The following is a 119,114-nucleotide window of genomic DNA, read 5'->3' as shown; positions in this document are numbered from 1 at the left end:
AAAATATAATAATAAAAAATAATAAATAATAATTTTTAAAAATCTGAAAAGCAACTAATAACCAAAACTGTGAGAAAGCTATTTAAAACAAATTTTCAATAAATGGAATATATAGCAACTAATTTAAAAATGCTGAAATTACTTCTAGTTAATTCTGTTTCCAACACTAAAATAATGATATTAGAACTATTTTCCACCACAGTCAGTGTCATGTATGCTGGAGCTAAAATACTTCAGGTGAATAAATCCATAATAAGGCAGTATTTTATGGAAAATAAAAATGACTTCACACCAAACAGTTTCAGGTTATAGAAATATTTATTCGATTTTAGCTGTGGCATATCCACATGCATGCTAAACATGGTGGTAAAGAAGTTCTTTTTAGTGTATAGAATTTGTTATATGTCGTCTGAAAACAGTCTGTATCAAAGATATCTAGCCAAGGTAGTCGGTACAGGTCCTTCATCACGTCCACTCACCATCGGAGAGGAAACACAGCAAACAGCTCAGTTTCTGATCAGCTTTCTGAAAGGAAAGTTGAGCCGCGTAACTTTTTTTATTTTTTTTAAAAAGGTCAGCATTATATCTTTATCTTGTCATACTTCCTTTGTTCGGCAAGCTCACATTATACTCTTTACAACACAGTTAAAAGATCCCCAGTGGTAACAGTCCACTGGTATCTGCTGTATGCATGTTTTGTTTTGGGTTTTTTTTTACATTTCATGTATGCGTATGTGTGCAGGTCAAGTACAGGATAACATGCTTGTCCACTGTGGGAGAGCTGAGAGGCCGAGTCAGTGGGAGCAGGCTGATAAAGAGGAGCCACAGACGCGGCTTTCCTGAGAGACAACAGCGAGAGGCCACAGGTACGTCCACATTTCCTGCACTGTTTCCCTGCCAAACACCCGACACTGGAGCTGTACAGTTAAGACCGGTGTGTAACGGAATTTATACAAATTACAGAAAGGGAGTTGTACACATCCAAACCAATAGTTTTTTTTAGCTCATAACATCCATGAAGCGGGGCACACACTGCGCGAAGAGAGACAGCTGAATTCTAATTCATACAAGAAAATGAAATCCTTTGTGATGATGAGCCAAAGTTCACGGGTTATGTTCTCACGCTGCGTGAATTGATCATCTTAAGGAGTAGATTGAAATCTCTGAACCAAAAAAAGAACTGAGTTGGTAGTGAAAGTTCACTGTCTGTCTTTTCCATCCTGTGCTCTGAAGAAGAAGAAGAACAACAACAACAACAAAAAAACACAAAAGGCTCGAAAGGCAGTGTATGGCCAGCTTCACAGGATAATATGTGTACAGGTACGTAGGTATCATTGTCAAGTGTTTCTACCATCAGACCTGTTCAGCTACAGCAGGCCACAGAACGTTAGATCTGTGCATTCCTTGTGTCAAAACAGTGTCAATGATTGGATAAAACTACTGAATTAAAGTGAAATGTTTTCCATTTGTGTGTGACCTCTGACCGCCGCATCTGAAATTCATTTGTATGGTCAGAGACATAACGTTACTGCATATTCCTGCAAGTCCCAAAATAAATTTAAAACATAATATAAATTTCATTATATGAAAATAAATATTTTAATTGTGCAACTTCTAAATTAACACCAAGTAGAACTACAGTATCTTTTTCAGTGATAAGTGTCAAAAATGTGTTGTAAAATCTCAGGACTTGAACATCCAATTGGATGAAATGCACCAATCAGAACATTTCAATCTGTGGTGTGTTTTTTCTACTATAATGATCATGCCCCACATTTATAGGAGAATTTCTCCATGTATTTAGGATTTGTCATAGTACATCGTGACATAATAATATTTATCTGGATAAGATTTTTGGTCTAATTGACTTGAGGTCAGTATCATACAATCAATATTAGACATAAATAAGGAGTTCTCCTGCTTAACACGGCAGAATTGTAACAAGTGAAAGCTGCTCAAATAAAACAGCTTTCATTTGTTTCTAATAAATATTTCTAAATAAAAATTATTTTAAAAAAAAAAGTAATGTTGACATAATGTGTTGTTTCTGCTTTCTCCTCTACATGCAACACAATGAAAACTTTTACATACAATAACATGTAATGGCTCAAATAAATTTGTTGTTCAGAGTCATCTGTCTTTTCCACTCCTGTAGGATCCTTACAAATACTGTCGTCAACAATAAATAAATAAACAAACAGCTGGGTATCTGTCACAGCACTCAGGAACAGAACGTGTTAAACATACATTGATTGGGAGGTAAAATATTTCCTGCACATGTTAGCAGCTATATACAGATCACAAAACCATGGGGACAAGCCATGTTAGTCAGATTCCATATGTACACGATGGACTCGCTCTGGTTCAGAGTTCTAGGTCAAGTTTCAAATTCCTTTGAAATCATTCTTTTTTTTTTTTGTCTGTACCAAGTTTGCACAAGAAACTTGTATAAGATCTTTAAATGCATATCGACTTCATAACACAGCATCATCAATTCATGCATAGAGGAACTAGAGTGAGAACACGATGGCTACGTAACAGACTAATAAAGGTCACGGTGCTGCATGGAGGTCAGGAAGTAATAAAAATCACATCTCTTTTTAAAAAGGACAGTATTTTCTGCACTATAAGGCGCACTGGACTATAAGGCGCAGCTCCACTGAATGGCCTATTTGAAAAGATTTTTCATGTATAAGGTGCTCTGGATTATAAGACGCGCTGTTCGTTTTTGAGAAAATTAAAGGCTTTTAGGTGCGCCTTATAGTGCGGAAAATACTGTACTTAAACCGAATTACTTGAATCTGCAGTGACATATGGAGTATTTAGTGACTAATACCAGGGATAATTACAAATATATATCAATGACCTGGAACAAATACTAAGAAATCCTTGTACTAGTAGACTGCTGCAACAGTGCAGGCTATTATATTCAATATACACATCTGCTACCTGACAGAAGTCATCTTGGGTGCTTCTTGGTTGGTTGTAATGTTGGAAACAAAAAATGGGGAAGAAAGATTTATGGCAGAAAAAGAACAGTGTGGCTACAGAACGGGAGAACGTGGTCCCAGATTCACTTCCTGTTTAATCGCCTGTGAAGCCCTTCGAATGTCCGTAGAAGGGATCTCTCCTCATGCTTCCATACTCTCCATCCTGTCCGTTAAAAGGGGTCAAACTAACACACACACACACACACACACACACATATATTTAATGAGTGTGTGCATGTAAATTCAACAGCTTGTACGCAGAGGTGTTGCATTCAGAGCGTCAAAAAAGTCTCAGTGTCCAGGTTTACTTGTGGAACCTCTGAAAGTAAAGGGTGGAGTCGTCAAACAGGGGGTTCTTCACCTCCATTTCCCCCGTCTAAGGAATGACAGACAAGAACACAGAAGTCATAAAACATCAAATTACTTGAACTTGAACATTGGATTGGAAATATTTTTTTCTCTCAGCAAGGATGATTTTGACTTTTTTTTTTTTTTTAAAGGCCTGATCAGGGGGTGGTGAGTAGGACAAAATGCAATTTGTTGCAGCTCCAAATAAATATTTTTATGGATGTGAGGGTAATCTTTTTATAGCTAAAAATAGGAGTAGAAAACTGCAGCTACTTCCAATATGTAGCCGAAATGAGGATTCAGCAAAGCATGAAATGCTTCACCCTCGCTTTAGAGGAGATCCTGAGTGAGTTAAAGCCCAGCTGGCAGGCCTGAGCACTCCAGATAATTACCAGGAGATTCAGAGATTTGTGGCTGTTGTTCCTGTTGTGTTTGAACCCCAGCAGATACACAGCAGTGTAACCTTTAGTCTTCATTCACTTAGCTATTTATGTGCGGGTAACATTCTGTGTTGTGCATACCGCTATAGTATAGCATATATAACATAGCATAGCATGGTATAGTGACATGTACAGTATGTGTTCTGACACCACATGTAAAACTCTGCATGCCCAAACCAGACAAACTGACTCACAGGGGCCAACCCAGGACACTCATACACGGTGAAATCGCCATCGTCGTTCTCTTCGTCTGTTGATGCTCCTGAGTCAGGAACTTTGGGTTCATCCCTGTTTCTGCATGAGTGTTAGGATAGAGATTAGGGTTCACATTAGGGCTAAGCTTAGGGTTAGAGTTAGGGTTAGGGTTAGAGAGCGCAGGGGGAGATGAGACTACGGTGAGTGTGTGATGGCCAGACGGTGACTCACTTCTCCAGGGAGAGCATCTGCTGCTTCTGGTGCTGGTAGTGGTACATTTGGGCGTTGTGGGCCAGCTTCTTGTCCCCAGGCTGGAGGAACACAAGGGTCAGATGGAAAACACACAACATTGTTAGTTTGCATCCACAACAGTCGTCATTCACTCGGCAGCATCTGTCAGTGCTGCATGTTAGTAGGACAGTGATGTTTGTGTCTCTGGGCGATAGACAGATACGACTAATGAGAGTTAATGCTTTGTTGTACGGAGCAGTAGATGTCTGGATAAGCATGCCGATGCTAAATAATGCTAAATAATGCTAAATAATGCACATTTTGTGTACCATCTGATCTGATGGAGTCATTTTATGTCAATTTTTGCCCATCTTCATAAAACGCAACACAGGTATGTTTAGTCAATCTACATTTACCCGACCATGAGTCCAAGTGTGTTTGGAACAATCTAAGCCCCACACACTGTCAAACCAACATATGCACGACTCATATTTTATGATGACAAGCCAAGACCAGTTGGAAAAAAAAAAGGAACTTGGTCAATGCATCTCTACAGCGCCAGCATCACACGCTGAAAGCTTCAATCCCACTGCACTAAGGTGGAACTCAAGAAAAATGGCTGAAGGGATGGTAAAGATTCATTTGGAATCACCAAGGAAAACGATGTTCTACTCACCAAACTGTCAAAGGTTTGAGCTCTCATCAGTCCGTATGCGGGGTAGTCCACCTTCTGAGTGAGACGAACGCCTTTCTGCAATCTGTAAAAAACACGAACTGAAATGCAGCGCTGCTGAGGGTGAAACCTCTAAAAACAGGTTTTATATATTTCAATAGCAAAGAGATTCCACGGAGATGAATTTTGGGAAACAGAGGATATGTCCACGGTCTGTAGCTTTGTGCAAAATCTATCTCACAAGTTTCACGTTAAGATGCACATGCAATATTAAATTAGTTAAAATGATGAATAAAAATGCTATATACACCATAGCAAAAGTTTGATAGTTAATATTAAAGAAATGATTGTCGTGACTGAAGTCAAATTTAGTTTATGTTGGGATATAAATTATCTTTTAGAAGAAAATACCATGCCATCTCATTAAAATTTATTTAAATCTATTCATTTTTTTCTGTGATAATAAACATCTTTCACTTTAAGGCAGGTGATCAAATGAAACAAGCAGCCAGTTAATGAAAGCAAGTATTCTCACATTTTGTGCACAAATTACATTTTATAATCAAGTGCATTAGCAGTGCCTTAATCAATACTTACAATATTTATTCCATCAGCCCTGATTGTTAAATTACGAGCAGTTTGGATCAATAATGAGTTGTTTAGACAGAGTAAAAACCTTACCTGACCCAACACACTCCTGCTACAACCAGAGCCATAGACGCCACTACGATGAAGACGCTGCTCATGACTGAAAAGAAATACATGCAGACCTTTAGAGGGAGAAAATTCTGTATACGTCCATGACTATTAATAGAAGACATGATGCCTGACGGACGGCGTTGGAAATGCGGATGAAGCCGAGCTCAGAGCTGTAAGAGACTGACTGTGTCCGCAGTGAAAACAGCGTTGATGACAGTAATGGAGTAAAGCTGAACGAATTGACAGCAACAGATGAGCTGTGTTCTGTACCGACTCAGAAAAAAATCTGTGGTGAGTCCCGAGATGTCAGACCATGAACTTCTAAAATGTCTTGAGACAAAACATCCCTTTTAACAAACTGGCCGGAAAATTGGGCAGCCAGAAGAACGACGGGGCGGCAGTGGCTCATTCCACTAGGTCGGGTCACACACACACTCATATATATATGTATATATGTGTGTGTGTGTGTGTGTGTGTGTGTGTGTGTGTGTGTGTGTGTGTGTGTGTGTGTGTGTGTGCGTGTGTGTGTGTTGCAATACCAACTGCCTGTGCTGAAAGAATGAATGAATGTAAACTGGTAAATGACTACTAAATACTATCATTAATGGGTCATTGTTAGTTAATTCATATAAGAATTTATATTTACAGATGATGAAAATGAGTACCTCTTTTAATACTTTCATTAAATGCAATTAAATATTAACTACAGAAGTGAATTCTCATTAATATAACACAAGAAATTTCTATCAAGGTAAAAATCAATACCGTAGGTAACATGAAAACCATCAAATTTGCAGTATTTCATGAGGTAACTTTTTATTACCATGTACTATTAAGTAGTACCTGTTTACTACTGTTTCATGTAATGTTAAATAATGTACCTTATGGTAAAATGACAGTCATAGGAATTTGCTTGACATTGCTATCATTCAGATGCTTGCTGGGACAACAATAAATTTATTAAAAATGTTAAATAATTATTCTGTATATGTAATATTAGTTATATATTCATATGATTCAGACGTAGAGCAACTTTTTAACCTCATGTGGCAGAAGGAAGCTGAAAGGGACGGAGAGACTTACTGATGAAGACGCGGTCATTCGAGGGATACGGGAGGATGATGGGATCTCTGAACAGAGCTGGCGTGTGATTGGTGGTGGTGGAGGTGAGTTGAGTCACGCTGGTAAAGACTCTCTGGCTCAGCGGCTGCTCAGTGGTGGATGACGCTAGATGGGATAGGATGGACACCGGGAGCTGCTTGGATGCAAGTTTTGAGACATCCTGGAGGGGTGGAGCTAACATAAAAAGTCAAAGTCATTATTGTAAGCAGGGATACGGTTAAAAGACACAAAGTTGTGGCATGTGTGGTACCTGGAAATCTAGTTTCAGTTCTCTGTTCACTGATGATAGCAGAGAGAAAGTCGATCTCCTGATCCAGCTCAGGAGAGGTGATCTCTTTACCTGGAAAGGCACAGCATCAAAATCTGTCACTGGATTTATCAATACAGCGCTCGAGCTCACTCATCTGTACTGAATGTGTTTTTTTATAGAATTAAAATAAAAGGTATTTATATTCAGGCTACAACATTCAATACACATTCCCATGCCTCGCTACTCCAAGGGAATCGGGTTGAATTGGTTACATTTTCCTCAAAGGACATTAATATTGTTATTGTTATTAATTGAAATTAGATTTTGCACGTGTGTAATATTAAGTTATACATTGGATAGTGGGCGGCACGGTGGCGCAGTGGTTAGCGCTGCTGCCTCACAACACGGCGGACCCGGGTTCGAGTCCCGCTCTGTGCGGAGTTCGCATGCTCTCCCCGTGTCTGCGTGGGTTCTCTCCGGGTTCTCCGGCTTCCTCCCACCTCCAAAAAGCATGCGCCTCAGGTTGATTGGCCGGTCCCAAATTGACCATAGGAGTGTGTGTGTGAGTGAATGCTTTGTTTGTTTCTATGTGGCTCCGCGGTGCACTGGCGTCGTGCCCGGAGTGTCCCCCGCCTCACGCCCTGAGACTGCCAGGATAGGCACTGGCTACCCCGCGACCTGCGTTAGCGGATTAAGCGGGTTGGAAAATGACTGACTGACTGATGACATTGGATAGTATTGTGCTTTGGTTAATCTATACTCATTGACCTGTTTTATATAGTCCTAAAATATGTTTGCAATATTAGTTTAGGACCATTTGAAACAGGCTATTGTTATATCTGAAGGAAAAAAATTAAATAATTTTTTAAATTAAAATTTTTAATATAAAATTTTATTAGAAAAAAATTTAATAGATATAATCTGATGATCTTGTGATCATTGGACGACCCAATCTACCACTGAGCCACTGCCGCCCCCTTGTTGTCACTGCTTGTTGCTTCTGCTGTTGTGGTAACAATAGTTTCAACATTCAGTCAGAAACAGGAATAATAATAAAGTATTATAGTTCTTTTCCCTAAAAGAGGAACAATGGCTAGACACAAGTAAAATGTTGTTACATAAAGCTGGAGAAGAATATCAGGAACAAAAAAGGGCTTTGATTTGAGGTATTTACTCAGATTTCAGTTTTTGCAGTTTTGTGTGTGTGTGAGTGTGTGTGTGTGTCTTCACTGCAGTGTTTTCTCAGTGTGTGTATGAAAAGAATGAAGTCATAGAAAGATGTGGTTCTTCATTAGAATCATGAATGAAAAGCCTCAGGGGGGTTATGGAGGACAGAGTAAAACCATAACAACAACCAGAAGGAGAGAAAAACTTCTAATGTGACCAGTAACAGATTGAAAATTAATTTTATTTGAAGTTTTATTTTTCAGTCTGTGCAGATGGAATGGATGAAACCTGTCAAATAAATCTCTTACCTTTAACTGGCTGAGCAGAGTGAGAAGGGTGTCGCCTTCTGACCACACAGTGGCCGTGGGAGTTCTCCACCAGTGGGTGCAGACAGGGCCCGCAGCGTGAGCTTCCCGGCTGGCAGAAGTTTCGTCGTGCTCGGGCGCAGTCTAAACTCCGAGGGCACAGATGAGTTCCTGTGGACAAAGACGAGAGTCGACCTGCTGAAACGCTGTGATTTTTTTTTCTTGACATACATTTTATCTTCAATTTAAACATTCCACAGCTTTACTTTGAAATTTCAGAAAATATTCTGTTCACAATTCTTCTTCTTCTTTTCCTTTCGGCTTTTCCCTTCAGGGGTCGCCGCAGCGAATCAGTTGCCTCCATCTAGCCCTGTCCTTTGAATCCTCTTCTCTCACACCAACTACCTTCATGTCTTCCCTCATTACATCCATAAACCTCCTCTTTGGTCTTCCTCTAGGCCTCCTGCCTGGCAGTTCAAAACTCAGCATCCTTCTACCAATATATTCACCATCTCTCCTCTGGACATGTCCAAACCATCTCAGTCTGGCCTCTATGCAAATACTGCATCTGTAGTACTCTTTTTTGTCATGAAACCATACTGCTGCCCACAAATGTTCACTTCTGCCCTTAGTCTAGCTTCCACTACTCTCTCCCATAACTTCATTGTATGGCTCATCAGCTTTATTCCTCTGTAGTTGCCACAACTCTGCACATCTCCCTTGTTCTTAAAAATGGGCACCAGCACACTTCTCCTCCATTCCTCGGGCATCTTCTCACTATCTAAGATCCTGTTGAACAACCCAGTCAGAAACTCTACTGCCACCTCTCCTAGACACTTCCAAACCTCTACAGGTATATCATCAGGACCGACTGCCTTTCCACTCTTCATCCTCTTCAATGCCCTCCTCACTTCATCCTGACTAATCTTTGCTACTTCCTGGTCCACAACAGTCACCTCTTCTAGTCTTTGTTCTCTCTCATTTTCCACGTTCATCAACTCTTCAAAGTACTCTTTCCATCTTCCCATCACACTACTGGCACCTGTCAATAGGCTTCCATCCCTGTCCTTAATCACCCTAACCTGCTGCACGTCCTTCCCATCTCTATCTCTCTGTCTTGCCAACCTGTATAGATTGGTCTCTCCCTCCTTACTGTCCAACCTAGCATACAAGTCATCATAAGCTTCTTGTTTGGCCTTTGCTACCTCTACCTTCACCTTACGCTGCATCTCCCTGTACTCCTGTCTACTCTCCTCAGTCCTCTCAGTGTCCTACTTCTTCTTAGCTAACCTCTTTCTCTGTATACACTCCTGTACCTCCTCATTCCACCACCAGGTCTCCTTATCTACTTTCCTTCCAGATGACACACCAAGTACTCTCCTACCTGTCTCCCTGATCACATTAGCTGTAGTTGTCCAGTCATCTGGAAGCACCTCCTGACCACCCAGAGCCTGTCTTAACTCCTTCCTAAAAGTCATGCAACACTCTTCCTTTTTCAGCTTCCACCATTTCGTCTTCTGCTCTGCCTTTGTCCTCTTGATCTTCCTCACCACCAGAGTCATCCTACACACCACCATCTTATGCTGTTTGGCTACACTCTCACCTACCACTACTTTGCAGTCACTGATCTCCTTCAGGTTCCACCGTCTACACAAGATGTAGTCTACCTGTGTGCTCCTACCACCACTCTTATAGGTCACCCTATGTTCCTGCCTCTTCTGGAAGAAAGTATTCACTACAGCCATGTCCATCCTTTTTGCAAAGTCAACTACCATCTGTCCTTCTGCGTTCCTCTCCTGGATACCAAACCTGCCCATCACTTCCTCATCACCTCTGTTTCCTGCACCAATGACAACTCTCTCACTTCTAGGCATGCACTGCACTCATGAAAGTCCAATACCCACTAACAACATTGAACATCACACCTTCTATTTCTAGCTTCAGACTCGTCACTCTATCTGACACTCTTTTTACCTCCAGGACATTCCTAACAAACTCCTCCTTCAAGATAACTCCTACTCCATTTCTCTTCCCATCTACACCATGATAGAACAACTTGAACCCTGCTCCTAAACTTCTAGCCTTGCTACCTTTCCACCTGGTCTCCTGCACACACAGTATGTCTACCTTCCTTCTCTGCATCATGTCAACCAACTCTCTACCTTTTCCTGTCATAGTTCCAACATTCAACGTCCCTACTCTTAGTCCTATACTCTTGGCGCTCCTCTTCTCTCTCTTCGTGCAAACGCACTTTCCTCCTCTCCTTCTTCGACCAACAGTAATCCAATTTCCACCGGCACCCTGTAGGTCAACAGCGCCAATGGCGGTCGTTGTTAACCCGGGCCTCGACCGATCCGGTATGGAAGTCACAGGTTTGATTCGCATTTTTGATTTGGCAAAAGTTTTACGCCGGATGCCCTTCCTGATGCAACCCTCTGTATATATCCGGGCTTGAGACCGACACAATAAGACACTGGCTTGTGCCCTTTTGCGGCTACATTTCACAATTCATATGACTTAGGTTGAAAAATTGAAAATGAAGCAGGCCTATTATAAATCTTCAAGCTTTGCTTAGCGCAAACAGCTAGACCACATGTGTCAAACTCAAGGCCCGGGGCCAAATGTGGCCCGCCACATCATTTTATGTGGCCCGCGAGAGCATAAAAGGTCAGATTATCTAAAAGTAAATAGGTCAAAAGTGTGCTTTGACAAAAAAACTACATTTCCCTGCAACAATCTTGTGAGTTGTGTGACTGAAAATAATCATTTCTAACATTATCTCCTGTTATCAGACAGCTAACAACTGAAAGATAGCAGCACCTGATTTTACTCCTGTTTTCTGATGCTGTCTGATGAAGCCCCCCCTCCCTTAAGCCTCCCTCCAAAGCCACGTGAACGCTCGCTGTTTGACTGTCCTCTAAATCCAGCTGGTACACGTGTGAGCGGTGAGAGGGACAACGGGACGGGACGGTGGGATAACACCACAGTTAAGGGCTGGATGGGAAAAAAAAAAAAAAAAAGCGATGCCAGATACTCTCCAGAGGAAACCCTTAACAAGTTTTCATAAATAACAAAGATGTTATTTATGAAAGATGAATAATGTAGAGAAGAAATGCAGGAAATGTTCATCATGTTTTCTGAAACATGGCAGGAAGAAAGGAGGAGAAACCACGGATCATTAATAAGTTTACCCACTTATCATTATGTTAACATTTAACAACATTAACTTGTCCTTATTACCACTTATGAGACTGAGGCTCCCAACTCACCAGTCAAAAATCCCCTGCAGGGTAGTAAGGCAGCAATCATAGCACTGATTTTTATAACTTGTAAAGTGTTGGGTCCCTGTGTTGTCATGATTTGGTGCTTTCTTTAGAAGACCACCAGCCTTCAAGGATCACTGAGCTCTGAAGAAAGAGACTCTACATCGACATAAAGATGAATCTTTTAAGGCTTTTGGTGACATGGACTGAAACTGCAGAAAAGTCTGATCATGAGTACTGAAGTTGTGACGTTTTTAAATTCCTTTTTGGGAAGTCGGGTCATAGTGTGCCTGGTTGTCACTGATTGATTTACATTCTAAAGAAAAAGCTGATCCAACATCTTCATGTTCTACGCCAATGACATGATAACTCGGGTTTTTTGTATAACCACCACATATATATGTATAACCATGTATAACCAAAGAAATAGGATATTTATTGCTTAGAAACAAAAATTCAAAAGGGTTTTAAATAGGGTGAACATGTCACTGAAAATAGTGTATTTAAAAAAATCATCTTCAATTTTAACTTGTTTTTCTGGACATTTTCTTTGTCATTTATATATGCATTTATTTATTTATGCCATCATCACTAAATAATATTATCTTCAGTCAGAAATAAGAGGAAGTAGCTGATAATGTGCATCAAATTAAAACTCTGATATTCAATATAAAATACTTTAGAAGTCATAACACCTCTGTTATCTCTGTATTAACAGGTGAATAAAAGGGGACTGCTGTGTTTTCCACCCATCACACCCCCTACAGAACTCAGTGACACTAAAGCACGGCTGCAAACGCTGCCTTGCAGGGAGTATCTGTCGCACTTGTTGTTCTGGTGCAACAGTGGATTCATTTATTTCTTCGTTACCACATTGACATCTGAGGCCAGCGCCGGCGTGCCCAGACCCATTCAGCTGGACTCCAAAAGATCTAATGCCACAGGGAAAATAATTAGAGGCAGCTATCGATATTAATCTCTTTAGCTTCTTCATCAGAATTGCTCGTCTCCGCTGCAGGGACCTAGGCACTGGTTGCTATGACGACTGCCATGGCAACTGAAAGGGGTGTGACATCATCAAGGGGGTGAGTCACCACACAGTTGTACAAATCAAGGATGGATAGTTTGTGGCAAAGAGAAGAAAAAAACAGATAGAGACAATAAAATGATTGAGGAAAATGTGACAGAAATAAATGTAATGAAAATAGAGTCCAAAGCTGCATGGAGTTATGCAGGACTTGAACTTCAATGCATACTATTTATGCAAAATCTTGTGCAGCCATCTCCAAAATTTACAGTTGTTTCCACACATTTTCAAGGCACCACATATTTTCTGGCAAAATTAATCAAACATTTCCACACTAATCTTTTTGCCCCTTTTGCCACTGTTACGCAGACGCCTGTGCTTTTGTAATCATCCTTCCGTTAATAATGTCACGGCTGAAGCAGCTATCAAAGTGTGTACCTCATTCACAAACACAATGACCTGCCCTTGGAGACTACAAGAAGCCCTGGATAATCTATGCAAAGCTTTACAACTAGACGACGGAGAGCAGAACGCTCTGGGAACAATAAGCTACCCAGTTTCTCTCCGCCGTGGTGTAGTGATGCTTGTACGCCTGAGATGAATCAGCTGCACGGAGTTCATCCAGAATCAGAGGAGCTGAAACACCCAAACTGTCTGAAACGCCTCAGTGAGTAATGATAGAATTTACATTCCTCCACTGCAGGTTTGTAATCTGAGCCCAAAGTCCCCACTGCCAGAGAACACAAAAATGACTCGGGTGAAAATAACATTTTCCAAAAAATCAAATTCTACCTTAGTCAGTCTGTTCCCATGGTGATTCATCTTTAAGCCCTGGCATTGCTATATACATTCAGGGTTGTTGAAGATTTTTTTTTTAACTGTTTTGTGTGACTTATCACATCACCCCTAAGAAAGCTGTACAGTATCTGTCATTGTCTCCACACCTGTTGCGAAGAGCCCCCGTGCAAACACTTTATTAAAACCCCTTACAGCCCTATGATCACGCCGGCATTCTTAACAAATAAAGTCTGTCATGTGGATTGTTCTGCGCATGTTTACGTGACAGTATAGATATGAAATTGTCTTCCGGTTTTTATTTGCAGCTTATTGATCTCGGAAAACCAGATATATAATCGTTTACATTTGATCTAAGAAAAGCGCTTCAAACGGCTCCTTATCGTCAGACGCCGTGTTTCAGTCCATGTAGACGCCGTCGTACAAGCGGTGACGCATGTATTCACGTGACGTAAACATGCTTTGTGCTTCGTACGTGTTCATCACGTGATGCAAACATGTACGGTGAATGGTGCATCTTGTCATGTGATGCAAACGACCATGCGCATGATTTACGCATTTTATGCGCAAATTGTGCGCATAGTCTTATTTTACAAAACTTCTTTGAAGAGTGGCACAAGTGACACAAACTGTATATAATTACATTAGAAGCCTATGGCAAACTTTTTTGACTTCAAAATCAATTCGATGAGCATGTTTTTGGTTTTTATGTGCATTTTATGTGTCTATTTTGCCCCAATATGTCAATATAATAACTTATAGTTAATAAAAACTCTTCTATTCATAGCTGAAGTTGTGCTGAAGATAAACATACCAAGCATGGGTATGGGTACAGCCAAAATAGATCAGGGCTGTAAGGGTTAAGGCCAATCAAAAAGGTTGCAAAGTGCGTTAGAGCATTTACTCCACTGAGCACGCTCGACTTCCATCAGAACTCTCTGAGCACCAATGACCTTCTCAGAGTCAAATACAGTCTCCTCTAAAGTTCCAGTTTCCTAGCAACCATGTGTCTTGTGATGGATGAGAAAAGAGGAAATATGGTCATTCTTCTCTCTTCTCTCACTTCATCTCCACGTTCAACTGAATGTTGTCCTCAGAGAGTTGAAGTTAAGGTTTTGGTAGCTTCACAGGTTTCAAGGCCCGTGTTGTATTTCCTGTCTGAACTCATCAGATTCCAGTCAGTTCGGATGACTGCAGAAAGGATCGGCGGTTAAAAATATCTTAATATTCCAGCAGAATATTGACACATTTGATCGGAAGCGAGACTTAAAAACATCACATGATCTCATTTAGTGGAGGTAAGATGAACAGTTCACATTTCTGTTCATGAGGTAGACCCTGGTGTAGTGACCTCATCATTATGCTTCCTCAGAGATGATGGGTTCAGAGATGCAACAGCTGATTATTGACACTGTAAAATATTTAAATCAAGACAAAACATGACAGATTTATTCTAGAATCCTGAAGATTCCTCAAAGCAGCCACTACCTACGATTCTGCTGTTAAAACCTATAACAAAAAAACACTTGACAGACTCAATTTAACGCAATTGAAGGAATAAACACCTCATCAACCCTGGGGATTCATTCCAGTTTCCAGTTCATTCCAGTTTGGAATAAAACATAAAACATAAAGATCATTTAATATTACATTCCGACATATAATCAGTTATTACCAGTAAAAATACTGTGATACATTTCATGAGCTTTTGGTAAATATTTGGCTCATTCTGTATTTGATAGAAGCAGTAAGTTTCAAACTAACTTCATCAGCTGCACCAAAATATTTGGAAAGGTATGAAATGTTCCCAAAACACCTGATTGGTCCAAGTGTTTACCTGATTGGTAAAGTGTGTGTGTTTTTAAGGTTCAGTCATTCACAAGCCGACACTCGGGGGTGTTCCAACTCTTCATTGTGACAACTGTATGAAGAGTTTTAGCACACGGAGTCACGATTGATTTGTTAAACTGCAAATGAGTCAATTTATTTGTTTTGGAAGAGACAGCATGATGCATCATAAAGTACTCGAGGACACACTGACAAACACTGCCTTAATGAATAATATGACATTCACATATGAATGAATTATGAACAGCTCAACAGACTCATAGCAGCAGCTCAATGATCTGTGGATGTGATGGCGGTGTGGAAAACACAAAAGTATCAAAGTATTTATGTGTTGTGATATTGCGCTGATTAACTTTTATTGCTATTTAGTGTTTACTTCCAATAACATTCATCGTATGCTGTGTTCAAAGACCAAATCCCTGACAGCAGGGAATTAGATACTCACTTCCTAATGTGAAGACATTTTTGTTTGATTCTCTTTCTAAATGTTGTTCTTGGAGCTGCTGACTGCTACCAGCTGCTTTTCAGATCTACAAAACTGAAATCACTCCTTCAATACTGACAGTGATTCAGCATTGGTATAACCTTCAGTCCAGCTTAGAGGATGAACAATCACCCCCCCAGTAAAACAGCCCCATCACCAACAGTCAGAGATAAAGGGTTCCTGTCCAGAGCTGCATGAGGCCAGGTTAATGGGGAGCTCCCGGGTCGAGAGAGGATCACCAACACCATCAGCAATGAAATGTCAGGATGACATCCGGTGGGTTCACTGCCGTCAACTAGTGAGTCATAATCAGATTCAAGATGAATAATGAACAAATGGCTTTACCTCGGATTATATATATTATGCTCAGAGGCTTTTTAAGGGGTTAAAAAAGGGGAAAATACCAAACTACAAACCAAGAGGCAAGTAGATCTTTAGTAAAGAAGACACCTCTACAACATCTGTCACTAACTGGGAAGGGTTTAGACTTCTTACTCTGCTTTTAAAGGCCGACATAAAACACAGTTTGTTCATAAATGAACAAACCATCATCTGATGGCTGCAAGAAGAGAAAAACCTTTTTACATCCTGCTTCACAGCGGTGATGTAAAAAGGTTTGACCTTAAGAAAACTAGGTCAAGGTGATTTTTCAACATTTGTACACTCAGGAAGATAGACGAGAGAGAAGGCTAGTGTAAGACAATGTTTACCTGACCCTGACCTACCCTGAAAGTAGGTCAGGGTAAGTCGCGGGATGTTGCAGTCTCTGACTGCCTTGTTCATTTTGTTTCAACATTTTTAAATTCAATAGTCTAAAAATTAATAGACTTTTTTTTGTTATAAATGTTGCTGAGATTATCTTCAATCCCCTGAGAAAAACCATTCACTTTGGAGCGTTTGTTGACGGTGATAAAACAGCACCTGCTTCTCTCTTCCCGTCAACAGTACTCTGGTTTTCTGTCATTCGGGTCTTGTTGAACAGAGAAGCAGAACAGAGCGTCCAGCGCCTGCGGCAGCAGTGGCCTCCTTCACACGACACAGGCCTTAATCAGATTATGTGTGATTAAGTGGGCGACTGGAAGCGCCGAAGCTTCAGCCCATCAGGGACGGCAGCCAGGACTGAGGCTCCGACGACCCACCTCTCAGACCCGCTTAACCGAATGAGGGGGGTTTCAGGACGCCTTTTTCCTTTGGCCAATGATCAAGTCTCATCAGGAACACCATTCTGATGGCTGATGCGGTTACTCCACACAGGCTTTAATCCTTCACATGCTGATAGATGACTTTAGCCTGATCAGACAGCACAGAGCAGGTTATTTTTGGATCTACTTCTTGAGAACATATTCATCCAGTGTATTGATGTCGTTTGCAACAGAAAAAAACTGTTGCCACAGAGAGGGTTGCCGTGGAGCTCGATTGCGGTATGAAACTATTAAAAACACATTAGTGATAAAAATTGTTGCACAGGGGAATGGCTCACCACAACACTAGTGTTTGTGTCTAGAAATATCTAGCCTCCTTTCACATTCAATTACATTATTCTTTCTCATTTGATTTAATGGGAATTTAATGATCAATTAATAGTTTGAGATGAAGTAATTTAATGAAAATGCATTCTTAGGCCTCACTTATTCCATTTTGGTTACCTCTACTATTGAGGTGATGATTTCGGTGCTTGGTTTTTGGTTGAATATTTCTTTTGGGTGTTTGTCAGAAGGATACCTCAAAAAGACATTTCACATGTTTGTTTGTTTTCTTTGACACTGTAAGGTAAGAGAATTTATATTTGGCAAGTATTTAGCCTACTTTACATTTGTTCTTTGTTGTTTCTTACGATCAACCAAAAATATTCAAATAAATTTAAAGACATGGATAAATTCTGGAATTCTCCCGTTATCAGATATTATAAATCAAAATTCGGTGCTTTTATTTCAAGAAATGTTCAAGTCACAATGGAAAAACTGCTTGGGGAACATTATTATGGATTAAAAACAAATTAGTGGGTTTTTTTTAGTACTTTCATTACTATATATTCATTTAGTATTTTTAGTACCTCCTGTGATTTGATGCAAAATCATGAATAGAACCTGCAAGCTATTCACAGACACCTACAACCATGAAGTTACTGGAACAAATGCATCATTACCAAGAGTGGCTAAGATGACATTTATTAAGAATAGTTTAAAAAGAAACAACAACTATAAAACTGATAACATCTGCAGAATAAACGTACGTATCAGTGACTGGATGTTAACCTGCTCTTCCAGGTCGGTGATGAGAGTCCTCCAGTTCTGACAGCAGGAATGTGTTTCTGAGGACAACCAGTCCACTCTGATAACAAGCTAGGACACCAACATTCCCTCTGACACACCCTGAAAACATGTTCCATCCACTTCTCTGCCACTGAATCATCCATTTCCCACCTCACAGCTTAATGGCTTCCAAACCATCACACCGCACACGTCAGCCGGTGAAGAGCCAGGACGCATCGCTGTGAGCCGATCGTGCATCAACGTGGCACAAAGCATCTGAGCAGCTTCTCAAAAAACTCACCAGGACATCCCTGGATGTCTTTGGGGCATGTACGGATCAACAGCTGGTTTAAGCTCCGTTTAGTATTTCTATCTTCTCCCATTACACTGAATATTCCTCTGAGGACTCAGTGGTTGTGAAAACCACTCCAGGTCCTACTCAGCTAAACTGTAATCTTTTATAATCAGGTTTGCTTATTTAATAGAACTTTTAAAACAATTGAAAAAAAAAACAAGTAAAGAAAGGCCCAAATGTGAATATAATGGAGCTCATCCTCGCATAGTCAAGTATCAGCCAATGACTCAGTTAGGGGTGGAAAACATGAGTTCAGTGATATTTGGACTTTTTAATTAGCTTGGATTTATTTTTATTTCATCTTTTTATTTGCCGATGTAGGCAGATGTTAATTTCTTTGCTCAGACTGCACCAAAGGTTGTAGGAACTGTGATTCATACAAAATGATCCCATCGCTCTGCCTTAAAACATCGCTTTCAGTCTTTTCTGGAAACCTATCCAATTTCAAATTATGGAAATGAAAAAATAGGAATCTCTTAAAATAATCTCCACATCACAAAAACACAGAACTTCTGTCCTTTTTGTTGTTGTTTTTGCAAAAAGATTTGTGAAAAATGTGAAAGGTTTTATAAGTTGTGCTCCAAAAAAATCAATTTGGCAGACAGACCCCCCTCCTCACTTTACTTGTGACGACAAACAATAGTCACAAAAAAAGCTCCTACAACAATTTCATTTTATTTTTTAGTACTTTCATTACTATATATTCATATCATTTCATTTTTTAGTACTTTCATTATTTTATATTCATTTTATTTTTCATACTGACAGTCAGATCAGACCTCCTTCACATCAGGTTTTTGCACCAACACAAATAACCTGGAACAGTTTTAAACACTCCAGTGGGGCCCCTGCTGTGGGACCCTGAGGAGCGTCTGCCGCACAAATCAGGGGCTCGGTGATGAAAGGTCTTCACACCGGCAGCATCTCCTTACCTGTCAAACAGGTGCTCAGAGCCAACAGGGCCGCGAACACCGCAGCCTGACCGAGCAGCGGGGCCCGCATCCTGGCCACGGTTCCGACGACTGACGGGGGACACGGAGGCCGACTGAAGGAGGAGCAGGAGGAGGACTGTCGGTGCTGCTCATTCCCCCATCCCCCGGGAGGACGACGAGAGAAAATCAGCAAAAAAGAACCCGAGCAGAGAGGACCGGCTTTCAGGCAGCGATCATCCGGATCCTTCGGAGGTATTTGTCGCAAGGTGTCCGTCCGCCAGAGGCCCGGAACATGGACGCAACCCGATGACTGGCGGATGGATTCAGATCCTTACAGCTGAGCTCGAGCGGCGGCACGTAGGTGTGTGACGTCATCACGCAGCACCGCCTCCTTGCTGTCTGCGGGCGTTTCGGTGGAGAGGAGATGCCCACGTTTAAAGATAACTCACCGCGACCTAAAAAAAGACAAACAAAAAAAACAAAACAGAATCCTCTCTTCGTTTTTGTATTTGAAAGACGTAAATATCAATTTCATTTTAAGAAGTCAGTTTCATTGGATTTGTGTTCAAATACTGTAATTCATTTTATTTACATATAGGCGTACTCTTATACAAACGGTATTGTTTGCCCCTTTATGTACAGTATTTATACTGCATAATGTATTTGTGCTGCCTACCAGCATTACCATGAATAGTCGACTCCCAACGCTGCTTTTCTTAGTTGATCTCCTTTATGGAAGATGTTTGATCTCAGTGGGCATACCTGTTAAGTAGCGGCCAAATTCATCACAGTGGGTACTGTTCAGAGTGGGAGACATCATCTTTAATGCTTCAGTGATGCTGAATCCTCAGCGGTGGACGTTAAATTTAATCATTCAAATTAGCCACAGATTATGAAACCGCATCAATCCAGTCTAAACATGAAACATAAATGTGGCAGCACATCCTGTTTAGGCAGGGTTGGATTGAATTTTCAAATCTTTCATCATCAGATTTTAAAACCAATAAAATATATGTTACAATTAAAAAGTTGGCCAATTAGAGGTGAATGGAATGAATGAATGAATGAATGGATGGATGAATGAATGGATGGATGGATGGATGAATGAATGGATGGATGGATGGATGAATGGATGGATGAATGAATGAATGAATGAATGAATGAATGAATGAATGAATGAATGAATGAATGAATGAATGAATGAATGAATGAATGAATGAATGAATCCCACCACAGGAAAGTCAACATCTATTATTCTTGACCTGCAAGGGTCAAGGGTGATGCTCGAACCGATCCCAGCTGGCTACCAGTGACAGGTAGGGTAGACCCCGGACGGTCATCCTAATCTCTGGAGGTCTAATACTGTACATTTGATGCTTTGGCGCCCTCTCCTGGTCTATAGGTAAATTGTGTGAAGTGACAAGACAAAAGACGTGAATTGATTAGGAATCCTGACATTTCCTGTCCCATCTCAAGTTTCCTGCTCAGCGCCAGGTCAGTGATCCCTGTAACAGAACTCAAGATACAAAAATACAGGAAGTTGAAGAAAAATTCCTCCTCCACTGGTCTTGTACTGCTGTGGTGTGAGGTGTGGGAACTGACAGTGGGAGGTGTTAACTCACCTACAGAGCACTGCCGAGGCACCCTTGAGCAAGGCGTCGTCCCCCTTTACAAGTTGCTCATTAGGGCGCACCAGGAAGGAGCTGCTCGCCACTCAACCTCCCACTGCATGCCTGCTGGCCCCTTCTGTGTGTGTTCAGGGCCAGTGCACGTGAATATATATGCAAACGATTGATTCCTAGAGTTGCTACTAATTTCCGGTATATAACCGGAATATAAAGAAAACTAAATTTTAAAAAAACTTCATCTGATATTTGGTCAGGAGTGAGCAGATAAGGATTACACATTCATTCATTGTTGAACTGCTCTTTAAATGTACATCATAAGCATATATCCACATAAGAGAGACATTTGCACCCAATTTGTGGACAGTATAGTCAAACACACTTCACACCCCAGCATCTCCTTGTTTGACTTGCTGTCTTCCAGCAAATGTTTCAACATTAAAATCCAGAACAAACAGACTGTTGAAGGGTTGTGGCCTCCACCACACCCCTCCCGTTTGAACAGTGATCAGGACCTGTGAACAAAAATCAAGGACACACACACACAGTATATATATACTGTGTATATATATACTGTGTATATATATATATATATATATATATATATATATATATATATATATACACACACACACACATACACACTGTATATATATACAAGTTTTATATATATACTGTATATATATATACATACATATGTGTGTTATATATATATTATATACTATATATATGGTATACTGTATATATACCGTATATATACACTGTCTATATACTGTCTGTATATACATATACATATAAATATATGCAGAATATACAGTAGAAATGTCAGTACTATTTATTTGTTTTCTCTCCCTTATTGTTTACATTTTTATTTATGCTCCAAGCTAGATATCTTATTAACGAACTTGTTCGTTTAATATGATACGTAAATATGAATAATGGGGTAATGGCCCATTTATAAAAATACAGGTACAAATAGGAATTTGCATAAAACAATATTTTAAAAAGAAAATATGATACACTCTGGTCAATATCCTCTGAGGGAGCCTCTAGGTCACATGTGTCAAAGTCAAGGCCCAGGGACCAAATATGGTCTGTCACATCATTTTATGTGTCCTGCAAAAGCATAAAAGGTCACTGTCTTAAAATGTGCTATGACCTCAAACTACATTTCCCACAAGGCAGTAGTGTTCTAACTTGTGTTTGCAGTAATTTTTCTTTATTCACTTGGATAGTTTAATCATTGATTGATGGAGTTACGTGGGATTCATCACCCAACAAACAATAGAGGATTTGTTATAACAGAGCAACAAGCCAGCATAGTTTTTCTGTGCAACTGTAATGTTTGTAACTTTAAAATACATTATTTAAGTTATTTAACATTAAGGAGTAGTTACACTTATTTTAAATTACACTGAGTTACATTTAGCGTGTTGATGGAAATGTGTGTCGGAAACGAGGAGGGCTTTTATTTTGTAAAGTCATACCGGAAGCGTTCGTTTTACGCTACCTAGCTTAGCATAATGCTGCTTTCGTTGGGTGCTCCAGCCTCACGGAACTGTAGAGTGGAGCCGATCGGACTCCCCAGGAGGAGCTAGCCGGTGATCCACACTGAGGATGACAGCCGGACACAAACAGTCCCGGTACGACTTTTACCGCCGCTTACCGGCAGTAAAGCATTTTGTCTGAGGAATTTGTCTAAACATTAGTCAATGTGCAGCCACACATCTCAACATCGTGCTAGGTGTGGACGACATGGAACAGGAGCGCAGCCCCCCGGGTGTTTAGACCCAGTCTCCGGCTGTCGCCGGGATGCTAATGTAGGCAAATCCAGCGCACACTGAAACCCAAGTAGGAGGCAAAATGGAATTCCTGCACCAGCTCCATCTCTTGCTGTGGAAGAACATATCTCTGAAGAGGAGGGGGCCGGTAAGAAATCGTTTCTTTATCACATCATTTAACTCTGTGGTGATATTTAAAAGATGTTATGTTTAAAAAACAAACACACAGTCACGTCGCTGGTCTCGATCGTGTCGCTGGACGGCAGACGGGCGTCGGTTCAGGCGGCTCCGCTGCTCCACCGGCCGCCCGATCCGGCAGCACCTGTTTGTGTGCTGGTGTGTTTCATCAGACAGACGAAAACACCGCAGTGATCTTAATTAGGGGCAGGACGAAGATGAGGATGAGGATGAGGATGAGGATGAGGATGAGGATGGAGCAAAAGGTTTGCTGTTGGGGAGCCTCGTCTCTGTATGTGACCAAACTGTCAAACAGGTTGTTGTTGGTAGATAAACAACTTTTGTATTCGGTCCCAAGTCATGTTCAGCCTCTTTAAATAGACTGTGTGTGTGTGTGTGTGTGTGTCATATATATCACTGTATATATATATATATATCTTCTTCTCCTTTCAGCTTTTGTCTTACACTGTATATGTATGTATATATAATATATATACATTTGTGTGTATATATACACACTGTATATATATATACTATATATACTGTATGTACTGTATATGTACTTATATTATGTATACTATATACGTACTGTATATTACATATAAAATTTGATTTAGAGGTCAGTAAAAAAACTATTAACATAAGCATAACATTTATCATATATATATATGATATATGTTATGCTTATGTTAATAGTTTCTTCTGACCTCTATTTCAACTTTTCTTCAGACATTTCATGAAAATGTCAAAATATATTTTATTTGAAGAAAGTTATACATTGGCATCTAATGTATTCAAGTGGTTTAACGTTACAGTGGTCCTTGGCCCACATTAATATGCTCTGACTGACAAAGATCACATTACATACAATATATAACTGAACAGGACCTGATGAAAAATATTCTATGCATATTAATACTCTAATTTGTGACATAATTAATATGAAATGATCAGATTATTTTACAGCATTTCATTTTGTTGCCTCTCTGCTTTAACTATAGTACTGTATAAAACCTCTCTATATTATTATTCAGCAAGGGTGATTCTGTCAATTCAGTGTGCGCGCGTGTGTGTGTGTGTGTGTGTGTGTGTGTGTGTGTGTGTGTGTGTGTGTGTGTGTGTGTGTGTGTGTGTGTGTGTGAAAACGTTCCACAAAGCAGGTCAAATTTAATGTAGAGTTATACAATTCTGCATTGTAAACATCAGAAGATATCGATTAGCATTTAGAGCCAATAGGAGTGTTGTTAAATTGTTTAAGGATGCTTGTATTTTGAACCATTTGAACCATTTGACTAAGAATACATTAAATTTCAGACAAAATGATGTCATTTCTTACTGGAATACTCGTTGCAGCTTAGCTTTAACATGTCGTGACTGAGAGCCTCCATAGACTGAACTAAACATGCTGCAGTCTAATAAGGGCGTTTAACACAGGATGAGGACTAAATCAAGACATAGCTGACAAAATGAAGACTAAATCATTCATTAGACCCTGGCTTCCTCTGTTAGACAAACTCCTTCCTACCCATGCACCGCTCTCATCGATGACCTGCTCTGGTGTTTAACGGTTTAATCCTTGGACACCTACATATCAGTGTTGAACACTTCAACCCTTTGACTTTTGTTCTCCAAAGTGTGATTGTCAGGATAAAGTTATAAGGAATCAAAGTGTTGAGGACCACGACCTCTGTATCGTGATAACATGCGAGATCACCTGATTCTGCTGGGTCAGTCTCCTCCATGAGACACTTCTGAGAAATCATAGAACATCACCAACTTTACTGTCATCTCTTTCAAACGGAAGAGGCAGGAAAAACGGCTCCTCCAGATGCGTGGTGTCATCTAATGTGTGACCTCCACAGCTGTGTCATCTGAGCGTGCATATTGTGAAGCCTTTAATCCTGTCAGGATCTATTATTAGCCATCAGAAATCCCCCTCCCTGTCAGGTCGGTCAGTTTAGTGTTGTCTGTGCTGATTCTAAAGGCCGTGGATGGATCTGTCCTGGATTTTTATCCCCCGAGATGCTGGCATCCTGATTGAGGGCTTGATGTGTATGTGTGTGTGTGTCTTATGTTTGTGTCTGCAGCAGGGGTGTTGGCCAGCTATTTTTAGCCCATCAACCTTCAGACTTTAAATTCAATGGAGTTACCTGAAGAGCCATTTGGGATCCACTGAAATAATAATAGTAACTGCTGTGTCATGCGTTTCTGTTTACTCACATTACTCTGGTTTGGGCTCACTAAAGCCACATAGGATTGATGCACAGCGCTGAACCTCTGAGTCAGCACAAACTGAAACAGCATCAGTCACATTCTGTATGTTGGTCCCTGCTAAAAGAGACAAGCTCATGCAGAAGGGACAGGGCCCGGAAGCAAACATTGTTTAAATATCATGTATTTATGTAAAGTGTACTGTTACTTTTGTTACTTTATTCTGTTACTATTCAAATGTGGGCAGTAGGATTGTGCTGACATGAATATTTTAGGCTGTTGTAATTTGTTAGGTGTCCTATTTTGGGTCGTCACTGTTTATTATATATTTATTTAACTTAAAGAACCTTTTTTTTTTCAGCATGCCTCTTGCAAGCCTTACATCCTTTAGGACTGCTCTCCTCTGATTGGATACAGTTCAGCATCCTCTGATTGAATAATGATGGAGGTTTATCCAATCAGAAAGAAAAGCTCTGCGCCAGCAGATAATGTTTGCAGGGCAGTCAATTCCCTCACCGGCAAGCTTGAATCACAGATAGCTCAGTTAGCAGCTACTGCTAGAGGTCCTATGAGCAAATGGACCCAAGCAGACTGTAGCTTTTGGACATGGAAGATTTGCACCACTGGATGGAGGAGTGGGCACGAAGAGTCAGCTATTTAGACAGCTAATTGCACAGCTAACAACCTGAAGTTATGTCACCATTATCAGTCAGTTACTTTTAGCAACATGTGAAGCTGTCTCTGAATGAGGAAACGTTTACAGTATTTTTTTCGCACTATAATGTGCACCTTAAAACCTATAATTTTCTCATAAACGTACAGTGTGCCTTATAATCCGGTAGGCCTTATATATGAAATAAGTTATGAAATAAACAATTCATTAAAGGTGTGCCTTATAATCTAGTGCACATTATTTTATTTTATTTTATACTGTTTATATTTTAATTTTATACTGTTTATATTTTAATTTAATTTTATACTGTTTATATTTTAATTTTACACTGTTTATATTTTAATTTAATACTGTTATATTTTTAATTTTATACTGTTTATATTTTAGTTATAGTTTAGTATATAGGTCCTGTTAGTGCTGCATGTGTCTGTTAGTGTAGTGTATGTCTTATGGTATGTCCTGTGATGTCAGTGTTTCTTTTTCTCCTGGTGTTTAATCCAGTATTATTTGTTATGTAATGCCTGAGCAGTGGATATGTACAATTTCCTCCGGGATTAATAAAGTATCTATCTATCTATCTATCTATCTATCTATCTATCTATCTATCTATCTATCTATCTATCTATCTATCTATCTATCTATCTATCTATCTATCTATCTATCTATCTATCTATCTATCTATCTATCTATCTATCTATCTATTATACTGCAGAAAATACTGTACATCCTCCTTCTTTCGCTTTACGCAAGAATTTCATCCACTTTTAATATGAGCTATTAATTGAAGCAGCTCTTGCCAAGAGGGCTGATGCAACTAATGACGTATACACCTAAACGCAGCATCCTGCATCGCTATGGTAACAGGTTTGTGTTCTGAAGCCTCAATAAAAATGTAGCATACTGTAACCAAAAACATAGTGATTCATGGAACAGCAGTGTGCTTGGCCTACATCTAGTCTGCCTTCTAATGACATTCTGAATGTGGGCTGGGCAGTAACCATTGCTTCTGTATCTATGGAGACTGCAGAGAGCAAGGGTCTCTGTATCTGTATCATCCTTTTTGAAATCAAACCAAAATGTTCCTACAAACTGAATTTTTCTTGTGTTTTTTTGTGACAATGAAGTCTTCAACAAAGTTTTCTGAATGCATATCAGTAACAATAATTCTTCTGAAACAAAGATGCCAATGACTTCGTGTCAGTATTTATACTGGTTTATTGTGAACACAGAACAGATTTTAAGACACGCAAAGGAGTTATTACCAGTATCTGAGGTTAGAAAAACGTTCTGATAATCAAGAAATAATTCTACATCTATGATGCCAAAGTTGACAAAGCAGTTGAGTTTCTAAGTTTTGACTTGAAGTAGGGTTCCTGTCCTTTAAAATGGAAATTAGTTTGAGTTTTTTAATGCCCCATGACATGAAATAGGACTGTCTGCCTGATGCATGTGGGTCCAACATTTGATCTCTTTACCTCTGGTATGGGCTCCACCTCCTCTTGAGAAACATATTTGTCGTTTTTAAGCTGTCATAGATGAATAAATAAACACATTACTTTTCATTATCATTTCTAATAATGTAGGAAAACCTAGTTACAACATTCTTCAGACCTGAATCATTTTTAACCTGACCTGCATCATGTGTGTCTTTATAAACTAATTGTTAAATAACATGGAGACACGAAATTGGGTGTTTTCATTGATATTAACATGTTGCAATATGCGATATTAAGTGAAGCATTATATGTAGTATACTACTGTATGTGAACTCAAGTTACACTTGTATTATTTTGCACTCACAATGTTTTCCCAAAACATGTTTGGAAAGCTCTGCAGGAAAACACAGTTGACTTTTGCCAAATGTTTCATAAAATGCAAAGTTGCAAAGAGAAATCTTGTTTAAATTAAGTCAAAACCAACACTTATGAGCACTAGGAACACTAGAGTGTTCATATTGCTTTAATTACAGATGGATGAAATCATCTTCTAGACTCATCTGTAATAGAACAGTAACAGTATGTATGTGGGATGTCGTGTACATGTGGAGATCAACCTGTGCTGAGCCAGGATGAAGTTATTATTCCAGTCCAGCTCTAATCGATTTGAATAAACAGTCCAAAAATTGTTGTGATGTGGCTTTCTAGACCCAAAGCTTCAACTGGAGACTGTGATATGGAGTGAGTTACAGCCTAGCTTTTAGTTTGTAAAACCAACTAGGCCAGCATGGTCCATGCTACAGAGTTAATATGGTACTACTGTACAACCTCCAAAACAATGGGATAGTCCATTAATGGCAAATCCTTAAAAACTTAGGATTCATATTCAAAAGAAAAGAGACCTGAATCTCAATCGCTCAGTTATAAATACTAATTTAGGAGTTCCTTATTCACTCTGATAATTTTTGCAAATACAAAAATGATGCAATTAGCAGTTAGAATGGATTCAAATGATGCATACAGTACAAGAAAATATCCAACTGTCTTGCTCCATTAACATGAAAGTACAGTATATTGTCATAAATGTGTATCTAGAAATTTGACTGGACCTAAAATAGCAGCTGCAGCTGGATCAGATTTAAAGGAGACAACTTTTTCCTTTCTAAAATGAGTACAATAAATTCTGATCACTGTCACAAACTGGGCTATCCACACCACAACAGGCACGATTCACAATTCACGCTTCCCCATTTTTGAAGAGCACAAGTGTTGCCAGAAAGTCCTTCATTACCCTTGGATTCAGTCTGTGCCAGCCTGCTTCACTATGGCAGCAGCAGCAGTGGTTGGTTCTGGAAAAAGAGGCTCAGATACCCTATGAATTATTGAGAGCATCTTCCTTCCTCCTGGGAAATACACCAGAGGCACAAAAGAAAGTCTAGATTAAAACTAGAGATGAGATGGAGAAACACAGAAACAAGAGATGAGACCAAAGAGAAGAGCCCTCCGTCAGCAACAGCTCCATTAGCATTAGTTCACCTAGACTGCAGAAGAAAACAGCGTAGGACTGTCTTGGCTCATTGATTGCTTTATATTGAAAAGGGCCAATTAACCCTTCAAACTTACATGACAACTCCCTCAATACTAGTTTTTAAAACATGATTTTATTGGGGAACCTGTTAAACCATCCAACAAAACATGGTATCCTTTAGCTCCATCAGGGGAGGACACATTCATGCTCATCTGCCCTAAACTCTTAAGCCAAAAGAATTTATGCAGTCTTTGCTGTAACTTGGGGATTCACGATAAACCAGCACAAATTTTTTTTGGAGGGTTTTATTGTCCTTTTAAAAGATGAGCATGATTAGAGGGAGAGGCTGCACTGTTTGGCAACCAGACAGAAGATGACACTGATTTAGATTGGAGGTGGGGTGTAAATGGCTTTCGGTTGGGGTTTGGGTTGGCAATGCAGCATAGATCGCATCAAGTCGTTGTGGAGCAATGGTGTGTGAAAACAGAGGTGAAGTGTGAGAAGGTCTACAAACCCAATTCCACGGGTGTGGTTGTGTGACTGACATCTAGTGTTTTGTTGTTATGTTGAGTTGAGTGTTGTTCAACCTGCACTGCTATATTGGTTGAACAACACTACAACTGTCACCAGCAACGAGCTGGGCCAGGTTATGCAAACTAACTTCAAGGTGTCAAACCAAGATACCAGCCAAGTCAATTTGGGTGTCCATGCCTGATGTTTGAGTTTTTTTCATTATATGGGTGATATTCTACGTATATCATTTTAACAATTATGAGTGACAATTCTCAAGAACCACTTCCTTCTTCTTTCTTCTCCTTTCGGCTTTTCCCTTCATATATATATATATATATTTATCTGGAGGGTAGAGTGGCGGTCAGCTCCTTTGTGGTGCACCCTAATGAGCAACTTATGAAGGGGACAGTGCCTTGCTCGGGGGCACCTCAGAAGTGCTCGGGAGGTGAGCTGAAACTTTCCACTGTGAGCTCACACTCCGAGGTGACTGGGCTACTGTCCATGAACAGCTGTCACTCTCTTTTTTCGTTTTAATGTTTTTATTGTTTTACACGCCATTTATATATCATGTACCTGTTTTGTATTGCTTTGGACTTTATACAGCTGCTGCCTTGGCCAGGTCGCTGTTGTAAAAGAGATTTATAATCTCAGTGTGACTTCCTGGTTAAATAAAGATAACCAACATGGACCGAAAGTATGGAGTGTGAACTGGGAGTTGGAGATTTGCTACAGCCTCTATATGTTTGTGGAATATGCATAAAAGTGGAAAAATGATTTCCCCACAGGGATCATTACAGTCCAAAAAAATTTTTTCAAACCAATAAATATAAAATGGAGTCATGCCAGTGTATCTAAACCAAAAGTTAACCTAATGTGAGTTTAGAGTTATCAGTGTTTAGCCTGTGTCCGTGGCCCAGTCTCTCATCAAAATTCTAAGCACCTTAGCTAAATGTTAAAATAGAACAAACAAACTACCCAGAGGTACATCTGGTAAACTGTATAATTGACAGCCACTCTGACTAGAGTTTATATAGCCTAAGCCCCAGCTGAATCCCAGTGATTGGTGGAAGAACAATGGACAAAATCAATCAGCAATGCTAAGGTAGTCCACGCCCCCTTCTCCTGGAGCTAGCCACGAACTGGAGATCACATCCTATCATTTACAGAAACAAACAGGGTTATATAATGAGGAGGACAAAGTGGTGGCTGTAACAGCTTTAATGGGACATACGTGATTCCAGTATTACAAGTTTTGATCCCTCAGATCTCCCACACAAACACTGAGTGTACAGTTGTCAGCAGGACGTAGACGATTCATCTGTCACCCTTTTCTGGTTTGAAGAGACAAACAGCAGGAAAAAAGGGGGTAAACTGCCATGTTAATGTCGAGGAAACATCAGACTTTCACCCACAGAGTTTTTTAATCCTATACTAAAAAAGAAAAAAACTAATGCAATAAAAAAATTATGCAGTGCAAAAACTGTCAGTGATGGTGGCACTGCAGTAGACTGGGGAATATATTTTTGCTTTTTATATACTTCTTGTCATATAAATCTGGATAGAAAACAATTATAGATTTTTTGGACAGCTACTAACCATTAGATTTACAGTATATAAGCCACAAAACAATCTCTGAGATTTTCTAACCTGTTAAAATCACATACAAACTGAATCCAGATTATTACGCATTATGGAGTCGTAATGTGTCATAATCCTGAATGTTGTGAAATGATTCTCCAGGACTGATGTTTTTAGTGTTCTTCCAGCTGTTGATCACATTTTCTTTCATTTACATTATGTCTGAAATGGGTTTTTCTGGAATGTTATTTTTCAAACTGCATCTAATATATCATCATGGAACACATATCTGCTGTATAGGTAGTTGATTTTAAAAGTAGTTTTTGAGAAACACTTGACCAACTTCAGAGTGGAAGAAAGTTGATCTACTCAACAACCCCCACTGGGAAGGGTGCATAATGCTCGTCTCCTGTCCTGATTGGATCATGACTCATCCTGAATGCGCACCATGTTTCTGACTTACTCCCATAACCGACTTACATTTATTATCTGCTTCACTCAAAACAAAGACAGCTTGCAAGATAAAGACGCTGTTTTAAAGGAAGTGAGAAACTGGGCTGTGTTCTTAAGAGGTGAAATAAAAAGAACACTTTTTGGGGGGCTGCATTTTTCAAACCTGTAGCTTTCTTATTAAACTGTCTATGGCTGCAACAAAAAAAAAAGGGATGAATAGGTTCTGTAGGAGATGTTACCATGGTTACGCATTAGCAAAAACAGTGGTTTGACAAGTCAACAATGAATGAATCACTCACTCATTTGCTTTGGAAGGATAGCCGTGAGGAGGATGGGAGGTTGCCGCAAACACTATGAAAATAAGAACTCAAACCCTACGCGATGAGACGGAGGTGTTCTAATAAATTCACCAGATTGCTGCTTGTACAGATGCAGCCCGTCAAACTTCACACCGACGCTCGTAGATGGTGGAGGTGGATGTTCTGTGTTTTCTCTGAAATGAATGTGCAGACAGTTTCCTTGATGGTGCTTTTTGTCAGAAGGTTTGCAGGTCCAGCTGCTGATCCCGTCCGCGGTGTCAGGTTCAGTTCGATCTTCTCCTCCTCTTGTGAATAAACTCTGTCTTTTTTCTTTCTTAGATGATTTTAGAGACATCAGGGCTTATCAGGTTGTTGTTTTTTGTACAGTACAATTTGATTCAACTCCCTCAGATCCATTATATTTTAGTTCTCATTGTATGTGTTACCCCCTGTACCGTGATACAAATAATCCCCCGATGGGGGGATTAGACTTAAATGATGTATGCAGCTCAGTGTCTTTTTTTTTTCTTTAAGCAATGCTAAAATTGCTATTTTCGGAATATGAGAGCAAATAAAATATTATCCTGAAATGACCAGATTATTATGCAGAAATTGATATTCCTATTTGTCACACAGATGTCAACTGTTATTGAAGAACTAGTAAAGCATTTGATATATTGTGTTCCACATGAACACACAGGCTCTATTTTATTTTGCAGTCCTGTTGCCAAAAAAATAACCACCAAATGTGAATTAATCTTCAGCTGAAAAGAGCCTCAAGAAATGTTCTGTTTCACGTTCTACAGTGTCATTTATATAATTTTAAAAAAAATATTACAAGAGAAGAAACACGGCTACTACTGAACCTGTTCTTCTGTCTGATTTTCCAATTATGGCTTCATGATCAGCAGCTCCAGCCCACAGACAAATATTTATCTAACATTTGTCAACAGAGGTGATCCTGGAGCTGAGGTTCAAACTCCATGATCCCTGCTAAGGTTTGACATCTACATTATCATGTTCTCCCCTGGTACTATGAATACAAACAGCAGCAGCAGTAGCCTGTGACTGAGTCCATGTCAACCATTCCGCAGGTTGTAGTATTGTGGTCACTAATGGTGAAAAGTTGTGTTTTTTTACCATCATGAAAGAAGAAAAAGGACTTTTTAAATGGCAGAGATGAAACATTTTGTTTGGGAATGACTTGTAATTGGCTGAAACCTGAGTCTTATCATTGTCTGAGAAACCTTTCCACACAATGGTTTGTAGCTGCAGCCTCAGGACAACAGTTCCACCCTTCGTCCAGCTGTACAAAAGAGAGGTTTCATTCTCCCAATACCTTTATTCTACCACATACTTCTTTCTTTTCAGTTATCAACAGATTTAAAGGTTTTTTCCATCCAAATCTAAACTATTAAGTCATGTCAGTTGTGCATCCTCTTTTGCACAAAATATAATAACCTCTGCCGACTCAGCATTTATCAAGAAGTGCATGTTGCCACATCAGTGAAGTAAAAGTAATATTTTTAACCAGCTAAACTATTCTTTCGTTTTAGGCCAATATAAAAAGTATGATACTTTAGTAAGTTGTGCTGCTATTTATTTTTCAGTGTAGGGGAAACTGTTTCTTGTGAATGTGTTCTCACATTCACAAGAATGTCCACTGTATAATTACGTGTTAGTCACATACTGCTGCTTCTTATACTGTTGAAAATGCTTGCATAAGCATTTACTCACTTCTCCTTACCCATCGCTAATGCAGCTGCATCTTCTGTCTTCTAATTCTGGTGGCAACTTCAAGGTATGTCTTGTGCAAAGTGCTTACGTACAAAAAAGAAATGGTGAATGGTGCTGAGAACCACAGTTTTTACTTCTACACTATTCATGATTGTTCTAAAAATGTTTGCTCCAATACAAACCTAATCCCTCTAACTCATCACTTGTGACGCATGGGATGACTCTGCTTGTAATTTGTTGCTGTGTCGTTCCAGTGCAATTCAATATAACTGTTCTCCCATAAAGTCCACTTTTATGAGGTCTGTAATGTTCAGCATTTCCTGGCACTTGCACAGACGTGTTTAAGATCCTCTTCAATGAAAATCAAATTGTTGTAACCTGAATTTTCCAATCATTGAAAAAGATACGAGGAGCAAAATAAGTTGCCAGATAATGCGTCTCATAATTAAAGAATTAGATAATTAAAGGAGACCGATTATGAAAAATTTTTTATTCAGGTCTCTGCATAGATCAAGTGGTCGTCCCTAACTCTACCAACTCCTAGGATTTGGAAAAACACTGACTGAGAAGAGTGATTGACCTATCTCAAGTCCATCTATACGAGAACACACCCCTCTTTCTTTGACTGTGGACAAGTCCTCCTAGCTCCTCTATTTTGTTAGCCAGTGATCTCACATTGCCCTTGACAACTCTGGGGAGACAGCTTTTTCTTTCCTCCTCTCCCTACTCATTGGTTGTCTCCTCCTGGCTTCTCTCCTCCACTCATTTCTAAATTTGCACCTATAGCCACTCTATGTAGGAAACGGATTTCAGTTGCTTGTATCTTGTCCTTTCAGTCATTACCATAGGTTTTGCCTAAATTCAAGTTCAAGTTCAGGCCTAAGTTCAAGCTAAGTTCAAGCCGCGGGAGTTCAAGCCGCGGTACGCCCGGCTTGAACATGTGTTCTTCTCAGATAACACGTTGAGCTCAATTTTATGATTTTTTTTTACATCATAAATTCATACTTGTAGCCTTTTACTGTATGTGTGGGGTGTTGCTTCCTGGATCCGTTCCCTGAATTGTAATATGTGAGGAGCGGTTTACCACATACAGGCAATAACACTTCATAAAACTACTGTCAGTAAACATAGTTTGTTTGCAGATTATTTATTTACCGTACATTATTTATGCTTTATGTACTATCAGAACCTTTATGGACTAGGGGTTGCAGATGTGTCTCCATCCCCATCCATGCGGATAGAATCCTTGTTTCTATACAGATCGAATGCTTTCAGTTTCACATTACTGCATAAAGCAGTACTGTTAGTCATTTGTCACACAGAGCAGACATTGAACCACATAGCAGTCTATTGTTTGACAGCCAAAGACAGCAAGAGTCTCCTCATCTAGCTAACACAAACGCACTTCATGTGCACCTTGGCTTGTTCAATGACCACCCTAACAAATATTTACCTGGGAAATGTGCCAGGCTAATGCTGCTGTGTCCCAAATCCTATTCCCATCTACGTTATACTCTGGTGTATTATAACTGTCTAAAGAGTTCGGATTAAGAGTCAAAGTCGCTAGTCTGTCCCTCCTAAATAAAGATTTGCATACTCTATACCTAAACTTAAACATCTCAGCAATCCTGTATAATATGCTATAAGAAATCTAATCTCCTGTGTACAAAACTCTTTTAGGAAGATGATTTGATATACAGTGTGTTTTACGCTTATGTTAGTCTTTGTTTGTATGTTTATATGTTTGTTCAAATTTTATAAATTATATTCTAACGTGGCTTTTGCCACCAATACCGGAATTTAGGGTTTCCTCCTTTCCCAAACCTCACCTTTCACTCCAGTTTATGGAGTAACGCACCTCAGGTTCAGTTGACTGACATGAACAGGATATGATGAGGAACTTTAAAAAAAATTGATGTATTAAAGACTGGGGCATTGGTGAGGCAGGCAGCATTCAATGATGGACCCTGACAAACAGTGAAAGATAGTGAAAAACACTGAAAGACACTGATAACTAGTAACAGATGCTGACAGACACTGATAGGAGTAAACACAGACTAAATACTCCTTAGACAAAACTTGCAAGGTGCAGGTGAAACTAGGTCTTTATATAGGCACGACATAAACAAGGGCAGGAAGTGATCAGCGGTGAGTACTGTACTGTATATTAAAAGGGAAGGAAGGTTAACCATTGACATGAAACGAAGATGAGATTTTAGTTGGACTCTTGGAGATAGATAATTTATTGAAGACAAGTCATACAACAAAAAACCATCAGCCAATGAACTTAATCATCTGGTGTCCACCGAGGTCACAAGGATTTTGTTACCTGCATTTTTATTCATATTCGTTCTTTTGTTTGTTCGTTCGTTTGCTCTTTCATTCATTTCATCCATTCATTCACATGACAAACCAACAGAACTTGCCGTCATTTTAACTAGCTGCAAAACACGAGTCCTGTTTCTGTAGAAGAAACAAGGACGTGAGGACACCAGCACCTGCGCTGAGGACTGTACCTGAATGCTGGCACAGCGTGCGCTCATGCCACTCTGGGGATTTGATGTTGTCCTCAGATTCCAGTTGAGGTCAGCATGGTAACGCAGCAGAAATGCAGATGCCACTGCTGTAAAGTATTAAAGCAACTCCAGCAACATATTTCAACAAAACAGAATTTTGATTAAAACACATTATCAACCAAGCAATGTTTGAAAGGAGGAAACTGCTAAATGTTTATTTCACCCAGAACATCAGCTTTGAGATTAAGACACTGGTGGAATATCAACACAACTGTGGACTTTGTAAAAAAAAATGTGATGAAAAGGATAATTACTCAGAAAGTTTAGAAGATTATTTCACCTGCCTGTCATGTTGTTCTAACTACCATAGTCATTGTTAACTGGAACAACAATTTATTATCAGAGTCTTTTGTATTTTGACCAAGTAGCTTGCCAAATAATGTATTAAAGTTAGCACCAGGTCTTATTTCAGTGTGTCATGAAGAATATGTATTTTCATGCTGTAACTGCAGGTTTTCAACATTACTTGATGGGAGATGGAGGATAGGAGATTGAGTGGGTGAAATAATCCATCATTAATGAGGAAACTAGGTTTAATGAGGTTTAAGGTCCAGCAGCTTCCTGTGAGGTCCAGTGTTCAACCAATCGATCAATCAACTTTTATTTATATAGCGCTTAATCACATCTGAACACATTTCAAAGTGTTTCATCAGTGTTATGTGTTCTTTTGCATATCCATAAAGTCACACATAAATCCAGCTTTGGAGACAAGTGTCATCCTAATGTTAAATGCTTAAGCACCTGAAGACACACCAGTAGACACATCTTTCTGTTGGTCAGTTTTTCAGTCCCTGTCTGCCACCCAGAGGCAACCAGCGCCAGGAATGCATCTGACCATGCCTCATTTTTGGACAAGCATTTATTTGGACTCACAAGTGCACATACACTTGCTGTGTACACAATAAGGGCACTGGTAATGACAATGAGGCTCGTGTTTGTTGGACCTAATGATATTTCTGCAGCGCTGCTCACTCACTGCTGTGAACACTAACTCACAGAATTTTTGGATTTTTGTGCAAACATGCAAAGAAATGTCACAGATTTATTTAATTCGAGGTTTTTGAAATTGAGCAGCTATCCTTGGTATCCATCAACTTTAAATTCCTACTTGATGCATCTTCTACTTTATGTCAAAAAGAAGAAATGTACTTTAATATAGCAATTCCCTTGTGGAAAATAGTTTTTTTCCACTCACAATCTATATATGTTTCTCTCTCTCTCTCTCACACACACACACACACACACACACACACACACACACACACACACACAAGGTGCCTGTAAGTGATGTCACTACAGAAACAACTAAACTCAACAAAATGATCGGTTACACAATACAGTAATTGTCCGATATATAGTTTTCAAAAAAAAAAAACTTATCCAGAAGTAGGAGTTAAGATCCTGGCTGTTAGTAACAATAAGTTTACCTCACTGTTTTATTATTCTTATGAGACATTTTCCTTCATTCTTCCAAGGAATAAAAATCTATACAGGAATTTTAACAGAAGACCAACATCCCTCTCAGGAGCTGTTTTCTGGTCACTGTGTCGTAACGGTCCGCAGTGACTTCACAAAAACACAACCAATCTTATGCATTTATTATATGGCTTCATCTATAATTTGTTTGTTTTTACATATCATGAAGATGCTGACTGTGTGTACATGTATGTGTGTTGTTGAATGATGTGAATGTATTTGCTAATGTGACATGGGAGGATTTGTGTGTGTGTGTATCAGCGATCCTTTGTTCCTGTTTGTATAGCACTTTGTCCGCAGACAGATACACACACCAGCTGATTGTTTGTCTGTGTGAACTCCAAGAACACAAAGCCGTCATGGTTCTCTGCTCAACAACACGGCACAATGTTGTCACACATGCAGCTTTGTCATCTCGTCATGATATTCACTGGTTTTGAGACTGTAAGGTTGGGACGTAAGGATCCCAAACTGAAGCACGTGCCACTACTGTGTCGCCAGATGTTCATGTGTCTGTGCTCGGCTACACAAACGCTGGAGGTATCTTCCAAGGTGGAGCAGGGTGATAGCTTCTACATGGTGTAAGTCAGTTCAGAACAGTGGAGTGTGGAGACGTAGGACACAAACGCTCTATGTGTGTCCGTATGGAACAAATATGTCAAAGTCAAGGCCTGGGGTCCAATATCTGGCCCGCTAGTGAATTATCTATCTACTTCACTGCCTGATCGTTTAGCATCAAGATGAGGAACTATGATTAATGTTAACCTTGTTCACTGCGCCAAATGTAAAATATGACCCGACTTCTATGGAGCTGCAGGGTAACTAACATCAATCTTCTGACCATTGTTTTCCAGTGGGTGCTGGCCTTTGAGATCTTCATCCCACTTGTCCTCTTCTTCATCCTCCTGGGTCTGAGGCAGAAAAAGCCAGCGATTCCTGTCAAGGAAGGTAGGTAGATGTAACATGGGTAATAAGTCAAATTAAATGATGTATTGCTCCTGTTGAAGGTTTCTTTTGTTTACATCAAGCACGTACTGTCTACATTGACAAAAATGCCGTATGTTTCAGTTTAAATTTTTACATTTTATAGAGTTATGAAGTTGTACACAGAAAGGGATTCCCATTACAATATGGTAACGCATATTCTATATTACGATCTGTTCCAATTGTCTCTGGTAAAGGTCAAGTTGACTTTTGGCGGCTTCCCTGTTTAACAGCATTGAAGTGTACGTGGAATTTGAATGATTACTCTGCTTTTGTTGTGCATACCTAATCCACCTGAGGATTCAAAAGTTAGAAAACCACTGCAAACGCAGCAAAAATGAAATAAAATCAACTGTGATCAACAATTAGGGACAATATTTTAAGGTGTTGTAAAAATCATTATCGCAAAATATCCTCTAGAATCTCTAACAGGGATGGCTAAACATTCATATTCATAGGGAGGTATATCTGTGTTCTGTCGATGGATGGATGACATTTTATGATTTTCTCTCTCTCCATTAACATGCATCACGTAGTACTTTTGGATGTAGTGATCTTTCAAGTGATGTTTTTTGTCCCCTTGCAGTCATGAAGATATGCTGTAGTTCTGAGCTGCAGCACGTTTGCATTTTACAAACTCATTTTTGCTGATCTGTGCTTTTTAGAACTGTGTGATTTGGCTCCATTTGCTGCACTATTCCTGTCATCCGTTCAACATTTAGCTGATTTAGTCTGTTCTATTTTATTTTTAGTGTCACGTTTAGTTATTGTTCTCAATTTATTTAGATGTTGTTGTTTTTTTTGTCTTTTGTTTTCCTTTTACTTCAACTTTTCTTTTTCTGGCTGTTTTCTTCCTGTTTGTGATGCATGTTGTCATCATGTTGGATGGACCAGTGTGTAAGTGTTCTTATCGTTCATTTACCCTGATTTACTCCTGATTGACCTGCTATTTTAATATAAAAGTCTTCTGATGAATGTACGAGGGTGTGTTAATCCTGTTGTGGGGTTGTCTGTGTGTACACTGTATCTTAACCCTGACCCACATCCAATGCAGAATAAACCTCCTTCATGCATTCCCATTTCATCTTGGTTGCTGTGTGCCGACAAAACTCCACCATCACCTCAGAAAAGCATCCTGTTCTGCTCAGGATAGACGTTAAAAAGCTTCATTCCGGCCATATTAATGCTGCCAACCCTAAAACACAAGTCTGCTATACATTACTAAATATATCAACTGCAAAGTGAAGCCAGCGAATCTGTCTCCAGATTTTTTTCTTACTTTTGATCATCACTTCTGTCAACAATTTGCAAGAAATCTTCCAGCAGGGCCTCACTGCATTGGTAGAACTCTATGATATTTAGGTGTTTCTTGTACTACCTGTGTGTTTGTGTTGGTGTGTGAAAATAACTGGCCTCATTTAATGAATCATGGTTCATTCCTGTTCTGTACAGTATGTTCTTAATGCTATTTTTCTGTGATTCATGGTCAACTAAATGTAACTATCAACTTGACTTATTTCACAGTTAGTTGGTCAGAGAGGACCAAAGTCAGACCTTAACAGCAAATTACTGATGTATGTTAACTCCTGTATGATGTTTGGTCTGTGGCACCTGTTTACAGTGTTTACCAAACGATTCTATTTGTCTTTGCTCACTTTGTAAGTGAGGAATGGTGATCACATAAGTGTTGCTTTAGAATTGCAGCAGGCTTCATGCAATTAAAAAAAAAAGTTCTAAAACCAGAAATAAAAACATCCATTGGGGAGATAGTAAACATGCTTAAATGTATGCTAACAGACTAGGGGATAGGTGCTGTATGAAATGCTGTGGGAGAATGAACAAAATCCATCCTCACAGACAAGTAGCACGGTAATCATAGAAATATTACATTTCTTTGGTCTGTTGTCTGGTCCAGCCACTGTATGAATAGATACAGATGTTAAATCAGATATGTGCATCCAGCATTGCCATGCTGCTGCCTCTCTGACCAGCTTCTGTGCTGTCTTCCAGTTTCTCATCCTACATCTAATCCAATCACAAGCACTAACGCTGACTCTCCTCTACTCTCTGCCCTGTTTTGATCTACCTGTTGGTTCTCATCCTCCTCTCCTTCTGCATCTCCTTTCTCTGTATCTCCTTCTGTGTTTTTCTCTCTTTCTCCGTGTTTCCTCCCACATCCAGCCTTTTACAGCGCAGCCCCCCTCACCTCAGCTGGCATCATTCCCATCATGCAGTCGCTTTGCCCAGATGGACAAAGGGATGAATTTGGTTTCCTGCAGTACAAGAACTCCACGTGAGTATAGCCTGTCAGTGATTCTCTCAGGTTTATGAGCAATCGATTGACTTGAGAGATGTGTTTCTTTGCTTATTATATTACTTAGTGTGAAAAAAATTATTAATCAGTGTCCGATAAGATTTGTAAATGATTATTAGCCGCGCCATCTTGACCGATTTTCTTAGAACGGCCATTAAACCAGAAACGCATGTTTTTGGAGGTGGGAGGAAGCCGGAGAACCCGGAGAGAACCCACGCAGACACGGGGAGAACATGCTAACTCCACACAGAACGTTTCTTATTAATTAATTCTGATTAATCACTCCATTTCAGAGTAAGACAAGAGTAAATAATTTAGATTTATGAAAAAAGAGCAAAGGACATTAGAGATAAATTAGAGAAAAAATACATAGAATTATATGTAAACAAAAACACAAATATACACAATAACTTCCACTTCATTCTTCCTCATTACTACATGTTAAAGTGGGGCATTATACTACTGGAGGTACTCCTTTGTCCCATCAGTGTTCTGTACAGTGGGTGGTACTAATTGTCCAAGATGGCCCTTAGTTGGGGCAATGTTCTTTCCTCCAACACTACAGTAAGTGAGTTGAAGTGTACTCCAACAGTGTCACCATTTTTAGAGCACAGATATTGAAAGACCTCAGTCTCCTGAGGGAAAAGAGGCAGCTGTAGACCTTTTTGTGTAAAGCGTTGGTGTGCCTCCCCGATCTAGTTTATTGCCAGTGTGGACCCCCAGGTACTTGTAGGGTTAGGTTTAGGCAGGCAAATTTCAGATGGTCCAGATGTGGTTGGACCAGGGGTTGGAGATGTTCCAGGACAAGTCTTTGAAGGGTCTACACCAGTGGCTCTTAACCTGGGTTCCATCGAACCCTAGGGGTTCGGTGAGTCGGTCTCAGGGGTTCGGCGGAGATGGAGGTCAAGACAAAACATCCGACAAGATGTGTCGGGTGTTTTTGCCGAACATCCACGAATCACTGTGTACGTTTGACACATCGTGTCAATTCGTGATGACACGCCCCCCTTAGCCGTCACTGGCTGTAGGTGATCACATGACGCTACATCGATTAGCCTACCTGTGCTACAGGGGATTTTGCGCACTCAGTAGTTGATTTGTGCCTGTCATGATGATACGTCATCTGATTGATTTCTTAATATTTTAATTCATAGTAACTATGTTGAGCAAAAAAAGAAAGTGGTCGGACGAATATGTGCAACGTGAAGCTGATGGAAAACAACAGAAACAGAGTTTGCTGTGAAAATGACATCAGAGTAACACCTGTCAAGGTGTAGCCACACACGTCTGAACTAGTCTCTCAATAACAACAGCAGAAGTCACACTGATTTGCTGGTAGGTCATTTCATGTGAGTTCATGCACTGTCTTGGTTTTGTTCTTTGAAAAAGGTGACATTAATGCACAATTCCTTAAATAGCCCAGTAAAACATATACTTACGTCTTAAGTTTGAAAAAATAATGTTTTTTTTTTTTTATTAAAGAAGGGTTCGGTGAGTGAGCATATAAAACCGGCAGAGTTCAGTACCTCCAACAAGGTTAAGAACCCCTGGTCTAGATGGTGTGGGAGGTCATGCCACAGGTCTGTAATCCTCCCCTCCACTTGGATGTGATGTTTTAGCTACAGGGTAAAGGCAAGATGGCTTTCACTGCACAGGGACCCTTTGAAGACTCAGGCTCACGTCGAAGAGGTGCTGAAGTGTCCCACATAGCTGAGAGGCACATTCATTCTGGATGGAGGGATTATGGGAATTTTTAAATTCTGTTTGTTCCATCTTTTTTTTTATTCATACCCCTGTAAAAGTCCCCTGTTAGGACACGTGCCCCACTCTTCTTCTGACATTTTTACTCATAGTGTATCATGTTCACCAGTGCCTTTTTATTGAAGCCTGTTTCTTGTCTTTGTGCTAAAGACTAAAGAACCAACTTCATGTTTTCATGTCTTATGTTAGCGTGACCCAGCTGCTGGAGCGCATCAGTGAAGTGGTTGAACAGAATCAGCTCTTCACCTCTGATTGGCCAGCTTTGGGACAGGAGCTGGACACCCTGCAGCAGCACCTGGAGAGTCTCAGCTCCACCCCTTTACCACCAGACTACACCAACACCAACAACAGCCAAGGTCTAACCCTAGTCACACAGCAACACAGCGACATCACCTTCAAGTCTTACCAAACGCTAAGTATCAAAATGTTTGGCTTTTTTTTTCTTCAATTACAAATTTATACCCACTAGTGTGTGAAGATTTGGGGACATACACTGGAATTTCACAGGAAATGAATGTGTAGCATGCTTGCACTTCTTTATTTAATGAAGAACTACATGTTATTAATTTTAAACCTTGTGTCCCCCTTCTTTTTATTCTCTTGATTTGATGGGAAAATAGAAAATAACAAGAGTCCAAGCAGCTGATTAAAATAATGTAGTGAGCCAAGCAGGTGAAAGCTGTCATGACGCCAGACAAAGCTAAGTTGAAAATAAAATGTTCGTGTGTGAATGCGTGTGTGTCTGTGTGTGCATGTGTGTGTGTGTGTGTGTGTGTGTGTGTGTGTGTGTGTGTGTGTGTGTGTGTGTGTGTGTGTGTGTGTGTGTGTGTGTGTGTGTAGGCCTCACTCTGGCCAGTGTGCTGAAAAATCAGTCGGTTTTCCATCAGTTCCTGACGAAGAACCTTTCCCTGTCCAACTCCACTAGCAGTCTGCTGCTCTACACTCCAGTCAGCCTGAGAGAGGTGATCAGCTGTTGCCAACTCACACTTCACTATTTTTCTCAGGAGTAATAGTTAATAGTAATGTAATAACCATCCAAACAAATGGACTCTACATAACATTTACGCTTATTTGACACTTTCATTCATCTGCTTGTTACCTATTAAAGATGCTTGTTTCTCACGTGTTTGTGTCTTTTCCCTGTGTATGTGTGTGTGTGTGTGTGTGTGTGTGTGTGTGTGTGTGTGTGTGTTGTAGGTGTATAGTCTTGTCTTTGGTACGTCTCTCAGAGTAGGAAGAGGAGCACAAAGTTTGATTCAGGGGGCAAAAGACACCACCCAACACCCTATGGACAAAGTTCTTCATGTCAAGGTAAGGGCTCTGTCACACACACACACACACACACACACAGACACACACACACACACACACACACACACACAGATTTAATTTTCATGATATGGAATCTCACCCTGGCTGGGTCGTAGTTTAGAAATGTTTCTGGAAATATGAATCCTAGCCTTAACACTTTTAATAATTCACATATCTTCCAAAACAAAATCCATAATATAAATAAAGAATATGATCCACATCAGCAAGAACCTGACATCAGTAATATAAAGAATGAACTTTGTTGGTTCTTTTTTATTTTCCTGACTGTGGTTTATGAAAGCATTATTCACTCTGCTACTCATGAATTTTGCTACTGAGCATTTGTGTATTTTGTTAACACCAATGTCTTCCTGCCTGTCCTGCCCCCACAACACCCGTAGGAGAAACTCCAGGTGGGAGTGGGTGAACACAAACTGGATGGAGGTCTGATACATTAGTGTGATGTTCATCTTCTTGTCTCCCACAGGAGGCCCTCCTGACTGGATCCACGTTAGAGGTCCTCACCTGTGAGGAGGGCAGGGCCGATGTGCTCTCTAAGATCCTGTTGGTGTCAGAGAATCAACGACCCGTGTTGCAGGCCTATCGTAGCTCAGTTTGCAGAGGAGGGGAGGATCAGAGGTCTGAGTACTTCAGACTACTGAGCGCTGCACTGAGAGAGCAGATCAACACACAGAGTATGACCGAGAAGGTACAGCAGATACATTTGCTTCAGATCCACCTTCTCCATTTGCTGCAAAGAAAAAACAACAACATTTTACACCATTGCTAGTCTTTGTGTTACTTTAGTTCAAGTTTAATAGTTTGCTACACATGGAACAAGGTGTGTAAGTGTACTCAGTTTATTCTGCTTTAGCTTGCGACTCCCTCGGCTGTCTTTGCTAACTGACATCAAATATATTGATAAAAATGTGTTAAAATTCTGACTGTTATCACAGAATCATCACCAGGGGAATTTCCAGGATTTATTTTATTTTATCTTATTTTATTTATGTATTTCCTTATTTATTTATTCATTAAATTAAATTTAATTTAATTTAATTTTTTATTTGTATTTATTTATCTGACCTTTTTAATTTTTTTTTTACTGCTGATCTACCCTTTAATGATGAGACAGCAAATTTCTAGTGAGGGCCAGGACAGGGTTTCGTTCATATTGTCAGGTAGTTCTCTGACTTAGACTTTACAAACTCCCTTGAAAATTCATTTAGTTCTAAATGTATGTAGGAATTATTTTCTTTAAAGTGTCATCACATTGAGGGAGGCACAAAGGCATACATACATGGACGGCTTACGCAGCGCTAAGATAAAGTAACAGCTCAGTCTGTAAGACATCTTTCGAGTTTCTGCCTCATCTTGTCTTATCTTGAGTAGCGGGTCAACAGTCATTACTCCTGAGTCTTTTTAAATGAATGGAATCATTGAATGAAAGAAAAAATGTGAATGAATAGGAAAAGCTTCTCCTGTTTTGAATATTGTTAATCAATCGACACACAACCTGTTTTGTTCCCTGTTTCTGATTCCTTCCACAGAGACAGTACCCACTCTCACTGTTCAGTTAATAATGTTTGATATGAAAATCCAGACTGATCTTGCTTTCTTTTTATTTATCTCCTCCCCCTGCACCCCCGTCCCACCAGCTTCACCTGGAGCGGCCCAACTCTTTAGCTCTTCTCTCGCAGTCCCACCTCAGGGCTTTGTTGAAGGACCTGGCTGATGTTGAGAGGCTCCTCAAAGACGTGGACCTGCTGTCTGGTCTGGCCCGTCTGCTGCCCAAAGGAGCCTGTCATGGACAGACTCTAGCTCCCCCCACAAACACATCTTGGTCCGTTAACACCACCACTTGGGGGCCCAACACAACTGACACCCCAGGAGAGGAAGGGGAGGAAAGAACAGAAGGGGGTATTGGAGTGTCAAGAAAAGGCAACAGGAAGGAGGAAGCAGAGAACCCTCATTCTCAGTTTTCAGCCTTTGTGCAACTTTGGGCCGGACTGCAGCCGATTCTGTGTGGGAACAACAGGTAGGTGATGAAATAAAAAAATAAAAAAATAAATCTCAACGTGAAGAACATTTTCCACCAGTTATCGCTTGCTCTTTCTTATGTTTGGTTTGGTTTTTTTTGTCATTCTGAACATCATTCAAGTCCAAAGACAGCTTCAGATCACTCTTCACAGTGACACCAAGGATATTGCTTAGACTGGACCAGAACCAGGGCTTGGAACCAGAATTTTTTGCCAATCGGTTTGTTACGAACAGAAAGGGAATTATTACATTTCCGGTTTTGCGTTCCACCCATAAACTGACGTTCCTGAAACAGTTAGAACAAAAAAATAAAGTTCCTGAACCGGTTAATAACGTTCTGTCTAAATATAAATGTGTAGGTGCCGTATTTTATACACCATAAGACGCGCTTAAAAGCCTTAAAATTTCTCAAAAATCAACGCTGCTCCTTTTAACATGAAGCGTCGTATGTGTACACTGAGTTCAGAAATCTGTAAAAATGTTCTTTTGTGACTTTAGTCAGCGATCCTCCAGATCGACCATTGTTCACCGACATAGGATGTATTACGTCACTACGTATGCCGGCAGCGATGGACCAATCAGAGAACATGGCGCGAGGCTCCGTCCGGCACACCTCCGGTAGCTACCAGTAGAGGGGATATGCCGGGACTGTACCGCAGGTATGCTGGTAACCACATTTGATTGGCTAAAGACCCCCGACAATGACGTCAGTGAAGAGGCATGCTTATGACGCAACATGTAAACTCCATCAGTTCCGGTTGCTCCGGTTCACGTAAAGAGACCGGGGGGCTTTTTTCACGCTTCGCCATCTCTCTTGATCTGTGACTCCATGCCCCCCCACACCACACCTTCTGTCAGAAACAACGTCAAGCGGCTGAATTCGGAGCTTGTCTTCATCCTGGAGGATTAACGAAAGAACTCCAACCGCTGGACATCGGTGTGAACAGAGCCTTTAAAGTTAAGCTGGGGCGTCATGAAGCGATGGATGAGAGATGTGAACACACGTTTACCAGGACTGGTGGCAGTGCCGAGGAGTTACACCCCCACAATATGTGGTGGATTGTGGATCCTGGACTAACGTGTCTGCTCAGACTTTTGTCCGATGTTTCTCTAAAGCCGGCATCATTACTGGACAGACACCCGGAAACCAGACGGTCAGCGATGGTGAAACTACCAAGATGTTCAGTGCAGACCGAAGATGAGGACTTCAAGGATTTAGCACAGATTTATCCAAAAATACAGAAATAAAAACATATTTTAAAAATGTCGGTGTATTTTTTAAAATTTAAATACATAGTACAACACAGTCCAACCACAGTCAGCTTTTTGCTTCTGTTAACAACCATGAACCGAACAATAAGGTGTACCGTGTGTCCGGTTAAAGTCGAGAAATAAACTCCGTTATTTAGACTGCACCTCTTTGTACAATGAGCCGAATGGTGCGCAAAATACGGTAACTTAAGGACTTTAAATTTAATTGGCAACTAAAGCAATTAGTTTATATACTATAGACTATAATTATACTGTAGATATATCCCTACCCTACAGTAAACAGTACCACAGCACTACACCTCTGCTTCATGACAGTTATATCACTATAGTTAAGGCTTATGCCTCCTACTTAGACACTACATGAAATAAGACAAGAATAACTTCCACCATGTCATGTATTGCTGAACAACAGATCTTCATTGTGCTTCTCCCATAGCTCAACATTGCTACAAAGCGCTGGTAGTACGGGGACACACAGCCAATGAGTTCATGTCTAAATCATACATTTATAAGATTGACATACTGCAGTGTTTACCTGTTATGATTAAATGGTGACTGGGAGACTGCCCTTTTCCTAACTGCTGCTGATAGCCGCTACTTCTCTCTGCTCTCATCCCGCGTCGAGTGAATGACAGGAAGTGAAACATGAGGTCAATTCTTTTTAAAAGAACGGAAAAAAACCCGGTATTAACCGGTTTACAATTATTTTCCGTTCCGATTCTGTTCCGGAACGTTAAAAAATATAAAGTTTCCGATTTTCGTTTTCGTTCCATGAACCGGTTCAAAGCTCTGACCAAAACACATAAAACTATTTAACTTTTAAGAATGTTTCTTCCTTTCTCTTTTGATTGTATAAGTCACAAAATAGGATATCATCATCAAACTTTAATATAGAAGGTTCATTCAAAAAGTCCCAGAGCTCAAAGGAAAATAAAACACAGCCGATGGATTCAATTACGATTCAGACATTTTGTGTAAATAATTACATTTTAATCTATTTATTCATAAAATAAAACATTTTTTAATGTATTTTTTTCTGTAGCTGTGTTCAGTCTTATTGTGTACTAAGAGAAATTTGCTGGCATTTCAGACATTTTTGCATCTTTTGAAGTCCATTTGAATTTTTTTTTTCTGAGATATGATGAATAAATGCTTAGTCTGATTACAATCTGCTTGTGTTTCTTGTCCCAACTAAGTCATTCCAGCGTTTTAGAAATTAACCTGCCATTTATAGTTGATTGGAAAGATTAAGCTAAAACTGCACTTGAAGGGGATAGGGTGGATTCATTCAGACTTTCCTGTTGCAGGATCATTGAGCCGGAGGCTTTGAAGCAGGGAAACATGAGCTCTCTTGGATTCACCAGCAAAGAGCAGAGGAATCTGGGACTCCTGGTACATCTGATGACTACAAATCCCAAGATCCTTTACTCCCCCATTGGTTCCCAGGTGGATAAAGTGATACAGAAGGCAAGCAGACATGCTCACTGCCAGTAGATGAACACCAGCCAGTAACATATCTCAAATCTATGGTTGATTCTGTCTTTTTTCTCTTTGTCCGTTGTCACTCACTGGTCCGAATCATTAAAGTCATTTTCATTCTTGACCTTTAATACATAGTTGGACTGAAAATGTGTGAGAGAGAGGTGGGAGAAAATGTACCAAATGCTTTACTGACATGCTTTACTGACTGAGCTAAACACAACTAAGTGTTGGCCACACACAAGTAGGCGTTGATTTAAAATCAGAAAACAAGCTAATATGTTTTCTAAATGACACCAAACATATTTTGCCAATTTTCATTAAAAATAAAACTCACTCAGTTGAATCACATACAATTATCCGCAAATCACTCAAAATTAGAACAAATCTTAGGGGGCTAGTGTGACTCAGTAGTGCTTACATGTTCACTGCTTGTTCACGTGTCATCAGTCACTGTAAAAGAATTCGTTTAAACATGAAATCACCTGACTATCCGTAGCAAGTTATGTATTAGCACAAACTAATGAATAATGTGCAATAAAATGTGTAATAAAAAAAATAGTTGTCTATTATACAAGCCAATGGGCAGAAGACAGCCCAGACAGCTGTGAGTGTAGGAAGGTAAGAGATGGAGAGATGTGAAGAAAAATAAATTTGTGTTGATATACAGTTGAATACAAACCAAAATAATGGAAAATTTGTACTTTAGGCAAATGAGACATTTGCATTTGTCGGGAACGTGACACACTACACCCACGTATGGCTCAACATCTCAGCCCAGCTCAGGACGTTTCTGGAGGAGGGTCGGCTGCACAACCACCTGGTGTGGTTACAGCAGGTATCCTCACACTCTTGTTATTTCTAATTATACTTTGAAAACGTGAAGAAATCGTTGTGTGATCGCGAAGCCCTTTGGCTCTGTTCGTCCTTGCTCTCCTCTCCCTCCAGCTTTCATCTGAGCTTCAGCAGGGCCCTGAGCTGTTGAACGGCACAGACAGCGAGCTGATGCAGGATCTGATGGAGGGAAACTACACTCTCCCCAACACCTCCACCCTGCTGGAGCAGCTTGACACCATTGACAACGCTGCATGTGGCTGGACGCGCTTCATGTCCAAGGTCAGTTTCTTGTAATAGTGAACATACATATATGGGTCAGCTGCAACAGCTGAGTCCCACCTATTTCTAAGGAAACATAAAACATGTAATGAAATTCAACAAATAAAGACTGACGTGTGAGGATTAGATCTGTGGTGATGCGCTCTTATCGACAGACAGAGCATGAACAATATACATATATGTCATCCATGTTTGTAGTGAGTCATCACTATTTCACTTTTTACATCCTTCATAGAGATCATGTGATCAAACATTTTTGTTTGTCTATTTACATATCAATAGATCTGTCCATTGTCTTGTAGTTATCTCAAAATGTTGCTGATGAATTCTGGTGGAACTTGGAGAGATGGAGCCAGGAGTGAAGAGGCAGTTAGATTTTGAAGCATTCTGGATCCAGATTCTGGGATGGTTTTCATAATTCAGATACATTCACTGCACAGCAATAAGCAAGGAATCACGCAGACAACACATCGGTTATTCTTCAGAGTTCATCTTCTTTTCAAAAGGCATTTTCTAACCATTTTTACTGTACGACATATTTTCAAAATAATTTAGATAACATAACAAGGTTTAAGGTTTTGAAATACACTATCGATATTATTGTATATTTTAACCATTTCACACCCATTCATCACCCTGTAACAAATGATAGAGGGTTGTTTCCTAATGCATTCGCTGAAGGAGAGAGTGAGGCTGCTTTTTTTTGGGGGGGGTTTTTTTTTTTTTTACGGTTGGAAGTCCTTCAAGTGTCGACATAGTTTACTACTGTTAGAACAATGAGTAGTGAGTGGACTTATCTGGGTCAATGTGTGTCTGGATAGATGTTTTAAATAATTAATTTTGATATTGATGCTCATTATCTCAGTATTTTGTTGTGAAATTGTCTTTTGAATGTTCCTAATATGTTCACACCACTTTTAAGTTGTAGTCTTTCCGTGAATGTCTTTCTGCTGTCTAGCGTTGCCTTTGCTCTGTACTTCCAGGTCAGTGTGGATGTCTTCAAGGGCTTTCCTGATGAGGACAGCATCGTCAACTACACCCTGAACCAGGCCTACCAGGACAACGTCTCTGTGTTTGCCAGTGAGTGTTTCTGGTCATTGTCAGGGTCACTACTTGAGTGCAACTAGAATAACTGTAAAATGTCTCTTTATGCTTTACAGAAACAATGTGAAGTCAACATTTTTCACATTTTATGTACTTGGTTAATGAAAAATTTCAATTTACAGGCAAATTCTGTGCAAACATACGTAAAAAACAAAAACATTCAATAAATTTCTCCCTTTTTTCATTGTATTTTCATTTTCAAACACATTTTCTTCTGTACCTCCTACCAATGAATGCACACTGACATTTTCTTTTTTAAAGAACATGCAAATGGGCCCCAGTTGTTGGATGTAATAATAATCATCTGGATTCAATGTACCTATAAAAAAAGCATGTTAAAACTGTAAAGTAATTTATAGAGCATGCACAGTTAGACATGCTTAACTCCGCTAGTCATCTGACTTACAGCTTGTTGAATTTTACAAGTTAAAAGTGTTGGGATTTTACTAATTATGATGTGCTATAAAGAAAAAAATCCCAAAGGGCCAACACTCTTGAATGAATTCAAAGTTTTACGCAGAAAGAGGAAACCTTGACCCTATGGCACAATATTTCCTTCCACCAGAGTGTTCCTAAATTTTTAAACTCTCTTGTTTCCCAGGTGTAATTTTCAGTACTAACAAAGATGGCTCCCTGCCACCACATGTTCTCTACAAAATCAGACAAAACTCCAGCTTTACTGAGAAGACCAATGAAATTAGACGGGCCTACTGGCGTCCTGGTCCCAACACCGGGGGGAAGTTTTACTTCCTGTATGGTTTTGTGTGGATCCAAGGTAAGTGACTGACAACCAATTTCTCTGAGTACTGAATAGAAGGAGCCACATAGTTTAATATTTATTGGGTACCTACCATAGTTGGAGTCAAAGAGGTTCAGTTATTGTTTTAGTCCAACCTGCAGATGACAAGTCTTTGCTATAAATCAAAACCCAGATATAGGTCTGTGAAGCAGCCTGACTGTGGTGTCTGCTGAATTGTGTAGCTTGTTTTACCAGGAACAGGATTTATTCTGGTAGAATGCTTACCAGTCTGCACTTGGAGGTGGCTGCACCTGTGATGTGTAAGTCGCAGCAGAGGCGCTTTTCCCCTGCAAGTCATCTTTTATTCAGACAACAGAAGGCTTATCTGACCCAGAATGATGGTGGTGATGCACCTGAACTGACAGGACATACAGTATTCCTGAACATTGCTTGACCTAGATCGGGTTATGTAGGATCACCCAAATTAAAAAGATTATAGTCATTGAAGATAATTTACATTTTGTCCAGGTGTTTAGACTTTTGCTACAATTTCAGCCGTTATGCTGAAGTTCTCGCTTGATGAACCGTCCACATCGTTCTGATATGTGTTTCCTTTGCCTGCCACATATTTGATTTATCATTTTGTTCTACTGTTCCAATGTGAAACATATTGGTTATGGTAGCTGTAAGGAAATAATATCTGAGGAATACAACATGCTGGCTTTTTGAAAACCAAAAGTCAGTGGAGGAAAAATGAAAATATCACTCAATAAATGCGAGGTTATTGGGATGTAAATGAAATGCGTATTTCTCCTATTTGCTGCTCTCTGACTTTATTTTCTCCTTAGACATGATAGAGCGAGCCATCATCAACATGTTTGTCGGCCATGACGTGGTGGAACCTGGAAACTACGTTCAGATGTTTCCATACCCGTGTTACACCAGAGACGAGTAAGAAACGGGTTTGGTCATGTTCACCTTTTTACTGTTCTGATGATGACATAATGTAGTAATGCATGGTTGTAACCAGTGATCAGTGGACGCAGGTATAAGGTAGTACATGTAAATATTTGAATATTCTATTTGATAAATATGTTTTATATTTGTTTCACGGATTGGGTATCAAACTTTTATGATACTGAATAAAAGCTTTGGTGCTAATGACCAGTGCCTTATTATTTAGTGCTGAATGTACCGAGACTGACAGCCTCCCCGACAGGACATATGGTGTTGGTTACAGACCGACACAGTGGATGGTTGTCAACAAGGAGGTAATCTTTACTCACACAAGGGGGCAGCCATCCGAGAAGAAAGCTGTCATCAGCACATTGAAACAGATTTTAGTACTACTTCTATCCAAATATGTGGACTCTTGAGGCTTTTTTATGACTAGAATGTGTTTTTGCTACACAGCGAACTCTCCGAACATCTCTGGTAGCTTTATTGTAGCTGGTAATGTATACCTGCTCTAAAACGGTCCAGGCTACTGACCAGGGTATGTAGGGAGGATAATTTAATTTAATTTTCTTCATCTGCCTTTTCTCCTGTGGTCTTCCTCTGCATTTAGTAAATGAATATTTCTACACCGAGTATAAATAAACACTCCAAATCCAGAGTTTTAATTTGTATTGCCAGATGTCAAACTTTAGGTGGGTTAAATTTCCCTTTTGACCACTAGGTTGGAGTTTTCCCTTTTCTCCCCCACATGGACCTTAAGCACATAGTGTCATGTACTCACTTCATCTGATGCCTCGTGTTGTTGTTGTTGTTGTTGTTGTTGTTTTTCAGTTTTCTATTTGTGATTGAGCACATGATGCCTCTGTGCATGGTGATCTCCTGGGTTTACTCAGTGGCCATGATGATTCAACATATTGTGGCTGAGAAGGAGCACCGACTCAAAGAGGTTGGTCTGTATGAGTTTAGGTGTGTTACACTCAACTCTAATGTCATCAAAAACTATTGGAAACACACCATTTAAATCCTTTTTGACTATTCATTGTCTGTTGTCAATGAATAAAGTTGTTACTAACTCTGATGCCACTTCATCAGGTGATGAAGATGATGGGTCTGAACAACGCCGTACACTGGGTGGCTTGGTTCATCACTGGTTTTGTCCAGCTGTCCATCTCAGTCACGGCTCTGACGGCCATATTGAAGTATGGCAGCGTGTTGCTCCACAGCGACCCCTTCATCATCTGGCTCTTCCTCACCATTTACGCTGTGGCCACCATCATGTTCTGGTGAGATCTTCTCATTCCAGGCAAAAAGTCCTTGTTCTCTAATGCTCTGCTATTTGACAAGCTATTTACATGGGAATTGTAATACTCTTTACCATTATTACAGATATAGTAATTTAATTACTAGATTATCATAGTTTAAAATTTGTTTGTGGGTAGAAATGCATGAAAATTCTGGAAAATGTCATCAAGCTTTTGACCAGTTTTTACGAATCTTCACTCCCTTTTTGTTTTCCAGCTTTTTGGTGTCAGTGATCTACTCCAAGGCCAAGCTGGCCTCAGCCTGTGGAGGCATCATCTACTTCCTCAGCTACGTCCCCTACATGTATGTGGCCATCAGGGAGGAGGTGGCCCATGACAAGATCACTGCCTTTGAGAAGTGCATTGCTGTAATAATGCTCTCTGTTACTTTCTACCTCTTCATTCGAATCTAACTGCATTTGGTGTATGCTTAAAATGTACTATTTGTGTGGAAATATGACGTGAATAATTAAGTAATCAAAACCTCACCTGTCTACTCCAGTCTCTGATGTCCACCACAGCGTTCGGACTGGGCTCCAAGTATTTTGCCTTGTATGAGGTAGCTGGCGTTGGCATTCAGTGGCGAACCATCAGTCAGTCACCTGTTGAAGGCGATGACTTTAACCTAGGTCTATCCATGATGATGCTCATCATCGATGCCGGTGTTTATGGTGTGCTCACCTGGTACATAGAGGCTGTGCATCCAGGTATGAAACTATTCTCCTCTGTACATCCACCCTCCTGTTCTTACTGATCAGAGTGTAGGTTATCATAGCGTTGAGAAAACCCTTTGTGGTACCCTTCTTCATGAATCCTTTGATGGGATGACAAATGGAACTTGGCTGCTTTCTTTAAAGTGTTATAAATACAAGTTTATTCTCAAGTGGCTAATTTAGTTATGGTACAACATGGAAGATTTTCTCTAGATACAAAATACTTGTTCTGAAATAGCAAATACATGTCATGTGTAATCACACACTCGTCCATTAATTTACATTGAGTAGTACCAACTTCCAACTTGTTGTCTGTATTGTGTGGCGTATCGATGTTAAGTTTTTTCTCTTTAAAAGTTAACATCATTGCTAATAATGGAAGTAATCAGCCATTTCAAATGTGTGAAGAAATTTCAATGCAGAAAATATTTTAGGCAAGACAAACTACATCTACAACTCGACACGACAGGGAAAACTCCAAGGGAGTTTCCTCAAAGTCTCAGTTTAGAATTTAAGTTTTAGTTTCTGAATTAGAACCCTGGTGGAGGTCAGGGTTTGTTCACATGATTAATGCTGTGCTCCACATACTGTCTTTATATGAACCTAGATTGTATAAATTTTACAGGATGAGGAAACATGTATGAATTTTGGACATAATTTATAAAATTTAGTGTAAAAATCTGGCTTTTTTATGGCCCCTGAGATGGAAGAATTGAAGATTTGCGTGGTTTCTGACCTTGTGTTCATGATGGAAGGTTTTAGAAGCAGACTCTGTCTGCTTTAATAGACAGACACGACTCATCCAATATTAATCACAATGTTTGATGGTTGATTGTTACGCATCACAAATTGTTACCCTGATGCAGTTACAGGTATAAATTCAGCAGGTGGTATTCCACTAGACTGAAACATACATGGCTTCTCTCTCCTACAGGAATGTATGGCCTGCCCCGCCCTTGGTACTTTCCCCTTCAGAGGTCCTATTGGTCAGGGAGTGCGCGTGCTGACACGTGGGATTGGCCGTGGTGTGGAGGTGGGGCGACCCGGCTTAGCGTGATGGAGGAGGATCAGGCCTGTGCAATGGACCAGCGGAGAACGGGTATAAGCAAGGGATTTTTTTTTTTTGTTGTTGTATTTTTGAGATCTACTTAAGGTTGTCACTACTTACTGTTAGCTGTAAAGTTTAAGTTTACCAAAGATGAAAGTTCATCTGCTAAAGTACAAATCACAGTGATGATTACAAAAGCACAACAATTTATAAATTAACTCAACAACCAAGAAACAAAGAGCATCACTGAGTGAACTATCTTTTAACGAGTCAAATAATACACTGCCTGGCCAAAAAAAAATGTCGCCATCAAAAAAGTCACACCCTCTCATATTTTGTTGGACTGCACCTTGCATAGACTTAATGTATGTGAGCACAAGTGCTCATGGGTGATGCTAAGCAGCCAACCAAAGTGATGTTTTCCTGTGTCTTTGTGACCCCAGAGGAGATGCGGGGCATAGAGGAGGAGCCGAGCCACCTCCCTCTGGTGGTCTGTATAGACAAACTGACCAAGGTGTACAAGACAGGCAGCAAACTGGCACTCAACAAACTGAGTCTCAACCTCCACGAAAACCAGGTGGTCTCCTTCCTGGGGCACAACGGTGCTGGCAAGACGACCACCATGTGAGGGGGTAGTTTGTTTGTGTATGTGTGCAAAGACAGTGCTGAAGATTAGTGTCCAGCTAAAACGAACAGTTTTCAATCGGTGTATCAGATTCTGTCTCTCAGATATACCATATATATATATATATATATATATATATATATATATATATATATATATATATATATATATATATATATATATATATATATATATATATATATATATATATATATATATATATACACACACACACACACATACACACACACAAACAGTATATATATATATATATATATATATATATATATATATATATATATATACATATATTTATTTTTTTATATTTATTTATTTATTTATTTATTTTAGTTGATGTAAGAAGTGGATGTACAGATGATGAGATTTGCAAAATTCTGGTTGACTTGCTTAACTTCAGTGCTACTTCTGCTGATGGTAAACACTGATTTGTCATAGGTCCATCCTGACAGGCTTGTTCCCACCTACATCCGGCTCTGCCACCATTTATGGTCATGACATACGCACAGAGATGGAGCGTATCCGTCAGAACCTGGGCATGTGTCCGCAGCACAACGTCCTGTTTGACAAGCTGAGCGTCGAGGAGCATCTGTGGTTCTACTCCAGACTTAAAGGCATGGCTGAAGATGACATAAACAAGGAGATGGACAAGTCAGTAAAGGCCTAATCTGTCACTTTATTAATGTTTTATGTTTACCACAACGCAGTAAAACCTTATTAACAGTGACAAAGCAAATACCTACAGAATGCAACCACAAAAAGCCATTTCCTGTTATGTTATGTTAATATGAAGTATCTTGTGCCTTCAGACTAATATTTCTCATCACAAAAACAAAATAATAAATTTGCTTTGTTTCTTTTTTATTTCTTATCGCCCCTCTTTATTTATCAGATACATTTTTAAATGGACTTTTATTTTGGAACAAACATTTTTGCTTAATTTCAAGGCAATGCTTCATATGAAGTCATTGGGGGGGTTTTTTTGTACAGCTCAGATTGCTACCACCGACGACCCTTTGAAGGGGGAAGGAATCGAAGTCTAGTCTAGTCTAGAGAAATCTAGTCCTGCAGTAGCCGCTGCATAGCTGTAGTTATTTGAAAATGATGTTGACATCTTGAGTTTCTGTGTGTGCCCAGGATGATTGTGGACCTAGAGTTATCCAACAAGCGTCATAGCTTAGTTCAGACTTTGTCTGGTGGGATGAAGAGGAAGCTGTCTGTGGCCATTGCCTTCGTTGGCGGCTCCAGAGCCGTCATCCTGGATGAACCCACGGCAGGCGTGGACCCCTACGCTCGGAGGGCCATCTGGGACCTCATCCTGAAGTACAAACAAGGTCAGTGGAGGCTTAAAGGTTTTTTCATTGCACTTTTATTTACTTAAACTCTTGGGAAAGTTTTGTCTTGGACATCACGGATTCTACTGTCATGACAAAACAAGAACAGACTACGGATGTTAAGACGCAAGTAATAAACCTCAGTTGCATTCTGGAAATGTGGCCAAAATGTACTTCTCATCAACCAAATTACACGAGAACATTTTAAACAGCTAAACAGAACAGATTTTTTTTAGCCCACATTTCACAGAATAAGCTGCTTTTACTGACTGCTGTAGTCACCAAATAATTCAGCAGTCTGTTAAGCATTCCCCATAACAAACACAGTTGCGGTAAAACACAGTGAAGTATAGCAGGAGCTCTGTAACGCTCTATGGGGCCGCTTTGCTTCTTTGGCCACTGAGAAACCAACAGCATGCAGAGAATACTATGGATTCTGTCAAGTATCATGAAATCCAAGAAGCATAGGAAGCTTAAGCTTCCATCTGAGTTGAGTGTTTTCTGTGAGGAGTTTGTTTTGCTCTCACCCATTAGTCCTCTGGGGTAGGTTCCAGCAACCCCAGCGGCTGTAGACGAGACGATTACAGTCATCCTGTCTACAAGATGGATGGATGGAAGATTTGTGTATTTCAAACAGTTGATTAGTAGCAGATTTAACAAGAACTCCTGGGGTTAAATCACACATTTCTCTGACATGTGCTTTATCAATTTATTGAATCTGGCTAGAATATTTGAATTATGACAGTCTGCTTTAATCCACCGTTTTCACATTGTCGTTACATTTCCTCTATTTTTTTACATGTGGTTTAATTGTTGTGCTGCTTACCAACTGTGTCTTCCGTGTCTGCCCCAGGCCGTACCATTCTATTGTCCACCCACCACATGGATGAAGCAGACCTTCTGGGGGATCGCATAGCCATCATCTCACATGGGAAACTCAAGTGCTGCGGCTCTCCGCTCTTTCTGAAGAGCACCTATGGAGACGGATACAAACTGACGCTGGTTAAAAAACAGAGTGAAGGCCGAGGTATGCTTGAGGATGATATGTGGCTCATGTGAATTCTGTGTATGAGTGATTTATTCCATGACCTGGAACAGAAGACTCACTCTTGCCCATTTTCTCCCGTCTTCCCCTTTCCATCCATCTTTCCTGCGTGTATTTTTCCCATCATGCTTCAGGTCCTGACAGCCAGCTGCAGCATCCCACATGTCTGTCTCCATCCTCCTCTCTGTCACCTTGCTCAGAGGCTCAGGTCACCCAGTTTATTCGCCAGTTTGTGGTTTCCTGCCTGCTGGTGTCAGACTCCAATACCGAGCTGTCTTATGTCCTCCCATCAGAGGCCGTCAAGAAGGGCTGCTTCGAGAGGCTGTTCCAGGTGCACACACACACAGAAGCCTGATACTGTTATGGTCACCTACCTCTGTGTGTACAGCCTGTTCTTTTCCTCTATGGACACAATATTTGCCTCGTGTATCCGATACTTAAGACTTCACCTGCTGCCATTCATGTAGTGTTTCAGCCTTATTTGATCTAAATTCAGTTTTAAGGCTCTTTCGTTGTCATTTAATATTTCTTACTGAAATGGATGGATAGATGGATCGATACATGCATAAATACGTACATCTGTTGTGCATTTTGAAGTGTTTGTTACCTCAGTGCACTGGTCAGGAAGGCATTAGAAAACATGTGGGTTCCCCAAGAGCAGTTCATCGATGGAGTTCCTAACCCTTAAGCAACGAGACAAAGCTTTGATTTCTTTGATTGAGACGGTACTGGGGTGTCACTGTCACTGCAGCACAGACCTTCCAATCTGTTGGGAACTGAGCTTTCCAAATCAGGGAGAAGCAGGGGTTTGTTGCCGCGTAAACAAAGGAAGTGGGTTGTGTTTATCCTCAAGCCACAAAAGTTATTTACTTCATGAAGCATAGGTCTGAGAAATCAAGAAATCCAGTTTTGTGTCTTTATTACCAGTTTTGTGTTTAGAATCTGTGCAACAGGAAAAGAAGAAATTAATTGATTAAACAAAAGAGACACCTGGCTTGTCTAGAGGCTTTTGGCTGAATGGATGTATTCTAGATTCTCCATCAACCTAAGAAAGTTGATTAATGACCAGAAAGATAGCAATCACTGGGGAGTAGATGGCGTAGAAAGGCTCACCGGTTTGGTGCAGTGAAGAACCAGGCTTGGCAGCCAATTATTCAAAGTGTGGGCCAAAAAGGAATATGGGAGAAGCTTCTTGTTGTCCGCAGGGTTGTAATCAATGAAACAGTCGTCAAATACCTAACCCCTTTTTGGCTTGTTAGGGGTCGCCACAGCCTGTCATCCTATTTCCATTTCAGATGAACGCAAATACTTGTTTGGCAAAGTTTTTTAAGCTGGATGCCCTTCCTGCTGCAATCCACAGCAATTACAGGGGTTTGGGACACAGAGGTGAATATTCATATAAGAGTAAATGAAAAATAAGCAAATAATAATTGAAATTCTTTTCAGTTTTTCTTCTGTAGTCGGTGCTTTACGTGGATTTTTTTCCCTTGAATCCAATAATGTTCATTATTTCTTAGTCAAAATTGCTAATTTTGGGTATTTCCTGCCTCACCTCACCTCAGGTTGAACAATCCCTCACTAACTGGGTTGAGTCTTGGAATTGGCATGGGCCTGTTTCTGTCTCTTGTCAAGTCTCCAATATAATGCTTTTAGTATAATATAATGACGCGTTTAATGTGCACTCTAATTTTCCACAGTCAGGCTAATGTATTTTGCATTTGTGTCACACACTTAGTTTTGTCGAAGAAAAAAAAGTGCCTCACCAGCACTGTCTGCGTCACTAAAGGGGGTGAATAAGAGTGAACTGGTTCACATTGCAGCAGTTCTTGTATGCAGAGAAGTAGTGCTGCAAGTTCAAAACAAAGTGTGTAGCTGTAGTGTGTTCAATCTAAAATTTAGCTCCAAATGGATTCCATTTGCTTCTAATTTCATGGCAAATCTTCCGCTCTGGTTGTCTCATCAGTTTGTAAATCTGACTGTAACGTCAGTTCCTCACCAGCCGTGAACCTCACCTCATCACTGGTGTGTTGACCCTCTCGCATTCTCCTGTCGCCTCCAGGCTTTAGAGCATAACTTGGACAACCTGGCCCTAACCAGCTTTGGAGTTATGGATACCACCTTAGAGGAGGTCTTCCTCAAAGTGTCTGAAGAGGACTTGTCGCTTGAGAACAGCGATGCAGGTGAGGCCACGTACGTCTGTACAAAATCCTTTCTCTTTTGAGTCATTTCTGAAGCTGTGTGTTCAGATCATGACCATTTTCTAAAGCTCACCCTTTTCCTTTCTTTCCCTGGGCAGATATGAAAGGTTCCCCAGGGGGCAGCTCAGTGGGGAAATCCTCAGTGGGTTCAGCGGGCCCCGGAGGGCCACAGGGTGACATCGAACCTTTAGAGAAGAACGAGAAGCCGGAGGTGGAGCTCAGTAATCTGGTGATGTGTTCTAAGCTGAGCCAAAGCCAGTCCTCACTGAAGTCCTCCTCATCCATCGGCTCAGTGAGGGGGGACGAAGGGGGGCTCTATGCAGACTTCTATGGAGATTACTGTCCACTGTTTGACAACGGTCAAGAGTCTGACTCTGCTAGCCTAAGGGGTAAGACTACAAGGAACAATCAGTTTATTCCCGTCTCTGACCGTCGTGACAATAGCAACAAAGAAATGCTGTTCAGTACAGAATATTTCCTTTATTATACAAACAGGTTTTTTGAAGCAATAAAAAAGAACTTAACTTATTTTTATTTGTCACTATCAACTCTGTAATTTAGAATTTAATCTTTAAATCTAAATGTACTGCCTTTTACTAATGTCAAAGCCTATAAAGGTGATTTGCACTTAAAGTCTAGTCTCCACAACGTCTTGACATGAATAACTTTTTATGATTTTGATGTTTCTATATGTTTTTGACTGCTTCTTTTGACTGAACCGTGTACATAAGAACTTGTGTTTGTCATTTTTTCAGTTTCCATGTCTCTCTGGTGCAACGCTGTTGTATGAATTAGTGTTGCATTTTATTTGAAACTGTTCTTCTTTGTTGTTTTGTCCACTTATTGATCTCGTGTTTCCTTCATATTCAGGTGATGGCGAAAAACTTTTGTCTCCAGAGCCAGAGGCCCTAGAGGGTCAAGGTAGCTTCAAGTTGGAAGGTTGGTGGTTAAAGCTCAGTCAGTTTCACGGCCTCATCGTCAAGAGATTCCACTGTGCCAAGAGGAACACCAAAGGCCTCTTCTCTCAGATCCTCTTGCCTGCCTTCTTTGTCTGTGTGGCCATGACCGTGGCTTTATCTGTGCCTGAGATCGGTAAGATTTTACCGTTTTTATGGTTTAAAGTAACATTTTCCATAATCCTGTGAACCACAGCTGTTTTTTTTTTAAATCCCATCAGCTGGCAGGTTAAAGATTACATTAAAGATTAACTTTAGTAAGGCTCTGCAGATGAACATAACAGAAAACAGTGTCAAACATAGTTAAGCCTTTTTTTTATTTGTTCAGCTCTGAAGATAGATCTCTTTCTTAAATAAATAAAACAAGGAATTTAAAATGTACTGCACTACATTTACAATAAATTTTTAAAAAAGTGTTTCTGTTGTTTCTCAGGAGATTTGCCACCCCTGATCTTATCCCCATCTCAGTATCATAATTATACCCAACCTAGAGGAAACTTCATCCCCTATGCTAATGAAAACAGACCTCAGTACAGGTAAGATGTGTTCTGGTTTCATAGACTACATAATGACTGATTTGCCTGCTGCATGTGTGTTATTCTGGAAACCTGTTGTTTTAGAGTGCCAGAAACAGTGAACACACTAAATATACCAGAACTCTATCTGGAACTGAGCGATCTGCTCAGGTGGGCTGATGCTGGTTCATTCTTTAAACTGGGAAGCAAAGATTACATTCTTAAAGACCAGTGCTGAATCTGAGCACGTTTTTCCCCTCAGAAGTAAGCTGTCACCAGACGCCAACCCGCATACGATCGTCAACACCCTCCGGCTGCCCTCAGGTGTCGGCGCTACCTGCATCCTCAAAACCCCTTTCAATAGCACACTGGACCAACTGGCCCAGACCCTCAACCCCAGCGCCAATGACTCCAAAACTCTGGCCTCCCGCTACTTTGATTCCATGTGTCTGGACTCCTTCACCCAGGGGGTTCCTCTCTCCAACTTTGTACCAACACCCCCCTCACCAGCGCCATCAGATGACCCCGACCCTCGCTTTGAGGATGGAATGTGGAACTTTACAGTCACCCTTCCAACCACAGCTCATGGTGTGTCCATCTCTGACTCATGATGGCATTCTATCTATTATATGTATCTATGGCAACAGCCTTGAAGCTCTTTTTCTTTAATGAATAATTTAAATTTCACTTTTGCCTTTTGCTTTCTCTGTTACTCAGAACCTGTGACGTCACCCCCCACTCTTCCTCTCTCTGTCCATGAGCCAGTGCGTTGCACTTGTTCTATGCAAGGGACAGGTTTCTCATGTCCCAGTGGGGTTGGTGGACGCCCCCCACTCATGAAGGTGGTGACAGGTGACATACTGGTGGACATCACCGGCCGGAACGTTTCTGAGTATCTGCTCTTCACGTCAGACAGAGTACGCCTGCACAGGTAGGAACGGCTGGGATTGAAGGTGATTAGAGGAAGCTTCAACCAAGAAAACCCAACTATATTCTAACCACGCCGCCATGGCGTGTTTTCTGAATATACATGTTTAAACGTATACCATGTTTGACGATAATTCAACCGATAATTCACAGAATTCTCGTAGATTTGAACTTAAATTTGCTATTATTGCTTACAAACGGATAAGGCTTCAGACCTGACGTATTTTTAGTTTTCTTTTAACTATTTTTGAAAGTGTAAGTTGTAGATAATAGTATTTCTTTAGAGAGCATGTGAAGTGGGTCAGCACTCCCTCTGACCATATTGTCTTAACTATTCAGTTGCAGTGCCATTATTAAAATGCCCATCTTGAATGGGCCTTTGCATGGCCAGTGGTATTATCGATTGCATCTTTCTACTGTACGGGGGAAGCAGTTTAATCAACATTTATGTTGATATTTTAACAAATATCAGATTTGTAAGTTCAGAGATGAAAGTTTTGTTCTAAAATATTTTTTATCTTTATGTTTTAGAGTCAGGGCCCTTATTTTTTTATATGTATTGTGTTTGCCATATGCTGTTTTTGTATCTTTCTTTCTAAGTTTAGTTGACTTTGAGTCAGACACGTGGTATTTCTGTACCATAGACATCTACATTTTTAAAATTTACTGTGAATACGATACGTTCATTTTAAGATTTGTTTCTTGGTCTGTTTTGTGTTGTGTCTCAAGTTCAAACCTTCATTAAATTTTAATAATCTCAGTTGTTTTTCCTTTATTTTTATGAACACAATGGGAAATACAATAACTCTGCCCTTAATAACTGCTTCCAAAGCCTGACAGTGGTCTGATTTGTAGGATGAACCTGTTAGTTTCTCCTGGTATCATTGAATGATGAATGTTCCCTGCCATAAAACAAGTCCAGTCCAGACCCTTTCTTTACATTATTCAGAAAAACATTTCTGAATAATGTAATTTCATTTTCACCTTTCCTAATACAAACTGGGTTTGTCAAATTAGAATTTTTTTTGTTTAGAATGTAAAACATGTCACGGAACCCAAAAATTCTAATGACTTTTTGTTATCTCTTTTCTTCTTTGGTATCTTCAATAGATACGGCGGCATAACAGTGGGGAACATTCAAAAATCTGTCCCAGCATCCTTTGGAAGAAACATACCACCAATGGTTCGCAAGATAGCAGTTCGCAGAGCAGCTCAGGTGAGATAGTCACTCTAAACTGTCCAAACCAATATTTATATATTGTATAGGCATAAAAGCATCCATTGTAACATCACTGACCACTTTCGCACAGGTTTTATACAACAACAAAGGTTACCACAGCATGCCAACATACCTGAACGTCCTAAACAACGCCATCCTGCGTGCCAACCTGCCATCATCAAAGGGCAACCCCGCCGCTTATGGTAATTAAATGAGATATAACACAGACACGGGTAGTTTGGATTTGAATCAGGTGTCTACCATTAATGCCAGATTATTGATAGTTTATTAAAGTTTTCTACCTTTGGTACAGCTTGTAGAATCGATCTTGTCATCTGCGTGAATCAGGTGTTGGGTGACCTTGTTTTGCAGGCATCACACTAACAAATCACCCAATGAATCGAACCAGCGCCAGCCTCTCCTTGGACTACTTGTGAGTTGCTCAGCAGCACTGACATTTAAATGATGCCTTACCGTATAGCTGGTGACCTAGATTTCTCTTGAACAATTCTAAACACACACACATTGGAGCCAGGGTAATAAATGGGACTTAGTTTATCTCTTATTTTAAAGCGTTATTGCTCATTTACCAAATGAATGGCATTTTTATGAAACTCCAAAGAGACACGGGCAGTCCACAATTATTTATGGCAGCAGCTAATTGTTGATCACGCTCACATGGCACACATTTTAATTGATGATTAATATTAAATACACACGTTTTCTGCTTTCGTTAATATTCTGCTGGCTGAATAGGAAACTATGGGATCTAGGAAGATAACTCCAAGATAAATATTAAATTGATCACTATGTAGGACTTATTAACTAATCTGTTATTTCTATTAAGCAAAGTGACCAAATTACTAAGTGAGCTCTAGAAAGATAGGAGACAGGCACACACAAAAAAGTGTTTCTTGTAATGAAGATCACGTACATAACTAATACTAGTTCTGTAGAACAGTAGCGAGAACTTTTGTCCTAATGAATTCAGAATTACAGTCAATCCTGGCTGTATCATTGCAGTGTAGATGTCTTGTAATATCTCCCTCTATATTTCCTCTCCTCTGTATCACCAGGCTCCAAGGGACAGACGTTGTGATTGCCATCTTCATCATTGTTGCCATGTCATTTGTGCCAGCCAGCTTTGTAGTTTTCCTTGTCGCGGAGAAATCCACAAAGGCCAAACACCTACAGTTTGTCAGCGGCTGCGACCCCGTCATCTACTGGCTGGCTAACTACATATGGGACATGGTGAGCAGGAAAGTCCATGGTGCAAATGCATATTCAATGTGCTAAAGTAACCAATCAGCCAGCAAAATAAAGTTAAGCATGCAATGTGGTTGTGTTTAGTCTTTTAAATATTATTTGCTGTTTTCTTCTTTTCCTTTCGGCTTTACCTTTCAGGGTTCGGGAAATATTATTAGTGTTATTATTATTAATATTATAATATTTTTATTATTAATATTATTAATTTTATTATTAATGATAAATATTATTGTAAATTTTATTTGCTGTGTTTTAGTATAATCATGAATGCTGCCGATCCGTCATCTCCCATTTGATTTGAAAGCAAGATGAGATGTGTCTAAACTTTGGATTGCTCATTAAATAGTCACTCATAAACAGGGAGGCTCTATAACTCTTACTGAAGAATTTTTTCTTTGATTCTTTGATTTATATGTAAATGTACAGAACATGCAGAATGTATGATGTCAAGGCCAGCCAGTGTCCACTCTCCTGTCAAATGTGTCAAGATAGTGACTTTAAACACTGGTATGGCCACACATATGGTCATTGGCGTACTTGCATTACCAGATTTTCTCGACCACATCAGTCTGACAGTCAGTCCAGTCACTCCTTACCCAAGGTGCTTGCCTCAGTCACATGACTACCTTCTTAAAGGGGCCGCTCCAGCAGTCACACAGAATGCATTATCGGCTAAATTGAAACTCCCAAACTAGCAAAATGAACATCAAACAAACAAACGCCGCAAATAAAGCTGCATAGATTCATGTTTATTATTGCAGTTAAAGGGAAAAAAAAAGTTTTTATTCTGTTTTTTGTTGTATTTATCCAAAGGATGGTTCCTAAAAATATATTCTGAAGTTAAACAGGTCCGTGGCACAGAAAAGGTTGGGGACCACTGATGTAAATGTGGTAGATAGAAGATAGAGCCTAATATGTGTGTGACTGACACTAGGAGAGGGCTGTGGATGTATGGTTGAAATATTGCAGGTTTTGTCCATGTCGTGTCCATGAACATGCTGTGTCTTTTCCTCTCCTCAGTTGAACTACCTGGTTCCTGCCACATGCTGCGTTATCATTTTATTCGTGTTCGATCTGCCGGCATACACCTCCCCAACCAACTTCCCTGCTGTTCTCTCCCTCTTTCTTCTCTATGGGTGAGGCATCCAGTTGCATTCACTTTTTTTTTTTTTTTTTTTTTTAACAGGCATCCGGTTTTGATTAGACCAAATCAAGCGCTGTGGTGATTAACAGGAAAATGTGCTGTGGTGTTGTAGGTGACAGCTTCAGAGAGAGAACCTCATGTGGTTGTGAAATGCACATGTTTACAGAGAAAATGACATCAAATCATCTTACTGGGCCAGTAGTTTTTATGCAGTATGTTTTTTGACAGACGTTATTGTAATATTACATTTACTGCAGAGTCACATGATCACTATCTTCTAAACAACAACTTCCAGTTTTGTCCGGATCAGAACCAACACAGAAGGCTTTTTTTTTTTTTTACATCATCTGTGATTTTCTTTAGAATGTTTGCTCTTGCTTTGCAGGTGGTCCATCACTCCCATCATGTACCCAGCATCCTTTTGGTTTGAGGTTCCCAGTACAGCTTACGTCTTCCTCATAGTCATCAACCTCTTCATAGGCATCACCGCAACTGTTGCTACCTTCCTCCTCCAGCTCTTTGAACATGACAAGGTTAGTTTGACTCTCATGATTGTGTCAGATACTGACTAGTCCAGATAATGTAAAGGTTTATGTCCTAAGCCCACAATTCATCCTCACATCATTTTAACATTTAAAATCCATCAAAGTTGCAGTCAGACATACTGTATGATATCTATAGCCATTATTTGTATTATTTACCTCGCCATAAAATTTTGAAAATAGAAAAATAAAATTATACTGAATTGACATTACACAAAGGATCTCTTCTTCTACATATCAGCAGGTTCACAACTGATCTTTGTGTGTTTCTGTGTTTTTTCCTCCACTTTTGTTCTTTCATTCAGGATCTGAAAAGAGTCAACAGTTACCTGAAGTCCTGTTTCCTCATCTTCCCCAACTACAACCTGGGCCACGGCCTGATGGAGATGGCCTACAACGAGTACATCAATGAATACTATGCTAAAATCGGTATACTCATCACAAAGCTGCTTCACATAGAATGAATGAGTTAAAGTACAGTTAAAGTTAAAGTAGAGTTAAAGTAAAGTTAACTGAAGTACAGTTAAAGACACGAATGTAATTCCGTGTATATAAAAGTACAAACAAGTGCGTGTGTGTGTGTGTGTGTGTGTGTGTGTGTGTGTGTGTGTGTGTGTGTGTGTGTGTGTGTGTGTGTGTGTGTGTGTGTGTGTGTGTGACGTAGTGTGACATGTAGAAACCTATAAGCCATTTTTCAAGCATTACAAAAAATGGTCTTGTACTTATTTTACGTCTACATTTGTTTGAAGCAACATCCTCAAATTCCCAGATCTTTGGGTGGTGTGTTTTGTGTGTCTCCAGGTCAGTTTGACAAGATGAAGTCTCCGTTTGAGTGGGACATTGTGACTCGAGGACTTGTTGCCATGACAATCGAAGGTTTCGTTGGCTTCCTCATAACCATCCTCTGCCAGTACAACTTCCTCAGGAAACCCCTGTGAGTCGTGCGCGCGCGTGTGTGTGTGTGTGTGTGTGTGTGTGTGTGTGTGTGTGTGAGGTCTTCACTTATATTGTCAGTAGTTACTAACTACTACTAAGCTTCTTAAGCCATAGATATTCAGTAAATAATGTTATTTAAATACTTCAAAGTATCTCTAATAAAGGATTACTATCAGAAAAATGTACACTGCTCAATAAAATAAAGGAAACACATAATCATCATAATTATAACCTGTGTGTATGTGTGTGTGTGTGTGTATATGTATGTAAATAAATAACATTTTTATCAGGTTGAAGTATCACCAGGTCAAACTAGAAAGCTGAATTTAAAAAGAAAACACAGAAACCAAAGTTAAAAGCTGTCTGTGTGTCTGTCCAGGAGGATGCCCGTCAGCTGCCAGCCTATCGATGATGATGATGTGGACGTGGCTTCTGAGAGACGAAGAGTGTTGCGTGGAGACGCCGACGGTGACATGTTGAAGATTGAGAATCTGACAAAGGTTTAAAACATGAACTCGTCATTATGAAGAACAACATCCAGACGCTACTGTTTGTTTTTTAAAGTAGAATAACCCTTTAAAATGCATTAACATTTAACACAAAGTAGCTCATTTTACAACACTATTTCATAAATACGTCTGTTTTCATATCAAAATCCAAGACACCGATTTGTTTGTGTGTTCCTCAGGTGTATAAATCCAGGAAGATGGGTCGTATCCTGGCAGTAGACCGGCTGTGCCTGGGGGTCCGGCCCGGCGAGTGTTTCGGGTTGCTGGGGGTGAACGGAGCCGGAAAGACTTCTACCTTCAAGATGCTGACAGGAGATGAGTGCACCACTGGAGGAGAGGCCTTCATCAGTGGAAACAGGTCAGCAGCAAAAACAGTTCTTCTGTGCTGTCACAAGCTGTCACAAGAAGAAATACATCTATGTAAGATCAGTTAAGTCTAAACCTAAGTACCAGACGTAGCCGTGTTTCCAAAATGGAGCAGAGGAAGTCTTTGACAGATGAGAGAGACCAACATGAAATAATTTTTTAATGAGTCACACTCTGAACTGATGTTATATTTTTCATGTCCCTTTAAGTTTATTTCTGACTGATAGAATCTGACAGAATCTAACTTTTTTGTTTTGCTTTCTTCTTAACTGGTTCAAACATTACGTACAGTTGCACAATTGTGCTTCTCATGAAGTTTTTTTTCAAGATTTCCAGGTCTTGCATCCCTAGTTTCAGCTGGAATATTTACGTATTTGAGGGTTTGTGTGTGTTTCCAGCATCCTGAAGGACCTGTTACATGTGCAGCAGAGTATCGGCTACTGCCCACAGTTCGATGCTCTGTTTGACGACCTGACCGCCACAGAGCATTTGGAGCTGTACACACGCCTACGAGGGATTCCCTGGAAGGACCAGGAGAAGGTTGGTCTTTCACACAACACACACACACACACATATGGACACATATGCACGTATGCCAATAATGTCACAGATGTTTTCAGAGCTGCACTTGTGTGTTTATGTCACACAAAAACCACCAATACGGACATGCATGGAGGGATGTGTATCTTCTCCTTCCAGTGACACTACCTTGTACCCCCTGCAGGTGGTGCAGTGGGCGTTAGAGAAGCTGGAGTTAACCAAGTATGCAGACAAACCCGCCGGCACGTACAGCGGAGGAAACAAACGCAAGCTTTCTACTGCCATAGCTCTGATTGGATATCCCTCACTCATATTCCTGGTAGGAAGTCTGGATGGACCTTTTATATTCTACATTTTGAGTTGGTGTTTATATAAAAACCATAGAAATCATCTAACTTCATTGATAATAAAATTTGTTATTGTTTCCATTGGGAGTACAGTGTCCCTAAAACAGCAAACAACATATAAGCCAACTAATTTCTTAAAAAAAAAAAAAAAAAGTATATATATATATATATATATATATTTTCTCGGCTGCACCTGTCTATAAACTGCAGGCATGAAGGTGTTGTAACATGAAATATTTACACAGTAAATGTGACCTCTATTGATCACATATGATCAATAGAGGTTTCCTGCTGTCGTTGGATGTCAGCGATGGATTTTTGAGATTTCACAGCGTGTCAGAAAATGAGCCAGGCCTTCAAAACATTTCTTCCTGTTGTTCGCTGCCCCTGTTTACTTCAATAAACAACCATGACTGGAATGAAAGAGAAAAATGAAAGAATAAGTCTGATGAAAAAGGAGCAGGTTTGGATTTCAATTCAACACTTAAATCAAGAAAATATAGTTATTCTCGTCCAAATTCAAACTTCTATAAAATCTTAAAATAAAATCTCTTTACAAACATGATGTAGATATCAACTGCTACTATGTATGTTCTGCTATTCTAATAAAAATCAAGTTGTAAGTTTAATTCTGTCTGATCTGATAGAAATAATTGTCAAATACAAGAATTTCAAATGTAAGAAAAATGTATTTTGGGGATTCTCCAGGATGAACCCACCACTGGGATGGACCCAAAGGCCCGCAGGTTCCTCTGGAATTTAATCCTTGACATAATCAAGACTGGACGCTCTGTCGTGCTCACATCACACAGGTGAGACGCTTCAGTCCTCACAGGCTCGTAGTCTTTGACGCTGTTGTGTTTTATTGTCACGTTTTTGTCGAATAAGCATGTGATATGACGCTTTCCTCTGCAGCATGGAGGAGTGTGAGGCTTTGTGCACCAGACTGGGCATCATGGTGAACGGCAGATTTAAATGTCTCGGCAGCATCCAACACCTCAAGAACAGGTGAGGAAGACGAAGATCCTCTATTTCTAGTCTTGGTATTAATTCTAATTCCCAAAAAGTTGGGACATGAAGTAAAATATACCAATAAAAACAGAAATCATTTTGAAAATCCATCTTAACCAGATTGAATACAATAGAAAGATGTGATATTTAATGCACGTTCCTAAAACGGTGGGTTAGGTTCGTGTTCTCCTTTGTGATATATTAGATTTTCTTGCAACAACATTCTGCAGGTGTTTTGGAAAGAGAGGACATGAACTGTTGAAGTTTTCAAGTCACCTCAGTCACATTATTGCTTGAAGGAGATAAAAAGTGTTGGGCTTTTCTGTTTGGAGAATATTTGGGTATAAATTTAACTCTACATAAACTTTTCAAAATGTTCCTAAGCGACAAAGTTTCGTTTGACATTCGAAGACATGAAGAGATTTACGGAACAACATACTGGAAATATCTTTGAACATAAAAGCTCAAAATGTTATTGACCCCTATTTGATTCCGTATTTCTGTTGTACTAAAGCTCCTACTGTGTGTTTTTGTGTGATTCTTTTTTTTTGTGTGTGTGTGTGGTGGTGTTGCAGGTTTGGGGATGGCTACATGATCACGGTGAGAACTAAGAGCAGCTCTAACGTGAAGGAGGTGGTTCGATTCTTCAACAGAAACTTCCCTGAGGCCGTGCTGAAGGTGTGTTCCTCCAGCCAATCAGCACAAAGAAAAAAGAGACGTAAAGTTAAAGACGCTGCTAAAGAAACATCGGGGCGTTCTCACTTATTTTAAGTGATAGCCCATAATAGGATTACATTGGGAATTTAGATTGTAACTTGAAGCTAGTTCAGACTCTAATGTGTGCTAGAACGTTTGAGGCTATCATATTCGACCAATCAATGTAAGCATTAACAAAAATGATTTTAAGGATTGGTAAAAAGTACAACAAATAATCTCCTGAGGTGAAGATTAAGAAAAGACACGCCTCACGCAACATTTTACATCTTATTATCAGAAAGATAAAAACAAGTTTAATAATAATAGTAGTAATCATATATCTTCATATGAAAATGGTCGCTTTTTGTTGCCGTATTTACAGGAACGTCATCACACCAAAGTCCAGTACCAGCTGAAGTCAGAGCGGATGTCCTTGGCTCAGGTGTTCAGTAAGATGGAGCAGGTGGTGGACGTGCTGGGCATCGAGGACTACTCCCTCAGTCAGACCACTCTGGACAATGTGAGTCAATGCGTACGCTACCTTCCAGATGTGCTTGGGAGAAACACAACTTCATTCAATAACTCTCCCCTTTGCCTCCCAGGTGTTTGTCAACTTCGCCAAGAAGCAGAGCGACAACCTGGAGCAGCAGGAGGCGTCGCCTCCGGCCTCCGGGCCGTCCCCCCTGCAGCGCGTCCTCGGCCTGCTGAAGGCCCGACCGACCAACACGGAGCTCAACGCTCTGATCAGCGAGGAGCCGGAGGAGCTGGAGAGCGATGATGACGAAGGACTCATCAGCTTTGAAGAAGAACGGGTAAGAACGTCACAGCCGGCTGCCTCATTCAGTGTAAGAGGTTTCATTTAACTGTAGACATGAGCTGCAGAAGACAATGACACAGACAGAATGTGGATGAGGAGAGCTAGCACCAAATCCACCACAATACTCTGTTTGATAAAAGAATATCAAAGAGTTTCTTTATTTACGTGTTCATTCACCTTTCACTTCTTTAGGTTACATTCAGCAGATGGATGGATGGAGAATTAATTATATTATAAACATTATATAAATAAGTTCTAATGGTTTTGTTTATTATTTTAAAATTGTGAGTCAAAGAAAAAATGCTTGTGAACCACTGGCCTTCTCAAGAATCCTAACCCTGAGTTTCATCGTTAACAGAATCTCAATAAATTAATTATTATTCAGCCTTTCTTAGAAGCACCAAACACACGTGCTGAGAAACTGAGGAGCGTCACAAACCCCAGTCTCTACTGTTTTACTTTTCTCTTTATTTCTTTTCAATTAATCAATCAACCTTTATTTATAAAGCACTTTAATCACATCAGCAGACATTTAAAAGCGCTTTAACAGACAGAAAAGCCCAACAGAACCCTCCAGAGCAAGAGTAAGCGACAACGGCAAGGAAAAGCTCCCTCATTGAGGAAAAAACCCCGGGCAGGACACAGATTCTGGAGGACATCGTCCATATTGATCGGTTGGAAAAGAGAGAGAGACAGAGGGAGTGGCGGATTGGCCAAACGGAATTACAGTTTAAAGTTTGAGAAATAATTTTCCTGGTTGGTGTGTGTGTGTGTGTGTGTGTGTGTGTGTGTGTGTGCGTGCGTGCGTGCGTGCATGTGTGTGTGTCAGGTGCAGCTGTCTTTCAACACAGACACTGTCTGTTGAGGCGAGCAGCGTGAACCGAGGTGGGATGGCGTGACGGACGACCCGTCTGTCTGAGCTCTGAGTTCTGGGGGGGAGGACAGAGCTGACCTGGACCAAACCTCTCTGCTCCGTGACACAGGACCCGTCCAACTCACCCAGATGGAGACGAAGCCCTGCAGAGCCCAGCCTACAGACGGAGAAGCAGAAGCTCGCGTTTGGATTGAAGACTTTTGTCTTTGAATGTTTCCTTATTTATTTCTTCTTTGAGAATGTATCATATTCCACGGCTGAGGGAAACAGTTAGCTTTGGTTGTGTTCGCTCCCCGCCAAAGGGCCACGGAGGGCCACGGAGGGCCCTTATGTCATGTACCAAACCTGACTTGCTTTGAGAGCATTTTCTTGTTCCCTGGCAGTATATTTTTCTGTGGAAAGAAGAATGCTATATTTTGGATATTGAACCAGTAACAGACACGGGAACGATTGAGTGAACGGTAATAGTGACTGCCAGGTGTGTGTCTGTGTCAGCAGAACACGATGTCCAGACAAGAAAGTGTACATGACGTGGATACAACTACAATAATAAGAATAACTCTCTGGTGAAGGTAATCAGCATTTAATAGTGTGAACCTGAAGTGAACTTCTCTCATATTCTCTGACAATAGCTGCACTACCATCACTGTGATACTAAAGAGAATTCTCAAAAACAATCCGTTGATTTAACTTGGGTAAAAGAACATTTTATGATTTGCAGATGATCTTGTAATTTATAATAGACTTTGGGGAAATGTGCAGCGTATTCACGTGCATACAAACAGGATTGTTTCTCTGACTTTGTGTTGGCATGTGGTTTCAAATGGTCTGTATTGGTTTTGTGGTCTGTCCTGTCAGAATAATAATAATAATACTGTTTCACTACTTCTTTCACTGCTAATTGCCATCATATTTTTTGTGATTATTATGTCACTGGTGGGCTGTTTTCCTATTTGAATTAAACAAGAAAAAAACTAGCTGTTGTTGTAATTCTTTAGCAGTTTGTTTCAAACAGGGGGTCACAATCATAAAATAACACACGACACACAGATTACATCACCGTCTTCACTCTGCTCTTTGTTTGATGCTTTATCACAAGCTATAGTGCCGCCGTTTTTATTGAAGTTTGGAATCTTCACCGCCCTGTTAAAACTTAAAAAAGAATTCATTTTCATGTGTAAAGGGATATTAAAATAAATTAATAAAGGGTGGAACACTGACCTTGGCTGAAGTGAAGAGGATAATTAAACTCATGTATTGACGGGATAGTTTCAATCTCGATATAAAGCTGCACAGGACAGACAGAATCTGAGAAGATTGTCAGTGTCATTAATATATCCAGTTATTATTTAGTTATTTCCACAATAATAATAGTTAAGATACTATTAACAATCAATCGATCATCTTTCTGTCCAGGCTGGAAATTTAAAAATGCACACATCTTAACGTGTCAGTGTCTGATCAACGGTAACGTGAAAACATAGAGCAAGACTTTTTTTTATAACATTTTTATTCATTCATTCTCACAAACGCTTTTTCCGCCATAGCGGGGAGCTGGCTTAGAGTGTGAGGTGGGGGGGAAACTCCAGGTGCGACGCCAGTGCACCGCAGAGCCACAGTTTTATTCAAGATTTCATAATAACTACATTATTAACAAAGTTCATCTTAGCACTGAGCAAAATGTTTTAAAAATGGTTGCCATATACCAGAGAATTCTCCATCATATCATATAGAGCTTTCTGCATGTGTAGCATGCCAGTGAGCTCTGCTATCAATGTCTTTAAAAGAGGCAGAATCTTAATATTATTCTCTTTGCGATGACCATTCCATGCATAATAGAGCTTTAAATGGAGACATCGCTGCTTGATAGTGAAAGACCCAAATAGTGCGATCTCTGGGTCTGGTTCAAGCACACAGTCATACATTTCAGAGTTCCATTTAAATATGTCCTAATAAAAACTGTAGAATTCAGGAAATGCCCAGAAGACGTCTCTCTGAGTGTTTCTGAAGGATCAATCTTCACCTGCATCATCGAAGGCCACGCCAGTCGCTTGGACCTTCCTGCAAAAACAGGCCGACAGTCATTTACTTTCCCAGAAATCACAGCGTCAAAGGACTGGAGATCATCACCAGAGGTGCTGCGTACTTCTTAGATCCGGGATTGATGAGTGAAGTCCCAGCAAGCCTTTTCTTTACAGTCAATGACGGAGGGTACTGCTGCTGCCGCCGGGGCTCAAACTCTGGAGAACACAATAAAGCATATAAAGAACTGGTGAGCACACATCTAAAATCATTTAAAGGCACAGCTGGAGAAAATTTGCTTCCGTTAAAACTCATTCAGATTTTAGAGGGTGTTTGCTCTGAAGATCCTTCTTCTAACAATGTTGTTTCGCATTCCCTCTATTAATAATTGGGGGGGTGATACACCACCTTCTGCCCCCACCATTGAGTGACACAGCTTCTGAAACACACCTGTGAGCGTCCTCTGATGGTTTTTCACTGGACTGATGGAGGGGGAGCAACCTGGGAGGAATGACAACATAGTTTTAACTTTGCATGGGTTCCCATGGTGCCAAAGAACCACAATCCATCCCAAGAGTGACATACATTTACTATCATCCTGAGAGAGGCCGTCAGCCATCCTGAAGAGCAGCTCTCTCAGTTCCGTCGTGGCCTCCAGGCCTTCCAGTCTGGACAGGGTCACACTCAGGTCACCTGGACCAGAGCCCACATGCAGCTCCACACCCGAGTCCTGCACCACAACAGACACATCGCCACGGCTACAGGCTGACCTGAAACAGAGTAGTGTTCAGCCTCCATCACCTGCGGACAAATTCCTTACCACATCTAAGAGTCTAGTAGTCTCACCTGAGCTTCAGGATGCGATCCTCTGTAGACGTCAAGGCGAGCCTCTGTCAAACACACAGGCTATGTTACAACTTAACCCTTGGGCACTGTTTGAGCCCAAAAGTGACATTTTTGTTGCTTTTTTGTGTTTCTCTCCCAATAAATCAGTCAGTTAAAAGGCTAAATATATTAAATTTTGCCAGTAATTTTCTTTCATCTTCATTTTCTAAATTCCTTGGAAGTGTATAGAATAGCAGATTTTCACTGTGTACACACAACACCTAAATAGGGTCAAAAATGGTCCAATTGACTCACATTATAACCACATATTTTTCATATACTATAACCATATATTTATATGATATATATTACTATATACAATAATGCTGACATGTTATAATGAAACATGATCTTCCCCAAAATCACCCCACAACCCAAATACAGACCCACCGTCTGTGTTTTGACACCTGCAAAAACATTCATCCAATAGTTGTAATATCTTTATCTAATATCGCACCAACTTGGAAATATTCCATATTTTGTATTTTTTTCCTTTGGAAGAAAAACAGGATTCTAATGGCAAATTCCATATAAACATTTATAATAATAAAAATATCTATTAATAACCTTTATATCTATGGATATGTCTGAAGTAATGGAAAAGATCTGATGCATCGAAAGAAAAAAAATTCTATATTATATTTTTTTACACTTTTATGAGACGGCCCTGTCGTGACCCCACTAGGTCCCTGAAGACACAGGGTCAACATCTCCGCTGATGACGTCACTACGAGGTCCGGCAGGTGACCCTTACCGACTGGTTGAGGATGTCCTCAGAGAACTCTGTCCTCCAGACAGCAGCAGCATCCGTCAGGCTGCAGCGGGAGAGACGCGTTTAGAGGCTCAGCTGACAACACGGAGGGAAATGTACCGACCCTGACCCTGAGACACTGCGGCCATGTCAAACCCTCCACCGAGCTCTAACAGGATGGACGTCCACTTCAGCTCCTTTTACGTTCGGCGGCTTTGGGAAACACTGGTGACGTCATTTAGTACGTAATTAACTGTGTTCCACTCACCATATTCCAAATGTTCCGTTTGCATTGCGAGTGTAGCACAGAAATTTAGACTGGCTGTTTTTGTCCAATACAGTACAGTAAGACACTTGTTTGTCCATGTTTTGTTTTGTTTCTTCTTCTACTGCTTCCGGTTCTTCTTCAACTGCTTCCGGTTCTCCTTCAACTGTTTCCGGTTCTTCTACTGCTTTCGTTTCTTCCTCTTCTTGTCTTTTTCTTTTTCTTCCCCTGTGTTTTAAAGTCCTGTACTTTGAATATGATTGGAGCATCTTCAACATGGAGACAACAGCCTCTTTTTTTAATTTGATAAATGTTTAAAAAAAAAATTATTTTTTTTGTTCAGGAGAAGTGAATTCATTTTTGCATGAATCTCTTTTGGATTTTGTGTCAATGTGATTTATCTTATAATTTGGTTTTTATGAATAAATGTAATTATAAAATTTAAAATCTTCTTCTTTAAAAAAATCCTGCTACTTGTACTTATGTATACTAAATGTAATGCATTGTGTTACTGCTTCCATTTCCCATATATTCAACTCACACCTCCAGTATCTCTGTCCTGTCGTCTGAGCTGCATGTCAGGTCTACTGTGTATAAAACAAGGCTGAAGTGCAAGACACAAGATCTTTATTTCAAAATGACCAACATTTGATCTGCAGATTGACTGAGACCGCAGTGACATTCAATCATACTTAAATGTTTGGTATGTCGCATTACAAATTTATTGTGCACTGTATAAAAAACACGAGACAGCTGAAAACATACATGGCACACACATATATTTGTTCAGACTAGTTGAGTTCTACTTAAGTCTCTGGCATTTTATTCATCTCTACTTGTCAAGTGTCACAGGACCAGTGAACATGTTTCAGACCATCTTCAGCAGACATGGGACAGATTCATTCAGACCTATTATAACATGTTTTTCTGTCCTTAATTAAAAATTTTATTCGAAGCATGTTTGCAGCTCATTTATTAATGACATGATGAAAGATGCCATCAGGCTGTACTTGTTTTAATCACGGTATCTTTATTTTCTTTATATTTTATGACTGGGACACAGTACTGTCTGTTACGTACTGTATGCTGGTATAGATGTAGGTTACTATATACATTTAGTTTGCCATATTTTCTTCAGTCATCACTGAGTGTGGTCCTCTATCCACTGACAGAACCTGTGTGAATATTTGTTGGGACTGACTGTGGAAAAGGCCCTTCCTGGGTAGCGGAGTGTCTTCCACAGGTTTTCTATTCTTTTCTTCCAGCCGTAGACAGTAAAGATATCTATGATTCCCAAAAAGTAGCGTCGCTCTGGCCCGTCTAGGACATGAACGGCATTTTTACAGTTCGGCAGCAGCCTACAGTGATGGTGATGGAATTCCTTCAGCTCTATGTCAGTTCTGTTTTCCTTGTCCTGGGGGGAAATCCCTTCATCGGAGTCTCCAGCAGTGTTTGGCCAGCTTGACCCAGTAGCTGCTGACACCTCACCTGTGGCCTTGTCTAGTAACGGATTTGTGGTGGGGTCTGACTCCGTGGGACTGTCTTCAAAATCCACAGACCTGTGGAATGAGAACCAAAAAAATCAAATGGGTGTTCATGAAGGTTGTCAGTACGATTCTCAGCCATCAATTGCTGATTACAGCCAAGCACTGACTGTAATGTTGGCAGATCAGTATTTTATGGTTCATAACATACTTTATGAACTATAAAAGTATGTTATGAACCATAAAATACTGAAGTCAAGTAATCTATCACATTTTTGAAGTAGCCTACCTTTAAGTGAGGAACTTATATTTGTTTAGTTCCACTCTGTTTTGCTGTAATTGGTAATATTTAATTTTAATATGCATTTGTTTATTTTGGATAACAGCACCTGCTTTATTGTCGTGTATAGAAGTATGAAAATTTATGCTTTAAAGCTGTTGAATAAAACAGATAAAAGAAATTACTATTTTATAATGTAGAGAAATTTGCAGAAACACAGACTTTCTTGACACCCCAGACTGTAAAACTTACATTGTGGTGCGAATGACAACATTTGCCAAGGAGTGTTTCCGATCGAGCTCGTCTTGGTGCAGAGGCTGATGCCCCAACAGCAGACTGTAGTCCAGAACGTTCAGCTCTCGAAGGAAGGCAGCATCCATTTTCACCTGCCTGGCAAACCAGGATTTTTCTTGGTCTGAAACAACCACACAAGCATTTATTTTTAAGTTGCCTCATGAGATGCATGTGGTTTAATGATTTAAATTATTTGGTTTTTAGAAACAGGGGGTGGGGACCTACCTAATGTGATGTGTTGCCCTTCAAAGTTATTGTCTTTCAGAACCTTTATTATTTGTTTTCCACCTGTGTCAGGGTTAGTCCATCGACCAACTTCACAGCCTTTAATGTCGTATCTACGCAAAATAAAATGTCATAAAAATTATTGCAAAATATATCAGAAATCCACACGACAGAACACGAGGGACACAAACATACTGTACCTGATGTTAATCCTCTCGTCAGGGTAAAACACACTTTGCATCACAATGAAGTAGTTCTGGAGAATAGACACACAATTTATCCTTAGTACTGGGAATCTGGGGACACAATGGCTGTAAGGACCTACGGGTTATTCAAATACCTTTATTTGGTTGGGAATAACAATCTTGTGGACACCTAAAAGTGGACATAAGGACATCTGTTATTGAGATGTATGAGATATTTGTCTTTTGTTTGATTGTCTTCATTGTTTATTAGATGCTTTTAAAAGTCCGATTTTATGGAACAGATCACGCAAAATTTAAAAAAAAAATTAAATTATCATATGCAAAAGATTCTGTATGTCATGCACTGACAACGCGATGATGCTCTTTTTGACCAATCAGTGGTCTGCAGGGGGTTTTTTTTTCACATTAACCTTGACTAATATATTTACTGTGACCTGTAGAAAATCAAAAAGACTGAGGAAAAATAAGGAGAGGGCTGTCTGTGTACATAGGGACTCTGCATCCCATTGGTGGTTTGGAATCATGCATCGGATTCTTGTAAATGACATTATGGCCACTGGATGGCAGTATCGAGTCTGATTCTTTCATGGATGATCTGCACCATACAGCTAGAAGTCTTGGTGAGGGTTACAGAAAATATTATTTTCATAAAACAGACTTAATGCAGTTTTAAATGCATTTTAAAAACACTTTATTCATGGCAGATATTTCTTTCAAACACTAGACTTTAAGGCCACAATCTTTCCCAAATTGTAAGAACCAGTACCAATGGTACTGGTATCCATTGATTATGGTCTTAATTTAACTTACATATATTAGAAAGTTATAAAACTGGTATGAGATCTATAAATAAAAGAATGGACTGTTTTGACAAGGACCAGAGAATAATTTTCATATTTGTTCAGGCTTTAGGGAAAACGGACTTGGTGACAATGTGAAGAAAATCAATAGATACATTATTAAGAAAAAAAAAAGTATGCAAAATAAAAACCACTGCATCATGAACCAGGATAATCTTACCTAGAATCCGCACCATCAGTGAATGAGGGTATTTCTCCAGGTGGTTCACGTATGCCTGCAGTTTGGACAGGAAAAACCTGATTTCACGCCGGCTCTGCGTCTTTAGAAAGAACCTCTTGTCATTCCTAAAAATGATAAGAAGATCAATATTGGAAGATATTATCTTTTCATGCTCAGAACCAGTGTTTGCTAAATTCTTACTACCTATAAATGAAGGTCAAGTAAAGAGAAAAAAATAAAATTATCATATAAAAGTCTATCTGCGCAATTCTCACATAAAGGCCTCATTACTTCTAATATTGGTAATGAAAGTTGATTAAACCTGAATCCATGAGGTCATAGATACATGGATAAAAAATATCTCTACCTCCATGAATGTATTATCATTATACTTAGGGTGAGATTAGGTAAATAAAGCCGATGGACATCCCAGTGTGTGATGTATGATGATGCTCACGTGACAAAGAAATTTGCTTTGCTCTTGGAGTTGCTGACAAACTGGAGGTAGCACCCGCCAGAGCAGAGGGAGTTAACGTATTCCTCCTCTGGGATGTCCAGCGAGTGCCTTAATTTGGAAAACACCGCTGCTGCAAAAGTCTGCATCTCAAAACCCTGGAAGGCAACGGTTGAACAGAATCTTCACATTATTTCCTCATTATAGGAAACAAAAATGTGGTGTATGATGGTACATATTTAACATGTCTGGAAACTGTTGTCCACTCGTTCATATTTTAGTAAGAGTGGTTTAATATGATTATAAAATTAGTTTTATAGTTATAAACCAGTTATCCAATATGGTAGATACAGCTTTTAAAAAATAGCAGACATATTTTGGCGGGAACCTACCTCATGGCTTTGAGTTTCCTCTGACTTGAAATGCTCAGCTGTGAGTGTTTGCTGTGGGGTTAAAAAAAAAAATCATCATTGAATTTAATGTCTTTAATCAGACCAGCGATCAATAATAAGATGATTGCTCACCTGATCAGGTGCGTCTGCATTGGTCTGAATGGAGGCCTGCATGCCTTCTTTTATCATGGCGGTCAGGTGGTAGAACTCGTGTTCCGGGTTGATCTCAAACACACCCAGCATCCTCCATCGCTGTCTCAGATGCCACCAGCGTCTTTGTCTGACCCCCCGGGCAGAACCACCATCTTTCCTCGATGCCATCTGTGACTCAAATCATTTCATTTCATCAAATACATGAAGTGTAGCTATAAAATAGTAGCCTCTAAACGCGTCTCTATTCGTAGTCTACTGAGATGGTCTGCAGCAAACCAGCGTTAACATTAGGTAACATTTAACTGGAAAAACTGGTATTTATTTCTCAGTTTCCTCCTGTTTTTTAATTATTTGTTTTGTTTGTTTGTTTGTTTGTTTAGGGGTATTTTTTCAAATAAAGTCACTAAGTAGGGGAAAGTGACCAGACTTCCTCTTATGTACCAATGATGCTGACTGCATGAAGTCTGTAAGCAGAAACACAAATGTCATCAGTATAGATTTACTCAACCAGGGGGTTTTCTTTCTTTCTTTTTTTGGACTAATTTGCTGCTTTCTTTTCAATATATTATTGCATTAATTTAACTATTTTTTTATATAAAAAAACTTATAAAAAATACTGTACATACAAAACACGGTGGGACCACAGAAATAGAATGAGGATGTGTAACATTCACAGCTTTCACAAAGTTTGTCGTTCACCTTGACAATTTGAAATGAAATGTTATAACCTTATAATGTTATACGTGCATCAACGTCACTTTAACCATAGATATAGGTGTAAATGAAAAAAATAGCATATTCACTATGTGTTGGACCATTTGGCTGTGTGACTTTGTCTTTAAAAGTTTAGTTTTTCATATTGAAACTAACATATTTGTTAGTTAATTTATATTGTTAAAAGATGTTGAAAGACCTGACAGTGTGACAGACTAGCAATCAGAGTGTTCATAGTGAAATGCATTAAAGAAATATACTGTAGTAGGTGACAAAACAACACAAGTTTTGATAAGGTTTATAAAAACCTTATAAAGCAAAGGAGAGAATTATAATTTACATCTTAAATTATAATGTGCAGGCAGTTATACTCCACATGTGGTGGCGCAGACAGACAAAACCAACAAGTATATTTTGTTCAAACACTACACAACTACTAAGATGTTAAATTATCTTGCGTCTGAGTGACCCTGAAATGAATAAACACACTTACGTACAGATAGCGCTCACCTGGACAAGTAAGGATTCCACTAAGAAACAGGCACTGGTTTCAGAGCATTAGCTTTGTGTTTCTCCTTCTGTAGAACTGCATTCCAGTCAGGTTACTTAAGGCCTGCAGGGTGTGGTCCAGGTAGAGAAAAGGTGCTTGCTATGGGCGTTACCTTCTTCAGGTGAACACATGACAGAGATGAACCAATCATGTTCTGTCAAGATGAACCATGTGGATTCCACAGAGACCAGGTGTTCAGCAGGGCTCAGACCTGTGGACCGATTAGTCATTCTGACCCCAGTTTTTCAGGGGTTTGGTTCTTGATGGGGGCTGATCTGGGGTCTAGGTTGATCGGTTTGCTTACTGCTACTGAAATACTGATCAAAACAGCTGTGACTTACAGTTAGGTGTAGCAACATGGTGGTAATTTGTGGAGTTTTTTGTTTTTGTGGTTCTGATGATGACCTAAAAATGGTTCACAATATACTATGTGAGTGTCCGATACACTCCCCCCTTCTATGTGGATGAACTGGGTCTGATACAAATGAACAGCATTTCATAGCATCTGAATTGAAGTGAAGTGAAGCTACCATATTTTTATTTTTTATTTTTATTTTACATACTATATTATTCCCCGAATTATTAATTAATTAAAAATTAATTAATTAATTTTTGATAATTAATTTCTGTATTAGATGCATTCAATTTACGTTCTTCCTTGTGAAAGATTATTTTTTCATAATTCAAAGCAAAGGCCAGGCAGATGCAGAATTTTTTTTTTATTACGCTAAGGAATGTTCTTGAGTTTCCGTGGAAAAAAAAAAAGATCATGAGGTAAAAAAAAGTACTAATGGTGTAATCATTTTGAAGTGATAGAAATAAGCTGTTAAAATCTGATTTGAAGATCACATGTGTTAGCATGTGTGGTAAATGACACATTCACCAGCTCTGAGAGTTGGTTTGGTTATTATATTGTGTGGTGGACACTCTGCTGCACTGGAAGTAATCTAAAAATCCATTCAACATTTTCTTTTATTTAAATAGTATTGCATTCGAACAGGTTATGCAAGGTCTGCAGGGTGTGCCACATCCAAACGGTAAGGTTTGTGTGTAGCACTGCCTGAGGGAATTTGTTCAACAAAAGATATTCTGCTGAAATGTAGCAGTAACATTTCATGGGACTGAATGTGCCACCACAGGTTTTGTGGTAAATTACAGCACAGAGCTGTCACACTGTCATCTTGGAATTGTAAGGATATATCCAGACTCTGAGTTTTGGGGTGATAAACTAAATACATAAATTCTTATGACAGAACCCTCTTGACAGATAAAAATGCTTACATTCAGTAAATGTGGATATTATGTGTAATAGCACACTTTATAGCTGTCAATGTCTGAGCTGGTGAAGGAAATGCTGCTGGGACACGGTGGCACAACGTGATGGACTATGACTCTGATGTCCATGTAAATAAGACGTATTTACTTTAAGAATCGATTTATACTGTTCTGCAAACAGCAGACTAGCAGGAAATGATCAGAATGAAGGTTAAGGATTTAAGCCAGACACACACAAAACACAGGAAGCCAGGATTTAAAAGGAAATTTAAAAAAAAAAAAAACTTTCCGCAGGTCCTCTTTCAGTTTCACTTCTTTCCCATTGTTCCCTTTTCTTTTGCTGGTTTCTCAGGAAAACATGCCTTTTCAATTTAAATCCATCTTAAAACTATTCTAAGAAATGAAACAACAACAAAAAACTATTCATTCCATTTTTTTTTTTTTTTCCAAAAAGCACTCCTCATGTCAGGTTTCAAATCAACCAACAGAGATGTCATCATGGAATGAGCCCCACTTGGAACAGTGTGACATCCAGAGGACCACAAAGTGAAAACTTGACTGGGTCAGGGTTAGGCTCGGGGTCAGGGTTAAGTTTAGGGTTAGAGTTAGGACCTTGGTGGACATGCATGTTCCATTTTGCCTTTTCTGGTCAAATGAAACTTTCCGTTGAAACGTTGCGTCCGCTCCTTCCTTTCCAGCATCAGATCCTCATCCGTTTGATCACACTTCCCTTTTCTCCTGTAAGACTGTTTCCCAGAAACAAAGACATCACTGTGACAAAACCACACTTTCCATTAATGAAAGTTTTCTCTCCAATCCAGCCTCTGCTTTCAGGACAGTCAGCACAGCAAAGTCTGCAGCCCTCTGTTAACGGCACGTCGAAATTAATTCACTTTGTCTTCATTTAAGGAAAGCACTAGAGATACTGTACTTAACAACACTGAGTCCATCATTCATGACTCTCTCGTTAATAATTTTGTGAAATGTGAAGCAGCATATTACAAAGATTGAATAAAAATAGAAGAGCAAACAAATTAGACTCCCGCATAAACCTAAACTGAGTTCATGTACATGTGATCTCACTCAAAACATAAAGAAAACATTCTGGTTCCTCCGTTGGGATGTGATGCGTTTTATTGGAAAGGTCTTTTTGTATTTCACCTGGAACAGTTTAAGACAAATTAAAACAATTACTTTCAATATTGATATTACAGCAAAAATTTATATTTATTTCTTTGTTCATCTTCTTGAACAAATTAATTTCTTCAGCTGCTTGTCCAAATCTTGGTCCCAGGTTCCGCTGGAGCCTAAATGAGCTTTCTATGGGCGAAAGAAAGGCTTCACCCTAGACAAGTCGCCAGCTCATCACAGCACAACACACAGACGCCCACTCATGCTTCCACTCACACCTACGGACAATTTATAGTGAACAATTCTAGGTTACATAAATGTTCACACGGCACCAGGTGGAATCGATTCAATTCAAAAAACTTTATTAGTCCCCAAGGGACAATTGAAAGCACATAAGCAGGATAGGTGTAAAACATACAGTGTAAAGCTATCAATCAACTTTTATTTATAAAGCGCTTAATCACATGTGAAGACATTTCAAAGCGCTTTACAGATAGAAAGCCAACAATGCCCTCTAAACATAAATAAAACATAAATAATAATGAATAACAAATGTAAATATTAATACATATTTTTCTTAACAATAATTCAAAACCTAGTTAGTTCAAAACCTAGTTAGTTTAGAATCTAATTTGTTCAAAACCTAATTGGGCTAGTTTGTTTATTTCAGAAACTAGTTAGCTTAAACCCTACAGTAGTTAGTTTAGTTAGTTCAAAACCTAGTTAATTTAAAAATCTAGTTTGTTTTAAACTAACTAGTTTTTTTTAAACTAACTAGGTTTTTAAATTATCTAGGTTTTGAACAATGTTTTAAACTACTTTTTGAACTTAGTTCAAAACCAAGATAATTTCAAAACCTAGTTAGTTCAAAACCTAGTTAGTTTATAACTTAATTTGTTCAAAACATAATGGGCTAGTTACTTAGTTAATCAGTTAGTTGAGAAACTAGTTAGTTTTATCAAGCCAAGGACCTTCTTGCTGTGAGAATGTACTGTGCTGCCCATTCAACCAACTTCTTATACTTTTTCTGCCTTCTTGAAGTGCCTTTTTTTTTCTGTTGTGAGTCATGGGATTGTCCCCTTTTAAAATAGAGGATCCATTCTGCAGCCTGAAACGATCCTCTGAGCAAAAGCTTTATGAATAAAGTGTGGGCGTTTCTGGGAAACCATCCTGCAAGAACGGAAGGGAAATGGGAGAGAGAAAGTGAAAGTGATGCACAGCAGCTCTGTGGGTATTCCCCAGTGTATAAAAGAGGGCAACCCCTGGAGCTGGACATCATCGAGACTCCAGACTGAAGAGACTGTGGAGCCTGAGCCACAACCTGCAGCCAGCATGAACACAGCTGTTATTACCCTCCTCGTCTGCCTGCTTGTCTTCCACGCACAAGGTACTGTGAACATTTGGACTCACCTTGACCCATTTTAATGCTAATCATTACCTGTTGTACATACTACATCATTTTGTGCATTTTGTTAAGCTTTACTTGGAATAGATTTTACAAATTCTTCTGTACATTTAAACAAAACAAACATTATATTCTAGTTTAGATTTTGGTATGGGTCCCAAACAGCATTGACAATCAAATTAAATCACAAGTGTTATTTATATGATCAGAAAAGAAAAGAGGGAGTGGGAGGTAATGATTTAATAATAAAAATTACAAATATTTAGATTTAAAATAAGTCAAGTAAATAAATGTGAACAGTCAAACATATTCACTGGTCTGTTGACTGATGCAAAAAATCATCATCAAACCATAAGGCTGTGTTTTATTCCACAGGTCAACGCAGTAACCTATCCGGGAAGTGCTCCTGTCTAAATGGTTATATTGACCATATTCCTCAACGGCTCATCAGGGCAGGTCCATTCATTCACAGACCAAGTATCTTCTGTTCACGGACTGAAATTATGTGAGTATATATATATTTTTTAAATTATTTTTTTATATGGGCTGAAGGGAATCACATTGCTTCTAAAGTTCACCTTCTAACAAGACTCTTTCTTCTCGTTCAGTGTTAAAACACAAAATAATAAAGAGAAATGCATAAACCCACTGTCAGCACTTGGAAAAAGAATTCTAAGGTAAGGTAACTGGACTGCACTGATTTCAGACAAAATTTTATTTTCTCCAACATTAAGACTGCTGCAACATTCCAGATATGCTATTAATACAAATGGGGTCATGTTGATGTAGAAAGGAGAAGAAAGACGCCGTGACATCAACCAGAGCTTCAAGCACAAGCACGACCTACACGACATCCAGGCTGTAGAACACCGGGATGAAGATGAGGCAGATGTCCACCATCCTGTTAATACAATATGTTGTCTAAATGCTGTGAAGGCCAGTCATCTATTTGTGTTCTCTTCATTTAAATTATCTTCATGTGTAAATAACAAGGAACCTGTAAATATTTTTTAGACACCAGAAATAAACTAATCCGAATGAACGGTGTGTTTTTGTGTTGTTTCTTCAAAGTCACTTTTAGTATTTAAATACCATATTTTTCAAAAGTGTTGTTGTAGCTTAGCCTCATGTAGCCTAAACAAATGAAGATTATAAAATACAACATAATTGATAATAAAACAATATAAACATTAAAAAAAACTGAGCGAAAAAAAAAATTAAAATCTACTTTTCTGGATCGAGATCTTGAATTTAATCCATTAAAAAAAACACATCTTCAACTTGATCTGTTTTATCACTCCTTTTAATTCAGTCAAAATACTAAATATTACATAAAACAGCCCACTGCAGTAGTTTAGAAAATCAGAATATTAAGGTTGAACTACAGCCCATAATGTTATCAAAAATCAAACATAGGAATCGCAACTGCTATGTGTGATTTTTTTAAAAATCAAGCCACACATTCCACAGAAATACTCCCACATGTGAGTCAAAGTTCTGTGGAGTTTTGGTTCATTAGCAATACGTCAAACCAAAAACACAGCCAGCTGTAGATTTAGTAAAATACTTTCTACAGTGAGTGACTGGCATTAAATAATACGAATTCCTCTCACAGGACAACAGTGGAGCACAGCACAGAGTTCTCAGAGGCACAGTTACCATGGCACTGGATTACATACATAGATTACACACATTAATGCTGTTAGTGTGAATCCAAACACCACACGACCTAAAAGAGACATTTTCTTTGTATCCAAGAGCTCCAAAAAACAGAACACAATCTAAACATCACATTTAATACTGTTGATGCACAGACAAGGTATGACCGAGAGGATATTTAAACACGCAGACCATTAAAATAAAAAATAACAGGACTGTTTTAGAAGTAAAACGACAAGAAAAACAAGATTTATTTTACATTTATCTGAAAAGCCAAGAAATCTTCTTACTGTAAGCCTTAGCTAGAATGTCCCTTTATTTATTAATTCTAATTCATCTGCAAACAGTGTGGTTTGAACCGACCCTTCCTCAATCAGATTACCTAATCCCAGATTAGCGACTGTATAGCACAGCAGACCGCTCAAGATTCAGAGATGTCTCTGAGGAATGTATTCCAATTAAAAGTTAACTTTGCATGTATAGTTTCAATGCAAAGAGTTATTAATATATTATTATTTGATATCATTGTTTTTCAGAAACAAGTGCAAGAACGAGCTATTCTACAGTTATGTTGAAATTTAAACGCGTCTGATTTGGGGTCCCTTTAGCAACTCTGTCCGTACTGGTTTTGGGGGAACCCACACACAAGTATCTCCAACCAACATTACCTGAAATAACTTTACCGTTCACATCAATTTGCATTAATTTGTTTGTTCATATAAGCTAAACAATCACAGTGTAACATTACATGTGACACACCAACACAGTAAAAACACTCACAAATAGTTTGTTCTCAACAAATGCTTCCTCAAGACTCCTTTAAGACGTGTTTAAAGAATCACAGGAGGTGGTCTTTGTACCCCAGCAGATCACATCTGGAGGATCTTTTTTTTTTTTTTAAAAGGCTGGTGAGTTTTCCATTGGGCCACTTTACAGTGAGTTTGTCTGATGTTCATATTAGAAGAAAAGAACACATCAGTAACTAAAAGATCAGGTAGGTCTTCAATGTTCCCTTTTTTATCAGTTCCAGAAAATGTGAATCTAACATAAGCTGTTTATACTTGATTCAGACATTATACTTTCAGAAATCCAACCGGATGGACCAGATCAGACCGCTCGATATCAGGTTCCATTAATCACAAATTAGATCCAAAACAAAACATTCCAATATGTTACACTAAAATTTTTATCAAAAAAACAAACAGTGATGAGGAAGATGGTCTCAAAAGTAATGAGTTCATTCAAGTTTGTAGAATTTAATGGGATTCGGGATCAAAAATGAAATAACAAAAATTGTTTTTATCATGGGTTAATTCTGTGAACCACACAATAAGTGTGTTTTGTTACTACTGAGTCTTTCATATGTGCCCAACCCATGGTGACACACCTCCACAGTTCTACAGAAGCCCACAATGGAGAAAGTTAAGAACAGTTTGTTGTGATCTACAGTCTCACCACTAGATGTCACTAAATCACACAGATGGGACTGAGTTTCACATAAAATCATTTCATGGTTTCTGCAGAAGAATCACAAATACCTTTTTTCATCACTACACATCTGCTCTCAAGCATCATTTACCAGAAACAATGTTAAGTGTTTTTAGTGTTCATATTAGGGGTTTTTTCCACACAAATGGAGAACATTTTGGACACTTATTTTATGTAACAAAGCCCTTTCAATAGGTCAGGATCACATGACCAACAAATGACCAACGCTGAGGTTAAAATGTTTCCAAGTCACACACAAACACAAGTTGATATGTTGTTCATATGTTTTAAGAAATCGATGATCCATCAATCAGTCAATCACAAACCAAATGACACGCAGCAAATCTGAAGCGGGCAGGATTCCAGTGTAGGAATGCTGGTAGATTTCTGAGTGGGCGAACATGTTTGGGTTCTCAGTGGGGCCCACAGGCCCCCTTTGGCCCTCAGTGCTCTAGTAGGTTAATGTGGCCCTGCATCATCTCACAGAGCCTAAATGATCATTTCCCTGTTAATCAGTGACACCGAGACTCAACTGCATTTTTTTTAGCATCAAACATCTGACAAATCCTGGAACATGTGAGAAATATCAGGCACAAGAGCTTGGCACAGTAATGACCACACAGCAGACCCCTGCTTCACTGCTGTGGTGCATGATGGGAAGCAGCAGTTCCTTTGGTGGCGTCTTGAACCAGCAGCTGCTCTGTTGGACGCAGGAACACCACGATAACCGTGATGTTATCGCTAGAACCAGCAGCCTTAGCATGACCTACCAACTGTTGAGCGACTCTCAGTCCAACATCTTCCTGTTCCTGTGGAGTGTCTCCACCGCTGTCGAGGTCACCGAGCTGTCGCAACGCATCCAGGACGAGACGTGGGACTTCTGAAGGTCTGACTGCATCGAAGAAGCCATCGCACGCCAGTAGCACGTAGTCCTCATCGCCGAACAGCTGAGTTACTGAGCAGTCAGCGTCTCCAGACACGTAAGGCTTCTGGTCAAAGTCACCTGGAGCAGAAATGTGGTTTGATCAGCAGCTAGAGCTCAACACTGTCTGCATCCTATTCTACATTAATGTTCCTCCAATCCTATCTAAACATCACCCACCTTACAAATATCATATTTTCATATAATCCATAGTCCACAGATACGAGAGAGGTTGATAAAGCGAAACCATTTTGACAATCATGTCTCCAGAATACTTGGCAAGCACAGTTCTCTCTACTGGTGAGAGAACTAAAAAACACTATGGTAGAATAATGCATGAAACATGAGCTTACCTATTGCTCTGGATACAGCATAGGTTCCATTAACACGCCAGCAACCCATGAAGGTGATGCAGCCACCGAGATCCTCAATTCTCTGTCTCTCATCCTGGACACAACAGATCTTATTTCAGACGTCCGTGTTTTCTGAATTGTATTTAAGGGAAATGTGCAGCTAAAAAGACACATGACTTCTGGCATTAGAGGACAAACTCAAATACTTTCAGTCAAATTCAGAATTATTTTTCACACAAATTCAAATTTCATCTGGAAGAGTCACAATTACTTTTTCCACCAGAAAATGTCAATATAACAGAGACATGACCAAAATGTTTAGAGGTAGGGAAATTCATTCACTTATTTTTTGGTCACTTAATACAGTTACTTTTTCACAAAGCCTTGAGAAGCCAAATGTCATCATCGTCATGAACACAAAGCGTGGTCTGTTTTCCTTTCACCTGAACACAAGACAATGAAGGACTCTTCAGCTAAACCCTCTCGATACGATCAACGTGAACATTCTTCCTGTTGTGTTCACGCTGAATGCAAACACCCAGCCTCACAGGTAGAGCTATGTGTGATCTCCTCACCTCTCTTTCTGGTTTATGGGGGTCCATGAGTGTTACATCCTGTCCCCGTCTGACCAGCACTGCTTGAGAGTCTCCCAGCCAGGCAACGGTCAGCTCCTGACCTTGGATCAGCACCGCTACCCCCGTGGTGCCACTCCGCAGACGCTGAACACAATAAACACATAACCATTTACAGGAATCCCTCGCATATTCGTCTACAAGATGATCATCTCGTCTACAAGAAAATGGCCGGATAAATTTAAATACTTCATAACTGCATTAAAGTCAGTTACGACAGCAAGGTACACCTCTGAGTGTATTGGTAGTGTGTGTGGTGCATGTGTGTGTCAGGTGTAGCCTGTGATCTGTGCTGCTGCGGTACCTCTCTCTTGGCTTTGCTCTTGAACATGTCATCTGTGTGCTTGAAGGCGGTTTTAAAGGCTGTGGCTGCGTCACTCTGCAGAGTCTTCTCTTTACTCAGACGCACATGGAGGTGAATGGAAGCGTAGGTGGCGGCGTCCACACCTCCATGGCCATCAAACACAGCGTAGTAAGCACGCTCCACTCCATCCTGTGAGGTGGACAGAGAGAAAGGGTTTGACACGTGTTTTTTTATCCATGTGGGGCTGAAAATTTGGGACAAGAGAGGAAAATCCATGACAAGCAAGGCTGTGTTGTCTGGTACCTGGATTCCAAAGAGCTGGTTGAACTCGGCCAGGATCACATGTTTGTCCTCCATCTTCCTCCTCGTGTTCTTAATTGCGTGAACCGAGCAGCGGAGGAACCGAGAGGGAGCAGATGGGAGCTTAGGGAGGTTCTGATGCCACGTCAGCGCCACGTCTATCAGCTTGTTGAGGAAGAGACGCAGAACTGACTCTGACTCAATCACTGATGACAAGATAAACAAGAAATTATTTTCCTGTTGGTAAATACAGATCAGGTTTAAAGATCCTCAAACTCATCTGATACTGAGGTGGACTGGACCAGCACATTTTAGCACTAGATGTCTTAATGAGCGTACAAGGATGACCAGAAAACCTGAATGTTATTGGACAAGTGGTCGTCTTGTAAAGAAAATGAGAATCTCTATCTCAGAGGATAACAAGTTCGACACAACTTTGAGGGTTAAGTCTGAGGTCATGGGTTTTGTGTATTTCCTGGTCCATCTTTCCATTCAAAATAGTGTTGAAAGACAGTAATGAAAACTAACAGACGACTTGATGTCCCTCTTCTTGGTTGGCCTCAGCTTCCTGGGGGCAGTGGAAAGGTGAGAGGTCACTCTGTAGCAGCTGGGACAGCGCTGCCTGGCACAAGAGGGCACTAAGGCCAGCAGGAGCCCCTCTGGAGCAACACAGACAAGAAGAAATAGATGTTGGTCTGATCAGAATTTTTCTCTTCAGAGGCTTTTCAGCCAAAAGGTGACAATCAAACAACCACAGGTAAGCAAACTAGCAGAATAGATCAGTGCTCAGTCCACCAGTGTAAATGTGAGATCAACTTGTCCTTCACAGATTTAGATTGCTGTTGTAGCGCAAACTGAGCTTAGGAAACAGGAAATGGGGAGAACAATGACGTCTCTACAGGATGTGAAGATTTCCTGTCAGGCATACTTCTAAACAGAAACGGGGAACAGAAGTTTATTTTAAAAATATTGCCAATTTTCTGAAAGCTCCGAAATGAGAAAGACCAGTGATCTCAGGGGGCTAATAGAACCAAACAGGATGAAACATTCTGGACTCTTGATTTCAAAACAAACCAATCCTTCTGCATATTTACAAAAAACCTGATGCAGTATTCTGGGATGCTAAATGTACATGCACCATGTAAGAAGCACCAACTCCACCTGCAGGCTCTGAGTCTGGCTTCTGATACTGAATCCTATTGATTAGAACAGACTGGTTAAGAAAGTAGAGTCGGATACGAGGGAGGAGTTCTGCTGGTGCTCTCTTGTATTTTTAGTTTTCTGCTTTCACTTTTACAGTGCACCACTGGTTGTTACTGAGTGAGACAAGCATGCATAGTGAACGACAGTGGCAAGAGCAGAACTGTCAGGAATGTGAGGAATTCCACCACGCACTGACAAGAGCGTTGAACAGCATCCAGTTTGCCTGTAGTAACTACATTAGACACAGCAGCTAAGAGTGTGCAGTTTATTTTTCAGCAGAATCTCATCCCATTCAGACATTAGGAATGATTAAACTGTTCAATTTAACCGTTTCAAACGGAATCCAATGAGGTTTGTTCTTTGTTTAAAAAGCCCTTTTCAGGGTTTTTTAACAAACAAATACTGGCTCACTGCATCCGTTGTGATGGATGGGTGAAGCGACGGCCTAATGTCATTCAGACAGAGAACCTAGAACTAATTCAGTTTTAAACAACAGATACAAAGCCTTATGTAGCTAACATGTTGACCTTAGATGCTTTTGTTAGAAAGAAAAAAAATTCAAATAGTGAGCACAAGTAACTATATTTCAAATCTTCGGACTTCTACAGAATGTTTATTGTGTATTTGGGCTATTAAAATATGTCTGTCTTCACTAGTTCAGGAGAATGATGTAGGGTCATTTACAAAAACGGTATTATTTTCCTGTAACTCCATCTACTCCTCATGATTTGTTATTTTTAAGTTTAGCAAAACTTTCTTTAATTTCATCTTCTCTGACTTGTTCTATTAATTCATTGAATGAAGAAGAAGAAATAGGGGGTATTAAATGACACTGACCCGAATCTAAAGGGCATTGGGAGTGCTGACACCTTTGACCATACTGCATGCCTTCTAACATGTAAGCTGCATGTTATGTCCTTTCCCTCCCAGTCATACCTGTCAGCCAGCAGCCTCAGGCCCAGCTCCAGGCTCTCTCCATGCAGCTCCTCCATGGATGCTTTACGGCTCAGAGGGCTGACAGGCAGCAGGCTGTCCTCCCCCAGAGCAGCAGGGAACTCCACCACAAACCTTGCCAGGAAACTCCTGGCCTCCTCCTCCTCCATCCCGCTGACACTGAGACAGGAGGATCTCAGGGGAACAGGGGTCAGGGATCACTCACACGTTGAGACTTGGAAGGCTTCAAATCTGGCACTCTGATGGAATATAATCAAATACACACATTATGAATTGGCATTATATGTATGTGTGTGTGTGTGTGTGAGTAAAATAATAATAAAAATCAAGTTTACATCATTCTTATATTAGTTTTATAACCTTTAAAAAGACTTTTATTTTATTATTCATTCATACATAAAGCATCTGTGATGTATGGTAAACATAACCAAATTGTATTTGTAAATTTTGATTTATTTTCTATACTACATTGAAAAAATATACTGCATATTGAAAATGCATTCATGAATAAAGTACAATAGAGAACTGGGAATGGTTATCTTCAGTTTAGCCTGAACCAATCAACCTGGATCCGGTCAACAATGTAGGGTGAGGTGCACCTGTGTGTGTGTGTGTGTGTGTGTGTGTGTGTGTGTGTGTGTGTGTGTGTGTGTGTGTGTGTGTGTGTGTGTGTGTGTGTGTGTAGCATATATATATATATATATATATATATTTATTTTTATTTTTTAATTTTTTTTTTTAATTTTGCCTGCAACTTTAAAATACAGTAATAGCTCTTTACTGTGTTATTATTTCTGAGAATTTTTCTTTTTTTTGTTTTTTTCCGTTTTAAGCCAACACTGACCGAAAACAATGCTCTTTATGCTTCCAGTTTGGTATTTCTGCAGAGGCTACAATTGGTGGGTAGTACACTCAGATATTGTTGGGTACGAAAATTATTATATACGTAAATTAAAACAATTAAAGTTATTTCTAATAATGGTTTATATATTTTCCTTTAATGTTAATACTAGCTAGCAGGTTGACAGCTGTTATTAAGCGGACATTATCTCCACACATTTGGGTGTTGGTCATCCTGAACATGATGCTAATGATGCTAATAGTTTCCAGTCGCGCTAGCTTGTTAGTAACTTCTCTATAATACCAAAACGAATAACTAACACTGAGTACCAGGATAACTCTTTGTGTTCATTTTACAGGTAAGTGCATGAAACTGTAGCACATAAAATTCTAGCTTCTTTAGTGCAGATTTACGTGTCATTTAACTTCAAACATCTCGTTACTCCAGGGTTAATTGTGGAAATTACACGGTAAAAGTACCGACGTCACCCTGTCCTGCACACGGTCAGCGACATAAAATGCAGATGACTATTAGCCTTTAGAAGCATTACTTACAAACGTCTTTCCACAGCTTACCTGAGGTAAGCTAACAGTGTCTGCTTGTGACTGTTGCACCACGATCTTCCACACGGACACAGGCTGGGGAAACACGCCCTTCAGCTACACAAAGAGCCACACGGACTCGGTGCTGACGCACACAGACCTGCGCTGGGACAGCTGAGCACCAACACTCCAGCGGCGAACACACACAATCACAGTCTGATGGGAGTGACGTAGGGAGGTGTCGCCCGCCCATCCTACGTCATCACGCTTTACGTCTGTGGCTGCAGATTTAAAGGGCCATACCAACATTTACGGATGTACTGTATGTAATAAATATGTACAGTATGTATATATTATATACAGTATATACAGTATATATATATATATATATATACCTGTGTACAACATTATCGAAAAGTTCATTTTCTCTGCAATTTAATTAAAAAAGTTAAACTTTCATATATTTTAGATTTATTACACATAAATTTAAAATATATCAAGCCTTTTTGGTTTTAACTTCAATAACCGTGGTTGACAGCCACTGGAAATCAAAAATCTCAAAATGTTAGAATCTATCATAAGATCAAGTCAACCGGGCTTACTGGGACCTCCAGAGACATATTTCGTACTGTCATATTTAAACGTGTGTCAGCATGACAATAAAAACTCTGATTCTCTGATCTGATCAGCTTGTTGGTCTCATTAATGTTCCCTGTGGGGATGGTTCTTATCGCAGCATTCACATCTTCTAGCAGATCTTCTGAAGGTACTCCACCACCCAGCTTTGGTATCTGTCGGAGGCTCCAGGTTTCCAGTTGGGTCACGATCTTCCTTCTCAGGGCAGCAGCTCTTGTATTGAGGCTGTGTACGTCTCTTGGGGCTTGGTACCCAATCTCAGATTGTGGGGGTGATGGTGAAATCCCCCCGCTGACCTGTTGTCCCGGCTCCCTTTGCCGTAGCATTGTTGTAGTATTTCATCAATCTCAAGTTGTGACAGTAGTTTTCGGTTACAAATGTTGGAACATTTTATAGATACACAGACTATAAACCAAACTATTTATTTAAAAAATAGAAAACTATTGCTAAAGACAATGTGTTTGTAGCCTTTGCTTCATATATTTTACATTTAAATCTTCATTATCTTACTTAGATCTGCATTTATGCAAATAAAATAAATACATATCGATGTAAAGTGTTGAAGGGGGACAACACTTTTCTTTTTTATTGAAAACAGGTGATGATACAAATGAAATCTGTTCATGATGCTAAACAATGATTCCTTTAGTGCAATTTAACACAGTTGTTGTAAAAACAGAAGTTACTTTACTGATGTATACTCAAAATACACCTTTAAAGTAAATGTAAGCAAAAACAAACAGATATTAAACAAAGTAAGCAGCCAAAGCAGCCATTTTGTCTTTAGGTTTCTTAGGATTGCCACGGCGACCCCGTCCTCGCCCACGTCCTCCTCGTCTCGCGCCCCCAGCCCTGGGGTGCCTCATGGTTGCATGTTTGAGCTCAACCAGGTCCTGGAAGACCGGATCACAGAACACACAGCCGGTGTGTTGGGTCTCACCTGCGGGGAGTGGTGTACGAGTCTTGTTGAAGTCCACCGCTACTAAAGAGGCGTCACAGGCATCGCAGCTCTCCTGGGAAACCTGCGGGAGCAGAGAGGAACCAGAGAAGGCCTGAATTAACACTGCTGTGAAGTCTAGATCATTCCAATCATGCTGGTAAGAGGAAAATCAGGACAACCTGGCAGAGCTCGGCATCAGGAACTTTGTGTGAGCGAGATAAAGTAGCTCAAACAGATTTAAACACCTGTTAACTATTAATATTTGCAATGGTCACCGTACAGATTAAAGCGGACCTAGACTTTTGTAGTCTGAACAGTCACACACCACATGAAATCAGATTTTTGCAAGATTGATTGAAACCACTTTCAGTCGGTTTCAAAAATTTAGAGAATAACTGAAGTTTGCCCTTAATTGTAATTTAATTGAGACTTAAAAAAATGAAACTGAGGTACTGTCAGACAAAGTATTCAGCAGGAACCAGAGGACGTGATGCTGAGATCTACAGACAGAGTGGGAAGAGTCAGGCTTCCCTTTTGTTTGAGTCTTCATATCGAGACGTCTTTGCTGTTCTGGTCCATTTAGACACTGAACAGTAAACAGAAGATTATCTTGACAAGATGTGGAACTATCGTCTTACCTGCACTCTGTGTGCATGTTCAAAGAAGTGCACCACCACGTTGCATTTATTACAGGCCATCCTCCATTTTGGTCCAGAGGTGGGATCCAGCACCAAAACCCCACTTTCACACTCCACACACTGTCCAATGCCAAAGGAGTTCAGAGAGTGCTGACAGGTTGGATGGGTGCATTCATTACATCCCATACCTGAGAAAAGTTGATAGAGAAAAAGGGTCAAGACGATGTTCCACTTTCATTTCCTCAGACTTACCAGATATAATAACAGGACATAAAAACAACATATAATAAAATAAAATACCGGTAAAGATCATTGTTCTCAAAAATGCCACAAATGTGTGAAAAATATTCGAAATAAACATCTTTAAATCACCTCCTTTGTCAAAACAACACTAGAAAACTCAAATGTGGCAGATAATCCATTTACTGACGAACCAATATTTAATGCATTGTCATACATTGTTTTATTATACTCTTCTAGCCACTGTTACTGGATGTGCTTGTTGTCCAGTTGAGTAATAATTTTTCTCACCTCTTTCAATGCTTTATCTATGTTATGTGATTACCAGTGTGTTTTGAATAATGAGAAAAATTAATTGACTGAGATATTGTTGACCAAAACTGATGAGCTAATCATTATCATTAAGATGCAAGCAATCAGAGATGCTGTTGATCACATTGGTAGATATCATGGGATGCAAGTTTCTCAAACCATGATGACACATCTGCAAGTACTTGAGAAAAGTAAAATGTCTTTCCTCCAATACCGATCACTGGTAATGACGTACCGTTTGCTGCGTGGTCTTTAAAAAAAAAAAAAAAAGATAATTTATGTTTAATTTATGATAATTTCATGTTGAATAAAGCCATAATTACTCAGAGGATTTTTTTTTACAAACGAGCCCCCATCGAACAAACACAAGTAATTCCTCCCTTTTTAGTCCTACCTTTCTTCATGTCCCTGAAAGGTGGATTGCTGAAGCAGTAGGGACACAGGGGGTAACTTTTGCCCCGGGCCCCAGATGTCCACAACACCAGCTCAAACTCATCCAGCGGACAACGGAGTTCCTTGTACAACTTGATGGCTCCATTCTGGGGGAGACTGTAGGTCTCGTCGCAGTGGGAGCAGTGGAGCCGGCTGGGCTTGGCCTGCAGATTCATGTCAGGGTGTCACGACCAGATCAAGTCAATCCTTTAGACTGAACAGTTGTCACAGCAAGAGTCCTTTTTTGTAAATAGGCCATTCATTGAAGGTGCACCTCATAATCCGGTGCACTTTATAGTGTGGAAAATTCTGTACCTTTTTCACTATGGAAACCAACTGCAGTCACGGCATCCTCATTAACCCATTAGTTGACTCCATCACAGTCAAAATGATTCAAACAGTTGCTCTCCAATCAAATGACAATTTCAAGTCAATCCAAATAATGCTGCTTATGCTGATTTCTTAACATATCTACGTTAGCATTTGGCTAAATAATGCCTTTACATTTCTAACGTAATAGAATGTAAATTAAGCAGTGCTGAACTTTAGTTACATAATGCCCTACAAATGAAAAGGAAAAAAATTGTAAATCTCTAATTCATAATTTAATCTACGACATGATTGATTGTGGTAAACAGAAATAGGGCAACATACTACCCAAAGACACTGTATGAATGTGATTCTTTTCATCAGTGCTACATTACTCATTTAAACTTGACAAATGACAAAGTCCTGTGAAACTAATGGTCGACCTAACTCAATATTCATCCCACGCTGAGCACACAAAACTCATGCGTTCCTTTTCTAAGCACCATGACGACCACCAAAAGGGATTCATTTGTGGGTTTTCAACAGTAACTGCACACGTAATTCAAATACAAAGGCCAAAAGAGCAGCGGTCTCATGATTCATTCATAAATTTAAAAGCGGGTTCAGTCATCAGATGGAAATGGTAATAAGGAGAGCACTTTTGTATTTTAAACTTTGAAGGCCAGCAACCTGACGTCACAGAGTAAAGAAAACAAGGCAAATGGTACCTGGGTCTTTTTAGAAGTCAAAACTTCTATTCCTACTTTAACCTATCTAATGGGACTTTCAGATGCTCAGTAGAGGCGATAGAGCCAAATAAGGAAATAAGGGAAGTAACGCATGTCTGTTCTAAATGGTAGGAAGTCAGTGCTTGAGCAGATTTGGTCCTGAAAACTACAATAGCAGTGACCCAACACTGATCATCTATAAAGAACTCCCACCATTGGTTGTCTTCTGTATTGATGTGTGGATTGTTCACCTTTAAAACTCTTCCATCTCCTTTAAAAACCAACGCATCAATGCAAACAGGAACTTCTGACCTGTATGTACTTCATGAAACGATGGCACTTGCCACAGCGGGACAGTGGCTTTCCAGTGGCAGCAATGGGTGAAAAAGAGACCTCCATTAGCTCATCCATGCCTGTAAAACACAACAGACAGATGAAATTGGTTACTGCTGTCCAGAATGTTCAAATAATCTGACTAAATACAATAAAATACAAATCCATCACTGCATCTCTCTATACAATCACTTTCAACTTCTACTGAAATCCACATGAGCCACTGTTTCACTTTCACCTGGTGCACAGGATACTTGAATGCTTGATTTTCATTTAAATAAATCATTCATTAATAGGTCAATGGAAAGAATCTACAGATGCATATAAATTTAGTCTAAAACAATAAAACTCTAGTGAGACCATCATTTAAGGGGGACTGAAACAAATCCTTATTTTCAGAATTGATGAATCCTTTTGGTTTTGGTTGTTATGCAATAGGAAACAATGACAAAAGGCCAATTCTGTTTCTAAACATGGAGTTGAAATTTATACTTGCGAGACCATACTCTCGCTTTAATCAATATACAGTATTCTAAGACAAAGAGTTCCCATTGGAGATGAAAACTTGGTTCTTTTATTCTGAGATGAATGTTCAGCTGCGGTTGAGCCCAATGGAACTGTAAAAACCTCATTGTAGCTTAAATCCTAAATCCTTTTCACTGACAGCGCTTCAATGAGCACGTGGCACAGCACGTCAGTGAACTCACTTGTGATGGAATCCACAAAGTAGTGAAACTTCCTCTTGAATATATCCAGCGTGTGCTGCAGGACCTGCTGAAAGTTGGCTTTGCCGTGTGCAATGAGGTTTAGCTGCTTCTCAACAGCGCTACGTATGGTGGGCAGCACCAGCTCCGCATCTGCAAAATACAAACACATACTTTTAATTTCATGCAGTCAATGCCATGAAAAAATGTGGTTCATATATTTGTCTGGACTACTTACAGATGTTTATAGGGTAAACATGCTTTTGGTACTAAAGGGATACATAATAAAATGCAAATAACCTGTCTTGTAGTATCCATGGACCAGGACAATGCCTAAATTAGTTGGTTTCAACCTGCGTCCGTTTTCTACCGTCACGTAGTTCCTCTGGCAGATATTATTGATGTGGACAGGGATGCTGGCGTCGGTACCTGAAGGAAAGCAGGCAGCAGATGTGGAAAACGATCCACATTATTAATACCATGCAGTGGCAGATTAAAGCTGATGTTCAGGTCCACGTAAACATGCTCTAAATTTGAAAATAATTTAAAGTTTTTATTAGTGCCTATGGGGCACTAATAAATATTGAGTATTGCAGCACGAAAAAAACAATTACCAGAAACTGGCTTAAGCCTAGTACACCCTCTATAGTGAATTGGTATGATATAATTTATGAAATTTATGTAATGGAAAGGATTACTTAAACACTGAAGCTTCAAAAGACTAAGTTTGTAGAATTATGGAGAGACAGAAATGCTCTTCCTTTGTTTGACGTACAGTATGTTTAATTTTCCCTATTAATATTCTGTCTTTACTATTCTCTATATTAACACCCCTTGTTCTTTTCTGTTTTGTCAATGTTTTTTTTTTAATCTTTGGTTTGTTTGGGGGGGGGGAAATGCTGCAAATTAAGAACAGCATCATGATGGGAAAATTAAATTCCACTAAATCATATCAATGAAAATCATGACAGAAACCTGATGAGGTCAGAATGTCTTCATCATGAGTGAAATAACAAACCAATTCATGTGCAAAACTGTACAACTCCCATCACCTACAATAACAGACTCACTGTGTCAGCCGAACCTGTGTGTGTGTGCGTGTGTGTGTGTGTGTGTGTGTGTGTGTGTGTGTGTGTGTGTCTACCAATGCCATGTTTCTCCATGAGGGTGATGAGTTCGGCCTCAGTCAGGTAGTCTGGGGGGCCCGTCTGCTTTTCCACCAGCTTGATCTCATCTACTGTGAAAATGTCTCCACGCTCACAAGCAGGCAGGGCCTCTTCTAGAGGGATGCCCTGCCATGGCATCACTTCTGTGTAACCTGTTAATACAACACACACACTTAGTAAGGGATTCACAAGCTTTTTGTGAATCCAGAATTTGAAACTATTCATCAAGATTCAGCATTTAAACTAAACTCTGGAGCACTTTATAAGGGATTAAACATCGAAGTGTTTCCAGATGTGAAGCTTTACGCCATCAGCTGACTTCACCTGGTGAGATCAGGGTTTTTCCAGAACATGAGAACCCCTCTGTTCCAATGGTGAAGTCTATGGTGGTCTGAAGGTACTTGCAGTCCTGACTGACAGTGGCAATGAAATGTCGTGTGATGTACTCGTAGAGCCGCCAGCCATCACTTCCTGTGGAAAAGCGTGAAAGGAAGAACCTGGGTGAGCGGTTGAATGTTGGATGTTAAAGGGGTACATGTTAGAAATATCAAGGGGCTGTGGAGTGACACTGAAGACCAGAGTTGTGAGATAAGCTTATTATCTTATCTTATTATTATTATTACATCGCAATATTAAGGCAGAAATCAAAGGCTAGCTGGAAGGCAGACAATACACATATGGTATTATGATCAGGATATACATCAGGAACTCTAGTTTTCTAGAGGTTAATCTAATCAGTAAAATTAAGGAGCGCTTCTGTTGACCAAATGCTGACAAATTATATCTCAATTGTACCTTTTCTTATCAGAAATGAGATTACTTGAATTTTTTTTTTTCCAATATGAGAGTATTGGTTTGAATTCCTCACCCAGTTCTCCTTCTGAAGCAGAACGCATGGGGGTGATGGGTGGATGGTCTCCTGCATCCGTTCCTTTCCTGGGTCGGTTTATTCCAGCCGAAAGCAGCGCTTTAACCTGTCAGACATGAAAGTAAAATGTGTTTCTGGAAAACAAAGGTTTCCTGTGTATCCGTACACAGAGTGAACCCAGATACACTTAACCTGTTATCCTTCATGCATCCCAGAAACCCTCACCTCTTCAGCCCACATAGGATTGTTGGTCTGCTGCTTCAGGACGCCCTTTAGGTCGAAGTTGTCGGGGTAGTGGGTGGTCTCCGTGCGGGGGTAGCTGATGTAGCCCTGTGTATACAAGCGCTCTGCGATCTGCATGGTGTGCTGGGGACCCATTCCTAGACGTCACAGAGTGGCAGAAGTTTTGTTCTTTGTTTCCGACATCCTGAGAAAACTGGGAGTTGTAACTGATCACGATACAAGCTCTTCAGGTGAAATCTGTGGCTCTTCTTCTCTGTGCGGTAAACTACATTTTTACAGATTTGGGGTTGTTTATTGGGGGGAAAAAAAAGTCATCTGATGACATCACTTGGGGGCTCTAGAAAATAGTGATTTTTGACCATTTTCTTACATCTCTAGAATTCATTGATCAAATCCTGATCCAGGAAAAGTAGTGCTATATTAGACACTGATCCGTCACAAATGACCTACAAACTGAACACACACACACTCTACTCCTCTCATTCATTACAATACCCAGAGAACAAGTGGGGGAAAAGCTGCATGAGCGGTGAGAACATACCTAAAGATGAGCTGGCCACTCTCAACATCTCCACCGTGTTCAAGGCCTGAGGCCTCTGCTTCGCCTTCTCCTTCTTACTCACTGCCTCCACCTGTTCAGACAGAGGTCACCTGGTGTGAGTCTTCAATCGTAGGCTCAGTCCAAACTAACAGCATCTCTGAAGCTCAGTAATCAGTGCTCATTTGTTTACTATTACCCATAAAAACACTGAGAGGTTCAATGTGAAAACAAATATATAGATCTTATTCACAGGGCTGCCATCTGTGTGTGGTTTACACATGATCCCCGTGTCTGCATGGGTTCTCTAGTTTTCTCCCACCACCAAACCAATTACCTAATTACTACCTGTAGAATAGTTTTGGCCTCCTTATTTACAAGTAAAGATCGTCCAAAGTTTCAAAAGGCGATAAAATAATGATAGCTTGAAGATGATTAAACTGGTAAATAACAGATCAATCCACAAATATCTTATCCCACATGTCCAACAAAAAAACAAATCCAACACTGTTGTAAATTAACAATAATCTAAATCTCAGCGATGGTTCAAGCAAAATGCAATTCCAATTATTTATTCATTCATTCATCTTATCCACTTCTTCCACTTTCGTGGCTCATGGGGGTTGCTGTGGATCTCGTTACAACCGATTACAGGTCTTAAGTGGTTTAACATTTCAAATTCCATATAACGTTCAAAACAAATTAAATGGAATCTAATTTTTTGGTATACCTATAGATACCCTATAATCTTATTGCAGACACATTACTTTTTAAAATAAAATATTAATGAGTACCTGGGCCTCCCTGGAAGTCTTGGCCAGATTGACGAACATCTGACCCACCTCCCTGTCGAAGACCCTCACCCTATTCCAGTCCAGTGTCAGCGGGCTGTCCTTTCCTTTAAACACCTGTTCCAGGACACCAAAACATGTCTGTTAAATGTAGCAGGAAGAAAGACGATCACTGAAGAAACCAAAGATTTACCTTTGCCTGGAGGACCCAGTAGGCCTCTGGTTTAAAGGACTGGATCTTGTCATGGCGTTCAACACAAAATCCTAGGGTCGGGGTCTGGCAGGGCCCAAATGAGATCAAGGAGGAGTCGAGGTTGCCATATTTACCCTGGAAATACTTAGTCTGGAACCTGAAGGTATTTGACAAAGTCAATTTGGTGTCATACATATCCCTCACCTGAGGGAAATCTAGCGTGAGTTGACCGTGAAAAGCAAAGCATACCTGGTGAAGGCACATCCAATCCGCAGGTCCAGCTCCTGGCGTGCGTCCACCGACAGGGCTTCGTTGCGGTTGGGCTCCCCCAGCCGGTTCATAGCATTCCAGATATCAGTGTCAGTAATGGAGCTGAATTTGGCGCGGTAAACACTCTGCTCCCTGGTGCTCACCTTGTTCATCACCGGCTGAATGGCATCCAGAACCTGGGAGGTAAAAGAATGAGAGACTAAACTGTAGATAGATGGCGCTGCAGTGATTTTAGGTGAAAACTGAATTTACATTTTCTGGTGAACTTTTCTTTAAGGGTAAATAATGATGGAATTACCTCAAAACAGATGTTCTCGCCTTCTTTATCACAATCCAACCATAAAACCACGTAGTCGCAGCCTCTGGCTTCAACCTAACGTGACATCACAGAGTTAAAATGAGCATAAATCGTACAAAAGGCATGTTTCACTGTTGGTCATCTATGACAGAAGGCCATGAGCATAATTTAGTGGGTCGACCCCTCCAACTGACCTGAAGGAACTTGACCATGTTGAGTTTGGGGTTGGCCTCCTTCTTTTCTGTGGGAGCTTTGCTGAACAGTTCAGCAGGATCCACCTTATCCCAGTTGTTGTACTTTCCTTGTAAAAGAGGAACACATTTTTTCAACAATTTTAGTGAAAAATACAAGAAACCCAAGACAAGAGTTTGAACGGTGGTGTAAAAGTTAAAAATGTTTTCTTCAAGTTTCTGTTTTATACTCAATTACATTGGATTCAAAAGCAGCAACACCATCACGATGCATTTCAATCTCATTCTAAAGGTTATCAACAGCAAACATATTTTCTACATTGTCAGGCTGACAGCTGTGAGGGGAACTGTCATCTGTAATATGAGATCATACAAGCAGTTTTTTTCTGCCATTGATGAAAATAAAAACACCAAAAATACAGTTTTTTTTAATACATTCAAATAAAAATGCCATCAATAGAAGGTGAAGCAACAGAAAATACCCACCTATGAAATCCAGACTCATCACATGTCCACACACTGATGTCATCTTAAAGCGAACGTTTTGGCCATGGAAGCTGCCGGTGTATTCGTGCACTGAGCACGCTCCGTTCAGCCCCTTTCGACTGCTACAACTTCCTAAAGGCAAAAGACAACAGTGGAGGTTTTCACTAAATGTGGAGGACTTGTGTAGGTTTTTGGTTAATATTCAGCATTGTGTGTCCAGTGGTGTGACTATTCCACTTTGACACAAAGCAAAGTGCTGAAACAACATACTGTGTTGCTACGATTCATACAGCTGGAAGCAAAAGCCATTCAATTACCCATAGTAGCTTAGAAATAATGACAAAATCAGTACCTTCTGTTTCCATGAGTAAAAGAATACTAAAATAGCCCAGTATAGCAGCTAAAAAGTTGCTTCTACAGTCAATGCAAAATTCTATTAGTGCACTCTCAAAATGACTCAACCTCCTGATTGACGTCCCTCAGAAGAGACACATTTGCATCTCAGAACCAACAGTCATTTCAAATGGGAAATATCTGCAGCCTAACAGCAGAATGGATGAAGGCCTTAGAATATCAATTTGTTCTCCTAGTGGGAACATTAACATACTATAGGTCAGAGGACATCACACAATATGTCTAACAACAGTAAAAGACTCATTTGTGTTACATATACTCAAAAATAACTAATATCTGTTCTACAGAGGTATTTAATTGGACCTTCTTTTACGTGGTTCTCACAAACAGATGGAAAATTAGCGATTTAACCAATATATCTAAAATAAACTCAAATACATTAAGAAATTCTTTGCTGTACTTTTTATTGAATTATAAAAAGGTAAAATAAATACAATAAAACATGGGATATGCTGTATGTTTGTGTAAGAATGCTGGGGAAAAAAAAGAAAAGAACGACAAGTCCTTCTTGATTTTTGTTGATCATTAGTAACTGACTGCCCTTCAAGGGTCGCTTCATCAAGTCATCCTTTAAAAGGGAGAAACTGTCTCATAATAAAACCTAGGCTGATACAATATTGTTTAACACTGTTGTTTGTTTTGCTTCCATTTGTGAAAATGAATATTTTAGGCAATTCTACCAAATATGGTGAATTAACTCCAAGAGAATTATTCTTAATCTGACATTGCTGCAGCATATTTAATAGTTCACATAATGTATACTGAGACTTTTAAAAAGACTAAGATTAAAATTAAAATTTTGAGACTACAGTACCCTCACTACTTGGGGGTAGTGAGGGTACTCTCTTGGCTAACTGGACTCAACTCCACAGTGACGTCCTCTACTCAATACACTCATCCTCTCAAGGCTAAATGCTAATGACAGGCGCTTGGACACACACACACACACACACACACACACACACACACACACACACGAGGATGCCAATGTAACACAGGTGATATAAATAGAGCCAGGTCCAGACACAGGTTGTGGTTGTGGATCAACTTCAAGTCAAACACCACACAGACGACCAAAGAGAAGTTCACGCTTCAATCTCACAACATCTTCAGCCATGGAACAGCTGCAGGTAACACATCTGCATTTATGTTCAGGTTGACAATGGCGAGGGTGATGATGATGATGATGATGATGATGATGATGATGATGATGATGTTGACGCTAGTCTGGCCTCACATAGTCCATAAGTCCACCTCAGAGGTCCAGTGTGTGGATTTACTGGAGTCTAGTGAGCAATATTCAGTTGATTTAAATATTTACACTCACAAACCACTTCCAGCTCAGTGTCAAAAAGCGTGACGTGAGGGTCTTGTGTGTCCAGCTGCTGCGCGTCTCTCTGCTGTGTCTGCTGGCTCTCCACCAGTGTCTGGCCATGCCGCTGGGCTCTCAGTGTGTAGACGAGTCCTTCTGCGCTTACAGTCTGCAGGACTACTACAGCCAGCTGGTCAACCTGCCCAGCGCCATCAACGAGCGCAGCATCGCGACCTGGAGCTACGTGTGAGTACGCGCACCACTGGGGTTTTTTATTTTTTGATTTCTAGAATTGAAATGTGTATTAATGTCTACTTTTTGGTACAAAACTTACACAAAAAATTCAGTCTGACTTCTGGAATTAGGAGAAAGCTGGTCAAGTTTTATATCTTCAATTCAATTCCCTTAATTGATTTTATTAAAAGTATCCAAGTATCGATGTCCTTTCAATATTAAATATTTAAAATATCACAATATCTCTTTGTGATGAATGAGGGCTAGAGTGATGTTCAGTTTTGTGTGCCTTAGAGAATTTTTTTAAATCTCATGGTGTGGAAGGGGGTGTTGAGTTTAGTTTTTTTTTACTGATAACTGCACAAAACTAAAAGTAAGGCATCTGCATTCTAAGACATTCACATTTTTTTCATAACTTTCTGACATATATGAAGCACACAACTAAATGTCTTACTGCAACAAAAAAACAGAATGTAATCAATAACAAGCTTAATATCTAGTGGTTGAACAACTAAAGATTTAAGTTTGGATATTGCAGGGAAACATTTATTTAAATCTCAATTAAATTGTCAATTAAATATCAAAAATTAAACATTTGAGAGGTTTGACAATATATGACATTAACGAATGAACGTTACTGAAATAACGAACCAAATAAGCTACTTCATTTCTTGATGATTGGCTGATTGATTAATCCACCCGATTGTTTCCACTTCAAATTTTGTACGTACTGTATTAGAATCAATGATGATCAAAAATTTAAATTGTCTTAAAAACTGAGCTTCAATTCCAACTGACTTCACTCGATATAGACGGATAACAGTATTGCACCTTATCTGAAAATTCAATGACTATATATGCAGTTAATACAAAGTATTACATTTAAAAAAACTTTTTTTCAATTACACGTCGAACGTATTTAATGTTGTGGTGGGAGCCAAGAAGAGAATACATATATATATACATATATATAAACATATATATATATATATATATATATAAAAGAGTGAAAAGAAATAATTTTCTCGCAGCGATTCATAACCTAAGTTTCCTTCTATGACGATGACTCTCATGTCTCACCAGAGAGAACATCAACCTGAACCGGGTGCCACAGGTCATCCATGAAGCCAGCTGCAGTCACTCCTGCAGGGGACTGGATAATAGTTTTGGTCTAGAGACCATTCCCGTGTCTCTCCGGATGCCCGTCCTGAAGAAAAACCCCAGCTGCTTCCCCACAGGCAGCTACTCTCTGGAATACGAATTCATCAACATAGCCTGTATATGTGCCGTCTCCAGACACAGCTGAACATGAAGGAATAACAGTGTCAACCGAGGACCTGGATGACCATCGGGATTATGTGCTCGTCCAGGAAGAGCATGAGACACATGTTTTCTGAACCACAGTTAGGATAATATTTTATTCTAGTTCACTTTGAAAAACTCAACTGTTAACATTGTAGAATGGTAATTATAATATTTGATTGCATTTCACCATTGTGTCCATAATGAGGAGTACAGTATTCTACTGGCCTCACTATCATAAACATTTCTTTTAATTTTTTGGGGTTCCTGTGTGTTTTCCTCTATATTGTCAACACAAAACTAGTGAAACTAGTGCTAATAAAAATTGGATCAATTTACATTACTGTAATCAATACAAACACAAACATTAGAGTCAGAGTTGCAAGCTAAATTATTTAACCCCCCTGCAACAAATATGAAAAATATCATATTTGTGCACTATATTACTTACATTTATATTAACCATGGGCAAAATAACACAATCATCTTGCTTTCCATTATTAGTTATTTGAGATTCTCTTTCTCTAAGCTGCTTTAAGACATGAATATAATGTATGAATATAAATCTGCACACACCTTTAGAGAGGATTTTGGCAATAGACTGAGCCAAGGAGGGCTTCTCCGCCACCATCAGAACGGTTCTCATGCCGGCTTCCGGTGACGCTCCGGCGGCTCAGCAGGAAAACGAAGCGGAAAGGCGGATCGGTGGGTCAAAAACCTCCGTGGGGTTAACGCTACAGAGAATACTAAACTAGGGATTTATGTTGTGAAGCATGAGAGCAGACATGACGGTTTACATACATTTTTCTTCCGGGGTTATAATGACGTATTTCCGGTGTTCACGACGGAGTGTTATTGGATGAGCCCAGAGGCCGACCGGATGTCGGGATTACCGGGAGTTTTACCTGTGGGCCGATAAATCATCTATTATCAAGTTAAGTACAGCTGAAAATCATTTAGTTTGTGCTAGTTAGGACGTTAAAATCACAAACTATCATTTTAATATTTATATTGACAATGTGCTTTAGTACAATACTGATTTAATTGTAATGCTACTGTTGTTAACAGAAGGTATCACTTTAGTGTAAATTTATTGATATGTACATATATCTAAAAAAATTATATATATATATATATATATATATATATATATATATATAGATATATATATATATATATATATATATATATATATATATATATATATATATACATACTTAATAATTTGTATATTTTCTAAATTCACACACAAGAGAATGCCAAGAGTGTGCAAAGCAGGAATCCGAGCAAAGGGTGACTACTTTGAAGAAAATAGAAAAAAACATCCTTATTTTACCTTTGTTTCTTAAGTATTGTACATAACTCCAGATGTATTCATTCATAGTTTTGATGCCTTCACTGAGAATCTACAATGTCATGAAAATAAAGAAGAAAATGCATTGAATGAGAAGGTGTGTATATATATATATATACATACATATACATATATGTATATATACAGTATATATATATATATACACACACAGTATATATATATATTTATATTACAATGCCGATAAAAGAGGCTTCAGATGTTTCTACTATTCCTCCCCAAGTAAAACAAAGAACAAAAGTCAAGTCTGTGGAACATTCAGATCATAAGCTGGCCAAAGGAGGACATAGAAGCCACAGACATCAAGACGAGAAAACTCCTCACCATTCATGGAAGGTTTCACCCCAAGTCCGGCATCCTGAGGCTGTACACTAAGCAGAAAGAGGAAGGCAGAAGACTAGTGAGCATCAGGGCCACTGTCCAGGATGAGACATCAAAAATCCAAGAGTACATCAGGAAGATGGCCCCAACAGATGAACTGCTCAGTGAGTGCCTTAGACAGCAGAAACCTGAGGAGGAAGAGGAGGAGGAGGAGGAGACAACATGGAGGGACAAGCCCCTACACGGCATGTACCACCGTCAGATAGAGGAAGTGGCTGATATCAAGAAGACCTACCAATGGCTGAATAAAGCTGGACTGACAGACAGCACAGAGGCACTGATCATGGCAGCACAAGAACAGGCCCTAAGTACAAGGGCAATAGAGGCCAATATCTACCACTGTAGATCTGACCCAAGGTGCAGGCTATGTAAAGAAGCCCCAGAGACAGTCCAGCATGTGGTAGCAGGGTGTAAGATGCTACACGGGTCTGCATACATGGAGAGGCACAACCAAGTAGCTGTGATAGTGTACAGGAACATCTGTACCCGGTATGGACTAGAATTACCCAAATCCCAATGGGACATACCACCAAAGGTGGTTGAGAACGACAAGGCTAAGATCCTGTGGGACTTCAGCTTCCAGACTGACAAACAGCTACTGGCTAACAAACCGGACATAGTGGTGCTGGACAAAGAGCAGAAGAGAGCAGTGGTGATAGATGTGGCGATTCCAGCTGACGCCAACATCAGGAAGAAGGAACACGAAAAGATTGAGAAGTACCAACGGTTGGAAGAACAGCTGGAACAGATGTGGAAGGTCAAGGTTAATGTGGTCCCCGTGGTAGTAGGAGCACTCAGGGTGGTGACCTCCAAACTGGGCAAAAGGTTAACAAAAGTATTTCACAAGTCATTTCAATAGATTTTTTTTAAAGACTATAAATACTGCCAAAATATAGGTGATGTGACCAATGCACAATCTCTGTTTTTCATTGCAGAATCTCTCTGCACTGGACTTGTCTGCCTTTTGCTGGAATGATAATAGAAGAATGATACTTTATTGATCCCACATGGAGAAATTCCTTCTGCACTTCAAACACATGCACATTACAAACACATACTTAGGGCCTATACTCATGCAAATGGAGAGAATGTGGAGTGATTAAGTGAAGGACAGCCACACAGAGATCTACCATGACCTAGAAAACGGAATCTTCACAGACATGTTATTGTAAATATATATTAACACCTTATTTTCTGATGTATGATCAGGAAATCAGGTCATACACAAAGCTCACATTTTCCCCCAGCAAACATTTTTACAGTTTGCATGAATATACAGTGAATTGTAGATTTAACACCATTATCCCTTGGACAAATTACATAATTCAAAAAATAATAGTTCATGCTTATATTTGGGGTTTCACACTACAGCTATTGATGAAAACAACAGAATAATACTCTATTGTGCACTTGGGAGATGAGGGAACCCTGTACGAACTAGACTGATTAAATAAATTAATATTGAGCCACCAATTTATCAAGCTGAAAAAGGCACAATTGATGTTCTTCTTTTTCATGTATGGACTCAGTAGCCCAAACTTCTTATGTGTGTTGTTACATTTTTGGAGAGGTTGTTAAAGTTAAAGAGAACAGTATTAAAATAAGATTTTTTTTGTCAGCAACATGTATTCACATAACATACACAGTATATTCACAAGTAAGTAGCAAAATGTTAATTTATTATTTGGCACATGACTGTATTTGCATTCTGACTCTTATCATGACATTAGAATTTATGAAGCCAACATAACATGTAGAAGTGTGATGAGTCTAGACACACTGAGATTTGACTTTAAGTAAGTAGAATTCATCTGAAGTCCATTTCTATAGAGATTGAAGAAGAATAGATACTATTTTAGAAGAGTTAAGTATTTGAATTATTCTTTTTAAATATCTCCAGTTATAAACGAATAAAGGAAGTGTCCTCTTATCGAAATGTAAAAACCTTTTCAGACACGTGACATGTCTACAGTAGTTTAATGAATGCATGAATGGGATCTCTAGGAAAACTCTTTTATTTGTTTGTTTGTTTATGAGTATATTGAAAAGGGCCAGTACACATTAATTAATACTTCCTTAAATGAACCACATTTTGCTCAGGGACTGTTTTTCTACCTGTGGTCCTGGACACATTTCACTCACTAAAAGAGCACCTGAATGTTTTCCCATCCATAAAGATGGAATCTATCCAGGATCATTATTAGTCTCTTGGATGGTCGTTTTACCAATAACCGATTATTATTGATCCAACTAGAGTGGTATGATCACATGTGTTTTACTTGGTTCAGATATTGCGCCAGTATCTCCCGACTGGAGAGTAAAATGGCTCCAGTCCGAGCTGCAGCACCAGTAAGGCTGTCTGAGGACTGTTTCTGATGTCAACCACTAGATGGCGATAGATGACATGAAATAATACACTGTCGTTTATCCATTCGTCCACCTCCGCAGCAAATATCAGATCTCCTTGTCAAGTTTTGACTTTCAAGTCCATTTTCAGTTTTAACTATTTTTGTTTTTGAGGTTTTTTTGCTTTTTCTTTTTTCTTTTTTCTTTTTGGCTGTTGTTGGTTTTTGTTTGTTTGTTTATTTTTTTCAAAAAAGGCCACTGCCACACTGAAATAAAAAATTTAAGGCCAGCCAATCACCTGCCCCATACCCTTCTCTGGGCCCTGGGTGGGTCACTGAGGGCAGGAGGGTGTGCTGAAGGAGATGGAGCTGTGTGTGAGGCTGAGGGGGTGGGTAGGCTTCTCTTTTGGAGTGGTGATGGGATGTTGACCCCAAGCCAGATGGCTTGTGGAGAGTTGTGTGTGTGTGTGTGTGTGTGTGTGTGTGTGTGTGTGTGTGTGTGTGTGTGTGTGTGTGTGTGTGTGTGTGTGTGTGTGTGTGTGTGTGTGTGTGTGTGTGTGTGTGTGTGGCTCTATCCATCCCCCTCCTCCAAACTTCAAAGTGGGCAATCAATTAAATGCATCCTCACCCTACCGCCTGCCCTCGCCCCTCCCTGCGGTCCCTTGAGTCAGCAGATCCCCCTGAGCAGATGCAGGCCTGTGGTTATGACTCTGATGGGATGTTTTGCATAACCGAGGGGGGGGGGGCTTGAGCTCTGCCTTGGGGGTGGTAGGTATAGATTGGCCTCAGGGTCTCAACACAAACAATATGAATATAATTATATACATGAGTACGCTGGACTACTTCATGTTTGAGTAAAGCCTCCAAAAGGCACAAACAATAATGCGGCTCTGATTCTGACCCTCGACCAATTTATCATGGCTACATCCTCCATTGTGTTTCAGCACACGAGGAATTGACTGTGATAACTGGAAAACGTAAACCTGGAAAATTTCCTTCAAATCTTTCACTCTTCACATCGATGTTGGACCGAGACCGAAATAGCCTAATAGCATTAGCCCAGTAAATCAGTTCATAACTTTGTCTCAGCTGACTTCTGTTTAAAATTTAGAAAAAAATGTCAAATATGCCCGTTTTATTTAGTAGATGGTTTGATAAAAACTGCATGATCAACGAATAATCACATTTTATGTGTTGGGAAGTCATTCGACTGACTTTTGGCTTTGATGCTATTAGCATCAATACAGAAACAACATGGACAAAGAGTCATTGTTCTTTCATATTCAGAACATTTAAAAAAAGATGATGTCTGTACAAAGTGACTTATTCCCAAACATCTTGTTACATCAGTGCTTTCCTTAATAACATCTTGAGACCCAAAATCTTGCGTGGGATACATTGTTAATTTCTCTTTGCTATTTGGACTGATTGGTAAAAGAAAGAAGAAGGGCAGAATGCTATTTTAATATACCTGTAATGCCAACTGACGGGGCAGAATTTATTATAGTGTGTGCATTTGATGACAGAAATCCCAGAAGGTGGTGCTGAAATGCTGAAATTTTTTTTTTTAAATTTGCCATGTTTAATATTTATAGATTAAGTTCTTAATGATTTAGGTCATTTATGTATGAATAAAAAAACAAAGGTTACAACATAAAAATATATGACAAACTACAGGTATGCAAACATTGCATATTCAGTGCATAAATTAACCACTACCCATCAACAAACATGTACTTTTATCCATTTCTGCTTCACTATCCCCTTGAACACGCATTCATGCTAGACATGTTGCTCCTTTGTGACATTTAATGCATTAACGCTTCCAATTGCAAAATTCAATGAATGGCCTATTTTAAAGTTTTTTCTCTAGATGAAAGGCGCACCGGATTATAAGGCGCACTGTCGGCTTTTCAGAATATTAAAGGCTTTTAGGTGTGCCTTATAATGCGGAAAATACTGTAAAATACAGTCATGTTGTTTACTCAGCTGCTATTTTCTTTCTGCTTGTCAGACATGCTGATGTTTACAGCGTATGATCCACTGTTCCGTTTATGTGTGACTACTCTCTGAGTCTGAGTTACGTAGTAACTGTGTGAACCTGTTGTGTCTTCAAAAATGTTCACATACAGAAAGAAAACATGACGTGTTGACATCCTGCTGAACATGTAACAGTCATATCCATGGTATGTGAGACGTCACGCATGTCAGTGGTGACACATTATAGAGTTATTTGGAGCCCTAAAGCCTGGTTACAGTTGCTAAGCTATGACTGAAGAAAAAAAATGAGTCACGCCTTCAATGACACCAATCATGACTATGGGAACAAAAATGTTAATATTGTTAAAGTAAAACTCATTTAAACATAAAAATGCAATAACTTTAGCTTTAGGATTACTAATCAGTTGTTGAAATAAATAGAGAATCACACAAGAGGTGGACAAAACACTCGGGAGAAATTATCTCTGATGCCTGACATGGCACTAATTCCGCTTTATGTTAAAGGCATAAGTGTCCATGCAGACAATGTTGAGTTGAAGACTGTGAGCGAGATGAAATGCTAATCTATGCATGTTGTAGTGTGTGTGTGTGTGTGTGTGTGTGTGTGTGTGTGTGTGTGTGTGTGTGTGTGTGTGTGTGTGTGTGTGTGCGCGCGCGTCAATCTTCTGTTTCTAAATGAGTCATCACCCAACCACCCACCTACCTTCAGTATGTGAGTCCCTGCGGAACCCAACTAATCACAATTGACCACTGTTTGATCAAATCTAACAGCCGGCCGGTAGAAGACCGTCCACGTTTGGTTCTCTTTGGACTTTCAAATGGCAGAAACAGTCAAAGGGTGACAAGAAAGAAAAAAAAGAGTGTAATTAAAAGGTTGGAGGTGAGGTGAGAAATGAGTGATAGAGAATCAAATGAGGAGAGTGTGTGTGTTCAGATGAACGACACCAGACAGCACACGCTGCGGTTGTTTTATGTCATATGAATGTATGACACCATCTAGAATTTGTCACAATGCTGGTTGCACTCTGTACTGTATATACTTTTCTGTTGTCATCAAGTTTCATGTGCAGAGCAAAACCAACAATCAATATATCCTGCTTACATGTATTGTGTGCCTAAGTCCTTATAGATCTTCTTTGTCATAAGGAGTTCAGTCATTGATCAAAAACCATTAAAAGCGCATCAGTGAGTCACACTGTTACACACCGAGTGACATCTTTGTTTATTACCACGAATGCACATACAATTAAATGTATTTACAATTAAATTTTAATGCACAAAATGTGAAAAGAATGTTGGATGGTCATCAAGTTGTTCTTACTCATTATTTTTACCCATTATTTTGGGGAATTAAACGTGTTTTTTTTGCATGCAGTCTATGTTTGTTTTTTCATTCATTATTTTATTCTGTGCTGTAAATAAAATCAGGTTAATCATTAAATTATACCAGTAGCACCAACAGAATGTTATAGAACTCTAATAGTGTCATGTTTTGAAGGGACATGTGAGCAAACCAGGCATCTGAGTGGCATCCCATTTTCTAGATAGAGATTCCAACCACTGCTTCTTGTTATTCTGTTGAGAGTCAGAAAGCGATGGACACTGGAAAATAGAGGGTTAATGTTAGAAAGAAAAAAACTGGGACTAGGCTATTAACAGAAATGTTTAGAAACTCCTCATTTCATGCAGATGTGGAAGATGTAGCTGAAGTGACTTCCTGAAAATGGTCAACTTGGCAGGCAATTTTAATATGCATGGTCAAAAATAAGACTTACTGCATTGAAAGGAATAAATGCAGATCAATAGAAAGTTGTGATGTGAGATTTTTTTAAATAGATCAAAATGAAAATTTCCCTTAAATGTACAATCGATCCCGATAGCAGACACTTGAATGGACGTATGTTGTGAGCTACAACTTACAGGAAGTTTGACACAAATGTATCGCAGTTTTATTCATTTTATGACTGATTTCACTTTGAAGTAAATTAAATTATAACTGTGAAACTAAACTTAAACTTAACACATCAACAAACGCAGAGTGAATCTCTCATCCAAATATAAATCAAATATAAACCATCCATCATCCATCCATCTTCAATGCCTATACTTTCCCCTCTCCAGACACTTCTTCCACTTCTTCCGGGGGGGGGGGGGGGTCTCGAGGCATTCCCAGGTCATCCGAGAGACACAGTCCCTCCAGTGTGTCCTAGGTCTTCCTTGAGGTCTCCTCCTGGTAGGACATGCCCAGAACACCTCCCCAGGGAGGGGTCCAGGAGGCATCCAGAACAGATTTCCGAGCCGCCTCAACTGGCTCCGCTGGAGGCGGAGGAGCAGCGGCTCTACTCCGAGCTCCTCCCCCTGGTGACGGGTCGGCTGGTTGGTTCTCTGCCCACGGGCTCACAGTTCAGACTCAACCCCAAAGGACAAAGTGGGCCCAACCTCTGGTGGTCTCACCACCCTCCCAGGAAACCATAGGGGACGGGTGTAGTGTGGATTGGGTGGTAGTCGTCAGCATGGGGCTCGACGACCCAATCCCCAGACAAGGAGTCTATCTCTAGGGACATGGAACTTTACAGTCAGTCTAAACAAACGAGTCAGTGCTGAATATTAACAAGATGTGAGGCGAATGCAAAGAGTCATGCAAAAATGTCCCCTTTTTTTTTTTTTTTACTCCTGTAATACATCTGAGAGGTTTCAACGCTCGGCTACGGAATCAACCATTATCCGTTTCATTCCCGACAGATAGACCTTTGCAAATAAAGTCCAAAGAACATTTTGTTCTCTAGAACATTAGAATCCATATTTCTTGGCCCTCATTTCTGCGCCTCTGCGTCTGATCTGGTTCCTGTGGGACATTTCATGACGCTTTCTTATCGCCCAACAAAAGCTGTTTCTACACCTTCGCCGCTAACCTGACGAGCCGCTCAGAGTGAAACTGGTACTGAATGTACATTAGTCTGCACCACTCCTCTCTCCCTATACCATCAAAACGACTGTGGAAGGTGTTGCTATGGTGACACGCTCCCCCCTTCTTCTTCTTTTTTTTTTTTTTTTTTTTTTCTCCATTATGCCGGATTCATCCGGAATGGTGCTAAGATAGCAAGCTCAGATCCGGAGCAGCAGGAGGATAGGTTATTATGGTATGGATCCCATGAACACAGAGGTGGTGCAGTGCAGGCAAGCATTGATTTCGACGCACACACACACACACACACTCAGAAGACGTATTACAGCAGCATGCAGGGCAAACATGGACACGCAAATCGATCA

The 119,114-nt window shown here is 39.8% G+C and overlaps 8 protein-coding genes across 15 annotated transcripts; 3 read left to right on the top strand and 5 right to left on the bottom strand.

Annotated features, from left to right (window-relative positions):
• Positions 1-2,015: 2,015 nt before the first annotated feature.
• Positions 2,016-19,723, bottom strand: npdc1b (neural proliferation, differentiation and control, 1b). 3 transcript variants are annotated; one of them, XM_068311871.1, is made up of 9 exons: positions 19,377-19,723; positions 8,424-8,591; positions 6,949-7,038; positions 6,660-6,872; positions 5,559-5,625; positions 4,881-4,962; positions 4,205-4,284; positions 3,973-4,072; positions 2,016-3,366 (listed from the first exon to the last, which is right to left on the bottom strand). In XM_068311871.1, the coding sequence occupies exons 1-9, from the start codon at positions 19,444-19,446 to the stop codon at positions 3,295-3,297; spliced, it is 942 nt and encodes a 313-aa protein (XP_068167972.1). In that variant the 5' UTR covers positions 19,447-19,723; the 3' UTR covers positions 2,016-3,294. The 3 variants fall into 3 exon arrangements, with proteins under 3 accessions (XP_068167972.1, XP_068167973.1, XP_068167971.1); XM_068311872.1 differs by lacking the exon at positions 2,016-3,366 and having other exon boundaries at positions 3,389-4,072; positions 6,660-6,803; XM_068311870.1 differs by lacking the exon at positions 2,016-3,366 and having other exon boundaries at positions 3,390-4,072.
• Positions 19,724-22,514: 2,791 nt separating this feature from the next.
• Positions 22,515-74,440, top strand: abca2 (ATP-binding cassette, sub-family A (ABC1), member 2). Of its 5 annotated transcripts, none has more exons than XM_068310131.1 (49): positions 22,515-22,644; positions 22,722-22,930; positions 38,294-38,387; positions 40,605-40,716; positions 42,688-42,854; positions 43,339-43,460; positions 43,696-43,809; positions 44,297-44,518; positions 45,468-45,847; positions 48,429-48,588; positions 49,310-49,438; positions 49,549-49,716; positions 50,700-50,796; positions 51,422-51,595; positions 52,408-52,510; positions 53,348-53,462; positions 53,609-53,799; positions 54,035-54,185; positions 54,320-54,524; positions 55,465-55,629; positions 56,022-56,202; positions 56,660-56,872; positions 57,359-57,555; positions 58,409-58,582; positions 58,735-58,931; positions 60,660-60,780; positions 60,897-61,187; positions 61,669-61,890; positions 62,188-62,290; positions 62,532-62,857; positions 62,987-63,200; positions 64,307-64,412; positions 64,507-64,618; positions 64,788-64,848; positions 65,492-65,666; positions 66,702-66,817; positions 67,211-67,358; positions 67,673-67,796; positions 68,169-68,301; positions 68,683-68,803; positions 68,992-69,170; positions 69,577-69,718; positions 69,903-70,037; positions 70,774-70,877; positions 70,981-71,073; positions 71,652-71,754; positions 72,155-72,292; positions 72,375-72,584; positions 73,419-74,440. In XM_068310131.1, exons 2-49 carry the CDS (start codon positions 22,865-22,867, stop codon positions 73,452-73,454), a joined length of 7,410 nt encoding a protein of 2,469 aa, XP_068166232.1. In that variant the 5' UTR covers positions 22,515-22,644; positions 22,722-22,864; the 3' UTR covers positions 73,455-74,440. The 5 variants fall into 5 exon arrangements, with proteins under 5 accessions (XP_068166232.1, XP_068166235.1, XP_068166236.1 ...); XM_068310133.1 differs by having other exon boundaries at positions 22,534-22,644; positions 22,746-22,930; XM_068310134.1 differs by having other exon boundaries at positions 22,521-22,930; positions 62,535-62,857.
• Positions 74,441-74,977: 537 nt separating this feature from the next.
• On the bottom strand, positions 74,978-77,520 carry paxx (PAXX non-homologous end joining factor). The gene is made up of 7 exons (XM_068311349.1): positions 77,390-77,520; positions 77,125-77,185; positions 76,332-76,375; positions 76,071-76,255; positions 75,936-75,986; positions 75,610-75,703; positions 74,978-75,524 (listed from the first exon to the last, which is right to left on the bottom strand). Exons 1-7 carry the CDS (start codon positions 77,485-77,487, stop codon positions 75,476-75,478), a joined length of 582 nt encoding a protein of 193 aa, XP_068167450.1. The 5' UTR covers positions 77,488-77,520; the 3' UTR covers positions 74,978-75,475.
• Positions 77,521-78,033: 513 nt separating this feature from the next.
• Positions 78,034-83,235, bottom strand: LOC137592915 (phosphatidylinositol 4-phosphate 5-kinase-like protein 1). Its single transcript, XM_068311401.1, has 10 exons — positions 83,119-83,235; positions 81,874-82,062; positions 81,742-81,792; positions 81,353-81,507; positions 80,896-81,020; positions 80,010-80,044; positions 79,870-79,925; positions 79,670-79,782; positions 79,403-79,565; positions 78,034-78,945 (listed from the first exon to the last, which is right to left on the bottom strand). The coding sequence occupies exons 2-10, from the start codon at positions 82,060-82,062 to the stop codon at positions 78,528-78,530; spliced, it is 1,305 nt and encodes a 434-aa protein (XP_068167502.1). The 5' UTR covers positions 83,119-83,235; the 3' UTR covers positions 78,034-78,527.
• A 2,706-nt stretch (positions 83,236-85,941) lies between these two features.
• Positions 85,942-88,118, top strand: LOC137592948 (growth-regulated alpha protein-like). Its single transcript, XM_068311445.1, has 4 exons — positions 85,942-86,951; positions 87,345-87,474; positions 87,578-87,646; positions 87,759-88,118. The coding sequence occupies exons 1-4, from the start codon at positions 86,777-86,779 to the stop codon at positions 87,832-87,834; spliced, it is 450 nt and encodes a 149-aa protein (XP_068167546.1). The 5' UTR covers positions 85,942-86,776; the 3' UTR covers positions 87,835-88,118.
• A 136-nt stretch (positions 88,119-88,254) lies between these two features.
• Positions 88,255-96,358, bottom strand: ppm1f (protein phosphatase, Mg2+/Mn2+ dependent, 1F). Of its 2 annotated transcripts, none has more exons than XM_068311443.1 (8): positions 96,180-96,358; positions 94,767-95,023; positions 93,156-93,286; positions 92,631-92,833; positions 92,328-92,516; positions 91,967-92,110; positions 91,392-91,485; positions 88,255-91,119 (listed from the first exon to the last, which is right to left on the bottom strand). In XM_068311443.1, exons 2-8 carry the CDS (start codon positions 94,931-94,933, stop codon positions 90,752-90,754), a joined length of 1,296 nt encoding a protein of 431 aa, XP_068167544.1. In that variant the 5' UTR covers positions 94,934-95,023; positions 96,180-96,358; the 3' UTR covers positions 88,255-90,751. The 2 variants fall into 2 exon arrangements, with proteins under 2 accessions (XP_068167544.1, XP_068167545.1); XM_068311444.1 differs by having other exon boundaries at positions 96,201-96,358.
• A 1,014-nt stretch (positions 96,359-97,372) lies between these two features.
• On the bottom strand, positions 97,373-110,544 carry top3b (DNA topoisomerase III beta). The gene is made up of 18 exons (XM_068310702.1): positions 110,322-110,544; positions 106,484-106,615; positions 106,001-106,107; positions 105,807-105,881; positions 105,488-105,684; positions 105,239-105,395; positions 105,049-105,162; positions 104,258-104,348; positions 103,699-103,853; positions 103,474-103,579; positions 102,930-103,076; positions 102,584-102,757; positions 101,740-101,868; positions 101,443-101,592; positions 100,715-100,815; positions 99,328-99,529; positions 98,382-98,569; positions 97,373-97,825 (listed from the first exon to the last, which is right to left on the bottom strand). The coding sequence occupies exons 1-18, from the start codon at positions 110,389-110,391 to the stop codon at positions 97,550-97,552; spliced, it is 2,571 nt and encodes an 856-aa protein (XP_068166803.1). The 5' UTR covers positions 110,392-110,544; the 3' UTR covers positions 97,373-97,549.
• On the top strand, positions 108,013-109,749 carry LOC137593255 (interleukin-17A). Its single transcript, XM_068311960.1, has 3 exons — positions 108,013-108,027; positions 108,280-108,455; positions 109,527-109,749. The coding sequence occupies exons 1-3, from the start codon at positions 108,013-108,015 to the stop codon at positions 109,747-109,749; spliced, it is 414 nt and encodes a 137-aa protein (XP_068168061.1).
• Positions 110,545-119,114: the final 8,570 nt, after the last annotated feature.

This window comes from Antennarius striatus, chromosome 3 (genome assembly GCF_040054535.1).
Source record: "Antennarius striatus isolate MH-2024 chromosome 3, ASM4005453v1, whole genome shotgun sequence".
In the NCBI taxonomy this organism is placed as follows: domain Eukaryota; kingdom Metazoa; phylum Chordata; class Actinopteri; order Lophiiformes; family Antennariidae; genus Antennarius; species Antennarius striatus.
The sequence above is the reverse complement of the archived record's forward strand: the minus strand, read 5'-3'. Positions and strand labels throughout refer to the sequence as shown.

Bases quoted from the DNA above. Each gene is read 5' to 3' on its own strand.
- npdc1b (XM_068311870.1), bottom strand. From the start codon at position 19,446: ATGCGGGCCCCGCTGCTCGGTCAGGCTGCGGTGTTCGCGGCCCTGTTG. The intron at 6,873-6,948 runs GTACCACACATG...TTTTTATGTTAG, and splicing joins AACTGAAACTAGATTTCCAG to CTCCACCCCTCCAGGATGTC. The intron at 4,285-4,880 runs GTGAGTAGAACA...GTGTTCCTCCAG, and splicing joins CTCAAACCTTTGACAGTTTG to CCTGGGGACAAGAAGCTGGC.
- abca2 (XM_068310131.1), top strand. From the start codon at position 22,865: ATGGAATTCCTGCACCAGCTCCATCTCTTGCTGTGGAAGAACATATCT. The intron at 51,596-52,407 runs GTAAGTGACTGA...TTTTCTCCTTAG, and splicing joins TGGTTTTGTGTGGATCCAAG to ACATGATAGAGCGAGCCATC. The intron at 71,755-72,154 runs GTGTGTTCCTCC...CCGTATTTACAG, and splicing joins TCCCTGAGGCCGTGCTGAAG to GAACGTCATCACACCAAAGT.
- paxx (XM_068311349.1), bottom strand. From the start codon at position 77,487: ATGGACAAACAAGTGTCTTACTGTACTGTATTGGACAAAAACAGCCAG. The intron at 75,987-76,070 runs GTATGTCACTCT...CATTCCTCCCAG, and splicing joins CTCTCAGGATGATAGTAAAT to GTTGCTCCCCCTCCATCAGT. The intron at 75,704-75,935 runs GTGTGTTTCAGA...TGTGTTCTCCAG, and splicing joins CCATCAGAGGACGCTCACAG to AGTTTGAGCCCCGGCGGCAG.
- LOC137592915 (XM_068311401.1), bottom strand. From the start codon at position 82,062: ATGGCATCGAGGAAAGATGGTGGTTCTGCCCGGGGGGTCAGACAAAGA. The intron at 81,793-81,873 runs GTGAGCAATCAT...TTAACCCCACAG, and splicing joins ATGCAGACGCACCTGATCAG to CAAACACTCACAGCTGAGCA. The intron at 81,021-81,352 runs GTGAGCATCATC...TATCATTTTTAG, and splicing joins AAAGCAAATTTCTTTGTCAC to GAATGACAAGAGGTTCTTTC.
- LOC137592948 (XM_068311445.1), top strand. From the start codon at position 86,777: ATGCACAGCAGCTCTGTGGGTATTCCCCAGTGTATAAAAGAGGGCAAC. The intron at 86,952-87,344 runs GTACTGTGAACA...TTTATTCCACAG, and splicing joins GCTTGTCTTCCACGCACAAG to GTCAACGCAGTAACCTATCC. The intron at 87,647-87,758 runs GTAAGGTAACTG...ATGTTGATGTAG, and splicing joins CTTGGAAAAAGAATTCTAAG to AAAGGAGAAGAAAGACGCCG.
- ppm1f (XM_068311443.1), bottom strand. From the start codon at position 94,933: ATGGAGGAGGAGGAGGCCAGGAGTTTCCTGGCAAGGTTTGTGGTGGAG. The intron at 92,517-92,630 runs GTACCAGACAAC...TCCACCTCACAG, and splicing joins ACCAGCTCTTTGGAATCCAG to GATGGAGTGGAGCGTGCTTA. The intron at 91,486-91,966 runs GTGAGGAGATCA...TGTTGTGTCCAG, and splicing joins CCCATAAACCAGAAAGAGAG to GATGAGAGACAGAGAATTGA.
- LOC137593255 (XM_068311960.1), top strand. The intron at 108,456-109,526 runs GTGAGTACGCGC...ATGTCTCACCAG, and splicing joins ATCGCGACCTGGAGCTACGT to AGAGAACATCAACCTGAACC.
- top3b (XM_068310702.1), bottom strand. From the start codon at position 110,391: ATGAGAACCGTTCTGATGGTGGCGGAGAAGCCCTCCTTGGCTCAGTCT. The intron at 103,077-103,473 runs GTGAGGAATTCA...GCTTTTCCACAG, and splicing joins TGCTTCAGAAGGAGAACTGG to GAAGTGATGGCTGGCGGCTC. The intron at 97,826-98,381 runs GTAAGACGATAG...CTGCTCCCGCAG, and splicing joins AACATGCACACAGAGTGCAG to GTTTCCCAGGAGAGCTGCGA.